This window comes from Perna viridis, chromosome 14 (assembly GCF_037379345.1).
Source record: "Perna viridis isolate PV_CMFRI_1.1 ecotype Kerala chromosome 14, ASM3737934v1, whole genome shotgun sequence".
NCBI lineage: Eukaryota > Metazoa > Mollusca > Bivalvia > Mytilida > Mytilidae > Perna > Perna viridis.
Genome location: NC_142458.1, coordinates 27013724 through 27157902, shown reverse-complemented (window position 1 = coordinate 27157902; position 144179 = coordinate 27013724). Strand labels below are relative to the sequence as shown.

At 33.9% G+C, this 144179-nt stretch overlaps 7 protein-coding genes across 9 annotated transcripts; 1 reads left to right on the top strand and 6 right to left on the bottom strand.

The window, feature by feature from the left end:
* Positions 1-23729: 23729 nt before the first annotated feature.
* LOC148598834 (uncharacterized) lies at positions 23730-28975 on the bottom strand. Its single transcript, XM_088561825.1, has 2 exons — positions 28716-28975; positions 23730-25626 (listed from the first exon to the last, which is right to left on the bottom strand). Exon 2 carries the CDS (start codon positions 25586-25588, stop codon positions 24248-24250), a length of 1341 nt encoding a protein of 446 aa, XP_088417951.1. The 5' UTR covers positions 25589-25626; positions 28716-28975; the 3' UTR covers positions 23730-24247.
* Positions 28976-42446: 13471 nt separating this feature from the next.
* LOC148598833 (uncharacterized) lies at positions 42447-43400 on the bottom strand. Its single transcript, XM_088560265.1, has one exon. It carries the CDS (start codon positions 43398-43400, stop codon positions 42447-42449), a length of 954 nt encoding a protein of 317 aa, XP_088416391.1.
* A 6190-nt stretch (positions 43401-49590) lies between these two features.
* On the bottom strand, positions 49591-60971 carry LOC148598832 (17-beta-hydroxysteroid dehydrogenase 13-like). Its single transcript, XM_088561138.1, has 6 exons — positions 60691-60971; positions 59653-59892; positions 58547-58653; positions 55658-55795; positions 54264-54380; positions 49591-51814 (listed from the first exon to the last, which is right to left on the bottom strand). Exons 1-6 carry the CDS (start codon positions 60913-60915, stop codon positions 51724-51726), a joined length of 918 nt encoding a protein of 305 aa, XP_088417264.1. The 5' UTR covers positions 60916-60971; the 3' UTR covers positions 49591-51723.
* A 2884-nt stretch (positions 60972-63855) lies between these two features.
* Positions 63856-86738, top strand: LOC148598831 (bystin-like). Of its 2 annotated transcripts, XM_088562375.1 has the most exons (11): positions 63856-64036; positions 71568-71668; positions 72998-73106; positions 74536-74668; positions 76270-76412; positions 78527-78624; positions 80082-80160; positions 82559-82624; positions 84114-84322; positions 85212-85452; positions 86614-86738. In XM_088562375.1, the coding sequence occupies exons 1-10, from the start codon at positions 63902-63904 to the stop codon at positions 85438-85440; spliced, it is 1302 nt and encodes a 433-aa protein (XP_088418501.1). In that variant the 5' UTR covers positions 63856-63901; the 3' UTR covers positions 85441-85452; positions 86614-86738. The 2 variants fall into 2 exon arrangements, with proteins under 2 accessions (XP_088418501.1, XP_088418500.1); XM_088562374.1 differs by lacking the exon at positions 86614-86738 and having other exon boundaries at positions 63857-64036; positions 85212-86533.
* Positions 86739-89045: 2307 nt separating this feature from the next.
* LOC148598830 (uncharacterized) lies at positions 89046-94448 on the bottom strand. The gene is made up of 2 exons (XM_088562376.1): positions 93934-94448; positions 89046-90944 (listed from the first exon to the last, which is right to left on the bottom strand). The coding sequence occupies exon 2, from the start codon at positions 90939-90941 to the stop codon at positions 89442-89444; it is 1500 nt and encodes a 499-aa protein (XP_088418502.1). The 5' UTR covers positions 90942-90944; positions 93934-94448; the 3' UTR covers positions 89046-89441.
* A 6107-nt stretch (positions 94449-100555) lies between these two features.
* LOC148598829 (uncharacterized) lies at positions 100556-105674 on the bottom strand. The gene is made up of 2 exons (XM_088562373.1): positions 105551-105674; positions 100556-102257 (listed from the first exon to the last, which is right to left on the bottom strand). Exon 2 carries the CDS (start codon positions 102219-102221, stop codon positions 100698-100700), a length of 1524 nt encoding a protein of 507 aa, XP_088418499.1. The 5' UTR covers positions 102222-102257; positions 105551-105674; the 3' UTR covers positions 100556-100697.
* Positions 105675-107778: 2104 nt separating this feature from the next.
* On the bottom strand, positions 107779-123236 carry LOC148598828 (uncharacterized). Of its 2 annotated transcripts, XM_088562371.1 has the most exons (12): positions 123139-123236; positions 119595-119803; positions 118729-118990; positions 116949-117143; positions 116162-116349; positions 115121-115280; positions 114113-114224; positions 110214-110364; positions 109782-109926; positions 109282-109453; positions 108790-108962; positions 107779-107866 (listed from the first exon to the last, which is right to left on the bottom strand). In XM_088562371.1, the coding sequence occupies exons 2-12, from the start codon at positions 119778-119780 to the stop codon at positions 107808-107810; spliced, it is 1803 nt and encodes a 600-aa protein (XP_088418497.1). In that variant the 5' UTR covers positions 119781-119803; positions 123139-123236; the 3' UTR covers positions 107779-107807. The 2 variants fall into 2 exon arrangements, 1 of the variants encoding a protein (XP_088418497.1); XR_015918742.1 differs by lacking the exon at positions 109282-109453.
* Between the last annotated feature and the right edge of the window lie 20943 nt (positions 123237-144179).

Below are 144179 nucleotides of genomic sequence, written 5' to 3'. Positions count from 1 at the left end.
GGATCAGATTAAGAGGTTTTTATATATCTATGATAAGATAATGTATTAAAGTAATAAAAGCCACAATCATTTATATATTATATATGTTTATGCTAAAGAAATAGAGATAAATATGTACTATAATGTGGAATAAAAATGACGGCCAAACTTTATTGTACATTACGACACAAAGAAGCAATGACCCAATAAAAGGACACACAGAAAAAAATCAGCAGCTTAATTTGAAGTAATATTAACTTTTTTGAAACCTTCCTCGTTAAATACTACAAAGTGTTTCATTGATGTTTCTTAGATGTATGTAATGTATAACAGCAATACAATTATTATAAATATCCTATCGCTGTTTTCCTCGGGTACTCCTCGATCATTGCATGGTTGTTTAGTTCTCTGAACAAATTCGAATCGTGATAAACAGTTATCGTTCTTGATCAAACCGAGGCGTTTGTACAATATACAGAATGTATCAATGTAATTATAGTACGGTTAAGAACAAACGCATTAAGAACGCAAAACAGTATAAATTCCATTGTATATGTTTAATTGGCTCACCAAACCATGAAATCAACTAAAGTATTGTTATTGCAATATTTATAATTTGTGTACATACTACCTTTTAGTGATAGACATTTCATATCATACAAAGGTAATCAAAACTACCAACTGTAAGGTTTTCATCATAGATAAAACATTATGTACAAAAGAATAAAGGAAACCATCGAGATCAACACAAATAGAGTATAGGTGGTCCGCCTAACACGTTTCTTTTTACAGGTGGATGTTTTCATGGAGTTGCTGATAAAGTTAACTTTTGTAATCTGTTATATTTGAGTACACAAAATGCACTGACTGAATATGTACAAGTATTTATCTAACGCTGACTGAATTTCAAATTTATTTTACTTTAACAGCTTTGCGTTTTTATAACATAGCACGGATGCAGCCAGTTATATATATCAAAACCGTTGATTATTTGGCTTAAAAACTTTATTCCCTGTTTGCTTAATTGTCCACTGACGTTACACAAACTTTGATGATGCTTTTTCGCGCCATCTGTACCTCTATTTTCGTCAGTACAATGTTGTTATCTATCACTAGGGAAATACTTTTATTCTTGGGTATCAACTTTCATGGTTATTGGAAATTATAAGATAATAGTTTTGATACTTGAACATTTAGTTGGAATTCTTTACCCCTTAGTAATATCTTCAAATTATATTTATATTCAAAAAATATGTTGTTATTATCTCTATAATATGTATCTCAGATAACCAAAAACATAAACAGTCACACAAATAAATACAAATCAAAACAAACAAAACAAAAATAAAGTAAATTTAAATCTATTGAAAAATGTCCGAAATAAAAATAAAGCTCATTTTCTATGACATAGTGCTAATTCAATTTTTGCAGTAGGTAACTGGGACGAATTTACAGATAAATCAATATAATTCATGTGTATCGTACATGTATGATGCTATTATTCATCAGAACACAATCAAATTCAACCCGGGTTCGTCTAAGATGATATTTATTGCCTATGTTTACATATGTAGTTTAATTGGACATATTTTTGATTGCGTTTAGTTCTTTATTATAACTCATTAGTTGTGTATATTTTCTGTTTTGTTGTTTCTACTGATTTAACTGATTTTGACCGGAGGCAATTTAAAACTGCCCATTTGTGTTGAAATATACCTGAAATAATTACTAGTAATCATAATGTAAGCGGGATAATTAGCGCGCTCTAAAACCTGGTTTAACCACCTTTCATTTTAGAATTCCTGTACTAAGTCAAGTTGTAACTTTTCGGTTTTAAAAAATTTGCCATTTGTAAAACGGGATTTTGACCATTCCTTTGACTACTGTTTAGATTTTATCAGTTTGGATAGTTTATCATTACCCTTTATAGATTTAATTATGATATGTAGAAAATAAAATGATACTAAGTTTTTTTGGCCTTTTAATTTATTTTGACGAAGAGTCATCGTTTTGTTACCATGGATTTCAATTCATTTGTTGTCGGACCTTTCATAGCTTAATTAAAGGTGTGTTTAAACTTTTTATGATCTCTGTAAGTATTTCCTTGTTTATATAAGTTAACGATGGTCCATTTGTTGCATTGCACCATATTTGTTCCTTTCAATATTGATATAAATTAGTTTAAAATACAAAAGTAACAATCAAATTTATTGCGAATCTCGAAATGTTGCACATTATTATAGGATGATCTATATCCAAATATTAATTATATAAGAAGTACTGAAAACCAAAAACTATATACACCTATAACTATAACTAAATAGAAATTCTAATACACCATTGAAAGGTTCTACTGTATGCAATACTGACGGGGCTAAGAATTCGCCAAAAATGTGAAGGCCCGTCGAGAATTTTTCCGGTTTGTGCAGAATCTGTATATATGTTTTGTTCAATTTAGAGCACTGTTAATGTCTTTATAATGAATAACAAAATAAAGTTTTATACCAGAAAAACAACGAACATGAAATTACCGTATCTTGCAATGCAATATTACAATACAATACAATGAATTGAAAAACCAGAGAAATATTTTGTCATTTTAAACAGACGAATAATCAAACAAATATTCAAAACAATGCAATATTATTAGTAACCACACGATTAGTACAGTATGACTATAATGTATAGTAACGCTTTCCCCGTTACTACTAAAGCAACTTATAAGAAAGATAAAAAGGACACCAACAGACTGATTGACGACAAACTCAAGTAATTCACGACTTATGTATGATAAGTAACGACTAAAGCCCAATAAAAAATTATTTATTATTTTACTGTTGATAACTGAACAAGTTCAAAATGAATTAACATAATTTACATCTGTATACAATATATGAAACTCAGGGAAGTGGATCTGGTCAAGCGCTTTAGTATATTTTACTTTTATATTAAACACGCAATATGAGATATTGTAAAATTGGCATATTAAAGAAAGTTTTATGCACTTCAAATAATTAAGCCATTATATAGCGCTGTAATGAACTTAACTTTGTAATAGCTACCTGTTTCTTAAATAGAGCTGTAAGAGTAACTCAAATATTTAAAGTTTTATTATAATAACCTTGTAGAGCACTTCTGCAACGTTGCAAAAATGAATGGTTCTTTGCAAAGAGTGTTCTTAGAACCTTCTTAAAATTGTGAATAGTACGTTATCTCAGTAGTCGAAACACGACTGAGGAGTATCAAACGCGCATCCCATTTATATGTCCTGCTTAACACACATGACGTCAACATATTACGACAATAAACCAATTTACTGCAAGGGACCTTTTATTGAAAACCATGGCCTTCGATGCTGTGATTTGTGCTTTTGGCTTTTCAGAAAATCTAAATTTACTTTAAAGATATGTGCTGTTATGATGACAACTTTAGATTCAAGGCAAAATCCACTAAAAACTGAATTAACTTTGTCTCAGGGGACGCCGTCAAGAACAATTCAAAATAGTAAGTTGAGTGCCAACTCACTCAGTGAAACAGACAGATAAAACTGACATTTCCATGTACAAATAGGTTACAAAGCATCCCTTTATCATTAAACTTATCAATACTACTATAAATAATCAGGATTAAGATCAAAACCTGTAGTATTTCTACTAAAATCTGTAATGTAGATCCCAATTTACTCAAACAGAAAAAAAAACGTCATTTTGAATTTAAAAAAAAATTCAATATTTGCAGGACTAATACATGACCAGACCATTCCTACTGTACAAAACTAAAGTAATCTATTAAACATTCAAGCATAAAACATATTGTACTAACCACCATCGATTTACTTAAACCCCACTTTAATCTGGTAATTCATAACACTGTTTCAGTGCCATATGTATAGAAGTTACTCCAGCATTTCACTTCCTATAAATTCAATTCTAAAAATTAAGTAAAATGTAAAAAGTGCAGATTGTCTAGTAAGTAAGAGTCAGTCCATTTCAAAAATCGTTACAGTATAAATATAAAACTAGTGAAAGGGGCAAAAAGTATTATCACAGGTGTTTTAAATGCAGAGTGTCCTTCTGCACTGATGCATTTTATCACAATAATTTGACAATTTCTTTTATTGTGATTAACTTTATATCACATTTCAGCGGTTAAAATGCTGCTTGTAAATACTGTCTGAAAATCAGTTAATCCATTGCGACTAATCTCATTATTATATTATCTTAACTTCCCCGGTGATTCCAGTGCTACTAATCTCAGTAATGTCTCATCTCAGTGATTTCAATATGTCACTAATGTCGGTAGTTGCATATCTAAGGAATTCAAGTGCGATTAATATCAGTGATTTCTCATTTCAGTGGTACAAGAGCTACTTGCTTACTCATATGGAGATCATTAGTTTTAATTATTTGAAATTAAAAATGAAAAAGACAATGATCATGAACAAAACGGATGTCAGTGTTTAAAACTTAATTGACTGTTGACACTAAAAACAAAGCGGTTTAGTTCCTTGGTATATGTATTAAATAAAACAATGAATGAAAAAAAAACAGAAAAATATTTTGGCATTTCAAAGAGACAAATAACAAATCAAATATATATTCTCTTAACCAAACTGGATTTAAATGAAAAAGGAACCCATATCGTGTTTACCCTTTTATTAAATCATTACAAACCTGAGTAAATTTCTTTTACTAACAGTTTATTTCGACATTTTTTTAAATATCCATTTAAGTACATATAAAGCCAAATTTTCAAATGATAAAGTATTTTCATATAACGGAAAGCATTTTCAGGTTAAATAATTAGCATGAACATAAGGAAAAAAGCACAATAAATAAATAGTAGATAAATAACGCAATATGCATATGAAATAAGCTACTTAGTTTGACCTATTGTCAATAATCTTAGAAAGAAATTATTCTCAGTGCTGATAACTTATCAAAGCCATACATTTCAGAATATTTAGCAATCATATATAATTTCATGCCGTATCATTTTATTAATGATTTAAGACAAAGTTTTGTAGAACGATTATGTAATATATTTGTGTTTCTGAATATATTGCTTGCTTGCTTGCTAATGGCATTTAGTTTTTACACTGCTGTTTACCTATTGCAATGTATATTTATTTTAAATTTTGATTTTTTAACAACTTTTTTTATCATTCAATAACTGTGTCTGGTATGTCTTTGATTAAATAACCCAGAACGTCTATTAAGTTTTCTTCTGATTAATGGTAAACTTTGAATGTATCGGTTTGAAAGCTCGAAAAGACTGAATCTGAAGTAAATGTACTATTGTTATAAGAAATACACGAGTACGAGTACATGAAAGTCTTTAAAAAATGTTCTGTTTTGAAATTTTGGTGGTTTGCGCATCTTTGAATTTTATGTTTTTGAGTTAAAGTATCTATACAAAACACGAGATTTTCGTTCAATTTGTATACCCGAAATGATAATTGGTTTTAAGAAATTAAGAAATGAAATTATTCGCCTCCAATTTTAACAAGGTACATTTGTTCATGAATGTTGGTACATATATATAAACAATTAACTGTGTTGACGGCAGTAATCTATGTTAAGACATATGCCGACACTTATATATAGTATGTCGAAAATTTATGCATACTTGGATACATTGGATATCAAATAAATTTTAGTATCTGATGCGAGTACATGTATTATAGAGATACAGAGGTTGTTAATTTATAATTTTTCGATTAAATCAGCAATATCAGAATTTTCTAAATGGTTGAAATGTTCTTTGAATCAGTCCTGTGTCGATTAAGGTTAAAAGTGTTCTACTGTTACTCTCCTCTTTCGTTTACCTTGGATTTTTCATAAGAAACTCGGGGGTATTTCTAGAAAAGCAGAGGGTGCTTACCCTACCGGTGCACCAAACCCATGCTCCAAGTTTTAGTTTGTGTCCTAGTTACGTTTTTTAGCCCCGTGCAGGTCCGGGTGTCGAAAGAATAGGCCTGCAGCAGCGCTAAGTGTGTCGTAAAAGGCGACTAAATAGTGCTCAGAAACCTAGCCGGGGGCTAGTCGCTCTGCCTACAGAAGAACTGGGATGTGCGCCTCAGGTGGTGGAATGGGGTACCCCTGGCGTGTTACATTCTGGGGTTGTCAGGCTATAATACGGAAAACCTGACCGCAAACCATAGTGGTGAACCGTGTTGGGAAAGATGTCACGTTCCTCGCACGTTAAAGACCTCTAGTGTGGTGTTCGATAGGAGTAGGAACCTTTGCGCTCCGCCACAGGAGGCTAAATTGCCCGACCTTACCCATCCCCCCTTTTTCTAGTGGCAATCAAAATCCTTTTTTTTCCTTCATTTCATCAACATTTCATGTTCATTTTATCATCCATTTCATGTTCATCGTCTGAATATAGCTGAAATATTGCTGCTCGGACGTTAAACCCCAACAAACAAACAAACAAACAAACTTTTTTTTTATTTTGGATATTTTATGTTCTTTGTTTTGTGTGTCTACTTTCCTTGTCTGGTAGTTTGCCTGAATTACCTTCGTTTGATTTCCGCTAGAATCTTGGTTCCCTTGATTATTCTTTCAAGGACTTAACTTTCATCAGCAGCATTAATATCAAATACATAGGGAGTTCTAAATCTAAAATGTAATTGTATTTGAAAAAGAACCCAAACTACATCTGCCATAAAATACAGCATAAGAAATCCTTGCTCATTAGAAGAAATGAGGCCTCAGTCAGGAGTTTTGTAAATTTGCAAAGGTGTATGTTGTACTAACATGAACATTTTCACAACATAGCAAAATATGCAATCATGAGAATGAAAATGTTTAAGGGCGATAGTTCATCGAAATGACATCATGATGGTGCCACAATTGTACTCCATTTTCACAGGCCCCGTGCAGGTCCGGGTGTCAAAAGAATAGGCCTGCAGCAGCGCTAATTTTGTCGTAAAGGGCGACTTAATAGTGCTCAGAAACCTAGCCGGGGCCTAGGCGCTCTGCCCACAAAGCAACTCTGATGTGTGCCCCAGGTGTTTGAATGGGGCACCCCTGGCGTTTTACATGCTGGGGTTGTCAGGCTATAATACGGAAAACCTGATCGCAAACCACAGTGTTGCACCGTGTTGGAAAGATGCCGAGTTCTTCGCACATTAAAAAATCCTGCTGTGGTGTTCGATAGGAGTAAGAACCTTTGCGCTCCGCCACAGGAGGCTAAATTGCCCGATCCTACCCATCCCTCCTTTTTTCTTGTGGCAATCAACGTTTGTCGACCCTGTTATCCATGTGTCCCATCCTTTTTTTCATTTTATCATCATCATTTCGCGTTCATTTTATCATCCGTTTCATGTTCATTGTCTGAATATAGCTGAAATATTGCTACACGGGCATTAAACCCCAACAATCAATTAATCAACTATTTTCACAGAAATTGCTGAGAATTGTAAATATTGTTGGTTTGCGTAAGAAAAAATATTTCCGCACACCAGAAACAACTTAATATTTTATTTGTGATCAAATAGGTAATTATGTATATCATCATTAAATATGAACTTGTTTCTTGGTCGTGGATACAAGAAATATGGTCTCAAAGTGACCAAAAAGTACAAAATTGACTAAAATCTACATATTTGTAAACTTCAAGCAACTATTTTGTCTTTTATATCGAAGAATTAATAAAAGTCCTTATGTTTTCTCATTTGTTATGTACTTAGAACTTAGAATTTAATTTTTAATCTTTCAACACATTGTGGGTAATTTTCAGTTTAGTTGTATTTTAGACTAATAGGAGCCTTTATCGCTCATTCTCCGTTCTAAAATTATCTGTGATTTAATACTAAATAGATAAGTCTGACTTTTTTGCTATCGAAAACACTTGTGGTGCTCTGGTCGACAAGCAATGATATTGACAATGTTGTTTCTAAATATAAAAATACCAATAAAATAAATATTATTATAAAAATGATGGACACAAGCATCAAATCTATGGACAAAAGAGTTAATGTGGATATTTTGATACTTTAATGCACAAAATGTCTCGGAAATAAATGAAGGTAAATCTCTAATGTACGGTAGTGTTAATGCAAAATTAAAAAACAAAGTTAGAGCGGAAATGTCTTTTTATACAAGTTTTACAAGGGCAGCAACTGGTTAAGTTATAAAGTGTAATTTTTGTTAGAATCGGGCAAATGGAAAATCAGAAACATGTATATCAAAAACCTACCGACTTAACAGTGTAATTTCACACAAGCATGTTGTCCCTATTCAAAAAGACCGCTGATTTATAACTCAACTTACCAAAACGATATGGTGCAAATAGTCAACTAATATTTTCAGAAAGAAATAATATCGTTTAGCTAGATCCTTTGATCTCAGTTTCCGGTATATAGATGGTGTATTATCTTACAACAATCCCAGTTTCGGGGATTTGATACACCGTATCTACCCGTACGAACTTGACAAAAGGATACTACAGACACCGTAAATTCAGCTTCATATCGTGACCTACACTTAGAGATCGATGGTAAAGGAAAACTATTGACCAAACTTTACGACAAACGTGATGACTTTTCATTCAGAATTGTCAATTTTTCTTACATCTGTGGCAACATCCCTTATACATCTGCGTATGGAGTGTTCATATTATAACTCATATTTTATGCAAGAGCTTGCCGTAACTACGCAGCCGTTTTTTATCGCGCAAGACTTCTTACAATTACGCCTCTGGAACAGGGTTATGTTGCTTTAAGATTGAAGTCATCAGTACAGAAGTGTTATGGTCGTGATCATGAACTCGTGGATTGTTGCAGTGTATTTATTTGAACCATGAAAATTGACTTGTTCAACGTGTCATAGTTGTTTTTCCTCTGTCGTCTAACCCATACCAGACTTTTCATGAGCAGCTCGGTGTGTTTTTCTAGAAAAGCAGAGGATGTTACCCTACTGGTGCACCTGGTCCATGCTCCCAGTTTTTAGTGGACTCCGAGGTGCTCACTTACTTTTGTTACTTTGCATGTGTTATTTTAGTTACTTTGTATTTTTGTTGTGTTTGTTTGTTTACCATATCTGGTCTTTGTTCCTGTATTACAATCTTTGATTTTCGCGAGAATCTTGGTTCGCTTGATTATTCATACCTTGTTTCAACTACTGCTGGATCCTTGAGACTGTAAATTTTGTTTGAAATTTCCCGGAAAGTAAATTTGTTAAAGAAGGGTAACAACAAAACACTAATCCGATAATCAAATCTAGTTCAAAATATATCTGGTAAAAAAAGAATATTACCCCACCGGAGGAGCTAGTACTGCAATGGTCCTGACTTGGTATAAACATTTCAAACAAAATGGTGGGTTAAATTTAGAAATATCAACGCGATATGCAGAAGATGAAAGTATATTGCTATGCATGTAAGGAAAATTGATGATATCAAAATAAGTCGTCATAAATCTTAGTGCTGAGATAACCACTGTTGTCAAATTCGAGATGTAGGCCCAACAAGGATGCAGATCAAACTGTTTCTGGTGGACATATTGACGAAGGGTTGTTGATGGACAATATATCATCAATATATCTGTTTGAAAAGTTAAAGGATTAAGCATCTTTTAAATTTTTATTCTTTACGAGATTCTGAAAAAAATTCAGTCCCGTATGAATATAAGAACAAATCGACTAGGAGAGGAGCACAGTTAGTGCCCATTGAAATGCCAATTTGCTGTTATGAAATAGCTCTCTAAATGTGACAAATATGTTATCAACGAGGAAATTAAGCATATTGCAAATCTGCGTTTCTTTGTACCACACTTTACCCTTCTGCGATGTTTTAGTTAAACATGCGGAGTTGTAACCAAGAACAACATATTTTTTTCGAAATATCAAAAGATTGTCAAATAAGTCCTTTCAAAAAGATATTTCAATTTATCAAGTGAAATGTAGTGTAAAGAGTTGAGACGTCAACACTTTGGAGAGAGCTAATTTCCGAAAAGCTGCGGGATTTTAGGTTTTGAAGTAAATCTTTAGAATTTTTCAGTATCCACATTCGATATCTTTGTAAGGTGAATTCACATCCCCCTTTCTTTGTGTGGATTCTTATGAAGTTTGGGAAAACAACACAAGTAAGGTAAGTCCTCACATTTTGTTTTGATGTTGCGAGAAGACATTAAGGACTTGTGGTTGTTTAGAAGTCCATCTTGTCATAAGTAGGACGTTTGTATGTGGCATTAAATCGGATGTTACTATCAATGCCTTATTTCTTAATCAAGCAATTGAGGTAATGGGCTTCATCAACAATACAATGTTGTTTTAAGCTTTGTCTGCAGGGACGATAAAATATTTCTCATGTAATGAGGAAAGGCATTCAAGTACCTCGCGATCGTTGAATACGATTTGGATCTTTTATTGACTCATGTTTTGAGATTGTTAATACGATTCCGTACCAATGATCGGATGGCACGTATCCAATTTGACAAGAACTCGATTTCTGGTTCTTGGTCATTTTCTCTCTTTATCCATCTGGCATAATCTTCTACAGCATCCATTAAGGTTTTGAAATTACGTTTTTTTTTTTGAGGCGCTGTTGTTCTCTGAATGTTGGACCATAAGAAACTACCTTACTTAGGAGTTCATTTTCAATCATATTGAAATGACTAGTGATGACATGACCAGAAGGACTGTAATTAAAGAGAAAAGAAACAAAATCACATGTTTGAGGGGACTTTAAGTATTCCTCGATGTTTAAATTCTGCAATGTCTTTTTTATAGTAGAAAATACTACTACTTATTGTCTTGTGTAGCTGTAAGACACAAGAGGAGCAGATTGATTTTTAAATATGGTGGTTTTTTTTAAACTACCTCTTTACGATGAAGAATATTGATTGTGTTAATAGCATCTATCCTCTTATTGGAAAATGGAATATGGATACATTTCCGATTTTCATCGTGAAAAGGCTCAGATTTAACAGGTTTAAAAACGTGGAATTTTGCCACGTCAGATATAATGCGCGATGATCTGTATTTTATCGAGAAAAAAGTTAACACCTCTTTCGTCGAAAACCTTTGAGAAAGATGACTGGTAGTGGAGAAAAAGATTTGTTCTGATGTGAGGTTGTAAACTAATGTGGAGTAGGCAATGTCTAAATCAGCGAGCACCGTGTGCTGTACAATACATGTACTGTCTGTGCGAGACTCGTAAAAATAATAAAGGACATTACAAAGAGGGAGAGGGGTGATCCGGATGAAACATTTTTGCTTCGCAAGCGCATTTTTATTCATATTTAAGCAGTAAGCGAAATCAATATTTCTATTTAAAAATATGTCTTGTTAATTAATGAGGGGAAATTTTTTTTAATATATGAATTTAATAAGTTTTTTCTCCCGAAAATATTCCAACCCCATACCCCTTTCCCCTCGCTCTCAAAATGCTCGATAACTTTATAGCACTTACATTTTTTTTTTATCACTTAAGGGCTTCTCTAGCAACATCCATTTCAGTTTTGGTCGGTCAGATCTATCTGTACAGATACCAGAAGTATTACAGTTCTCCACGGATGGTGGGAATATTTTACACATATCATGTGACGTAAACAAAATTCAGACGACAGCTGCAAAGTCAAAACAAGAAAATGATTGCCTTTTCTATCTTATAAAAGCTATGATTCGATTTTGATAATGTAATCGGAGTTATATTTCTTTCCAAGGCGGGTTAGGTTGTTGGCAACAGCGACAATGGAACAGCGGAGATACACGTACGTACATCCACGTGTTTCCCGAAGTTTTTAAAAACATCACATTCACTTCTTTACATCAGTGAAAAAATAGAGAACGACTTGAAAACTATCAGAAAAAGATGAATTTATTTTTACTCTAACGTAATCTTAACCTATATTTTTTTTATTTGTTTGATTGAAGGAAATGATAAATTTTCTCCGTTGGGACAGTCACTTATTGTTACTGCCGGGACATGACTTTTTTTCGTTAGCATATTGGGTAACCTTCAGGGAAATTTATAAAGTACATGTAATAACCGTAGAGACACGTTCTACTCAGTTTAGGGCTGTTAGTATGATAGTAAATGTTCTCGATGAAACGGACCTTCATGTTTAAATATTGGTCATGACCTAGCTGTTTGGAATAAGTGTAAAGAGCCCGATATCTAGGGTTCTTAACATCGTATCGATTTACACGATTTCACCAACATATATCAGACCACATAAAGTACACTCAATACCGTAATGACATTTTCGGTAGAACGGCCCAGAGCGTCATAAGAATTTTTTTTGTAAAATGGGTGTTGCCATTAGAATAATAGTAAATTGGGGTGAAATAATCAACATATCACATGTTTTGCAAGTATTTTATTTTGCTAGTTTGGGTCTGCTTTAAGTAATATGAGTGACAGAATCTTATGAATAATGAAACAATTAAAATATCGGTAAGGTTTATGCTTGATTGTTTTTAAATGTGGTTATAAGTAGGAGTTTTGAAACATATAATTACCGTCTGGCTGAACATAAGTCAATTTTGGCGTTTCCTGTAGGATATTCCTTGGAATAGAAAGTTCATTTACCACTTCTTCCTGAGTGTGGCAAACCAGGACCTTGTTAACCCGGGTGATGTCCTAGACGGTGCATTCTTATCAACTCTGTCATCCATGCTTTAAATAAAAATTATACCAAGTTGCATTACCATGCGGGGTAACCAAGTCTCCACCAGCAGTAGTAATGTCACGTTGTAGTAAATATGGGTAACAAAAAAAATCCGAAAATTAATCCGATTAATAATCAAGTCAAATCCAAAAAAAGTCTATAAACAGATACTGGTTTGGGATTGTTTACATTGATACATTGACATCTTTCAATGTCAACACTTTTAACGATAAAAATGGATTTGACATTGAAATAGTCAATGAATGACAATTGCAAACAAAATAATTTACCATATTAATGTCAACCATCCGAGAAAAAACACTTTATAAATAAAATAAAACAAAACAATTATAATATATGAAGGGTTGATACAAAAGGAGTCCGAAGAAATTGAAATTAACTGGATAAGAGATTTTTTGTTGGTTATTTCTATGATGACGTATCAAAATTATAAAGGTCACAATCATTAAGATATTATATATATATTATTTTATGTTACAAAAAATACAGATAATTATAGACCATTACGTGAAATAAAATTGCGACTGAGCTTCGTTGTTCATTACGAAGCGACGAAGCAATGACCCAATAAAAGGATTCACAGAAATCAGCAGATCTGCAGCTTAATTTGAATTGATTAATATCAGTCAATGAATATCAGTCTTGAAATGTATTTTTGTGAATCATTATAATTTGGAATGTGCGAATAACAAATATTTTAGTCAAACATCATAAAAAAACGAACAAAAGTTTATTCTTATTATGCATGTACACGACTCTGTCGGAATACAGATAACTTAGTGATTTTGGATTTTAGAAGATATGCATAGACAAAAGCTGTTTTTATATTTTCTCGTAACTACGAGTTCCTATCAGTTTCTTAGAGGAATTAAAAAAAAATTTTAAAAAAACTCCCATTGCTTCTAATACAAATCCATATTTTAAGTGATGTCCCCAGTGAAAATACCTTCAGAAATCAAACAGTTTTATATATATCACTTTTTAAGGTTCATAAGCCAAGTTATCTTTCGCAACTTTCAAAACATAGGGTCATGCATCATTTTTGGCCATTTTATGGTTTGTTTACATACAATGTGAAAATGTGCTGAATTTTGACCCCAGCCCCCACCACTGTTTAAAGTGCTTTGAAAAAAATTTGAACAGCAAAATAAAGAACTGGGGTATTCTGAAGTGCAAAAGTGAAATGTCTTTCAAATTATATTAAATTGAAAAAAAATATATATCATTAAATCCTTTGGCCACTGGCCATCTTTTCATGAAAATTGTTATCCCCAAAAGGGGCGGCCCTTGTGACATAATGAACATTTGCTATATTTATACTTCTATAACGTTATCAAGGTATTGGGTATTGTTAAGAACACATGCATTAAGGATGTAAAACAGTATCAATTTCATTTGATGTGTTTTTTCACTAGACCATGAAATTAAAAATATTTTGTTATTAAAACATTTTTTTTGTCCCCGTGCTATCTATTAATAATAGCAATTTCAAATTCTACGGTGGTATTTCTTCTAGGTAATCTAAACTTTCAATTGTCATAACCTACTCTGTCCAATTAAATAACGGCAAACAACAAAAACAGTGCTTAGGTGGTCTGCTATTTTCTACAACAGGTGGATGTAGGCTACTAATAAATCAAATTTGGTAATGTTTTATTCAAAATGATCTAATCGACTATTCACAAGTTTTTTGCTGACGCTGTCTAATTTTTGGCTACTCCAAAAGCTTTGTATCGTTATGGAATCGCCCGGATGATACCAGTTATGAATCAAATCGTTGATTTCTTACTTAAAGACATTGTATTCTCTGTTTATCATAACTGATCTGACTTGACAATAACTCTAAGAATTCAGATTTAGTCTCAGCGACGCTTTTGACTGTTTTGTAAGTGTTATCTGTACATTGATTCTATTACAGTGTACCTTTGTTGACTTTTACTGTGGGGGGGGGGGGGGGTACTTTTACTCGTGGGTAACAATTATCGTGGTTTGTCAAAAGTTTGATTTTATATGAATTTCTAACATCAAGGATTTCATTAGATCCCAATGGGCTTCAATTGTAATTTAACATCCCGTTGGAAATTTCTAGGGTTTTTTAAAAGATTGCTATTTCATAGATTCAAAATTTCGTGTACATCAAACGATCATCGTTTGCTATTGAAATTAAACATTTATTTAGGAATATCGTGGTTTTAATACGTTAATTGAACTACATAATTTATGTCGTACAAATAACCAGTCAATTCAACTTTTGACATGATCTTACTTTCAATATAATTAAACCGTTGAAGACTGTTATTGCAAGAAGGATTTTTAATAAGAAGCAATAGATTTTTAATTTCTTTAAAATAATGTGGATTCAATGTTATTCTAGTTATCAAAAACGACTCCAACATTACTTTTTTGCATGTAAGCATGTAAGCATGTACTGGAATTTCTCTCCTCGTACATTTGTATGAAAATTCTTCTCTTCTTTATCTACAAACTTCAGAAGAATGGGTTTGCTTTGATAGTATTGGAGGTTTCTCAACATTAGTCATGTAATCTTTCTATTTGAGGAACCAAAAGGCATTGACAAAATTTATTAATTGATATGGTCAGTGACAGTATTTAACACTTTGCACAAATCCGAAAAAAATGGCAAAACTTGGTGTTTCATCCCGATTCTAACCTTATCTGTAAATTACCAATGGTCCTGGCATTTGAAAATCAAAGTTGGGTTAAGCCAGATCTTAAAGCGCGCTTTCCGAATTTGACCATGATATTGTTATTTGTTATACGGACTTTCCTTTTAACTGTTTCTTTTGACTACAGTCCAGATTTTGTCAGTTTAGTAATTGTCTTATACGAGTATAAGCAACTATAAATATGGACAATTTTGTTACATCTCGGTTACAAAATACACAAAGTAACCACACCCAAAAATAAGCTGGTATAATTTGTTGGAACTTTTTGATCACGAAGCTAAGACATACTTTACCCAGTAAACAGTTCAAAATAATAACCGTAGTTGTGGCTACATAAACATTAAATTAATAATAATTTTATTTTACAGAATGTAATGTTAATGTTTATTTTAGGGTCGTCATCATGAACTCGTGGATCGTTACGGTGTATCCATCTGCGCCATGAAAACTGATTTGTTCAACGGGTCATAGTTTTCCTGTCCTCTTTTGTCTACCCCGAACTTGACTTTTTATGAGCAACTCGGCGGACGTTTCTAGAAAAGCAGAGGACGCTTACCTTACTGGTGTACCTGGTCCATGCTCCCAGTTTTAGTGAAGTCCCAGTTTCTCATTTGCTTTTGTAACTTTGTATATATGATTTTAGTTACTTTATGTTCTTTGTTGTGTATGTCTGTTTTCTATGTCTGGTCTTTTTCCCTGGATTACATTCTTTTGATTACCGCTATAATCTTGGTTCCCCTGATTAATCTTTATGTACAGAAAAGTTCACAATTATTTTTTTGATAAACCAAGCCAAGATACAAAACGTCATTTTTGAAAGTAAAGATAGAAAGAGGCTTCTGTTCATTAGTGCTCATTCTTTTAAAATAGTATTCGTTATATTGATGGCATTAGCTAAATGCTTTTCTATCGATGAATCTATGATGGATACAATACGAATTTTTAAACAATATATGTTGGGTGTTTAGAAAAAAGAAAACAACTTGTTAATGAATTTTGATGTTTTCTGCATGTTTTGGTGTTCTTGAGTAGATAAAAACCTAATGTAAATATGTATTAATCTTAAAAAAGTACACACATTTTGAACCAGAAAATTAATATGCCAAAGTTCCGAAATTACTATAATAACTAGTAATCAAATATAAACTTGCAAATAAACTTTTTTGAAATACAAATAAAAGTATAAATTTGGTTTATAAAGGTTTATATCAATATACAGTCGGGCTTGTTGTCATGTAATACGCCCTTGTTATTCGCATTGGCGTCGGATGAATGTAATGGTCATTGGCGTTACCGCGGTGCAACTACAGTAATCACATGCCATTGGTAACATTTCATGTTATATTGCCGATATGGAACAAAAACCTAAACATTGCAACTATGATTTTACATATGAAGTAACACCTTCATTTGAACTATCAATTAATTACAATAGAGAAACTCTCCATACTATAGCATTTATATTGAACTATCCATTTCTGGTTGGTGGACTTGTCCTTATTCCAACACGCTCTTATGAAATGTTATAGCATAATGATTGTTGCAAAGTTTTGTACTCATCTTTATATTTAGAATATGAATGGTTTTACATTGGCATGAATCACACACTATCACAAGAAGAATAAGTTAAATCTTTACATTCCAATTAGAAAAAAATTATGATCATGCTTGAACCAGCAATAAAATTTTTAAAATCAATCAAAGAAGAAAAGAACACGCCCGATATTTGGTATTTATAATTAAACATGGATTACATAAAGTGTTTCAAGCAATGATGTTTGTCGGGCTAAAATGTACATTGCACACATGGTGTTGGATTTTCCTTATCGACGATAGACTTCCATGCTAAAGTTAAGAAATTGTTTTCTTTTTTTTTTAATGTTTTTCAAACATAAGACAACTGTTCTAATTTTAGCATTTATTCAAAACAAGCGAGTCAATAAGAAATTTTTAAAGTAGTAGTCTTTTTAAAAATTATGATTTAATTCATCCATGTCAAAAATCCATCTAGAAAACATCTGGAAAACAATTGAAAAGCTATTTAAGTTTATCCTGAAGCATCTGTAACGTAGACTGCTTATATATGAAAATAGTGTGAGGAAATTTCCCGGTCATTGTTCCATTGTGTATTTCAACTAAATTTGACCCATCAGTGACTTAAAAAGGCAAACTTAGCAAACACTTTGATGGATATTTTCTTGTGGTTATGAGGTATAGATACTAGGATATTGCAACAACAAATCTCGGTGTCTTTTTCTTCATGTGTCACACCTTATACACAAATGGCCTGATTCTTAGACCGAGAAGTACTTAAGTATTTTACAGCAGTCTCTACTTACAGCACAGAGCTTCAATTCTTTAAATTGCGTAAACAATCTGTTACATTGTTATTTCAGGGCGAATATCTTAAACAAAAGTGTATATTATCATGTTTTATTATTCAAAACCTAAAATATTTGGTCGTATATTTAAAACAAAAGTGTACATAATTATGTTTTATTATTCAAAACCTTAAGCATTTGGTTTGTGCGATATTTGAAGCCTATTGCTAGGGCTACCGAAATGTTTTAAATTCACCTTGCCTGAAGGGCCATATGAGTTATTTCTATTGTCGTCATCGCCGTCGCCTGTCGTTGTCCGTCGTCAACCGTCATCGTAAATACTCTTCTCTACTTACAATTAGAACCAAATTTGGTATGAATTAGGGTGTTCCTCATAGTAATGATATGGGGATTTTTTATCCATCGAAATACATGACAGCCGTTACTTAAACATAAAATATAGGGTCAGAGTAAGTGTTTGCATCTCCATAATCTGACATCTTATTGCTATTTTAATGTTTTAAACATTTGCTCCTCAGAAACTACTTGTACAGAATTTAATGGTAATAGATATGATTGTTTTAAGGTATGAGCGTTAGGAATTTTTATCCAAGACAATAGCATGCCCGCTTTTCAAAAATATAATGTTGCTTATTGAGACAGGTGAGCGATTCAAGCTTTTTGGAGCCTGTAGTCGTTTTCAAATTTTAAAGTGTATTTGAGTCAACAGTAACTAAATAAAGTGAAAGTGAAGACATAAAAAGGGTAAATGTGACAGTGGTTTTTAAAATGAAGACTGAACCCACCCATGTATCAGAATGATAAAATGGAATTTGCTTAATTGTAACACAGCAAAAGGTGTTTGGTGTCAGAAAGTGACGGGACAATTGGTAACTGAACCGCATCATTTTTTTTTTTTTTATTTCACATTCATGTAAAAAACATTTTCAATCTTATATCAAAATTCAATTCTTGAATACAGATCCGGCTGTTTTTGGAAAATGTATTGATTAGCCCAAGATTTGCAGGGCTATCATGCTTGCTTACTTCAATACTATTGTATTCTTTTGTAATTCTTTTGTACAGTATAATTTTAGGCCAAGAAAAAGTATATTTCCTGAACAATTGTTTAAACCTATTTCTCTATAGAAAGCTTTCTGTTCTCGGCATTTGATTAGCTACGTTATCCATGATGATTTGAGGTGTTTTACTGCGTTAGTATGGGGTATACATATGATTTCTTTTTCTTAGTTTAAATAGGCTTTTCGAAATAAATTATGAAGAAATAATGAAGAATTAAAGCGTACAAAAAATACGAAAAGTCGTACGTTGACTAATGTTCGTTTTCAGTGTGTTATATGTAGTATGTGTGTGACATCAGCAGGTTTGTGAACAAATCTGAATCACAACGTTTAGCACATCATTCATTTTAGGAATTTTTCACATTTTAAAGGAAATTAACTTTTTTTTATTTGGGAAATTCAGAGAAACAGAGTTTTAAATTAAGCTCGTCAAACATTACATTTCTTTCGATGTGAAAAATTGCATAATACACACGCATTCATTTGTATTTACAATCAATAAAGGTATGGAAAATATTTTAAAAAAAGACAAACATTTCACTCATATCAACAGAGCTATACACGTGTGTCGAGGAGTAACTTCTTATCAGCAGCATAAGAATTAAATACATTGGTAGATCTTATCTTTCTCCATCTAAAAATGTCATTTTCATGCTAACTCTGACATCGGTAGTTGGTTAATTTGTATTGGGAATAAAACATTAAATTGAAAAAAAAAGACTTATTCCAATTCACATAGGAGAACACTATTTCATTTCATGTATGATAATGGGTAGGTAGGTACAATGTCTTTTTTATCAAATGGAAAGAGGTTTCTCCGAATTACTGTATAATCATATCTTTTCGTGTGGATAAAATTTCGTGATTTTGTCTTTGAATCTGATTTCATATAGACAATTTTTTGTGGATTTTCGATTAATTGTTTCTTAATGGGAATGCACTTCTGATTTAAGCTCTCTATTTTGCCGTATTTATTCGTATAATCTACCCAGTTCATTTTTTCATCCATTTCATGTTCATCGTCTGAATATAGCTGAAATATTGCTGCTCGGACGTTAAACCCCAACAACAAACAAACAAACCTAGTTCCCACTCCCTCTTTTCTGGGCAGATGTGAGATGTTTTTGGATACAGTGTATTGAAAGCCTGTATTAATTAAACTGTATGATGTAAATATTACGTAGATATTACGAAGATAACGTAAACTTATGGAAGGGTCTGAAAAATTCCCAACGATGTTAGAACTGTCAAATTTGCGAAACATCGTTGGGAATTTTTCAGACCCTTCTATACGTTTACATATCTTCCCTGTATCAATTTGATTCGATGGAGCAGTGTAGCGAATAGAGTCGTCACATTCTGAGACGTTGTATAATATTGATTTGTTGTGACATGCATCATTAATTTGATCCTCTATCCTACATAATAACACCTAAATGAACTGTCCCGTACTACCATACATCGTGTACAGCCCTAGTTTGATCCTACGAGGAGGAATGACCCGGCCAGCGAAAGCTATATTTTTATATAGCCTAGCTGGCCGAGTGGTCTAGGTTGCTGGACTTTGTGCAGGCGGTGTTGCCATATATGTCACAGCAGTACGAGTTCGAGTCCCGCGGAGGGAACGACCAAAAATTTGCATCGCAAATTTGACAGTTCTAACATCGTTGGGAATTTGGAGATTAATGTTCTTGGGAAATTATTTTCGTCTATTTGTTTCACCAACGAAATTAAATTCCCAACAAAAAATTCTGCTTTTTCGGTTTATTAATAACATATACAGACAAGGATTCATCAGAGAGCTGAAACCTTTGACCAATGTTACGTTTACAAAACATTTACCTGTAATTATTAGTTAGTGATCGGTATGAGATAACTAAAATTTTTTTTAAAAATCTTTGAAAGAATACAGCGCACGGTAACGGACAGCTGGCAGATTGTTTAAACCTGACTGAGATAAATGAAAATATAAATTCATTTCTATGGATAAACATGCAAGGAGGGAATCACCAAGGGTGTATGTGGTCTATAGAGTTTTAATCTTACTCATCTTAACTTTTCACTAAAATATGGTTTGGCAAGAAAACATTCATTCTATATTTGTTAAGTATTCATTATCAATTTAATGTTAACGTATGAACATATCATCTATGACCTCAGTATCTTTTATAATTATGCAGATGATGTAAATAGCCATCTAATGCCTTAACTCCACGATGAAGTTATGCACAAACCTAGGTTCGTGCCCTTCATTATATCGGTATTATTGGTATTACAATTTCAAACGTATTGTTTCTTACGTTTTATAATGTCATAGTAACTGCAATACATTGATAATGCAATTTCTGAAACATAAAATTACAATTACTCGTCCTTTACTTTAAACGTTATTTTTGTTTTAAATAATATAGTGTCTATGAAAAATTGCTTTTTAAATTTCCGAAAGATCGGGATTTTGTTTGTTTGTTTGTTTTATAAACCATTCTTCAAAGGTGAATCAATTCATGGAAACATAAGTACATTTAGGTTTACTTTAGAGTTCTTTTATTTTGAAAGCATTCATTATTCAGAGTTATTCGATTCTGCTTTCAAGCAACTAATGCTACAAGGATTTCATTTTTATTTCAAACAAAATGTTTGAGGTAGACTGACTTTTACAAGTACGCGAAAAATTTAGCAGTCATAGATTCTTTCATTTACAATTTTCTGGTACAAAACAGTGGGGTTTATTATAATGATAAATCAAATAAATTTGCCGCGTCATGCAATGAGACTTTGACAATGGATGATGAATTTTATGATATCGCAAGCTTTTAAGTTCATTTAATACATTTTGGACGTAACTGTCTGTCTCTTAAAGTTTACCTTATAACATGGGAAATCAAACATTACATGCACATGAATATTTGTATAGAATATAAAATATCAATTACATTGGGGCTGTTTTCTGCAATGGCAGGAAGGGTGCTGTACAAATATGTGTAATTCTACTAACCATGTTTTGACCAACCTCAGCCAGTTATCATAAAGGCACCGGTCGGGGTAGATTCAATTTAATTTTTGCGATTTGAAATCAACGTTTTACCATCTCGAGTGGAGAAATGATCTAAACCACTCATTATTAAAGGATAATCTATATACTGTATATCTTTTTTGTGATCGTTTAGGACAATATGTGTCAAACTGAATTATCTTCACCAGGGAAATGTATTGTCATCCGATATCTTAAATGGTTTTTTATATTAATTTAATAATGATTAATGACTAAGGATTTTATTGCAGACACTGCTAAATTATTTATTATCATCGATTCAAAAATACCACTCATATTAATGTTACTTAGTTCTATATGCTGTTCACACATTTCAAGGAGAAAAGCTCTCATCAACAGCATTTGAATCCAATATATACATTGGTATACATTGTTTGACTATGTCAACAGTTTTTTGTTTGTTGAGTTGGTTAAAAAATGTCTACATGTATGTCAATGCTTTTTTGGTTTATTTAGACATAAAATGTCTACGTCAACAGTTTTTGTCTTGAGGTAAACAAAATGTGTCAACCTCAACACAACAAAACGTTGTATAAGACATTTTGTGTCCAACTTAACACTACATTTTCTTTTATGTTTTAAGATTGTCTACTACAACGCATTTTTGTGTTGAGTTCAATAAATTGTGTTTTAAATGGACATTTATTGATATTGTCAAAATATGACTAAGTTGAACATAATGAGCGTTTAAGTAGACACAATTCATTTGCTTCAGTTATATTTTGACTGTGCATGGACATTTCAGTCATTATTTTAGCCAGCTGTGAGAAAGAGTAATCAAGGGAACCAAGGTTTTAGTAGTAATCAAATGAATTAAATCCAGGGGAAAAAGCCAGACATGGAAAAAAGACATACACAACAAAGTACATAAAGTAACTAAAATAATACAAACAAAGTATAAAAACGCAAATGAGCACCTCGGACTCCACTAGAAATTGGGAGCATAAACCAGCTGCCCCGGTAGGGTAAGCGTCCTCTGCTTTCTAGAAACATCCGCCGAGTTGCTCATAAAAAGTCAAGTCCAGGGTAGTCGAAAGAGGACAGGAAAATTATGACACGTTGAATAAATCAGTTTTCATGGCGCAGCTGGAGACACCGTAACAATCCACGAGTTCATAATGACGACCATAAGACTTCTGTAGTGATGACTTCAATCCTGTAGCAACATAACCCTGTTCCAGAAGCCTATTTGTTAGAAGTCTAGCGCGATACAAAAAGTCTGCATAGTTTCGGCAAGCTCTGGTATAACGTATAACTTGTGCGCAGGTGCTGAAGGGATGTTGCCACAGATGAAAGGAAAGTTGACAATTCTGAATGAAAAGTCATCACGCTTATCGTAAACTTTGGTCAACAGTTTTCCTTTACCATCGATTTGTCTGTTTTCTATATCTGGTCTTTGCCCCTTGATTACATTCTTTGGATTTCCGCTAGAATCTTGGTTCCCTTTTTCACTTTTGATGCAGAATCAATTTCCCTTTCAAACCCCAAAACGTTATTTTCAATTCAATTTGTGTTGTTAATTTTAATGGCTTTTTAATAAACAAAGTAATAAAGTTGCTCCATTTTGTATCTTTCTCATTCTTCGGTTATTTAGCTATACTGTTTTACTTTATAAACTTTACTTTGTACGAATTTAAAAACAGAAACATAATCGGTTGGGCTTTTGTTGACCAATGTCAGAGCAATATATTTTTCGATGTGTAGATTAGTGTGTAATGATATCGTGTATCTATTTTTCTTTATAATAAGTAACAGGCCACCTGTGATAAACCTGCCTCTAGACCTCTCTATTATTGCAATCGCTTAAAAATATCCTCACATTAATTATAGTGTATGTATGCATATGATTTCTTTTCGTTAGCATAAACATTTAAACTGCATTATGTAATGCGTCCATATAGTTTACTTTTGGGGAATGCAAGCTATATAAACAATTAGGTTTTTGTTTGTTCATCGTTTAATTTTCTTTTGATGTCTTTTATGGTTTTTTCTTTACCTTGTTTTAAAGAAGAGTATAAGTGTCACAGGATATAAGGAGTAGAAAAACAAACAATAAATCGAAGTAAGCCCTGATGACACATTAGTGCATATCAATATGATTATATCATAAAAGCAATGTTTTTACTTCGCTAACAAAACTTTTTACTAATCATTTATACATAACATAATGTGTTTAACGCACAAAATTAATGAAACAACTGCTTTCAAGAAATATTTCTAGATAAAAATGTTCACCATAAGCGTAGAAAACATATATATTTCAGACGCTCTTATATCAAGACAGCTGTTTAAAAAAATGCACTCAAATGATCATTTGTGAAGTCACTTCGATACCGTAATGCGATATTCTATCGTTTAAGTTCTTGGTTCACGAATCGTTAAAGAAAATGTAAGAGTTGAAGTCGGTAATTTCTATTTTCTCTCAGAATGACGTGTTAGATAATAATACATGTAGCATAACCAATTGTACGTCTCTTTAATATTCATCATTTATTTGCAGTACACCTCGAACACAAAAACATACCGGCAATAGCCTCTTTACACTTTCTCCTGAAACTTGCATTTATGAAGCTGTATATGACTGGGTTAATTGCTGAACTTAAACAATACGAACGTAGGAAAAATTGGTACATTGTCTTTTGGGTTGCATTTAGTTCAGAATAGAATGTACCTTTAGAGACGTGACGAACCACCACTAAAACACAATATGGTAAAAACGATATCACATAAGCCATGGTTACGATGAATAACATGAACGATGTTCTGTTTGCAGTTGTTCGACGGTTAAATATTTTACATTCAGATGGTGATGGCGATGCTCTTTGTGTTCGGAGAATGTCAAATGTTTTAGAGTGACCGATATTATTTTGTTTTGGCTCTTGCGGTGTATTGCCGGTACATTCATCCGCTGCAGTGATTGTAGTCAATTCAGAATCCGATGATACTTTGTTTATTATTGATAATTTTGTATTTTCACTCCTTCCTTTTGAAATAAAGTTCAGCCTGATTTCGGAATCGTTTGTTTTTACTTTTTGTTTTCCATAGTCTTCATCAATAGATGAATCACTGTGCTTCCTTTTCTGTTGTTGTATTAAAACATCGACATTATTGTCCTTTGAGCGATGCGAAACTAACCCACTGTCGTAGCATATCCGTTTTCCAATTATGGAATATATAATGAGAAATAAAAGATCAAAAAGGATGTGCAGAGACAATAGAGCTATTGTGAAAATTCGTATTTTAGTGCTTTTCACAAATTGCTTTTTGATACTGCATGTGTATCCAATTACTCCCTGTCCTAGAGGTATTTCGTAAGTTCCAAAAAAGACAAACATTGGCCAGCTAAGACAACCGGAAATTAACGCTGCTATTACAATTATACACTTTGCCATATAAGGCTCTAAGCGCCGGCGAATTGGACCAGAAAGAAAGGCTACAAGCCTGTCTAATGCTATTGCAAGTAAAATTACCGATGACGCATTGTTGCAAAAAAATGTAATAAACCGGGATCCAGCACAAAGAACTGGTTTATCAAATTTAACAAAATTCAGCAATAGGTCCAGTTCAATCGGTAGCGACGTTAGACAATTGATGAGGTCAAAGAACGACAACGCCAAAATGAAAATATTAGATGATAGCTGATTGTTTCGGATTTTAATTTTATAAACATAACAAACTAATGCATTCCCAGGTATTCCAATTAATGCTAAAAGTAAAATGTACACAAATGATGGTATGAGAGTTTGTGTAAAAACATATAAGTTCTTGTTGGACAAATTTACTCGTATTTCTAACGAAGCCTCTTGAGATATGTTGTATTTATTCATTAGACTGTTCTGGTTTGTTGTCAATCCTGTTTAAAACTCTGGAATAAATAATTTAAAACGAAATTAATTTTGATATGACACTAAAACATGTAGTTTTGATTGTTAAAAGTTAATAGATCAGAGCCTTTTGATCATTATTTTTAATGTGTAATATATTATGGGACTTTTTGTAAATATAAAATTCAATTTTAAGATCAATATAAAAATATTAGTTTATGTGCACCTTAAAACACTCAAAATCATATGATATTCATCTCATACAAAAATCTGCCTTTTTTCATTACAAAGAAAGTCTTATCAATAACATATAATTACAATATGCATTCATGTGATATTATTATATCTGAAAAACATACCGTAATGTTATAATTTGCATGTATGCAGCCTGCCCTGCGGTGTGAGTGTTTCCTCGTTGTTCATTAAAGACCCATGGGTGGCATTGATCTGACATTTATTATCCCGTTGGGGTTGTTGTCTCTTTGACATATTTACCATGTCGATTCTTGTTAAATTGGTGTAATTATAATCATCTTAGTTTTAATTGCTCAAAATGGAAATTCATATTGTATTAAGGAGGTAGACCTAGGGTAAGGGACGTAATTCATGAACTCAGTGATGTTTGTATCGCATTCAATTTCACCAAAGCCTCTCAAGCTTTCGTTTGAAGAAGAATAAAATGAATCCAAGTTAATTAGATGCTTACATAAGGCTGATGTAAAATGCTGAATACAAACGTTCCAATGATTTTTAAGAGTTATGTCCCTTACCCTAGGTCTACCTCCTCAAAAGCTCACTTTTCAAGTTTCCACTTGCTATAACTACCATTGCTTCTTTTATAAGAGAAAATATGTATATAAAGCTGTTGTAAAACAAAACATCTATAATAAACACTCATTCAACACTTGTTATGTAATATATTTGGCTGTGGGATTTTTTTTTTTCATTCATACGTCTCTTTTGCTAGAAAAAAATTTTGGTTTGAGTCATTCATGAAACAATATGTATTGGGGTGTTAAGTATATGCACTAATAATAACATTAACACTGTAATACTGTAAAATCTGTCAATACTAAACACCATTTAATACGAAAATGTCTCCAAACCAGACACTTTTTAAAGTCCCTTTATATCAAATTGTACTTTGATCCTTGGTACACCAAACACCTGTTTCACCTGAATAAAATTATTATCCAAAATGGGTTCGGTTTAGACAGGTTTTCACTGTACTTGATTTATGAATTTCGTGATAGACTAATTGCGTTATACAACTACCAATACCATTTCTAACAGATTTGTAATATGTATTCAGGTAGACTAATTAACCTTTAGCATTGTTAATTGAAGAGAAAAGCAGTTTGTTATGTTTAAAGATATTGTAGAGCAATCTAATTTAGTGCAACACAACTAAGGAAATTACGTTTATCAATCAACTCATCCCTTAGTTGTTCTAGTCGACTTGCTTTCTACAATGACCCGTATTATAGAAGATTTTCAAAACAATTAGCATAAGAGACAGACTGGGTGTTACCTACTAAATCTACTTACACGAATTAACAACAATTAGGGCAAGCTTTAGTTTTTGTATGTTGTCGTTGCAGGTACCTTTTCGATGCCATAAAGCTCAATTGTCGCATATGACGGTATTACATGGTAGGTTTTCTATTGAAAACAATTTAGTGTGAACATATTCTAAAAATATGGCTTTATTGCATGTAAATGTGACTTTGTTTACATCCAATGTCATGAATATTATACATTGTAAAATAAATTGGTTTCAAATGTAATTTCATAAATATCAATCTGGAAATTTCATTTGAAATGTCATAAATCGGGACGTGATGTGCCTTCAGGGCTGAGAAAATTACGATCTTAAAAGAAAGAAACATTGTATTTATTTTTTAGAAATGGAGGATCAGTGACGTCATATATACATGATTTAGAAGGTCTGAAACATTGATGGTTTTAACATCGCTTCGCCTGAAATGACATATGAATTCGGAAGACTGTTTGAACTTTTAATTCAGACCAGAACGGATGTTGAAGGGAGTCTAGCATATTCATGTTGGTCTAGACTTTCTCATAAAGGCATTGGCTGACGTGTCTGTCTCAATCACACACAACAACATTGCACAATGCGGCAAGGAGCAACACTGCTCTGTCTGACAAAGTATTTTTCTAGCAATAATCTTATTAGTTAAATCAATGACGGAAAGGAAGTACTTAAAGTTGTTAATTATGATAATGTTTTAGTGGTTTCCCTAGGCACAAATGTTGTCCGCATCATAGATTATACAACGTGTTCCTAATTGGGCAAACCCAGTGCTAAATTGTAAGAAAACAATTGTATGAATTGACTATGGTTTGCAGGTAAACATGTACTTCTGTTTGGTCGATTCATACTAGGGTGAGGATAACACTTAAATTGCTTATTCTGATACCGAACCGGAAATGGTTCAATTCATACAACAGTAATAGTTGTCAAGTAAATCCTATACTTTATTATGTCTGGAATTTTCCACATTTGTAGGAATACGATTTTATTGCTTAGAATTACGATTATAATATTATGTTCACAAATCATAAACTAAAAGCAAATTCGTTACTTATATTTTAACGCCATGTTGGAAACAAAAATAATGACATCTATAGATCGGTGCTTATTATGGCATGGTCCGTACAGCCATAGTAATAAATAAGAGACATCATACATATTTAAAAGTAAATTGGTAAAAACTTTCCATATTTTAATTTAAATGAGTTACATTTTGTAGCCTTTGTGGCTTAATTGGGGTTTGATATATTCAGGGTATACTGTATACTGCGGAGTAAATCAGACCTTCACAAACAGTTTAGTGAATTTCTTTTTTTTTAATTTTATTTATTATTCCTTTTAAAAGAAATATCGTGAAGTAAACTTGGTTTTCAATAATATATCAGTAAATATACAAATGTTTCAAATCTAACAGTCTTGTTATGACAATTTTCAAAATGAGTATTTTTGCAACTATCACTTGTATCATCATAATTATTATTATTGTTATTATTATTTACTTTCAAACATTAGCAAAATAAACATGAAAGGCACTTTATATTTAGATTAAAACTACTACATCAAAACGACACTTACCAGTTAATTTCAAACGCATAAGTAACTTGTTTTCCTTAATGAAATGAACACGTCGTCTCCAGTATATCTATATCTGTCAAGACCAATAAATGCTACTATAATCAATTAAAAGGGATCTGCCATAACTGCAAGCTTTGTATGAATATGGAATCGATCATTCATTACCAGAATGTATCGCTCTTTCTGTTAATCAAGTACCAATCCTTATAAAATTCAAACACTGTCAATGATAGAGGTGATTCATTGTGCAGACAGCCAACCGAATAAGCGATGATTTTGCAATCTACATACACCCTTTGTAACGTAACAATAGTCCTTTTTGTACACAGATTTGAATTGTGAAGAGAACCATATATGTACCGCTTTCTACGAATAAAGAACAATAACTCCTGTAAAGTACCAACTCTTTGCATAATTAATATGTAATCTAAAAAGTGTAACAACTAAATGACAAAAAAAAATATAATTGATTCCATTGATTTGGGTTGTAACTTTTTTCTAATTAGAAAACTGAAATATATGGGTTTTTTTTAACTTGTGTGTATAACATGTCTTAATATATAATAAAGACTGCAACATTACGTCAGAAAGAGGCTAATGTTAGTACTTATTCGTTTTGTTCAAGTTACAAACAATGTAATTTTAGAACGTCGACAAATATCGCTCTACCAACAGTATTAAAGGTGCCGTGTAAATGATCGTTTATATTTAACGATTTGTGTTACTGTATCTTTTTTTGCTAAATGACTCTGGTGTGGTAGAAATCAAGTAAATTCATTATTTCCAAGTTATTTTAGAGTTTTGTGTACGGATGATTGATTTTCTTAATTATTTAATAAATTCAACGTCGCAAGAAGGAAAGTGTTGAGATGTTTTTGCGGGAGAAAGTCCGAGAGGGAAATTGTATAATTTATTATAAATGTGTATTTTTTCCTCATTTTTATTTATTTCACTTGGAATTTCGATAATTCACTGCTATCTATGTAATAATATTTTTTATCTTTTTAATACACCTGCCTGATATTTATCATGAGTAATGTTTACATATCAGTGCAAGTAACTATTAGAGGACCTCAATGTCATGCAATGCTCGGAAAGACATTAGAAACATTCAAAAGGCGTCATTGATATGTAAACTTAAAACCACGCTTTGTAAACAAAACAGTGCATACATCAATAGCATTGTGATTGTTTTAAAGATGCGATTTGAGAGTACATATTACTAGTACAAATATTCTTTATGTTCACGTCACAATTGTTGTTATAGATATGATTTACATTTTTTTTAACTTTATTTATATAACGCGCATAGTATTTTGTATTATACTGTAAACAAAAATATTTTACGGCATTTTTTTTCGCTCTTTTTTTTTTGTTTGGTGGTAAGATGTAAAATGCAACAATTGAACTGTGAAAAATATTTTTTTTCCGCAGATGAGTTTTGACATAATTTGAAAAATGATTGCAAATTCTAAAACTATGCAAAAGCTTATTTCTTGTTGAAATCACGATACAATTGACGGATCGAATATTTCTCTATTAACAGTATTATATAACGTTTCCACTTTTGTGTTAGAATCTTTAATTTGTATTGATTAGTAGCGACTATTGGAGGAATCAGCAGATATATCTTCATCAGAATTTGAAGTGAAAATGTCAATCAACCATCAGAAGTAAAAATGCCAACTAACCAAGAATGGTGTAGTCAGAAGATTTACTAATATCACCAAGAAAAAAAACAAACAATCATAAACAAAACAAATAAACAAACAAACACAAACAAACAAACAAACAAACAAATAATGATTTAAAAAGTTTAATTTTAGGTATTTATTCTGGTCTAGACAGGTGCATACTTTTAAAATTAAAAACAAATCTACTCTGATATAGATTGTTCCATATTTAATCTGATCCTAAACACTGTGGTCGTTCGGTACATATATTAACGATTTCTTAAAAATATAACAAAAAACGAATGAATGACATGAATACATCATTCGGATGTTAATCATTTATCTTATAATACAGATAGCATCTTGACTTTATACTGGCGTTTCTTTCATACTGGTTATTTATCACACAGTTTACAATAAGATGCTTTTTACTAACATATGAAATCAGAAGATTCGGAAGGAGTTTTTTAAATACTCTACAGAACAAATGAATCACAAATGCAAATAAAAAGACAATCTTGATAATAAAAAGATAATATGAAGTATAATATATGTTAATAAATGTGTAATTTCATATTGATCCTGTTATAGGTTTGAAGTCTGTCATATTGGTCGAGGCGGTCGTATTGGTCCCGAGACATCGCCGTGGGCCGATACGACTGTCGAGGCCAATATGATTGACAATTTTATTAACCAACTCAACAAGATAATTTGTAGAATAGTTTTGTGTTTTACAAAAAAACATCTAGGTTTATTTGAATTAATCAGTATCCTTTTTGTATAAAATGGAAAATAAAATGGAATATTTTTTTTGTGTTTCTGCAACTCTGAGTCCTGATGATCAAAGTTCATAAAATCCAATTCTAACTCAAATTGGCGGTGTTGAACGACCGGAAGTTATGATGCCGTATTGGCCCTGGTTTGATCCATATTGGCCCTCTTTTTCATATTGGTTTCGTATAGATGTCCGGTTTGAATTCATATCAATTAGTTTTTGACATATTTTAACGTATTTTGGGAAGTTGGTTAAAAATTGTATGATATAATACAGAAAAAAAAACATAATTATGTGATTGTATAATATTATATAATGTTAAACAATAATTATGTAATTGAATGATATAATTTCTAATATGACGTCTTCATATTGTCAAACAATATATGTCGCTACAATCCCAACTTAAGCACCTGTGCACTGTCTCTTTTAATTCGCTGTCGCTTCGAGACCAAATACTCATTTAAAAACGTTTACGGGATGATTTAACCTGTGAGGTTATCTAATTGAAATCAATTATATAAATACACACATTTAACGCATACGATGACATAAATATGCAAATTTAATCCAACTTCCATACGGGGGAGGTTAAACAGAACAGCCGTTATTTTGGCTACACCTAGGGAAACTTTTGTCACAAAAATTATTATGTCATATTAGAAATGAAATAATTCCTTCAGGGGGTAGATTTACAGATTCAAAATTGGTCTCCAAGGAAAATCACCATGGTCGAATTATGTATGTATACCCTTTATAAAACTGAATCATTTGTCGCTCAAATAATTCAGCTGCAGACACGTGACCCACTGTTTAGGGACATCCATGTTTAAGTGATATGCATTCTTTTTCAATCATGATGGAATAACCCACTCAAAGACATAATTAACTTGCAGTATGCAACCTAAACTTGGAATTAAGATAGATTATACATGATGGTCCGTCCTGAAATACTCTTAAAAACGGTGCTTAACAATAAAAGCAGTAGGTGAAAAACAATTTGAAAGTAATATAACTTCTTTACATTGACATTAAACACTATATGTAAGAGCAGTTTTTGGCATGATATGGGTTGTGTCCTTATTGTATGACTTAAGATTTATCGTGGTTCTCAACCGCGCATGGGAATAATTGGGATTGATTTGACATACGATGGGGACGTAGGTTTACACTGGTTTGGAGTTGGCATGTCAGTTAACTGCTAGTAGTCCGTAGTTTGTACAATTGTGTCATTTATATTTTGTTTTATTTTCGTTATGACAAGGGGCCCAGAGCTTTTTGAACGGATTTTTAGGTGTGATTAATTGCGTAATATTTTTTTCTACAGTGCCCAAGTCAGGGTATTCTGGCCTCTGTTCGTCTTGTTTCGTTTTCACCTTTAGTTTATTTTCATATTACTTGAGTATGTAGGCGCAACTCTTTTGCTGTACTTATGTATAATGATGTTTTGGGACTAGCTGCAGCCTGTCATGTATTTCATGAGGTTTTTCTCGTCGTTTATAGGATACCAATGGATGGCCTTGGGCTGACATTTTCATCCAGGCGGGGTTGTTGTCTGACATATTCATCATACCTTTTTTCGTTATAATCCATACAATCTGTAGAAATGCATTGTATACATAGATTTTCGATCGTTGTTCGCATAATTAAACGTGTTCTTTTTGTATATTGTTTATATCTTTAAATTTTATAGCTAATTGAATTGCTACGTATACGTGACCTTTAAAATAAACATCTGCACCTGCAGGTGCATTCGTATTTGATAAGCTAATAATTATCCTAAAAGGCTCTCCTGTAATTCAGGCAAGAACAGTAACCTTGGGTATGTATATTCAATTAGACGACATCAAGAAATAAGGCAGAAAGGGAAAAAATAAACATAACCATATCTTAGAAGATAAAAAATAAAAAAGACACTATTTACCTTTTATCACAGGGAATCCATTGAAACAAATCATAGGGTCATAACATCAAATGTAGCTCTGCATAGATTAAGGTTCTTTTTTTCCTTAAATGCAATTATAACAGTTTGTGGAGTCTTTGTAATCTCGGTTCAAAGGTAAAATGTTGCAGACTTCGCTATCTTTTTAAGTTAGGAAGCAAAATATCAAATATTGTCATTGACAACGTAGATAGTAACTATAACAAATCATTTGTTTGAATTGATATGCTGTGTTACGTTTGTAGATAGTTTCATCTATTACAAGTTTCAATCTATGGTTTGTGCATTTTTTGAAATAAAGTGAAAAGAACAATCTTAAAACATTAGTTAAATTTTGTACTTATAGCAGGAGCACTCGATCAATTATTTTTGTACTTATAGCAGGAGCACTCGATCAATTATTTTTGTACTTATAGCAGGAGCACTCGATCAATTATTTTTTGTACTTATAGCAGGAGCACTCGATCAAATATTTTAAATTTTTTAGGCACAAGTATCATGTTTTATGTTTGTTACATATACGAATTTTAAAACGAGATTGACGCAAAAAATCGTCATAATGTAGCAATGAATCATACACGTAGCTGTCATACAAAACATTTAATTTATAAAGCAATTTTATCATACTAAATAACGTACTATTTATCCTTCTTTGAAAATCATTAATATATTGTAGTTTAAGTAGAAGTCTTTGTGAATACCAGACAGGGTTGAGCTCATGCTTGTCAAAATCCATACAAACTCACATTTAATTAATTTTGATTCAAAAACAGTTACAGAATACACCACAGTCTGCGGTTCTAATTCAAGCGGTTGTTACACTTCATAAAATTATGTAGATTGTGTATGTACTTGGCAACTGTTTTCCTCCATGATTTTGTTGATTTAAAAGGGATATAAATCCATGATGCAGTGTCTAAAATATATGCATTGATACCTAATTATTGAAAATGTTTAATGAGCTTATGTTAAACAGAGGTTTTGAATTTCTCTGTTCTGATTCAGTTGTATTGCATTCCTTTTATTGCTTTTTATAGGGGTGGACAGAGGGGTTAGTTATTCTCAGTTCCCAACCCCTTACTCCTGTTCCCTCCCGTCTAAGGAAACTCGCCCTAATTCCATTTAAATCTTTTTCGAGTCAATGAAAGGTTATTGACAGATACAGTTTTGATATCGAAACAGTGATAAATAGAATAAACAGAGAGTTCCAAACTTAGTATATTCGTAGTATCTTCTGTTCTCGAGGCGCGATGGACCATGGTGCTTTCGATTGGAGAATCATCGAATACAGTTATCGCCCAGGTTGGCACTACGTGGCGGATGGGGATCTGGAAGGTGAAATGCGGTTGATACTACCAAGAATTCTCTCGACGCTACAGGTCGTCTTGATAACGTTAAAGGCTAGGAATGACTGGAATAACAGCTCTGTTCCTTGATATCTTAGTATTATACCATGTATTTTGACATCTATAATAGAGTCATTATATATATAGAGGCACATTAAGTGCATATGCCCTTATGATTAAGCATATGAATAAAAGACGTGACTCGGTACTGGTTACGTATTCTCATTTGGGGGAATTTTGAGTTTGAAATATTGATTGATATTGTCATTTTTGTTTTTGTTCTTTGATTTTTTTTTCTTACTCATTGGTTTTTAATAAAAGACGTGACTAGATACTAGTCACGTGATCCTTTTTTTAAATTTTGAGTTTGCATTGTTGATCGTCAAACTGTTTTGCTGCCTTTTTTACTCTTTGTACCCTCTCTCAGAATTTGGCTAAACCTAACGTTTTATTTAGATATATATGCGAAAAAATACTGTTTGACCCTTATGTTCTATTTTATTAACGGCGGCCGAGTTTTTCAACGGATCAAAATCCCCGTCAGTTCTATACAGGATACCCCAAGAAACATTTATACTAAGTTTGGTTCCAATTGATCAAGTAGTGTCAGAAGAGAAGTGTTTTAAAAAAAAATTGTTAACAACGACGACGACAACGACGGATGCCAAGTGACGGCAATAGCTCACATGGCCTTGGACCAGGTGAGCTAAAAAATAACATTAATAATAGCAAAAAAACGTTGAAAGAGTAATCAAGGGAACCAAGGTTAGCGGTAATCAAAAGAATGCAATCCAGGGACAAATACCAGACATGGAAAACAGACATACACAACAAAGAACTAAAAGTAACTAAAATCATACATAGAAAAAAGGCAATAACACCAATATTGCTTAACGGGTTGAAATGAAAATTTGACCACAGATAGATCTTGTAATGCTGCACGCTTTTACCCTGTAAGAATTTGGCTAAACTAAACACAACGGTTTGTGGAGATATATGCGAAAAACTACTGTCTGACCCCTATGTTCTATTTTTGTAAAATCGGCCATGTTTTTTTACGGTAGTGTCCGAGGAGAAGAGTTTTGTTTAAGAAATGTTGTTAACGGCGACGACGGACGCCAAGTGATGGCAAGAGCTTCGGCCAGGTAAGCTAAAAATAATACCACTTTCTCACTCCCGATTTCCAACCTCTTCACTCCCGGTTCATGTCTCCCTAGGTTCCAAGCCCCCGATCATCAATATTTTTATTAGACAAAACTTACTTAGACAAAACATATGAAAAAGATCGAGAAATCATTTTCCTGTGAAAATGTCAAATGCTTATATCACAAAAAATGAAGACATCGATACATCTATTTTTTTGTTTCTTTTAAAAGATCTTAAAATATTTCACAACCTTTGAAATCTTTGTTATTTTAAAAGAGAACACCAAACATCCTCAAGGAGACTTCCGGTCTAAAATTACATCTGTACATAATATACTGTCAATGTTTTTCATTTTACATTTGAGCATTTCTAAAATAATTACATTTGACAAATCTAAGCAAAATCTTATATCAAAGATCCTTATTCAAATATCCCACTTATCAGGAAAACGAGCGAAAAAAAAGTATCAAAACCCGTATATTTGAATGTCTGCACTTCCTTTATAAATGCACGGTGAACTCTTATTTTTAAAGTTGTATTGATACGATCATGCTTTTTTCTGTTTGAAATTCGAATTCTCTAGTAAAGTTTTTTCATATATATTTTAGACCCATGAGACTCTAGCTTGAAGTTCTGATCCCCGTTTGAGTCAAGCAGTCCATCTATAGTAATATATCGACATATATTTGGGCCTCATGTATAAAAACATCTTTCAATATATTAACATTAGAAACATTCAGAAACATGCCTGGTGCACTTCGATGTGCAGATTGGAGATGTTGAAGATTGATATAAATCAATTCATCTTTTTTCAGACATGATATTACGATGCCAAAAGAATATATCAATGAAAAATTAGAAATAGATATCAAACTGTGGATTAGTACTCTCACCCATGTTGGAATTTCGGTAAAAGTTTGATCTTCGATTTTATTCGGGGAGAAATCGTTTCTGTGAAATGCATCCTGAGGAAATTCCCGCAATTCATATTTCCATAAAACCATTCAAAAATGACTTATCTTCACCATACTACATGTACCTCAAAACTACTGTTTGTTGTTGTTGATTTTAATGGTGTCTATGTGTGTTATATTCTAGTATTTTATTTTATTATAAGCAATAAAAAGTTTGGTACATTGTCTGGTTTATCAGAACCTGTCAAATATTAACATTGACGTGTACATGTCTTTCAAAATTTCGATTAAATGCGAAAGTGCCTAATTATATTAGTTTTATAAGTGATTTGTATCTTCGACAATTATTTTGTATATCATTTTAAATGATATTCCTCCATTTCAATACTATTAAAGGTTACAGACCACCAATGTCACTTGTTATAGTCTCCAATGCTAATTTCACTAAGTTGAATGTGTGTTATAGAGTTTCTACGATATCAATACACAAATTGTCAATAGACAATCCTATGTTTGAATATTAGTGTAAGCTCGTCAAATTTTTATTACATTTTTCAACGAGGTTCTGCAGTCCCACCTCAACACTTTGTTACTCCCGTAGTGGTATTAATTCAATGTGGATCCTGCAAAATTCGAAAGATCTTTTGGAGAAGATAAGTTCAAGACTATTATCTGAATATAATAGCATTAAAACATATGATTTTTCAACACTGTATACTTCTATTCCCCATACTCAGTTAAAATTCCGACTTAAAAACATTATACATCGTTGTTTTTTTTTTCAAAAAAGATGGTACGCCAGTTCTTGGTAGAGATTCCTCATACTTTGTAAGAAATAATTCCAAATCATCTTCCAAATATACAGAGGAATATGTTTACAAAATGCTGGAATTTTTAATCGACAACATATTTGTCCAGTGGGGTGGACATGTTTTTCAACAAACGGTTGGCATTCCAATGGAAACAAATTGTGCTATTGTACTTGCTGACCTATTCCTTCACACTTATGAGGTGACTTTATAGCTGATCTGTTCCGAAAGAAAGAATATCGTTTGGCTGGATCCTTTAATCTCAGTTTCCGCTATATAGACGACGTTTTTTAAACAATCCTAATTTCGAGGATTTGATACATCGCATCTACCCCAAAAGAACTTGAGATAAATGATACCAGAGACACTGTGAAGTCGGCCTCATATCTTGACCTACAACTTAGAAATCGATGGTAAAGGAAAACTATTGACCAAACTTTAAGACAAACGTGATGAATTTTCATTCATAATTGTCAACTTTCCTTCCATCTGTGGCGACATCCCTTCAGCACCTGCGTATGGAGTGTTCATATCACAACTCAAACGTTTTTCCACAGCTTGCCGACACTACGCAGACTTTTTGTATCGCGCTAGAAATCTAACAAATAGGCTTCTGGAACAGGGTTATGTTGCTACAAGATTGACGTCATCACTACAGAAGTTTTATGGTCGTCATCATGAACTCGTGGATCGTTACAGTGTATCCATCTGCACCCTGAAAACTGATTTATTCAACGGGTCATAATTTTCCTTTCCTTGTTTGTCTACCACGGACTTGACTTTTTATGAGCAACTTGGCGGGTGTTTCTAGAAGGCAGAGGACGCTTACCCTATCGGTGCACCTGGTCCATGCTCCCAGTTTTTAGTGGAGTCCGAGTTGCTCCTTTGCTTTTGATGCTTTGTATGATTTTAGTTACTTTATGTTCTTTGCTGTGAATGTCTGTTTTCCATGTCTGGTCTTTGTCCCTGGATTACATTCTTTTGAATATCGCTATAACCTTCGTTTCCTCGATTACTCTTTCAATAAACTAAGGGATGAATAAGTTCACTTACGAATACAATTTTTAGATATTTCACAATTAGAATATCTTGCATGAATAAATGTGTTAGATGAAAAACACTGAAAAACTTTTTTATAGTCGCAAAATAGAAATGAATAAAGTTTAATTAAAAATACACAAAAAAAAGAAATACAAAAATGAAAATAAATACACCAAATTGGAGTGCATACAAACAAAATCATTTTATTGTTGAGTAAAAGTATGAATTGAAATCAGGGATAAATGATGATTGGAGGTTTTTTCCGGTCTTGACTATCTTTGCGGATAACACACGATCGTCCCTTACCGGGATTCTGGCGGATAACACACGGCCGTCCCTTACCAGGATTCTGGCGGATAACACACCGTCCCTCACTGGGATTCTGGCGGATAGCACACGACTGTCCCTCACCGGGATTCTGGCGGATAACACACGACCGTCCCTCACCGGGATTCTAACGGATAATACACGGCCGTCCCTTACCGGGATTCTAGCGGATAACATACGTCCGTCCCTCACCGGGATTCTGGTGGATCACACACGACCGTCCCTCACCAAGATTCTGGCGGATAACACACGACCGTCCCTTACCTGGATTCTGGCGGATAACACACGACCGTCCCTTACCGGGATTCTGAACTCTATCGGAGTGTTTTCCTGCTGGCGGTCGGGCTACTGGTTTGACGATACTATTTTACTAGTATAGTGATGTTATAGTAGTGTGTTCTAATAATACAATGGTATGTGTAAAAGTATAACGGTATATTCTAATATGACGTGCTTCAATGCTCTTTAGACTACAGCTACGGTAAAAAAAGTGATAAAAAACATACCCAACATTTCGTGCAAGACAATGGCGGCGACTATTCAAAAATGTGAAGAAACCAGTCAAATTAGAATCGAAATAAATCACGGTACGTAACTCCAATTTATCATTGTTTTACCACGGGTTGACAATTTATGTCGCATTGTTTTACGATGTAAATGGCACCACGTTGTATAACAATGATAAAAGGGAGTTACGTACCGTGATTTATTTCTTAATTTTACTAGTATAATTAAATGTTCTACTAGTATGATGATACGTCTTACTAGCTAAATTAAATGTTCTAATACTGTAACGATATATTCTGCTAATATAATTATGTATTCTATTAATAAAATGATCTGTACTACTAGTTAAATGATATGCTCTACTAATACAATGGCAGGTCCTACAAGTAAAATGATATGTTCTTTCAATTTAATTGAATGACCTACTAGGATAATTAAATGCCCTACTCATTAATGATTTGTTCTGCTAGTATAATGTAATACTAGTAAAATGGTATTTTCTACTTCTACAATGACATGTCCTAATCTGTTAGTGATGTAATCTAGTACTAGTAAAGTATATTTTTCAACGAATATAATGAAAAGACTCATTGGAATAATGGCATGTTCTACTAGACCAAGTATAATATGTTCTACTTACATAATGGAATGCGCTACTCGGTTATCGATGTCTTCTATTATCATAATTAAACGTTCTCCTAGTATATTCATGTAAATCTACTAGTATTTTCATTTGTTATTCCAATATTATGGTATGTTCTACTAATATAATGGCATATCCTTATCGGTAAGTGATAAGTTCTATTTAGTAGTATTATGTTCTTTATAATATATATAGGGAATATAGTGCATGACCTATTGGTATAATGGCATGCTCTAATATTATAATATGTTCTACTTATATAATGGTATGTTCTACTGGATTAATGATATGTTCTACCAGTAAAATGACATATTCTTTTAGTATACTGTAATGGTCCACAACTACACTGATGTGTTAAATACATGTAAGTATAATGGTAATCGGATAGTGATGTGTTCTACCAGTATAGTATTATGTTCTATGAATATAGTGAATGACCCTCTGGAATAATGAAATGTTCTATTAGTATAGTATGTTCTACTTATACAATGGTATGTTCTATCAATATAGTGAAAGACCCACTGGAATAATGACATGTTCTATAATTATAGTGATATATTCTAATTATACAGTGGTATATTCTATGAATATAATGAATAACCTACTTGAATAATTGTATGTTTTATTAGTATAGTGATATGTTCTACTTATATAATTTTATGTTCTACTTGGTAAATGATATGTTCTGCTTCTATAATAGTATGTTCTACTTCTATAATAGTATGTTCTACTTCTATAATAGTATGTTCTAGTTAATAGTATGCTTTACAATTATTTCTCCCATTCATACGCTTTATTTACACCGCACGAGCGAGTGATTAAAAATTGTAATTTCCCGCCACGTGCCGGGAAATTAAAATGTCACGTGAAGACTCCCACGCTTAGCAAGTTTACCATGTTTACAGTTGCTATTCATATTGTTGATAAATTAAATACTTGTTGATTTACGAGTGTTATTCATATTCTAAAAGATTAGTATCAACTAATCATAATATTTGTGATGTCGATGACCCAATGATTTGATGACGTACATTGTAGTTGATGTTGGGAGAATTTATGGTGTTGTTGAATTTATTTTTCATGGCTTTATTCATGGGAGATACAGACTCTCCCTAATTTTTCTTGGGGATTAAAGGATTTCTCCACTCTAAGTAGTTAAATTTTAGATTTTAACTATCTCGAGTGGAGAAATCCTGTAATCCCCCCGAGACTGAAGAAGAATCTATATATACTGCATTGCAGTTTATTTAAAGAATCAATTTACCTTACTATGTCTGTATTATACATCATCATTCACCCTGTTAAACAACGTTCTGAATCAGTGTCTACTGTGTGATTTTATCAAAACACTTCTATCATGCAGATCATTTTAATTTCCTCATTTTTTTCAAATACTTCTATGCAAAGACAAAAAAAAACTACAAAAATGATTGATTTGTTTAATATCGTATGATATCCGTTGTACAACAATTTAATCATATAATATATATCTGCAGAAAAAAAACATAGGGTCGATTAACTTTATTGAAGGACACCTTTTTCTAAAAACCAGGCAGGTACCATAACGATTTTTTTTATTTATTTTTTTTTTCATTATGAACTGGTATATACATGTAGAACTGAACTTTATTGTATATAAATCCGGTTACTTTCTTGAACTTTGTTCCACTGGTGACACATGCTCTTGTATTTGTATGTCTGGTCAAAGTTCCAAGATATGTGACATTACTAATTTAAAAACTCATAACAAAACTTAAACAACAAATTAAATTGTGGAGGATGTTCTGAGTCACTTAAACAATACTTTAATTTGTATCGTACTGTATAACAACGGTCCACGATTTTATAAAAAAAAATATAGATGTTTTTTCAGTAAAGCTCTTTCCTTACTTGCAGTGTGACATGTACCGCTGTCTGAACAGTTTTTTCGTGTCTGGTCATTACTTAAATTTCTCTATATTGTTCGTCTATCTGATGCTTTTTGATACTTTCACCAATCATACATTGTATGGATGAAAGCTTCAGATTAAACTCTTGGCCAATCAAATTATAGAAAATAAAGAGCTGTTCACTACAATCTATTAACAGGAGACATTTTGAATTACCTTAACAAGTTTGGATGAATAGTTCTGTATAGAAACAGAAGATTATATGTCTTTAAGTATTTTAGATAGAAGAGTTTCTATCGATTTAAATGCAGTATTGAATTAGCATGGGGAAATGACATGGTAGAATTGTACATTAAAATCAATTTGATATCATATCTGTTAGAATCTGGCAGCTTGGTTAAGTATTATGCATTTTGAGGTCTTAGATCGCTGTATTGAAGTAGTATTTTCTGATCTCTTTATGACTCAATTGTTGCACAACAGTTCATATGAATGTTCTGTATATATATATATAATTAAGTCTAAACTACTCCCCAACTGTAGAATCGATGCGAGGTTACAAATTTGCGATACAAAAGTTTAACCATCTTCCTTGCTAGTACATGACTATGTCGTTGGTCTGTGCTTGTATTACGGAGAGGGCATCTGTTAGGAATACTACTTGCATATTTTCTGCACTTTCCTTGATGTAATTTGCCGCATGGATGAATGCTTCTTCTTCAGCCTTGTAGTTGGAACAATGTAATCCTGTTGGTATTGCCATTGACTGTTGTACTCCATTTTGGGTATTCTATGTAGATACCGGCCCCTCCTTTTGTTGTCACATTTGTGGCTGAACCGTCTGTGTAAACTCTTGCCCACAATTCTGATGGATACTCTTCTTCCAGCATGCTCATTGTTACGGTTTTTCCGACGACGTTTGATTGTTCATCTTTGGCACTGAGTAACGGAACTCTTGTCTGAATGGTTACATTGTCCTCCTTCTCTGCACATAGATTGTCATTCATTTTAAAATCTATTAGTTTGACATGCTTAGGTAGAAGTTCGTGGTGTTTTCTTTGCAATGCACTTGTTTCTAGAGTGAAGCTGGATCTTTTGAGTCTGCCGGAGGATAGTTGTTTCAGTCTCTCATTCATTGGGTGGTTTGATAAGCGTTGATATTTGGTGGCCTGTATCATAGCTTTACATTCTCTTCTCTTACTTAATGGTTGTATGTTTGTAATTTCCCCCATACTAGCAATAGGTGTTGATTTCATGGCTCCTGTGATGATGCGGAGTGCCTGATTCTGGACTTTATCTAGAGTCTGATAGTGAGACTTAGCTGCTGTCATCCAAGCACTAGAGCCATATTCTAGATGACTTTGTGGGCGTACATTGTCTTCATAGACAGATTTCAAAACTTTCTCATTAGCATTCCAGTTTGTACCAGGAAGTTTTCTCTTGATGTTTAGTTTTCGTATGGCTTTGGCTTCTGCTGTCATGATATGCTGTTTCCATGTAAGTCTTTTATCGAAGGTTACACCAAGGTATGTTTGCTGATCTTCTGTTGTGATATGGATGTCATCCATGGTCAGTTTGACAGATTGGGTTTTAGGTGAGAGTGTAAAGAGGGTTGCTGTTTTTTTCTCTCTATTGGTGGTAACACACCACTCATTGGCCCATTTGACTACCATATCTAATGCTGTTTGTATCCTGTACCTTGCAGTAGTTTCATACTCTTCAGAGCACCAGAGGACAAGATCATCTGCGTAGAGTACTGATTGTACACCATTACATTTGGTAGCTCTGGAACTAGGTCATTCATATAGAGTATGAAAAGAGTCGGAGGCAATACTCCTCTCTGTGGTACACCCTGTTTTAGAAGTATTTTTCGGTCATGCTTCCCATCTACGAGTACTCTGGCCCTTCTATTGTACTGATATGAGTTGGTCCATTTCTACATTCTTCCACTTACTCCAAATCTAAGAAGTTTCACAAAAGGCCATCTTTCCAAACTTTCTCAAATGCTCTCTGAAGATCTACAAAGACAGCTAGCGTTACTTTCTTTGATTGAAATGCATCCTCGACTACTTGAGGTAGATGTGTTGTCTGATCTTCTGTGCTCTTGTACTGTCTAAAACCAGCTTGTTCATAACCAAGAATGTTCTCCGATTCCAAGTATGTCTGTAGGCGCTTGTTGATTATATGCTCCATTAATTTGCAGCAACTGCTTGTTAGGCTAATTGGGCGGTAGCTTGAGGTTTTCGACTTGTTCTTTCCCCTCTTTAGTATTGGCATCACTATGGCTTCTTTTCAACATTGATGGACTTGACCTTGCCTCCAGCTCAGGTTGAGAATCTCTAGCAAAGTTGTTAATGCTAAGGTGTCAATTAGGTGTTGAAGCATTTCATTGGTGATGTTATTTAGACCTGGTGCCTTTTTCATTTTCATTTTTTCTGATGGCTGCCTTCATCTCAAACATGGTGATATCTCTCTGCATAAGTTCATGTGTTGGCACCTTTGATCTTTTTCTCAGTTCAGTTCTTACTTCTTTTTTCCGTGATAGTGGTATATCAGTGTTAGCAAATTCATTTTCTGCCGCTTTCCCTATGGTTGTTTCTCCTTCAACTTCTAGCGTGATATTTTCACCTTTGCTTCCCTCATCATTCAGTTCTTTTGTCAAGTTCCAAAGCTTTTTTGTATCTTTTTCCATATCCATAGATGATGTTTTCTCTCTCCACCCTTTCCTTTGACATTCAATCTTTGTTCTTAGATGTTTGGCCTTACACTTTTGGAGTTTGATGTTATTTCCCTGACTGGGATTTAGTTCTGCCTCATCCCTTGCCCTTGTGAGTGCCTCGTGTGTTGCCTTTATCTCATTTGACCAGTATGGCTTGTAGTCCTTTCTTACACCCCTTGGTATACTTTCCTTTGCTGCATTTAATACAACAGCGTTGAATGCTTTCACCACATTGTTAATATTCTTTCCCTCTATTTCTATGTCCCTTGTAAGTTCATCTGTTCTAGCTTGAAACATACTCCAATTTGCCTTCTTGTAATTCCATCTTGGTAGCTGAGCATACTCAGATGTTGTTGTTTCTGCAATGGATATCATAACAGGTCGATGATCACTCCCTCCTAGCTGGTCACATACCTTTCACCTTTCTACTGATTTTTTGGTGTATATAGTCAGTACAGAAAGCTAGACCTGGTGTGGTGGTTGTATGCCATCGACAAGAATAAAACGTAGGCGCGTCAGTGGCGTCGTTGCCAAGGATAAGGTGGTTTTTCATCCTGCCAGTCTTCTATGGTCTCCTCTCTTTTGTCCATGGTATTATATCCCCAACTTTGTGATTGGCTGTTGAAATCACCTACTATGAGGAATGAACTGTCTGGTATTTGTATGGTGTCTAGTGACAGTTTCTTATCATTTGGGACAGTAGAAGTTAACGATGTTATGCGAGCTTTTCCCAATAGTTGCTCTGATTTCAATGTATTCTGCTTCCTCCATAAACTTTTTTGTCTCAAAGGCATAAATGTTGTTTCTTACAAGAGTCATTAAACCACCTTTCTTTCTTTCTTTTCTATCACTCCTGAATACTTGGTATCCTCAGATCTTAAAATGTTTGTTCTCTTGCAGATATGTTTCTTCAATACAGCAGATGTTCACATTGTTTTCATGAAGACAGTGTTGAAGTTCTTCTCTCTTGTTTGATACCCCTTCTGCATTCCACTGCACGATGTTAATATGTGGTTGCTCTTTTCTTTTCGGTTTGATCTTTCTATGGTCAGTAGCTCTCCTTGTTTGTCCCCTGACTCAACAAGACGAAACTAAGGTATATCCAGTAGCATTGGTTGGGCTCCTTCGAGACAGAGAGTCCGGCACTGCACCTGCCTGGTGGGTCCTCACAGGGCGAGCACCAAATCGTTTGTTCATCGTTTCAAGTGTCATTTTGGCTGTATGTGCGTGGTGTTGTGGTCTGTTCCAGCGCGCTATATCGCCCAACACCTCTGTCTTCCCCACTCTAGGTTTTCTGTCGTCTGTCGGGGTTCTGGATTTTCCTCGAGGTTGTCTCCTGAAGCCTTTCCCTGTCGAAGGGTGTAGCCGCAAGGCAGCGGTGGTTTTAGATCAGAGTTTTCCTTCTTCTAGATGGGCTACCCTCCAAGGTTTACGAGCCCCATCTACCCGAGGCTATCTGGTTTTAAGGCGCCAGTCAGTCGAAACGGCCGGACCAGGTCCACCAGTTGGTAAACCCGTCGTGAAGGTTGGAGTTGTACTTAAGTTGTCAGAGGCTGTTTGAGACGCACGCCGAAAGGGGCATTTAAAATGATATGGAGAGCCCATTCCCAACACTACCCCTTGGCTCTGACAACCTTCCTCGACCCGGCGAGGATCGACATACTATGTTAATACAAGGATGCATACATATATATAATCAAGTCTAAAGTACACCCCAACTTTAGAATCGATGCGAGGTTGCAAATTTGCGATACAGGCGGTGTGGTACGAGTTCGAGTAGACCCTTCTATAGGTTTACATTATCTTCCCTGTATTAATTTGATCCGATGGAGCAGTGTAGCGAATAGAGTCGTCACATTCTGAGACGTTTGTTTTAAATACCGCAACTATGGCATGAAAACTTCAGTAACCTTATATTGCATTTAGACAGGAAAGAGTGAGAATACTCTTAACAGTGTTTTTTTTAATCGTTGTGTCCATAATGAATAAGATTAAGTGTGTCAAAAATTATCATTCTGCTGTCATATCATGCTGCGCTCCGTGAAAAGCTTTAAGGGACACAATTTTGAATGTTTGCTAGCTTGGCATGTAATATACTTTCAAAGTTTCTTAATTTACTATATACATTGTATATTTATATTTCAGTTATACTTTTTTACAGATTGGCGGACTGGCTTAAGGAATAAGCCTAGAACTACAGACCGCATAATTAGCTTAAAATGTCTTATATATAAATATGCAACAAAAAGGGTGATATGATTGCTTCATTGACCTTAAGCGAAAAACTCTGAAAATCCAAGAGCAATATGTCGATTAGAATCAATGCTCACAATTGAAGATTTGGTTCTGAGAGACTTATAAAAATATTATAAAATTGAAAAGAGGGAACTTGCAACCTGTGCAGTGAAAATGCTCCAAAAATAATTACTAACATTTCCTTCTTAACTGTCCTTTTAGCATAAAAAGATAAAATCAATTGGTAAAAGCAATTTACAAAAAAGTGCGGAAAACTTTAAATTCACTGAAATTTTCTAAGTCCAAGGGTCGTAACTTCTGTAAAAATCGTTCATCCATATAACTAAAGTCGAACTCAATCAGAAACTTTTCATAAAAGGGCTACATACCAAAAACAAACATTACCAAAAAAGTGCGAAAAACCCGGACCGACGGATGCCGGGCATTTCCGTGTCCCCTCGCGGGGGGACAATTATGGTGAAGTCATAAGTATTAAAAATAGACTCTGACTATGTCCTGAAATAAAGTTGGTTAATAAAAGTATCAATGTATGGCCTTTTCCATAATGGCCCTGCAACATGCTCTTAATATTAATAATAGCCGAACATTAATACTACAATATTACTCAGTATCCGATTCAGACGCAAGGCCTTGTTACAATTGACTATACAGATTATAAACATTATCAGGCCCTGATAATGCTTATGACATATACATGTATATAGTCATTACCAGTTGTTTAATATGGTTCTTTGATCATATCATAAGCGACCAAAAGACCGCTAAAAATTTGAGAGAAACTCGTCAACGAAAACATTACCCGAACTTCCTGGTATACATGCACTTGTTTTGATCGAGAAACATTCGCATCATATTATAAATATAATCATATATCAAGGGAACAAATAAAGATTCTAGCGGAAGTCACCCGATTTTAAAGCATATCGCATTCGTTGACAGTTCATGCTGGCACATGACCGATGATAATGAAAACCCGTACTACCTTTAAAAAAAGAAGATAGCTGACGCAGTAAAATTTTCTTCCTTTTACATCTAACTCTCTACATTTCTTTCAAGAAAATAACAAATGGCACGTCATGGCACGTCATTTCAAATTTTCTACAGTTTTTTCGAACGCCTCTACGCGTCCTTAAGGTCAAAGGGTAAAATGCGAAACTATACCGACTGCATAGGAAATAAAAAAAAATCGTGTTTTTTTGTCAGTTCCTGGACCGTGTGTAAAGAAACAAAATGCAAACGGCAGGATCGGATTCCCTGTATTCAAGAATTTTATGTGCAAAATTTCGAACATAATAAGCAGATGTTTTTTTATCGCTTATACATGTATATATGCTATACTGCTGTCGTCATCGACTGGATCCATCCCTGAGAAGTTCAGTTAAAACAAGGATTTATATATTCAACTCCTTGATCAAAATAAAAAAAAGCATACCTATATAAAGTTTTAGTAAAAATACAAAGTGGTTGTGATAGGTACATGACTGTAATTACACAGAAAACTGTAATGAAAATGGTGCGGATAAGCTGTTAAATTACAGTAAATGTTCACCCAACAAACATCTGCATGCGGTTACGTAAACACCTAAATCTAAACATAATTTGTGTCCACTAGTTCAGTGAACATGCATGTACAGATGAGATCAGTTATAACCTCTCACAAAACTATCCTAAAACTGTCAGAAGAGCAATTCACTGTATGCGATCAAAGATTACTAAAGCATACCCCTAGCTGCTCCAGTTACCACTGAATCAAAACTATAGGCTCTAGAGAGCCAGAATCGCTCTTCTGGAGATTTTGAAAAAAATGTGGTCATATCATTTCATCATGGTCTCCGGGAGCCATCTTGTTTAAACAAGCAAAACTAATATTTTATCAGATGTTAGTTTTCAGTCAAATTTGGTCACTAGTATTGGCTTAGTAAAGGCCAAGATAAAAGCTAAAATGTGTTTCCCCATAGGGTTTTAATGGCAAATTTGAGTGGCCGTATTAGCGAGCGACACAAAAGGTGGATCAAACGTAGAGAGCATTGAAGTTATTAACCCTCTCAAATTTCAAGACATTGGCGGTTTCAGAGGGGTTGATCTTTGAACATTGGCCAATCAAAGGGTTACATGTAAATGGCCCTTGGCCACCATCTTGTTTAATCAATCGGAACCAAAATTCAACCAGATGTTGAAGTTGTCCCTATTATTATTTCTGCCAATTTTGGTCACCATTGGCTCTGTAAAAGCAAAGATATAGGCCAAAATATGTTTCTCCCTGGGGTTTTAATAGCAATTTTAGAAGCCACAGCCACTTGCTGAGCCACACAAAAAGTGGATTGTTTGTAGAGAGCATTGAGGTCATTAACCAGTCTGTAGTTTCAGTGGAGTTTATCTTTGAAAATTAGCCAAGCTTATGCACTGAGGTCATTAACCAATCTGTAGTTTCAGAGGAGTTGATCTTTGAAAATTAGCCAATCATATAAGCTTATAGCCATCTTGTTTAATCAAGCAGAACTAAAAGTGGATCTTTTGAAAAGGTTCTTGCATACATTTTTTCTGCCAATTGCAAATTTGGTTAAAATTCATGTAGTTGAGCAAAATGTGAAAAGTGGATGGATGCAAAATTATGGCATAAGCTCACTGGGACCTTTAGCCCAGGTGAACTTATAAAAGCAAACTAATTTAACAGGAAATTGATGTTGCTTCAGTCTAAAATCAAATCCCATGATATGGTATACCTTCACAAATGCTTCAGTCAAAATATCAAGTGGCTGTGAGAAGTAGTTGCTCGTAAATCTTTAACAAAAAAGATGCAGAGGAATTCATAAAAGAACAGAGAGACAGACGACTTACACATCTCCCACAAATCAGAGGTTTCAAAATATTATTTATAAAAATCTAAGCAAGAGATATGTAAAATTTTATTAAGCAGTATCAAATTTATTAAGAACATTTTTATTAAAGAATTATAACACAATATTTTCATCATAAACACTGAATCAATTAATTACAATTACAGTAACTAGAGGGACCCATACTCGTAAAATTCTTTGTATGGGGGAGTAAAATCAGACATGATTTTATGGGAACCAACAAAAGAAGCTGAAATTAACAAAATTGGATGTAAAAATATGGTAAAAAAAGAACAGAATTTATCTAAGTTCTTGAGACAAAAAGAAATTTGAACTTGCTTTACAAAAAATTTGTCTGAAGTTGACAGTCATGCCTTAATTTAAAACATAAATGACATCACACATTGATATCTTGACAGTGTAAATCTTATAAAACATATATAATCATATAAATATTGTACATAATTGAGCATTATTGTACATAATTGTACATTATTGTACATAATTGTATATAATTTTATTCAAAAATGATAATAGTAAACATATATATGGAAAAATGGTTGTTTTATATGTAAAAAAGAATGCCCCAAGCATTGTGAATAATGCTTGTTAAACAAAAAAAAATTTGAAGATATGAAAACATATGGGGCAGTTTTTCCAGCGTAACTTGGTAGAAATGTGCCCATAGAAAATGGACACTTCCGCCACAGGCAGTGGACAGTGTAACATAAAAGAAGTTGCATGCATCATACAGCCAATAATGTATTCTCTTGAATTACTGGAAAGTTTAAGCTACTGAAAATGTATGCCACAGGTATTTGTATATACACTACTGTCAACCAAAATTTTAATTTCTCCACTCTTCACAGTGGAGTCACTCATGTCCTCCACTGACTCCACCAAAGTAAAAACTAGGATAAAATAACTCCATTTCTTAACTTTTCAAGATTTTTTTCTGTCCATAACTGAGAAATATTACTAAACTTCTAGAACCATTAACAATATCTTGGTACAAAGACAAGAGTAATAAACTACAGATAATTTTTGAAATGATGACTCCCCTGTGTAGATTGGAGACATTGTGACTCCACTGATAATATCTACTCTGTGGAGAATGAAGAAATTAAAATTAGTGTTGACAGTAGTATATTAAGACCACATAGACAATAATAGGATTTAATACCTACACAGGTAAATATTGTTCATGTGTGAAAGTTCTTAAAAAATCCTTGTAATTTCTTTAGTATTTTTAATAGATAAAACCTTCTAAGATAAAACCTATGGAAAATCTAGAGAAACTCTTCTCCCACCAAAATTTTAAATGCTCATATCTCAAAAATGAGCACACTGACCCATCTACTTTTTCTTCTTTTGTTTTAGCTTCTAAGATCATAACCCTTTGAAATCCTTATTATTTTTAAATAGGGCAGTAAACATCCTTAATATGAACTTCATGTGAAGGCTCAATGCACAAGAAATCAGGCCCCAGTGCCACAAAACTTAAAAAATACTTAAGACTGAGAATGTTCTTAATTTCTATGGCACAGTGTAACTCCAATTAAAGTATTCAAAACAGATGATATTACAAAAAGTTGAGAGTTTCTCAGACTTAAGTAATTTTTCAAGTTTTGTGGCTCAAGGTCTGTAAACAAATTTATGTGCTAAATTTAGGTGAAAATCATGTGAAATTATTTTGGTTTGGGAATATACTGTATTAGAACCTATTTCAGTATTTTTTTGTCAAATAAACATACTTACAGGTATAAATTTACTGTTTCTTTTTTTAACATGTATTTAATAGTACATGTATTAGCTAGAATGTATTATTCTCATTGTTATCGGTTCACAAAAAATTATGTTTACAGTATACAATTGAGTAAAAAATCTACAAGTATTTTGCATAACCAGGTCAAAATTTTAAAGAATTCTTAATTAATTTTGAAGAATTCTTAATTATCCAGAAAAGTAAAGTTCTTCAAGTAAATGTTTTTTTGTGAACAGCAAAACCATAAGAAGCTGAATTTAACATTATTTTACATCATTATTTGTTTTACTATTATTCAAAGATATACTGAATATAACATACCGTGTTAAAAATATTGTGTTTTGATCTTTAACCCATACAAATACATGTAATTACAAAGACAAAAAGTAGATGGCATACACTGATAGACAGTCTGCCTCCTAATCTGACTTGACATGGGGGTCATACTGAGGTACAATGCCTTGTTCTGCCACTGATTTCATGTATTTCTGGAACTTCCTTGGAAATAACCTACAAGCACAAAAAATAACCTACTTAGAAAAAAATCCTAGGTGACAAAATGTACTGTGATGAGAAATTGCAGAGAAAAGTTTAAACGCCAAGGCTATACTAAAGCCATGAAACCAAGCTGTCAAACAGCAAAATTGAATCTGAACCAAAATTAATCTTAGCAAGAAGAATTTCAGTCAAAATATCAAGTGGCTGTGATGGGTTGTAAGGGAAAATGTGAAGAAAAAGTTTGTAAAGATGGGCACATAGACAAACAGCAAACCCCTATCTTTGATAAATGTTGCATATTTTTTTAAGATTTTTTTTTCAAGCAAAACTTTTTAACAGGTATTAATTTTTGCCATTTTTGAAACAAGTAGATGATTTTTTAGACAAGACAAGAAGTTATTTTTGCTGGTTTTTTTTTAATATTAGTTTTTGACACAATTAAGTATAGAGACTAACAGCCCATTATGGACACAACAACTGGTTTGGACATAATATAATACAAATTAGAAATTCAATTAAAAAGTTTAAAAAAATTAAAAATGTTGATTTTTTAGGGTGTGGCAACACCCAAAAACTGTAAGAGATATCTGAAATTTGATTTAAAAACACAGACAGGAATTTTCATAAAAGTTTATTTTTGTAGGCGTGGTTCAGTTTTGTACCCAGTTGAAAATAAGCCTACCCTATAAAATATTTTTAAAACAGAATTTCAAAAGGAACAGATTGACATCTGAATAATAAATATCGGATCAACAATAAGCTTCTCCTATCAATTCTAATAATGATCAACCCCCATTTTCCTTCTTTTAGCACCTTATTTCTAAACGGGTGAGGCAAATGCCTCCAAAAACTACAGAAACCACCCTCATGTCCCTAAAATCAATGTATTAAGATTTCAAAGATCTTATAATTATAAGCAATGCTCAATTTTTCATAAATAAACTAAATTTAATGGACAACTACAATGCCAACGATGAAGACAGGGTGATACCATTATACAACAAAAATTTGTTTGCAGACGCATAAAAACTAGTAAAATAAAATTTACACCAAAGGCAGAGACATTTTACAGAACAAAAAAAATATTTTAAGGTTTCAATGAGTATAAAAACAAGTCTATTTCAATACTTTTCATTAATGACCCATTACGTAAACTGAAATAATCTATGCTATAGACTATAATATAAGGTTTAAGGAGGTAGACCTCTGGTCAGGGACACAATTCTTTAAAATCATTGGAACGTTTGTACTCAGCATTTTAAATCAATCTCATGTAAGCATCAAAATAACTTGGATTGATTTCATTCTGTTTCAAATTAAAGCTTAATAAGTTTTGGTGAATTGAATATGATACAAACGTATCACTGATTTCAAGAGTTATGTTCCTTACAATAGGTCTACCTCCTGAAGAAATGATTTTCTAGTGACTCAATTTTTCTCAGTTTTATTGTTAACAGTCAACAGAGTGGATACAAGAACACCACTTAAACTAAGTATTCACACAAAAATTGAACAAACAAGAAGTTGTAGTCAACAAGAATGCAAAAAATAATGGAATATTTAGTGATACCCCACCATGAAAAGTGACAAAAAGGGGAGGGCAAATTGTTCAAAATGGCCTAACTCAAAAACTACATTTTGAATTTTCCTGAAAGCTGAACAACATGTTTCTTATGATACACAATAAGTTATTCCAGCAATGCTAAATGTTAAGTCTGGCAAGCTAGTTTCTGACTTGGTGCCATCCTAACTATGGAAGAACAGAATTCCCACCTCTTATGGTGTAGGAGTACATAACAAATGTGGTAAGTTAGAAAAAAAAATCACTGATTCGTTCTCAAATTATCATCTGGAAACCACCAGGGGATGGAGACAAACAAAATGACACACAGATGGACATGCAACTCTATGAAAGATATGACATACCTTGCCATTTCTTGTGGCAGGGTATAAAAAGAGAGCAATAAGTAACAAAGTCAAAGAAACAAAAGATGACACAATAACAATGACCTTGAACACCTAGACTGGATCCTTAATTGGGTGAATCAGCAATGATAAGTGTCTGCTACATGTACATGTATGTGAATATGTAACTGAAACACTATTGTGATGTCACAATGTCATACCATGGATATCATCATTACTTTGAATGATTTTCATTAAAGTTTGTAAATCTAGCAGACTTACACATAGCTAGATGAAAACATACAACTCATTACATCTGAGCTCAGTATACAATATAATATCATTCTGTCCAGTAAAATAACAGGAAACTTTCAAAACACTCTACCATTAAAAGCTGTTTCAATAACAAACAGTTGCCAATGAAAAGTTCAACATCATGTAGACATTTTATGATATCTAAGAAAAGCAGGAAACATTCTGATGCATTTAATTCATCTTATTTAACTTTAAACAGTCATTCAAGATTTAAAAGTTAATCAAATGGCACAAGACTTACATAGCAACTCTAAGATGAACTGACAATGATCTTGGAATATAAACAAATTCATCTTCACAAAGAATTCCTTTAACTGTCTCAAAGGCAACATCTTTGGGACTCAATATTGGGAACATCCTAAAATACAAAGAAAAATAACATTCTAATTATTGATGTGTAAAGAAAATTTAAAACTTGTAGTACATGAGTATGATTGTAACTGAGTTCAAAGAAATGTACATGTACATGTAGTTAACTGGTACATGTACATTCCAGCTCTAATTGAAACATAAGAGAGATACAAAGGTAGAAGTCACATACTGCTAACTTTTTATTGAAAAAGACTAACTACTTATCAACCCTAGCATGACTATAAATGACAAAAAGCACTTTTAAAAGTGTAACATATTCTTTGCTGTGTAAAAATTTTTCTCTATGACTTTGACAATAGACCTATAAAAATTGAAAATCAACAGGATTTTAAATAACCCTTCCATATTTTGACAAAATTTAATCAGCACCAACTAAGTTGATACACATTTACAGACAGAATGATGGATGTACAAGGCGATTCCAATATACAAATCACCCACTCCTTAAGTGGGAGTACAAGAACAGCCTTAACATATACATGTATGTACTAATTTAGATTAAGAGAGCTGTATAAACAACTAGTATCTAAAATGCCACTTAATTATTGTTTTCGAAAGGAGTGAATCCAGTAACTCCTAATTTTGGGTGCATTATTTGCCAACTATTTAATTAAAAAGAACTCTATAGCCCCACTTTTGAACAATTTCTTCAGAAAATGTGTGTATAACATTTGTTTCTTCAATACTTTTATGTGACCTTTCCTAAATCACATTAATTTGTCAAACAAATTTACCATGACTGAAATATTTGACACATTTACTTAAATAATTCTGCTAAAGCTAGAAGTGATGTAAGAAAAAATATGGTAGAGTTACAACCTGCTGAAAGACAACCTATTAAGTTGTACTTGTAAATTATGTAAATAAATTCATTATATTATAATTTGATATTTAATCTTGGAAAAATATGTATAACCAATAATAATCATTTCTGAGCTACATTTTGAACAATAACAATATTTAGATACTCTTTTATTCTCATGTAGTTAAAAATTCATATTTTTGTCTCAGGATTTTTTTTTCAAGCTTCCTCTTGGGGCCACTTAAGAATTAATGTAGACCTGGCTTCAGGGGCATAACTCCAAGAAATCATGGATACACTTGTCTTTATTTTTTGACGTTTAATCTCATGTAGGCATTAAAGTAACTTGGATGTATTTCATTCTGTTTTAAATGAATGCTTGAAAGGGTTTGGTGAAATTGAATATGATATTTCAAGAGTTATGTCCCTCAGTCTTAGACTATCTACTTTATCAGTCTTACTTGTCTGTGGGTTCTTTTACAAGTCCTGTATTAACAAACATTGGATTAACTGTTGTGGTCTTCACACCTGTCTTTCCCAACTTCATGATTTCTTCATTTAATGCCTCTGTAAATCCATATGCTGCATATTTGGATGCACTGAAATATAAAGTTACAGCTTAAGAAGAGGGTATTAAACTCATCTCAACCACAGAATATTTTTAACACCACTTAAAGACAATAAAAGTAGATTAAATAAACAGATCTTCCTCCAAATGCTCCAAACAGTTTACTTTATTAAATTAACTACAAAACTGAGCAATTAACATTGTTAAAATGATAATAAAATATTTCTGGCAGTGGAAATCCATATAAAATCTTACTTCAAGATAAAATATCATTTTCAGATATGACCAAAAAATTCTTCCAAAATTAGTCATTGTTAAAGACTTTTTAAAATTATAAACGTACATTATAAAAAGATACTGAAGAAAGAAAGGTTGAGTTTACAAGTAAAAACAATAGTGCTGTGTGACTTTGCAAAGACAGACAGGTTGAACCAAAGATTTTATTGCCAAAGCTGTGTAAATCTAACATCCAAACAAGAAGTTGAAGAACAATAACTATCATGCTAAATGTTTTTTTTTAAGTAGAAAACTTGAACTCTGAATTTGGGGAAAAATAATGAGGCTTTGTCTAAAATTTTTCAGTTTTTGTATTGAAACCAAGTTGTTTTCATTCCAAGCTAGTAATTTAGTATTTTTTTATATTTAGAGCAATGAACCAGTTCAGAAATTCAACTTCTGTCCTCGTAAACTAAGTTGTGCCATTGCAGCGTACTCATAGAATTCTATACAATTTCTTAGTTGGTTCATTTAAGTAGTTTTGGGTCAATAATTTTAATTGTAAATTTTTTTTTTTCATATTTATTTTAATGGTAGAAAAGTAGATGTGGCAAAAATGGAATACACAGTCTGAGTCCATGAGTGTAAACTACCGGTATTTTACTGAAAAAAAATCTACATTTGTATAATAAATAGCATACTGGTCGCTTCATTTCAGTCAAATATTACAACATATTACATACATGTAAAGACTAAAGATTTATGAATTCTATCCAGCAAATCCTTGTAAATTTGTGACAACATGCCTGAGCTAAAAAAATTTAATGAACTTATATAGTAATTATTGGCACGCAAGCTGACCCGCATTTTAAACCAGCTATGGCTGTCAGGCTGATGGTTAATTTCAAAGACTGTAATCTTTTTAAATTATTACATTGTCAAAGTCACTTTTTTGCATGAAAAATGGCTGCAACTCAGAAATGACAATTAAGGAATATTTTTGAAAAATTGAACTTAACCTATATTTTGTCATATAAAACAACATATCCAAGAATCTGCCAAAAACTTTTATTGCTCACACAATTTTTGGTGGCTGGCATACATTCCCATTGTTTCTTTGTAATGGAAAAAAATAAAATACAATGAAAAATAGATGACAAGCACTCTACCAAATTACTCTTTAAAATTTCTGACAACATTTGACAGACCAAAAGCTAGAAGGGCAAACAGCAGTATACTGAACTACATCCACTAAAACACAGCTGTCATAAATACAAAGCTTCCAGAGCATAGCATGATACAACCTCAGTGGTTGAACCTTGAACAGTTGGGTTAAGTGTGAACACAATATTAGTTTTTGACACACTTAAGCATAGGGACATAGTTCATTATGGACACAACAGCTTTTTGACACAACATAGCACAAAATTTGAAAATTGATTAAAAGTTTTCAACATCAGGCGAAAAAAATAAAAATGTAGATTTTCTGGGGCGTGGCACCTTTGACCACTTTTTACTCTAAAACAGTAATTGATATTTAAAATCTTATTGAAAATGCAGGCAGGAATTTTTATAAAGAATCCAATCAAGAATTTTTTTATCGAAATCGGACCAAAAATATTTTAAAAAATTTTTTTGGTGTGTGCTTTTTTTTACCCCTTATAATCTGAAAATGGTAGGTGATACTTGAAATCTGATTGAAAAAAATGCAGAAAAGGACTTTTGTAAGAAATGCAATGAATATTTTTTTTTGAAAATCGAACAAAAATCAAAAATGCTGTCAACAGTTTATTCTTTTAGGTGTGGCCCAACTTTGTAAGTCAAAAACACTTACAGAGTAAGCCTACCTTGTAAAACATTTTCAATGCAGAAATCCAAAAGAAACAGATTGACATCTATATCATAAAAATCTGATCCATAATAAGCTTTTTCTATCAATTCTAATGATAACACATATTTTCCCCCTTTTAGCCCCTTATTTCCAAAAGGCATGGGGCAAAAACCTCCAAAAACAATACAGCCCTCCGCCAAGTTCTTAAAAAAATGTGTTAAAGTTTCAAAAAGACTGGATAAGTTTTAGTCATGTTTTCATAAATAAACTTACAGTTAATGGATGGAAGACATGAACAGGGTCATACCATTATATGATTGAAAAAAATGTTTTTAGGTCGTATAAAAAAAAAGTTTAGTATCTATAAGTTTTGGTACATGAGATATTATTACAGTATTCTAGGATTTTGCATTCCAATCACCCAGGTGTGAGTGCAATTTTGGTGAGGGAGAACTATAAAGTATGGTCCACTTTCCCTTTTACAAGTAGAAAGCTTAAACTTTTTTTTAAGGATTTGTGAAGTTTGGAAAGCAAACTTCCAGTATGGAAGACTTAATCCTCATTTAGAGTTTTTCAATGGAAATCTAAATTTTTTTCAAAAATCCTTGAACACTGCATTAATGCATTACAAGATTTTTTTACCTGTTTTGAATTATTTATACACATGCTACATTGTACATGCATATGTACACTTAACTAAACATGTAGCAGATTAATAATTGACTTGGATATTACCTGTAATCAGTTAGATATGCTGTGCCTGATTTGGCTGACATAGAAGCAATGGTTACAATATGTCCATTGTCTTTCTCTAACATGGCTGGCATGAACTCTTTCACTGTCTACAAATAGTTTTATAACTATTAATATTATTACATGAATAATTAAAAAAGCTATGGATACCCTACAAAAGGCTTCTAGATTTGTATCTGAGGACTAATTAATACTCATGAGTAGAGGCCAATAATACAAGTGTATGAAGAAAAACATAATAATAATAGACGTCAAACGTTTTATTTGACTGGCTTAAAACTGCATACAAAATCATGACACAGTCCTTGAACTGATCCGTGCAATGATTTGACGGATCAATGACCACTGACTGATTGATCACTGATGGATCGACAACCGATGACCCGGGTGACCAATCTGATCACAGTTTTGTTATGAAAAATGGCAGATGATCAGTTTAAAATAAAAGAAATGTGAAATAAAAGTATAAATTGATGTTTAAATCTATTGCATTATGTAAATATGTGTAAAATTGACAAAGAAAACAACGAAAAACGAAAAATACAGTGACCGCTCTCTGGTCACTTGATGCGATCACCAGTTTAATGGATCGGTTTGACAGATCGATGACTGATTGGAAACCGATTGGTGACCAATGACGAATTGCAATATTTGTTGCACAGATTGGTTCAGCTACTGTGAGACCCAAAAGTATCTTTGTTTGTCCAATTACTATAATTGACAAATGTTCTATTCAGCAATAACATATCTGTCACAAAATCTTGTGTTCATGTCATAGAACAGTGTACAGACTTAATATTTGTCCCTATCAGGATTTCTAGAGAGCACTGAGAAGCAATGTGAGCTCTATAGTTATTAATTGTACCTTAATTCCCCTTAATCTTAAGGTTCCCTTATACATCTATGCCAATGAAAAAAAAAGTCATGTCCTGGAAGTAACAAAAATTGACTGTCCTTACAGAGAACATTTTACTTTCTCTTTAGCCAAACTAATAAAAATGTTCGATTACAGATCACGTCTCCGAAAAAATTAGACAATATTTTCAGATAGACGAAGTCTTTCAAGACTGTATCCGTAACTACCATACCCAGAAATGAGCGAGAGTGTTAACTTCAAAAGTTCTCCTGATGTGTTGCTCCTTCAGTTTCAGTAATTCTCCACCATTAAGGATGCCAGCATTATTTACCAAAATGTCAACGTCTCCAACTTCTCTTCTCATCTGTTCAGCAGTTTTGTGTATGTCATCAGTTTTACTGACATCAACCAGATATGTAGTGGCTGACTCTCCCATGCTGCGTATTTCTGAAGCTGTTTCATCATTAGTGACCTAAAATTATGACAATTAAATCTTAATTATCAGATCTATGTGTATGGGTAAGTGCATGTATGATGGTTTCCAAATTTCATTTTAATAGTTCATATTCAGATCATATGGATCATGGCTAAATAAAAATTCTATCACTGCAAAAGACTTCAGGATACTTTTCAAAAGGGGGTACCAGTGTTTCCATTAAGAACAAGCTGGAGGCCAATTTACATGCTTCAAACACCTGCCTGGCCGCTCTAGGGGTAAAAAATTACATATCATTCAATTAAGAACCGATACATTTGACCTGTCCAAATTTTTATTCGACCTTTTAGGCAAAAAAAATTGTGAAAACACTAGCTACATGGTACTACTTGTAATATTATTGTTATTTCTGGATATTATAAATGTTTAAACTCAACTAAATATTTCATAAGACAAGGCTAAATGGTTCCCAAATCTATTTTATTTTCTTTAGGTGCATTAATGCAGTATAGCTGTCTCACAGACTGACAAACCTTTACAGACAGACAGCTAGAAATTTTATTTCAAGTCAGTGCATACATGTATATATAACTACAATCACAAGCTCTGTTTGGTAGAGCTTTTTAAACATTTGTGACTCACGATATAAAATTTCAGATAAACAAACTGATGTCAACAGGCCAAGTACTAAACAACCTGTTGAACAGGTTGAAGTCATAAAGTAGAACTATATTACAAAGTCAAAATAGGATGAAGTAAGTAATCTCACAGGTGTCATGTGCAGCCAGCTAGTTACAAATAAAACTATTATATGTCTTATACAAATTTAGTAACCTTGTTGACATCCCACAGTATTAACTTCGCTCCTTTCCTGGCAAGTTCCAGTGCTATCTCTTTGCCAATACCATGCCCCGCTCCTGTGACCAAGGCTATCTTTCCACGAATACTTTTTGGTTTAGAAGGGAAAAAGGTAGAAATTATAGCATCGAAGTAGTAGTAAAAAAGTCTTGGAAAAAAGATACACGTATAAAAGACCAGCTTCTCCAAAACTGTTGCCATTTCGTCTGCTTCGATCGTCCTACGCCGGCGGCAATGTAAAACCCGAGACGTTCCAAAATCGAAGGATATCTGTACAATAAAAAACGAAATCAAAACGAACCGAAACCAATAGAAACGAAACGGAACAAGTCAAAATGAACTGAAATCAAAACGATACGAATCGAAACAAACAAACAAACAAACAAACCAAAACAAAACAAAAAAAAGCGAAATAAATGGAAACAAAACGAAACATTCAATATCACATTTAATTCAATTATCATGCAATTGGCATTTTTATATAAGCAGTTTTGTAGTCAAGTCGAGCCAAGTAAATTATTTATTAGAGTCGGTGTGTTACATGTAAAACAATAAACATATGAAACTCTGAAAGTGGAGTCCTCCATGCTCATCTATTTTTTAGTTTTTGTATCCGTTGTGTTAATTGTACTGTTTTGTTCATGTTTCCTTGGTTTGGTCGATGATGGTTATCATTATCATGTTCATCGGTATCATTTATTCAAATCTGAAATGAAGCTAACGCTTGTGGCATGTTATTTTTAGGCGGAGTACGGAGGAAGAAGGATTAAGATCACAACATATAGCATTAAAAACAAAAAACAAAAAAAACAAAAAAAAGCAAAACAATAGCACAAAAACACAACAAATAATATGTATGTAAGGTTATGGCGGTAATCAAAAGAATGTAATCCAGGGACAAAGACCAGACATATCTGACAAGTTTTGTTTCCGCTATGTTAAATCGATTTCTCAATAGTTTCACTATCCGAATTTAAGGATTCTCTTCTAACCACAATTTTTGTGCTCTTCTAAATGATAGAAATTCCGGAACCGCGCCCCTGAAAGTACTCCATGTAGCAAACACCGTATCTAGGCAAACATTTTTTCTCAACTTTAGAGGACAAAATAATTTTATCTATAATTTCAGCATCAACATATCTATTTAGCAAAAAGACTTAAACTCGGCGTCACATAAATAACATACTGTTAAAATTTGAATAAAAATATTTTCGACGACTTTATTGACACCAACCGTCGTTTAAATTGTCTTAAATGACTTGCTCATTCGTTTAGCCCAACAGCTTCTCAAAAACAAGTCGCTTATTAGCTTAAATCATGCGTAACAAATCCTTACGGGAAAATCCCATACTAATATCCGCCATGTTGGTTTTTACGGGACGATTTGTTTACAAACGAAGTTCGTAAGTTCCCGTCGAACTCCGGTGACAATCGTCTGCTTGATCAACTTCTCGGTATTGTACGTTGTTCGCGTAAAATAAATCCGAGATATCCGAAATAACGCCGAAGTGCATTCTGGGTTCTTCGGTTTTTGGACAAACCATTTAAACGTAAACAACATCTCCTAGCAACCCGATCACTGTAAACATGGCCGACTTTTTACAATGTAAATATTGGCACCTAGAATTAAAATCTGACCGGAATTTAACCATTCAATGTTTAGGGAGAAGCCGTTTGGCTAAACGAATGAGCAAGTCATTTAAGACAATTTAAACGACGGTAGGTGTCAATAAAGTCGTAGAAAATATTTTTATTCAAATTTTAACAGTATGTTATTTATGTGACGCCGACTATAGGTCATCCTATCAATTTATAGGCACAAAACCTTTTTATCAGAATACTCTGCCAATAAAACAATAATTGGTAATTGTGCGTGTGCATGGCTTTTAAAAATCGAGCTCCATGAATCGAATTATCATGTTCCTTTGTTAGATACAGTCAAGCCCATTCCGAAAATTTCGTCCCATTTAGTTAAAAGTTAAACGAGTTTATAAAATTGCAGTGAGTTAACCTGCAGTATGCAATATGAAATATAATGAAATCATCCAAAGCGTTTGAAGAAATAGCCTGTTACTTGGCCCGTTTTTCATAATTTGTTTTAGTCTCATTCGTTTGTTTATTGTTTGAAAACACCAACTCTATATAAAATTTACTTGACCCAACTTGACTAAAACTGCTTACATGCCAGTTGAATAATCATTTGATATTTATTGCATTAAATTTTATTTAATTATGTTTTGATTTGGTCCGTTTCGTTTAGACTACATTTTGTTTCGTACCTGTACCTATTTCGTTTTGTTTTGATTTCGTTTAGTATTTTACAGGTACTTAAGTCTGAATGCTAAAAGGCAGAGTTTTAATAAACCGATTAACTGATAACCAAATAATAATAGTAAGGAAAATACGCACTGCGATCGGATCTGTACCGCTATGTTGTTTTTATCTAATTTTGTTAGAACACCGAGAACCTATTGCATATGTAACATATTTTTTAAAGGACACATGGTGAAGAGTACTGTAATCTAATTTACTTGTTTTATTTACAATCATGGATTTTCATAGTAGTATTCATACAAACTGAATCTCTAAAAATCATGTTGTAACGATTTGAACTGACCTTGAATGGACTATATAAAATATCAGTAGCTGTATTCAAAGAGCCAACAAATATAAAGAATTCTTTCATAAGTGCCAACAGAGATCTATAATTATATTAATATTACAAATTTATGGTGAAAATCATTCACACTCGATCTAGTACCGGATTTTGTAAATTTAATCAACGAAATATGTTTGAGCATGAATGTGCTTTTTAAATCCCTAATTTAGTTTTAAGACACAGTTGTTCCATATTCTTCTCTGGGTGTCTGGATTTTTTTTCTTTTTCACTGTGAGTAAGAAATTATTTCTTGTTTAGCAGTTGCAGATAGAGTTACAATCTACAAAAGTGAGTTTTTGGTTGAGTAAAAAAGAGATATTTTTAATGAAGGTCCAACCTCTCCGGCCAATAAAATGGTTACTGTTTTTTTTTAATTATTAGATAAGAGTACTTTCTTGTTTTTGTTTGCGACAAAAAAGCCGCTGGTTTTTGAAAAAAATGGATAGAGAAATCTATCCTTTATTTAGATTATTCGGAATATCTCGTACAATTTCCATCTTTTTACAGAAACACGTGAAATTTGTAAACATGGGAAAGTCAAAGAAAGTTCAAATTTCCAAAAACGGAGGATCATCGTCATTAGCCGATCAAATACTCACAGACAAGACAGTGAGAACAACCAATAGATCTAAGATTCGCAACAGAAACGAAGAAGATGACACAGTATGACTTGTATTTAAGTTGTAACACCATATATACTGCCGTATACTGGCCATGACCATGTCATCGAGTAATTCTCGCCAGTCAATTTTACGTCCTCTCCTGTGAAAAAAGTTCATGCTAAAAAAGATAACTCTTAACGCCTAATAGATTGCTAATATTTCACTTTTAAAAAAGAGCTACCCTGCAACAATTTTCATTAAGGAATAAAATTTTGCCTTGGTGAGCAGATTTGCGAGAATTGCTTCTCTCTTGAAAATGGTGAGTTGTAATCTCTTACCATTATATACATTGTAGAGTTAGTGTGCCGTTTATCGGACACACTTGGTCTGAAAGGTTACTGTCAATCCAACAGGGGTTTTATATTGCCGGGGAAAGAAACAGCATCTGAACGATCATCTAATATACGATTTTACCCAGTACCAATTGGTTGTTTGCACCTTTGTAACGTATATATTGTCTAACATGAGTTTACCTGAAAACTGGTTGAATCGGACAACTTTGGGAAATATCGGTCAGCAGTTCGGGGTTATATCGGACAAGGAATTCCTATTTGGGTATTATCGGACAGCAAACGAATTGTTAAAAATTTTTTTTACAATTCCCGAAACAGTGTTAAAACATTAAATCTACATGTAATTCTACATTGACATGATTAAAACATTTCAATTTATGTATTATTTCTTTTGTATTTATTATATATGTAGTTAATATTTTCTACATGTACATGTTTTGTTCAATAATTACAATGTCTTTTTACTTCTTCACTTTTTGTTTTTTGTTCACAGATTTTGTTACGGTAGATATCTTTCTCTTTTGATTTTCCTGTCGTTTTTGTTCTCGCTTAATTTTTCTTTCCTCTTTTCTTTTTCTGTTCTTTGCTTTTCCTCCTGGTCTTTTTTTCTTATTAAGATAAATCTCATCTGATGTTAGCAGTCTGTGTGTTTTAATTTGGTTTCGATTAGGCTGTCAGTGAATTAGGCATGCAATCAAGATCAAGTTCGACAGCTTGCTCAACAACGGCTGGTAGTGACAGGGCTTCTTCAATAGATGTCTCTGATAACATTTCAAGCTGTCCAGATGTTATGAGATCAAGAAGAGACTCGGCCATGTCAATGTCCAAAATCCTGGCTTCGCCATTTTCATTAGCCATAGCTATAGTTAATGTTTGATCATTTGTAGAGAGATTAGCAGGCATTTCTGCTGATTCAGACAAAACATTTTCTTTTGGTGCTGTATTAAGGGTGTCAAAAGGCACAGATGGTGCAAATGCAGATTCGGGAATCTTTGATGGGTCAAATAGATGTATTCCACAAACCTCAAATCCTTTGATAATGTTTGAGGACGTTACAGATTTTAGATAAGAGTCACGAAACAACCACGGCCATTCCCATTTAATGACCAAATTTGTTGGTGAATGGCTCATAAAGTCACTACACTGTCGATCATACTCTGTCTGGAAAGGACCGAACACGGTCTTATCCAATGGGTTTAAGTACTGTGTAGTGTGGGGTAGGAGGGCAAAGAGCTCAATGTGGTTTTCTAGAGCTGCATCAATTAACCCTAAGGTTTTGTGTGAGCTGTGGCAATCGAGGATTATAATTTGCAGTCTGTCGATTCCACAATGTTTAATGAAGTGATCTTTGAACCAAGCAACTCCTAAATGATCCTCCATCCAGGCTTTCTTTTGGTATGTGTATTTTGTCCTTGGTAGACCTTCACTAACATTGTAAGCTCGTAAGCCTTTTCAGTAAGACCCTTAATTATTGCCAGTGGTGGGATCTGGCCCCCAGCTGCGTTCACACACTCCAATACCGTGACACCATCTCGACAATTTCCAACTCTTCCCAGAACATTTCTTTGGTCCATCTCCACAAGAATCTTTGCTGGTTTGTGAGTTAAAGAAACATTTGTTTCATCTATGTTCCAGATAAGTTGGGGATTGTTGTGCAGATTTAATTTTGTTTAAGTTTCATTTAGAGCGGCAAAGTACCTGCCAGTGACATCTTGATTGAGCATACATGCTCATATGTTATTTAAGGGAGTTGGCGATCTGAAGACTATATGAGGATGTCTCTTTCTGAATCCATCAAACCAGTCCTGTATGCCATTCCTAAACGGGGTCTTAAGTGATAGAGCTTTTGACAATCGTGCCATTTTAAAGCAAAGTTGAGCTCTTGTTATTCCAAAACCCATTCGACCTGCCTCTATGATCTTGACAGCCACCTAATTTTCAACCTTGAGCGGAAACACAGGTTTTTTCCAGGAAGGGACCCTTCTTGTATTTGTCCCGAAACTTGATCAGCAATTGTTGATTTGGGTACTCCAAAATGCTTAGATGGTTTTCTAACAGACACAACTCCACTTTTTGCAGCAGTTCTGGCCTTGTCAAGTAGTTAAGGATTATACTGGCACCTAACACTGTTGCCTTTTCTTGGCGTAACCTGGAAATAATAGAAAATGATATTTTATTGTAGCTGCATGTTCAATTTTGCAATTAAGTTATTGCACACTTCTGTTTTTTCAAGGATTGACAAACTCTTATTAAATATATTTATTCTTATATAATTTTACATTATTAAATTAATTCAATATCAAATTATCCATTTAAAATAGAAAAATGTATGAATTTCATATTTTCATGTTTTAACAATCCTGTCCGATAATGCACTCAAGCTTGAAAATAGGTTTTTTACTGTAAGGGGTTTATTGGACAGTTTTAAACTGAAGAATACTAGTGGAAAAGAAAGGCAAAGCACTTAAATAAATCTGTTTTATTAAAAATAACTCATACACTTTGACAGACAAAATTATTTAGATGAATATTCATAAGTAAAAAGCCGATTTTAATAGATTTTACTTACCAGATATTTTTGGAAAATGCAGACGAACTTTTCAGGCAAACTGAAATCGATGGGTAGATGGGAATGTGTTTGAGTTGACCAATCAGATGACCCGTTTTACCAGCAGTCTTGGAATGGCGAGGTGCTTCATCGGACAGCATTAATATCAGCACAAATATCGTAAACAGGAGTGGGAGGATCAACCAAACAGAATAAAGCGTATAACTGTATTAAGTTTACTGTCCGATAAAAGCAGCATGTCCGATAAATAACACACTTACTCTAGTATAATTTTTTTTGGTTATTTCTTATTTAATAAGAGACAGGTGTGGCCTGTAAGAGGTGTCTTGTCATTAATTAGGCCAAAAAAAATATGTCTGTTTCGGGTTTCCTGACCGACTCTAATTTTTTCTCCCTACCCTAATACATTTTTTCTCCAAAATTGACAAAATCGGTAATTTCCGCCAATTTCCGGTATAATATTGATAATTTCTGGTAAAACCAAAAGTACGTTAAAAACCAGGTCAATAGCGTTTGAATAGGAGACTTATTTGTATCACGTAAATCCAAGCGTAAATACAGTGTACTTATATTATTAATAGGTGTGTATGTTAAAAATTAAACTTTCTACTTAAAACCAGACACTTTCATGACTTAAACATGATGCTATTTTACAAATATAGGCTCAATTTTAGTCGAGAAAAAATAAAATTAAAAAAAATGAAAATGCCGACTGACCTACCCTATTTTTGGGAGGAATGTAACCCTAAACAGACATTTTTTTTTGGCCTTATTGTGATTGGAAGGACTGCGTTCACAGTTGGCCTATCAGGCTGAAGCCTGGAAGTTCTACTCATATGGCATACGGTAGGGAGTGTATCAGAAACAAAAAAAGAATAATATTAGGAAGGCAATTTCCTCAAGTGTTAACGAAGACAGGAAGTTTGAAGCTTAATTAAGTATTAGGTTCCCTTTTCAACAAATTAGGTTTCCTGTCATTTATAATTTTGCCAGGTTTGTTTATGATTTTTTCAGTCCTGCAACTGACTAGTTTTCAGTATAATTCCAATTTCATAGCCACAATTTCTCATGACATCCCCACCCCTGCAGGATGACACAAAATAATTCCTTTTATATGAGGAAGGTGACTTAGATTGCAGGGTTTTATAGGAATCACTTCAATGGGAAATTGCTTTTTTGAATAATGTCAGACTAGTCTTGATCAAATAACATAGACATTTTTTGAAACATTTTGTTTAGGCATCATTTTGCCAATTTTAAAGCTTCATTAGATGTGTTTTACTTTGACAAAACTTCCTCAAGTGTCAGTATGAAGAATTTTTAGAGGAATTTTATACACATTCAAAGAGCAAAGTTCGCTTGCTTATTAAAATGATTGTATTTGTAAATTTATGGTCTTAATCAAGTAATTAATTACAATTTTAAGCCAAAAATTCTTAAAAGTTGGGAGAAATTTCTGAATGGTGCCAAATCTCCCTCTTTGACACAGGATTTCTGATATTTTATGAAATAACAGGATGCTCCTGGCTAAAGTTGGACACTTAATAGCTATTATAAAGCTATTTGTTAGAAAATGAGGACTTTATTAATGATGCATTTGTGAAGTCGCGATCTGCTGGAATATGTTGTGAAGTCAAAACCTACTGGAATATGTTGTGAAGTTGCAACCTACTGGAATATGTTGTGAAGTCACAACCTGTTTGACTATGGAAGACTTACGAGAACACCTGCATTGGAATATGTTGTGAAGTCACAACCTACTGGAATATGTTGTGAAGTCGCAACCTACTGGAATATGTTGTGAAGTCACGACCTATTTGAATATGGAAGACTTACGAGAACACCTGCATTTGCTGGGGCTAAAATTTCAAATGTCATTTCAGACAGAATGATTATAAGTTAGTCATGTTTCAGATCCCCTACATACATGTACCATATTTTCCAGACTATAAGTCGATACTTTATTTCAGCAAAGTGTCTGCCTTGATTTGTCGTCCACTTTGACCTATATAAGGATTTATCAAGAAAAAATGTTCATCTACATCGCATTTCATTAGATTTGTTAAGTTTACTTTTGATTGCTTTGATTCATTTCATTTCAATTTTGGGTATACTGCAATCAACAAAAGCTGTCACTCAAACAGCAAAAACCTGCAATCGAACTTGAAGATTATTGATCAGTGCCACTATCCTATATGATAGAATACAACGATGTTGATAAAAGCTTTGAAACCATTAAAATATATAAACAAACTAGAAGATGCGTTAACAGAACTCTTTTTACTGGAAAGACATAATTGAGTGTTGAGGAGTTATCTCTCCTTTAATATGCAAATTTATACCCATTTATACCCATTTTTTATTGTATTTCGAAACACTAGGTAATATTTTTTATTAATTACTGCTCGTAATTATGACCTATTCATCAAACTAATTTCCTGTTCATTTCACACATGGGTACCCAAGCTTGGCATGTTTACAATTTTGTACACCTGATGATCTAAGGCTTCAGAGCAGACAAAGTACACTTTAACAAAAATACAAGTATTGATTTCTATACAAATATATACTATACAGAAATACTATACAAAGTAAGATCACTGTATTAATATGCTGTTAAAAACAAACTGCTCTACTCAGATTTCTGCTGACACCTATGATATAAATGCACAGGTCTGACCCTCAACTTATCTATGTTTTTTTTTTGTCAATTTTGGTCAAAATTGGGTGATTTGGCTTACACTCCACATTGACTTATAGTCTGGAAAATATGGTATATAGGACATTGCTGACCATCCCTACTAAGTTCTGCGGTCAGCTGACTGATACAATAGGGTTAGGGGTAAAGATATGGTATATAGGACATTGCTGACCATCCCTACTAAGTTCTGCCGTCAGCTAACTGATACAATAGGGTTAGGGGTAAAGGTATGGTATATAGGACATTGCTGACCATCCCTACTAAGTTCTGCCGTCAGCTGACTGATACAATAGGGTTAGGGGTAAAGATATGGTATATAGGACATTGCTGACCATCCCTACTAAGTTCTGCGGTCAGCTGACTGATACAATAGGGTTAGGGGTAAAGATATGGTATATAGGACATTGCTGACCATCCCTACTAATTTCTGCGGTCAGCTGACTGATACAATAGGGTTAGGGGTAAAGATATGGTATATAGGACATTGCTGACCATCCCTACTAAGTTCTGCCGTCAGCTGACTGATACAATAGGGTTAGGGGTAAAGGTATGGTATATAGGACATTGCTGACCATCCCTACTAAGTTCTGCTGTCAGCTGACTGATACAATAGGGTTAGGGGTAAAGATATGGTATATAGGACATTGCTGACCATCCCTACTAAGTTCTGCGGTCAGCTGACTGATACAATAGGGTTAGGGGTAAAGGTATGGTATATAGGACATTGCTGACCATCCCTACTAAGCTCTGCGGCCAGCTGACTGATACAATAGGGTTAGGGGTAAAGATATGGTATATAGGACATTGCTGACCATCCCTACTAAGTTCTGCGGTCAGCTGACTGATACAATAGGGTTAGGGGTAAAGATATGGTATATAGGACATTGCTGACCATCCCTACTAAGTTCTGCGGTCAGCTGACTGATACAATAGGGTTAGGGGTAAAGATATGGTATATAGGACATTGCTGACCATCCCTACTAAGTTCTGCGGTCAGCTGACTGATACAATAGGGTTAGGGGTAAAGATATGGTATATAGGACATTGCTGACCATCCCTACTAAGTTCTGCGGTCAGCTGACTGATACAATAGGGTTAGGGGTAAAGATATGGTATATAGGACATTGCTGACCATCCCTACTAAGTTCTGCGGTCAGCTGACTGATACAATAGGGTTAGGGGTAAAGATATGGTATATAGGACATTGCTGACCATCCCTACTAAGTTCTGCCGTCAGCTGACTGATACAATAGGGTTAGGGGTAAAGATATGGTATATAGGACATTGCTGACCATCCGTACTAAGTTCTGCGGTCACCTGACTGATACAATAGGGTTAGGGGTAAAGATATGGTATATAGGACATTGCTGACCATCCCTACTAAGTTCTGCCGTCAGCTGACTGATACAATAGGGTTAGGGGTAAAGATATGGTATATAGGACATTGCTGACCATCCCTACTAAGTTCTGCGGTCAGCTGACTGATACAATAGGGTTAGGGGTAAAGATATGGTATATAGGACATTGCTGACCATCCCTACTAAGTTCTGCGGTCAGCTGACTGATACAATAGGGTTAGGGGTAAAGATATGGTATATAGGACATTGCTGACCATCCCTACTAAGTTCTGTTGTCAGCTGACTGATACAATAGGGTTAGGGGTAAAGATATGGTATATAGGACATTGCTGACCACCCCTACTAAGTTCTGCGGTCAGCTGACTGATACAATAGGGTTAGGGGTAAAGATATGGATGAAGACATTACATGTAGGTAAAAAAAACAGTGCTCAAACAACATACAATATTTATCATGTTACATGTATGGAGGATTTTTTTACCCGTCTTTACTTGAGACTGATTTAATGTGAAAATTATATAGTAAAATTTTACATGTGTCAAACTGCAATTTACTCAGAAGAAAACACAATTTGTGACAAGTTCTGTTATATGTGCTCCTTTAATTTTCAGTTTGTCAATGATAAATTATCAAAGAAGATTTTAGATCAGGCCAGACTGCAACAAGAGGAACTTGAAGAAGAACATGGCATCACTCGGAAAAGAAACAAAGGGTAAAAACATACAAGTGTACATGTATTTTTTATTTCCTGACTCTTCTTGTGAGTCATTCGTACATTGGTACATGTACATCAGTCATTCCAAAGGTTTTTGTGACATTACTGGACATTAACTTCACTATTGATAGTGGAATTACTAGACCAAATCAGTTATTTCCAGACCAAGAAAAAAAACTTTTTTTTTGTTGAACTTTTTTTTATAATTAAACATGTTTAGTCTCTGGCAGAGTTATTGACAAATCACTTTTATAGAGGTATTGAGGACTTGCCTTCATATTGAAGTAATACAACAGTATTTATTACAGTGCTCTTCAGAGGGACTTAATGGGGACTCAACATTGTTTGTTTTCTAAAGATTAAAATTCAATGTTGAAGTGTGTGATCAAAACTTAATGTGTTTTTGCTATGCTTCCAAACTCACAACTGATAATGATTTAAAAAAATACTTGTGGTTGGAAAAAGACCCCATTTTGAAAATCTGTTTACAGTTTGTCAACTCAAAAACTAAATATAGCGAAAGGGTTTTACATGAATTTGTCATGTATTTTTACAGACAATACGGCTAGTTGCTATTTATTTGCAATGATATGCTATTCTCAGCACATTTTTACTGGACTAGAGCCATTTTCATTTGACTTCTGCAAATGTCCAACAAACTTTCGGAATGACTGGGTACATGGTACATCTACCCAAGGATAGGACAGTGTTCTACCTAAGATTTATAGATAGCATCCTGGTACATGTAACCTCTGAATTTCAACATAGCACCACATATGTATTGGACCGTAAGTTCTTTTCAAAAAGCATTCTGGTAAAAAAATATACCATGAGGGAAATGTCATGTTTTATAATGGCCCTGGGGAGATCACTGCACAATACCTATCACCATACAGTATATTTTAATACAACACTTTATCCTGTCTTTGATTCAGTTTTTAAGATGAAGATAGCAATAGAAGCCCTCTTCCTTTGAACATTTTTATGTACCTTCTTTTAATTCAATAATTATAGTTCATTTCATATCTGTGATATAATGAATTTTTTTTTATGAAATCTGGATATCTTCAGATTGTATTAAATATTGCTAACACATTTCTAACATCATACAAACTCTGAAAAATCATCACATCATTAAAAATCGTCTCCTTTTACTCATGATGCAAAATTTCACCTAATAATAATGTGACCTTACTTGCAGAAGTGTTCAGGTGAAAGGAATATTCCAGTTTTCATTTTGACCCCTCAATTTTACAGGAATTTTGTGATTCTTTGTCGGTTCATTTTATAACAAAATGACAATTTTATCAAATGATGTTATTGTAGAGCTGAACCAATTAAGAAAAAAACAACACTAGATACAGGGCCCCCTGGTGGTCAATCTGACTCTGAAGAAGATCTACAGTCTGACAATGAGGAGTTCTATGAAGATATTGTAAGATCAATTTTATCAAAAATAGGAACTCAAAAAATCCACAACAAATTTGTACTATTTCTTAACATTTAAGCAATACGTGTATATTACATTGAAAATCTACAAATATTTTTCATGTTTTTGGTGGACAGAAAATTATATTTTGATGTTTTACATCAATTTCTTTCTGTCTTATTTGTTTTCACACCTGTGTGCATTAAGTGTCAGTCCCTGTAAGAATCAGGCAATGAATGAAGCATGGTATTTAAAAATCATCAGTTTGATAGTGTAATTTGACTTTTTGCAACATCGGAATCAAGGAAAAAAGACAACATTGTCAATATGTTGGTGCACTGAGTTATAATTTCATTGAAATGCACGGTAAATGTACATTTAAAGGGCAGGTAACTGTCAAAAATCTCATTTTTCTAATTTTCTGTTAAAAATTTTCTGAGTAAAGCCAGTGATACAGATAATGAAGAACGTTCTTTAGAAAAGGTATCCTTGAGTGATATTACATTGTCAAATCAGTGGGGTTTTGACATACATTGTACATGTTTCTGATCAGTGGGGTTTTGACATGCATGTTTCTGATCAGTGAGGTTTTGACATGCATGTTTCTGATCGGTGAGGTTTTGAAATGCATGTTTCTGATCGATGGGATTTTGACATACATTGTACATGTTTCTGATCATTGGGGTTTTGACATACATGTTTCTGATCAGTGGGGTTTTGACTTACATGTTTCTGATCAGTGGGGTTTTGACATTCATGTTTATGATCAGTGAGGTTTTGACATACATGTTTCTGATCAGTGAGGTTTTGACATACATGTTTCTGATCAGTGGGGTTTTGAAATACATGTTTCTGATCAGTGGGGTTTTGACATGCATGTTTCTGATCGATGAGGTTTTGAAATGCATGTTTCTGATCGATGGGGTTTTGACATACATGTTTCTAATCGATGGGGAATTTGACATACATGTTTCTGATCAGTGGGGTTTTGACTTACATGTTTCTGATAGGTGGGGCTTTGACATACATGTTTCTGATCAGTGAGGTTTTGACATACATGTTTCTGATCAGTGAGGTTTTGACATACATGTTTCTGATCAGTGGGGTTTTAACATGCATGTTTCTGATTTTTTCCATTTTGCCTGATTCTTACACAAACTTACACTTAATAAAGAATTATGATTTCTTCTGTAGAAGTAGAGCATAGTGCACCTGATAAAATCCATAACAGAACCAGCTGTGTATTTAACCTGGCACTTTAAACCAAGACCCTACCAACTTAGTTGAGCAATTACTGCTTTAGTGCAGTTAATGGAAATGGAGCACAGTTTTAAAATTTTCTACCTGTATGACGAAGCAAATGCTACATTTCCAATTTAATTTGTTCACCGGTATAATTGATTCTAAGCTATTTTTTCACATTTTAAATTTACAGGAGATTGATGAAGATGATGAACAAGCTTTGCAAATGTTTATGTCAACAGAACCAGCTAAACATAGAACTTTGGCTGACATTATCATGGAAAAAATTACAGAGAAAAAGACTGAAGTCCAGTCTCAAATGTCAGGTGAGTTGATTCCCTTGTGTCAAAGTCATCACATGAGGAATATTATTCATAATGAATTTCTTTGAATTTGTTCCTAATCGATCACAGTGGAGTCACTATTTACAAATAGACCAAAACTTATCTAAGTGGAATCCTAGTAACCTCTCTAAATTTTTCTTAAATTTTAATGCATTTTGGAACTCTATATTGAAAACCTGCTGAAACCATTAAATTATTCAGCTTGAAAGATGTTTTGTTTCACTTTCTATAGATTGTTTGTATTGCAAAAATACATAGAATAATCTGTGATAATACATAGTTAATTGCCAGATGTCTGATTTATGGACCAAAAAAACCAGGGGAAGATTCTATAGATTGTTTATATTTATTGCCAGGTGTCTGATTTAGGGGCAAAAAAAACAAGGGAAGACATTTTTTAGTAATGATTTAAAGGGGTTTATTTGTTTTAATACAATATGAATGAGTGGAAATCTTTTCTCCAAGTATTGTTTTATGCAGTTTTCAATATTTTTTGTTGTGGATTTTAAAGTGGTTTTTGGACATATTTTGTCAAAAATTTCCTTGATACAATAGGCTTTCTTGGTTGGAGTAAGTTGTAGACCCATCTGGCCATTGTCTCCTGCAAAAGAAAAGTAATCAAAGTGTTTAGAAAATTAATCAAAGTGTTTTTACCCTTTTTGGCAAAATTAACACATTTTGGCTCTATTTTGCACAAGGATTTCCAAATAATTCCTTGGGTTAAAAAAAGAGTTTTTTTGTGAGGTACCCTTACATTAAATTACATACATGTACAGTCAAACCTCGATGTGTCGAACTAGGGTTAGTCAAAATTTCAGATAACACAAAATAATTACGAAGTCCCAGCAAAATACCCCTTACTCCAATACAATTTTACATCAGATCTAGATGACTCAAACTCTGATAACTCAAGGTAATCAATCAGTCACCTGGATAGGGCTTCGAGGTTAATTAACCCTGATGTCTCGAAGTCAACTAATTAATCAGAAAATTGATTGCTTTATTACAAACCATGATTGAAGTGTGTTTTAGCAATGATTAGCCTGGCTTTTGAAATGAATTTGTTGTCACTCTTTATGGCTTGATTTGTGTATTTAGTTAATTCAAAATTATGCGTGTAGGGAAAACATGGTTTGATGATACTCCTGATTGTGAGTATTACAAAGCATCATTTTATGAACTTATGACATTTTTCAATGTACAAAAAATAAAACGGAAATTTCGTGAAAACGCTTGGTGCCATTCAGTATTTCAAACATGATATACAACATACACACAAATATCTTCCTATATGAAATGCAAGACATTAGGAAGTACTGTGTAAAGTGAAGTACATGTACATGTACAAGCACAACAAATGATATAAATGCAGAAACAATCATGGACCAAACTACTAGTATTTCTTGGTTATACTTGACCTTGGATTACTCGAACCGCAGATAACTCAAACATTTTTGCTTGGTCCCTTCGACTTTGAATTAACAAGGTTTGACTGTATCATGCAATATTCACGTTGATTTGACCAAGTTTATTTTCGGGACTGAATTTGATATAATCCCTTCATACCCGTTTTTTATTTTTAGATAATGCCAGTGTTAACATGCAGCAGCTTGACGAAAGAGTGGTGAAGATGTATAAAAGTATAAAACAGATTTTACAGAGATATCGCAGCGGCAAACTACCAAAAGCATTTAAAGTGATACCAAGTTTACAAAACTGGGAGCAGGTAAATGAGTAAAAATGCAATAAGCAAATTTTGAAAGAATTTTTATAGACAAGTGATAACTCCTAGATTTTGTTCTGATGCATATATGAACCTAAAATTGTTCTCCTGGATCTGTGCAAATTTCTATAGTAGACAATTAATTGAAAGAACTTCAAATTCTGACCAGGTAAAAGTTTTCATCATGATGAGATCTATATGTGATGTAATTTTTCGTGAAAATCAGTTTACCCATGTTGGAGTTATTGCCCTTTTTGGACATTTTTTGCTGTTTTTGATGTTATTACTTTCAAAATTCTTCTCCTCAGAAAGTACTGTACAGAATTTAATGAAAGTTTCTGTTTTTGGGATATCCTGCACAAAATGACAGTTTGGATTTTTGATTGATGAAAAAAACATTACAGCTGTTACTAAAAATAGAACATATATGTCACAATACAGTTTTTTTGCAAAAACTGTAAACTTAAGCAAAATTCTAATGGAGAGTAACTATTGTTCGCATCAGAAGACGGACCTTTGCTGAAATTTACAAAATTTGTTGCCTGTTGTAGGATTTATGGCCCCTAAAACAGATTTTTTTTTACAACTCTCTGAAACCAAATGTAACAAAATTTAAGAATTATAATTTTTTTTTGGGTTGTCCTCCACAAACTGATCATTTAAAATTCTTCATGAGTCAAAAATCATGGTCATCATTACTGAAAATAGAACAAATGGGTCAAAATGCTTTTTTTTTTTTGGCTTTTTTTCTTCAGCTATAGAAGAATCATGAAAATGAAAGCTACCCATTTTACAACCATTTTCACCAGTTGCTCAGATTCCTTCTTAAGGAAACTACAATGTAGGTGTTACAAGTTGAATGGTAATTAAGAAAGATCGATCTTGGTAGCCATTTTCTGGCAAATTTTTATACTTGCTTTGATTTCAACTATAATTGGTTTATATAATAAACATGGTCTCCTGATATGAATGGTGATGATGAAAATATTGGATAGCCATGGTTTTACTTCATTTTATGTTCTTTTTCAGCAAATGTATACTAGGCCAATCCCCCATCAGACCCGGTGGAATAACAGGACCCCTGCCCAATTTTTTTTTTCAAGAAGTTCATAAGACACATTTTGATGGCATTTCCAATCTTTTACAGTGCCTTAGGTACTCTTTTGAACTTACAGTGTTCATCAATATATGCTCTTTCTCAGCAATTTTTTTTTCATAAGCGGTAACAAAGCATGATTCCTTTACATCCTTAGTAAATAAGGTATGGTTTGCCTGGTGAGCAATTCAGGCTCTTCAAGAGCCTCTTATTTTTTCCTTCATGTGCCACACTTTATACATACCTTTTGCTTGATTCCTAGACAGGGAAGTACTTAAGTACTTATTAGCTGAAAGTACATTCATGATTGACATAGAAATAAAATCTCGACTAGATGACATATGTTGAGCTTTACTTTAGAATACCTACAGAGATGTATTCTTCATAAAATTAAAAATACTACCAGGTATATGCAGTTGAAGTTGAGACAGAAAATATTACATTTTATTATATAGATGTCAGTGTTTTATTGAATGTTTCCAGTGTAATAATTTTCAATAATTCACACTGTGAAGTAAATTTGGTAATTTCACTCTCGGACTTCTGCCAAAACGTTACAACTTATATATGTATCAATCCGCCAATCACAGAATTTAAAATTCATGTTGAAAATATCAATGAATTATGAAGAAAATCTATGTAATAAATAGGATAATCCATTGGTTATCGTGAATTACCAAAATATTATCACTTGTGCTGAGAACACTCGAGGATTTAACTCATATGCGGAACAAGTTCCGTACACTCATTATATCTAGGCGTTCTTTGGCATCCCTGATGATAATTTGGTTATTCACTCTTTCCAGTTAATTATCCTATTAGAGTCTGATAAGTCCAGATGTGATATTCTTTTGAGATGTTCAAAACTGGGTTGTTGACAATGTTATTTTATTGTAACTGTCATTGGAAATTGCTGATTATTTTTCATATCAAGGCAGTAGCCTGAGATAGGAAATATCTGGCAGTTAGAACAAATGGAAAAAATAATTTGTTGATTAATATATCTTTATATTGTGTATAGATTCTGTACTTGACGGAACCAGAGACATGGTCTGCAGCTGCTATGTACCAAGCTACAAGAATATTTGCTTCTAATTTAAATGCTAAAATGGCTCAAAGGTATGTGTTACTTCAAAAGGCCTAGCAAAAAAGTACTTGTGTTTCCTGGAAACATGTCAGAAAATGTTAAAGAGTTGGTAGATAGGCATAGTATTTCTTTTATGCATGTATATGTTACCCAAGTCAAAAAAAAGAATACTATGTCTGTCCCCTGCCTCCCTACCTACGTTGAACATTTTATGGCCATTTTGATTCAAGCACGGTTAAAATCTAGATTGTTTCTCCATTAATGCAATGTAAAATGTGTTTGAAAAATGAAATATTTTGTTTGTTTGTTGGGGTTTAACGCCCGAGCAGCAATATTTCAGCTATATTCAGGTGATGAACATGAAGTGGATGATAAAATGAACATGAAATGATGATGAAATAAAAAATGGGATGGGACACAACGATAATGGGGTTGACATATTTTGATTGCCACTGGAAATAGGGGGAGGTGGGTAGGGTCGGGCAATTTAGCCTCCTGTGGCGGCGACCTATGGTTCCTACTCCAGGAGAATACCACAGTAGGATTCTTTAACGTGCGAGGAATGTGGCATCTTTCCCAACATGGTGCACCACTATGGTTTGTGGTCAGGTTTTCCGTATTATAGCCTGACAACCCCAGCATGTAACACACCAGCGGTACCCCATTCCACCACCTGGGGCACACAACTGAAATAATTTCCCTACCTACCTACTCTAATTTATTTCTGCTAGTAGCAGGAAACAATACTATTTTTTTGCCTAAGTTGTATTTCTTGTTGCTTCGGGTCTTCTTTTAAATTTGAATTTGATTTGAATCTAACATGTTTAAGTTGATGTGTCAGAACAGACCTAGTATTTACACGGAACGTTAATTGCCTAGTATTTACACCGAACGTTAACTGCCTAGTATTTACACCGAACATTAATTGCCTAGTATTTACACCGAACGTTAATTGCCTAGTATTTACACCAAACGTTAACTGCCTAGTATTTACACCAAACGTTAACTGCCTAGTATTTACACCAAACGTTAATGTTTTTAGAGGGCTTAGTTATGACACTTTAAGTTACATGAGTAAATAAAGAGCTTAGGCCTTTTCTTGGAAAGAATACCCAGAAGGTCAGAGGGAACACCACAGCTTAAAAGGGGTACCACCAATGGAATTTAATTACATTATCTTATTGTGACTGTAATTTTATCAAAGAATGAACAACCGTAATAAGCTAATTTCAATACAAGTAAGTTCTGATCTCCTTCAGTATTCTTTCCTGAAAAAAATGCCCTAAACATGAATGTGTTGCAAAAATTCTTTCATACTCAATTAAAGCTAGTAAAATGGAAATGGAAAATTGTCCATGTGATAATGACCATAAAAGAAAAATGCTTGCATAATAAATGAATCATGTAGTCATCAACACCAACAATGTTCTTGTTTACAAATTTCAAAGGAAGCTTGATTGTGTTTATCATCATGTTTTGTCTTTTTCAGATTTTTTAATTTAGTTTTATTTCCAAGATTAAGAGATGATATTTCTGAATACAAAAGATTGAATTTTCATTTATACATGGTAGGTGCATCATTGTGTATTATATGGAAAAGGTTTATTTACCTTACATATATATACATGTATAACTATTTAGGATTTTTTTAAAAACTTTTATACCCGTCTTCCAACTCATTAGTATCCATGTTGTCTGTTCATTACAAATTTCTATTTGGGCTATCCCAGAATTAATTGTGCAGGGAGGGGGAGGTTCAGGAGTCATCTCTATCCCAGAATTAATTGCACAGGGAGGGGGAGGGTCAGGAGTCATCTCTATCCCAGAATTAATTGTGCAGGGAGGGGGAGGTTCAGGAGTCATCTCTATCCCAGAATTAATTGTGCAGGGAGGGGGAGGGTCAGGAGTCATCTCTATCCCAGAATTAATTGTGCAGGGAGGGGGAGGTTCAGGAGTCATCTCTATCCCAGAATTAATTGTGCAGGGAGGGGGAGGGTCAGGAGTCATCTCTATCCCAAAATTAATTGTGCAGGGAGGGGGAGGGTCAGGAGTCATCTCTATCCCAGAATTAAATATTGATGGATGGTTGTTATTTAAGAAAGTTAGCTTTATCAGTGAAAGAAAATAAACTAAAATGGAATGCATGGTAGGGTTAAATAAAGAGTGCCTCACCACTATACATTTATTTGTGGAACAATCCTTACAGATTTCTCAGCTTGAGAAGGAATGCTTAGATATTTGATATATACAACTTTTGTGTGATGACATTTGTTTCCAGGTTCTTTGCTTACCTACAACTTCCTATTGACCACACATTTTAGTAATTTTTATATGACCACACAAACTTTTTCTGTTGTAGTATGATTTTAGGCTATGGCTATGATTGATGGAGCTCCATGACATATTTTAGACAAAATAACACCTCTGCACTTGAGCAATCATCTACTTCTGTGTCAACAAATTTCTTCATTTCCGTCAGAATATTTTTTAGCCATCCATAGTTATAGTCTTAAAATCTACATATATAGGATGTCACTGGCACTTCGTCCATATAATAGTACCACCCTGTCTTAATTGTTGTTGTCCCTTTATGTTCGTTTATTTACAATAACTTTAGTAACACTTAAAAAAGTGAGCACATTGTACCTATGGGTATTTTGGAGGACCCTAAAGTTTTTTGGAGGATTTTTACCCCACTCCTTTTGAAAATAATGGCTAAAAGAGGATACTGGGTATTATTATTTGAACTGATCAAAAAAGTTTATTTTTTTATTCATTTTTTTATTATTTTGATGTCAGTGTTGATTTCAAAATAAATTTTGTATTGGATTATTAAAGTCCCTGCATGTTTATTTGAGTCAGATTTCAGATATCTCTTGCTCATTTTGAGTTATAAGAGGTCTAATGGGCCATACCCTTAAAATCTACTTTTTTATTTGTAGCCCAATTTGAATTTTTGTAAAAAGATTCCTCATGAAAATTCCTGCCTGCTTTTAGCAATCAGTTTATTGATATCTCTTACAGTTTTCCATTCTCAATTGGTCAAATGAGCCAAACCCGTAAAGTATAAGTTTTTGTCACTTTTAATTAACTTTCAAATTTTGTGTGATATTGTATCCACACTTGCACAAAGTTCAACTTGCTGCAGCTAAATCATGCTGCACTTCTTGAAGCTCTTTATTAAGGTGATACATAATTATAGTTTTCAACTTCTATCAGAGAAAATAATTTGATATTTGGTATATTGCTTTTGTAAGATGACATGTACCATGTCTTCCTTTTCAAGGTTCCTTGCTATCTACATGTTAACCTGACGACATTATTTGACAAAAGTCATTGAGTGGTGTATTTTTAGCATGCTACATCATGCTGACCTTGTTAGCAATTTTTATATGAAAACTTGGTGGTAGAATATTCGCCATGAACCATGAAGTTGTTTTATATTTACATAAACAAACATGGTAAATACATCCTAATTTAGTTTTGTAAGGGTAACTTGGTCAAAAAGTAATATCACTTGTAATTATTAATTTTGTTTGATCAACTTTAATCAATGTTAAGTAATGATTCTTGATCAAAATGTACGGTTTAAGATTATTTGAATTGTGATATGCAGACCAATCAACACAGTACAAAATTAGGACATACAGAAAAACAACCAATCAGAAGCCACAAAATAACCTTGGCCATCCAGTTAAAACCAACCAATCAAAAGGCACAAAATTAGTTATTTAAATATTCAGAAATCAAAATCATTTACTTAAAATGCTGAACTAATTACAGTTGTATAAACCAACTAAATGCAAAAAGAAGATGATAAACTAATTTGTTGGGAGTTGTGATTATCATTTCATTTGTGATAGTATTGAGTTATTCACTCTTTCTATTTCTTTACCCATATACAACAGTTCCTATGAAGTAACATCTACAGTAGATTAAGTATATGTGTAACTGTTTTTTTTTCAGGCTGTGAAGAAGTCATTATTTAAACCTGCTGCTTTCTTTAAAGGAATCTTACTGCCTTTATGTGAGGTAAATACACTATTGATCAGCTGTTACCGGATGTAAATTACTTTTAAGCAGATCTGAAGTATGTTTTTTGTAAACCAGTCACTCTCTGCACTGGTTTGAAATGGTAGCTAATACATTTATTGTTTCATATGCAGTGTTTACAGGGTAACAGTTGATGAAGATAGGCTTGATCAAATTCCTTGTGCCCTGCAGGCCAAGAATAAAGTCTTCTATATAAGTGAACTATGTCCTAAGTCCCTCGTATGACATTGGTTGCAGAAGAAATATTGTTTTTATTAAGTCACTAATATTGTTAGTGACTTCTTGCACATGATTTGCATAATTATATATTACTACACCGCCTTATGCTGCTGATCTATGCCGTAAAACTGCCAATTCTAGCTTCATACGAGATCAAAATGTACCCCTTAAGTCTTAAATATAATACGCATGTGTTCTACGTAAGTCTTAAATATTATATGTGTGTTCTGTGTCTGTTTTTTGCTTGTATGAGAACAGGAAGTTTACATTACAAGATGAAATGGTGGGTTAGAATTGAATTTCATGTGATAATACTTGGTCTTTGATTTAGACACAGGGTTTGTTACTATTGACTATAGAGGTCATAAACATTATCAGGGCTCTGACAAATATATAAATATATTCAGGCGCATAGCTGCCGTTAAGCAAAAAAGCTTTTGCCTGCACTTAATTTTGCCAATTTTTTATTTTTTTTTAGATAAAATACATCCAGGAGAGGCATAAATGATGCTCTAAAATGCAATCTCCACGGAGCTTTGCCCCCCTGGACCCCCAGACCCCTTGCCGTAATTTTGCCTACACTTCAATTTGGCCTCAGCTACGCACCTGATATTTATCAGGGCCCTGACAATGTTTATGACCTATATAGTCATTGCCAGTTGTTTAATCTGGTTCAATGGTTAATATCTTATATGACCAAAAGATCGCTTAAAATTTGAGAGAAACTTGAGGCACAAGAACATTACCTGCACTTCCTTTTTACCAGTTGTTTTGATTGAGAAACATTTGGGGGATCACAGTTATGAAAGAGTAATCAAGCCAAGATTCTAGCAGAAGGCACCAGATTTTAAAGCATATTGCATTTGTGCCATTTCAGATGTTGAAAGCAAGACATAATCAGTGGAATAGAATATTTGACTATTAGCGACTTTGAAGACTTCAATCTATGATTTAATTTCTTTTCCAGTTTTACAAACGATTGTCTTATGAAAATACATGTATATTATAGAAACTTTTCTACATATTTTATAAAAACAGATTTTAGTGTTAACTGACAGTGCAATTTAATGGACTTCTTTATAAGTACAGGCTGTGATTAGATGGCTTTCACATGTTAAAAGTGCCTGTACCTATTTCTCTTTGTTATAAAACTTCAGTAGAGTAGAAAAGAGAGGTGTCAACAGCACCAGTACTTAATAGTAGTTCGTACATTAATGGTTATGGTTTTTTTTTTCTTTGTACTTTATAGGCAGGAAATTGTACATTGAGAGAAGCAGTAATCATAGCAAGTATCCTGGCCAAGAATTCTATTCCGATGTTGCATTCTGCTGCTGCTATTCTAAAGATAGCTGAGATGGACTACAATGGAGCTAACAGTATATTTCTGAGAACTTTGTTGGACAAGAAATATGCCCTGCCATTCAGAGTCATTGATGCAGTTGTCTTTCATTTTTTACGGTATGCAGTTGTGCAGTGGTTGTCAGAGGATGAGTATTTTGGAAGGGGCAATTTTCAGCATTTCTTACAAACATAATTTTAAGTAGCCATTTAAATGATTTTGTACTTCAATGGCCCATGACCCCTGCCTTTCCCAACCACTGGTTATGGTTGTAAATCTGTGTTTTTATATACAGCTATTGCCATTATTAAAAAAATATTCCTTGATTCTCACCCCCACCCACCCAATTTTTTAAGCCTACTTAATCTTTTTTTCATCAAAATTAATCACTGACTAAAATTTCTGCAAAATATTCTGTCTTGTCTGGACCAGATTAATAATAATCTATATTTAGTTACTCCCTGTTTATATGTCGTAGTTTTTCTCCACTGTTACTTTGACAAATGGTTTCAAATTGATGAAAACTGGTACAGGTGTAGCAGTAGACACACATATACGTTAATAGAGCTGTTTCAATATGATTGTGTAGGTAAAATCAATCACCAAGCACATATAGATATTGGTCATTTTTAGCGCAAGTCACAGTTACTGTGAGAAACCAAGTCTTTTTCATGCTATAAAATGGTTATATGTAAATGTTTCTATTGATTTTAACAAATTGTTATTGCCATGTCTGTCAGCACGAAATGAAGCTTCCTTTTGTTATTATTTTCCAAGTTGTTCATTTTTTATTTATGAGACTTTAAAGCACCACAAAAATGGGGAAGGCATGTCACATGCTTTATCTTGGTTATCAATGGTTACATAGAATTCACGTCATTGCTCTTCTCTTTAAACATTTTACAAACATTTATTTGTGCCCATCAAAAAGTTTAGTTGAATTATCCTTTCTTACCTGCCTGTAAATTTATCATTAATAGAATTTCATCGTTTCCTTTCTAATTATAGATTCATCCCAGACAAAAGAGAATTACCAGTTTTGTGGCACCAGAGTTTATTGACATTTATACAGCGCTACAAGGAAGATATCTCTTCAGAACAATGTGAATCTTTAATGGAATTGTTACGTGCTCATACACACGAGCAGATTACACCAGAAATCAGACGAGAACTTATCCATTCGAAAAGAAGAGATGTTGAAATGGGGGAGCCATCTGCAGAGATGGCAATGCAATAAAACTGTTTTATGGTTATTAGGAAATATTTATATTTTTATATTTAGGTATTTAGGTTTCACCTTGTCTGTCAGTTTGTCCAAACTATTTTCTAAGGAGCTTGCAGCATTAAATTGAAACTTTGTTGGATATAATATACATGATAAAACCAGGTGGAGATGTGCATACTGTCAGGAATTAATGTTTGGACAGAAAATGACAGCTGTTAGACCTAAGACATTTTTCAGCAAACTTGGTCTATTGTGTTGTTCACAACTCTTTCTCAACAACTTGCAGGATTGTAATGAAACTCCATACATTGTTAGATTATCATATGTAGATGTGCATTTTATCAGGAATTTATGTTAGGACAAAAATTGTAGAAATGATGGCTTTAGTACTTGAGCAATTCTCAGCATAACTTAGTCTGATGCATTGTCCTCGACTATTGTTTTGAAAATTAATTGGATGTTAGATTACCTTATGGAGATGTGCATATTGTCAGGAATTTATGTTTGGACAAAAATTGTAGTAAATGATAGCTGTTGTAATTTATGCATTTTTCAGCAAACCTTAGTCTGATGTGCTGGCCACAAGTCCTTAATGACTTGCATGGAGTGATGGATTATCACATGGAGATGTACATATTGTCAGGAATTACGTGTAGTCAAATTCTGTTATTTTGTTGTTGTCAACAAGAAATAGTACCGATTGCTGTTTGGAGTTGGGTGTTTTAGAAATTGCAGAAAGTTGTGTCAAAAATTTGTAATCTGTCCACCATAAAAAAAATTGTGTCCAGTATGAAACATGTGCCCACATTGGTCCCCAAAGATTCAATAGGCAGCAGGGGGTATTAAAGACCCTGTTTGTGGCAATGTCAAACTATGTCAGCTATACCGAAAATATAAGAGACTGTCCATGTAGAAACCAAGCAGATCCTTTGACATATGTGTTACAAAGTTTAAACTTTATGCCACCAATTTTTCATTCCAATGTATTGTTATACTCATTATGATGACAGGAAGATTTTTCTTTATCCAATGTGAATGAATGGGATATGATTATGTACACAGTTCTCTGGCAAATCAACCAAATTATTAAAAGATCAAAGAGTTATTTCCTTTTAATTTTAAGGTTGAAGAGCTCTCTATACTGTTTTTTTTTTCATTTAATTAACTAACATTCTTTTTTTTAAGGAAACATGAGTTAGGGTCTGCTATGGAAACCCTCCTAAGCTCAAAATAATCACATGTAATATTGTGGTTAGCTATTAGTTTCAAAATAATACTGTGGCATGTAAATATCAGCAAAATATTGGGAAACATCAAACAGGACAATTTAGAGACTTCAAAGTCTAAGGACCTAAACAGGGATCAGAGACGATCTTCATGTACATAAATGTACAATGATAGGGATGGAGCTTCAGAGATGTCCTGCATACATAGACCTCTCAAAATATGAATGGCTCAAAATCTTTTTGTCAGAAATGACATTATATTTCAGAAGTTACAAATGCTGATTGTTTGAACTCAGATGCACATCATGTGTTACAGGAAGTCGTGCAAATTCCCATGGATAAAGACATCAGGCATTTAATAGTATAACGATGAACTATCAATAAATTTAAATGTAATTTTAGTACAAATAGGTCCGTCCCCCATGGTTAAAGTCTAAAATTATGTTACACAATTATATTAAAAAGTAGCGATTATAGGAAAACACAAAGAATTAGCTATGTGAACTCTGGACCCACAAAAAAAACGGAATGTCCCGCACCCATCATTGCAAGTCAGTAAATCCAGAAAATGTCCAGCTCTATTGGCTGCAGTCCAGTAGGATAATGGAAAAGGTTAATATATCAGAGGCAATAACTCCACCGTGATGGAAAATGTCAGTACAAGGCCACCCATGGGTCTTCAATGAACGACAAGGAAACACAGCAACATAGAAGTAAACTGAAAGTGAAAATCAAGTAATACATGTACATACACAAACCAAAAAAATGCTGTCTTGAACGATTTGACAACATCATTATGAAAAGCGGGTAGTTAACAAAAGGGGTGAATAATCATCCCTGTTATCGTAAATTGTACTACAAAGTTTACCATATTAATATGAATAAATTATACTTAGATCAATGAACGAACAGTCTTTATTGTCAATATTTTATATATTTCAAATAAAGATCTGTAGAATATATATATCTTTAGTATGGATATTAAAGTCGTCGTTGAGAGCCCAACTATCGTCCAAATATCTTAAGGTGTTATTAATTTCATCTTCCAAATGTTTGGTAGATTCCCTATTTATCCTAGTCATAAAGTGATATTCGTAACAATACGGAAAGAGCACAATAAGTAATGCACAACTGGTCCCCATGAAAATTCCAATAACTTAACGACAATCGTTATCACCAATGCGAACGTATATGTTGTCTAACAGGAATTCGAGTGCTATAACAATTCGACATAATATATTCATATCTCGATTTCTCAAAGGACAATTTGATTAGATATGCGAATTTTTGTGTTATGAAAGTGTAGTAAAATAGAAAGTCTGTTTGCAATTGTTGAGCAATGACTAGAAGAGGAAAATAAATTCATATTTATAAAGTAAATTGGGAAGTTTGGGAAGCCAGTACATAGTGAGATTGATGTTATTTCTTCATAGACCGAAAACAAATATATGTCATTCCTTAATAAGACATGTTTTAAAGGAATGATACAATACAGTATTAACGAGTTGAGTTTTGAATTGTAACTTTAGAACAAACTTTACATATATTCAATGATATATTTGTATTAAACTTGTTTTCAAAGTTTCGGTCCTGAAAATTAATGAACAACTTGGTATACTAAAGAATGCAAGATGAAAAAAATTGTCCTATTGTATTTCGGATTGTGTTTACGGGGCTCCGAATGGGACTTTATCTTTTTGTAATCAAAATCAATTTTGTGTGCACAAAATTAAATTCCGTCATGACGGTATCATTTTTGTCGTACTAAACTATGTTACAGACTTGTTTTATGATCACTTCATTTTGTAATGACGAAAGTCATTTTTTTATACAGAATTCAATTCTATTGTCACAAAAGTCAATTCTGTGTCAAAAGATTCAATTTTGTGAGAAAAGTCTATTTAGTGTCCAAAAAGTCAATTTTGTTTCTTTTGGATATGTTGTTGAAGAGAACTCCCCACTTGACATCCCATATGCCCCTCCAGCTCCACCTCCACTCATACCAGATCCTCCGCCTGCGATAGCAAATGAATTCTCTCTCATTTGGATGTAGTAACCGCGGGTCTCGCAGGTATCCGATTACTTCGAGCAAGGAATATCATATGGTTGCTGCGCTATTCCGCAAACTAATACTTTATTATACATTACTTACTTTTGCAGAATAGCTCTTGGATTTTGTGGCACTGAATCGGCATTTGTGACACAAAATTGAAATTTGTAGTATGTTATAAATTTTGTTAATCTGAACTCATTTTTGTTGAATGAAATTCACTTTTGTCTGTACAAAATTGAATTATGAATGCAAAACCAAAAGTCCCATTCGCCGCCCCGTAGTGTTCCCCAATAAATATTGATTCCCCAACAACACTACGATAGGAGTTTAGATTGTACTTTCTAGCTTTTCAGTTGTTTACTGCAAAATAAATTATACAACAATTTATATACACCAATTGGTACGGTGATGTACAAAATACTTATAAAACCGCTAAGATAGTCAATTTTGAAACATTTCAATATAAACTTTGTTGATTTATCAATAAAAACAGTTTAGAAATAAACATTATTAGATTCATACTACTATTTCAAGTTAGGTAATTTTTATATTTGTCCTTTTACCCAGTTCAGTGTGAGAAAACTGCTTATTTAATTGTCATTTTTTTCACAATTATTTTGTTTTATTGAACATCATTTTACTAATATGATTGTGATACATACAAGTCCATACACTTTTGTTCCAAGAAGAATTGGACTTTTCCTTTATTCCTATGAATGTCTTGTACTGTAAAGCTAAATAGAGTGTGACGACGAAATATCAGGTGACGACGACGGTCCGTCAAAACAAAAACAACAGATGCGTCGGAAAATAAAGTTACGGAAGTCTGTGTTCATGAATCCATAGATCATGGGGTTAACAGCCGAACTGATAAGAAACGACCGTATGAAGATCTGAAAAGCTACAAGTTCAGCGTCAGATAAAATGTCGACTTCATAGGTTGTTGCTATGGTTCTCCAAGTGACAAGAGCCAAATATGGTAAGAATGAAATAATAAACGCTATCGTGATCGCAATCATCATAACAGTGTACTGTTGAGTATTTAAACGCTTTGAAATAGACTTTCTAGGTTGTCTTTTACTCCACACAGCAACGCTTAAGCTGTTTTCAGACACATTTCTACTTATTTTCTCTTTACATTTTAAACTTTTCTTCTGGTTAGAGCTTTCTTTAGATAACTTAGCGACTGTCCGACCACTGGAAACATCTTGAAGAATTATTTCTGTCGAACGTCTGTTAAACTCGTTGTCATATTCGTCAGAACTCTTTGGATCGTTTTCAATGTAGCAAGTTTCATCAAAATCCACTGATTCTTTAGTGCTTTGCGACATATCACTTAGTTCTATATTGTTTTCCTCAAAATGATTTGATAAACGATTTTTCTTGTTATTATTGACAGTTTGCAACTCAGTAATGGTTGCTAATGGTTTATTATCGAACTCATCCTTAATTTGTACCTCAATGCCATAGCTTACTGACTTCCGTTTCGACTCGTCACGATCGATTTCTGTCGCTACACTGTCTGCCACACTGTAGCGTCTACTCGGAGGGTCTCTGCTGTTGTCATATTGTCTCGAAAAGCAACAACTAATATGAAAAAGGGTCCGACCGACCAATGAATAAAGAACAATAAGGGATGTCACTGCAACAATAAAACACAGAAAAAGCACTACGTTGTATATTGTTATTAACATTCGGTAATTATTATCACGGATCATTGTACAATCACATCCGGTTAGACCAGGAACTTTCGTTATGTTAACGCTTACAATGTTGTAAAACACAAGACTTGGCCAAGAAATACAGAAAGAAAATACACAGACGATGGCAATTATCGTCCTGGTTATCTGAAGTGTAAACTGTTTCCGCAGAGGTTTGCAGATTTTCCTGTACCGGTCTACCGCAAGTGCTATTAGAATTCCACCTGAACCAATCGTAGCGAAGTAATTTACAAACCGCAGTATCTTGCAAGCTGCCGCACTTTCGAATTTATAGAAATGGATCATATCGACAATTTCAAGTGGCATTGAAACGCAACAAATAATTAAGTCAAAGACGGCTAAAGCTAGGATAAAGTGGAACGACGACGTCGAACGAGCGCGGAAGCCATAGTAATAGATGACAAGTGGATTGCCGATGAGTCCGACGATCATGTAAATACAAACGATAACAATTGCAGGCATTATAGTTGTTGTCATAGAGTCGTTGATTCTGTCAATTTCGCTCTCGTTCATTTTCTAAAAGAGATAAAAGTGTGTAGTTTAGTTGATGAATTCGTCTTCAAATACTGACGACCCTATTCTACATTAATTGTCATATTAAGTTATTCAATTTCTTACACAAGCTTAACAAGTATGTTAAAACAAAAGTAAGAATTATAGAGTATGTTCTGTCATGATGTTTAATATCAGATAAATACATTGAGTCCAATACAAATGTCTTAAACATTGACGTACATTTTCTTCCTGGATTTTCTAACCACAGCATGCATACAAAATGTACATGTATATGAGTGATACTTCTTGTCATTACATCCTACTTATAGACCTGAAGAATTTCATACAGATATGAAGGAGGATAACGAGACTCCTATGAGGAAGATCGTTGTATACGGAAGAAACTGCTAATGACCGAATAACTATCTAGTTATATATTGTATTCCGGCTTTTCACCGAAATAGTTGAAGTGGGTGTGTTGGTGAACGAAAGTGGACGTGGTAATCACATGGTCTAGCTGACGCCATTGCTGGTTCATGCGAAGTAAGTGCAAGTTTCCCAAAGCCCTACAGCTCAGGTCATACTTTACTTGCATTAACATAGGAAGTCGATATTGGACTTCAATGACCAACATAACCCGCCGACAACAATTATAAATTCATAAATAATTGCGCGGATTAATCATAGCGATTTCGACATTTCAGTTGAACACATATAGATTTTATTTTAATTTGCGAATTTGAAAATAAATACCTGCATCAGCAAATAAATGGAAATATTACTTTCTACAATTCGAGTTTGAATAGGCGGCCGTATACTCGCAAAAACACAAACATTGCGTTGTAAAAATATTTTCGTTTTATTTTTGTTCCAGAATATAAAAATGTTCGATAATATTAACATTCAGTACACCCGAAAAGTAAAAAAATCCAAAATTGCCTATATGTTGCATATTTACCTCTCGGAAGTACTCGGCCCTGACTTGTATTTCTCAGGCACCATTAAACAATTTAGAGTTCGAGGCGCAAATCTGGGATTTTCAAGCTTATTAGAATAATTATAATTATGTTTTTTTTTCTGGAATTTGAAAATGGAGACAAATTACACATCTAAAAAAACACATTTTTGCATAATCTACACTTAAGATAAATTATTGTGACATGAATTAGTTTTTTATATATGAATTTCTCCTCGATAAAAATAGTTGGATTTAACATGTAACCGAGATAAGTATTCAAACTAACAAACTGACAAAAACAACATGGGATCAAATGTGTAATAAAAAGACAGGCCAAGATTTGTTGTGAAAAATTAAGCCGACAAAGTCAAAAGTCAGGACTGGAATTACGACGAAAATATATACGTGATCAGCCTTCAAACTTAAATCGAGAGATTGTGATATTTTGGTCAGGAGTTTAGACCTCAGAATAGAAGGGTTTTCTATCGATACCCTTTTCAGTATTATTCAGGGATTTAATGAGGATGAAAAAGTGGCCAACCGAAATAAAAATATTACTTCCAGGAGTCTAAACCGTCATAATTTCCCGGCATAGTTGATATATATTTCTACATGTACAAACGGGTCTCGATATACACAGGTCACGAAGCTGTAGCTCCGACAAAACTGAATGTCAGCATGAAATATCAAAGTGAATGGGGATTGGAAATGTATCCATTGTCCTAGAGGCGTTACCTCTTACCAAAACACAATGGACTTACCCTTAAAACCGAGTCGTCTTTATGATCTCCATACTATAATGATATACTTGAGTTATTCTTCATCTCAATATTAAACATTGTTAGTTACAAATTAGGTTAGATTTAAGTCTTCACGTTTGTCATTTATACCTGTACAGTAGATGTATATCATTGGAAGGTGTTACCAAACAGTCTGAGGTAGCTCTAGTCAGATTAGAAATCGTAGTACGTTTCATTCTTTTAACAAGAATAAGGCCGTGGGGAAAATAAGGTCAGAAGTAACCCTGGTCCATCAATTCAATAATTTAATTTAACTGTCTCTATCATTTTATGTTAGGGAAATAAAATATGTTTGCGAGTTGATGTATTGTATTTTCAATGAACCTAGGGTAAGGAACACAACTTTTGCAAATCATTGGAACGTTTGTATTCAGGATTTTACAACAATATCATGTGAGCATCAAAGTAACTTGGATTAATTTCATTCCGTTTCAAATGAAAGCTTGAAAGGTTCTGGTGAAATTAAATATGATACAAACATATCATTGATTTCAAGGGTTATATCCCTTACCCTAGGTCTGCCTAATTAACTGTTATGAAATAAATCCGTGATTTGAGTAATGTGCATATTTAACATTTAAAGAAAATCTCAAAATTTCAGCCTTGTATTAATCAGGATCCGTTGTCATTTAACCATTTCTAAAGTGTTCTAATTATGACTTGAAGGTCATACAAGTTGTACATGTACATCTATATGTGAACTGGTATGAGCCGTATAATTTCGACATCCCGAGCTTAATTAATATTCACACGAGTTTTAAAAGCTTGCTAAATAAGCATACAAAAAACATCTAATGAAGTCAACAATACATACGGAAAACAGAATCCTTAAGAACAATATAATTTATATCAGTAGTTTTTCTACCACCCCCCTTTTCAGTTCATCTCACCTGTTTTACCAAATGATCTTACCTTGAAGTTTATGAGCATATTTACAGGTAATTATCTGGATTGTTTTACCTGTAACAGCCTGAACTATTAGAAAACCATAAAATATGTCAACGCTTACTGTCTAGAAATCTATCAAATTGTTGTGTATTGCCTTTGTGATAGAATACACAATTGTTGCATTGTTTTATTGTTGTTTATTATGGGACATCATTCCTTCTCCTCTCTTATATCTTGAAATTAGTTAGTACTAGTTAGCAATTGTGTTTAGTGTATACTTCACAGGTTCAAAAGAAAGCATAAAACATACAAGCAGTGTCTTGCACATTGTGGTTAGTTTTTAAAATATTCCTATATTACGTACCTCTGCCTCTGGAATAGATGATCAAACATGAAACAAAATAAAATCCTCTCAGATAAAACCCACAAGAAGTATTTTAAGTTTCTCTCCTTTTCTCGAATTTTCGCTGATTGCAACTCTCAAATACACATTTGTTCTCGAATAGATGGCACTAGGTTACGTGTATAATTGAAAAATTCTTAATATGTGCATGTATTAATTTTTTGTTTACGATGAAATGTAAATGTTCACATGATCTATTACAGCAACCGTTAGTATAATGTTTCAAAATTTACTGCGGACAAATTCCGAAATTCCATACAGACACTATAAAGTGCAGAACAGAAGCAGTTCCTATCTAGGGAGAATTTCACTTCTATATTCACTGAACCATATAAACACCATTACAGAGTGACATGAATATTCAAGAAACAATTAATCACAGGAAAAACTTGTACCGCAAAAATTCTAAATCTATTATACTGTGACGAATAGTGGTTTAGTTATCTGCCCTTGATATTGAAGAATTCAATAACTGTACCAAGAGTTGATAATACGCTCTTAAAATGTCCTTCCCACTTTCGTTCTAAAAAAAAAACTATAATTATATAGTTAAAATAAGTATGCGCTTCGTAAGTGTCCTTCGTGAGTGGTTTATCAAATAAGAATACCATTTATAAGTTATTACTTTTCAACAAAGAACAGATTTTTTCAAAAGTTTAAGAATTGATGATTTTCTTTACAAATATATTTACCGGCTTGACCTCGGTTCGGATTGTATATTTAAATAGTAAGTGTTTAACTTTTTCCTTATACATATACTGACGTTTATCACTGCATACATGTGATTATTGTATAAACCCCTTATTGAATAAACTGCTTACTATTCAAGTAAAATGGTACCACGTTTATAAGTTATCTTTTAAATTTCGAATGAATCCTTTTACAAGCTAATTATTGGTCACTTTATTTTTCCTTCACAATAGAAAAATCTTCATTAGAAATCACTGATAATTGTAGTTCCAAACTGATGTTCTTTTCAACGATAAAAATTCAGCTATATAAGCGAATTTCGAAAATCTCTAGATTCGAAAGTTACAAATTAGAAATGATAATTATTTTACACGGAACTCGTTGTTAATGGAAACTGAGAATAAGGAAATATAGTTTTCCATTGGTTTTACAATAGAACACCCAGACTTTTACCACTTGAAAACTCCCGATCAATAATATGTATTTTGGAGCACAGGGCGAAGATCTATACAGCGGAAATGTAGAAATACATCAATATATACGTCGCACAGTCGCTTATAACAAGTTAATAGTTGTCTGTCTATTCTTTCTCCATCAGTTTTTTCCTGCCTGTTTGATCTTACAACTTGAAGAAGTAGGCATTAGAACGCACCGTGATCCCCTCCTGCTTTGAGAAGAACATCTCAGTTTATCTGATTTGTCACTAATCAAATTGATTCACCTTTATGAATCATATTACTGTCATTTATGAGTTGATTAAAATCTTCACTTTATCCGATCCTACATTTTAAATGAGAGAACGTTTAAACTTACTAATGTGAATACATTACAGGGTTAAGATTTGCCAGAGGTGCGAAAAACAAAGAGATCATTCGAACGATTAACATCCTCTGCTTTTTTTACGATTAGTAGATCGGGAACGATAAAGGCCGTTAGTATGTTTTCCGAATGACTTGGACCGTAAAAGTTGACATGAAATGCTGTATAATTTCAAGTTACGTGAGAATTTTATCCATTTAGAGAACATTACTGTGGTTAACAGTTGTTATTTCGGTCATAAAATTGTCATAGTCAACGATATAGACCGATATAGACGTACTTGTGTATGTGGCATAATGGGGGACCAACGTACTTGTTGAGGAGGGGACGTATATAGCATGTTATATGGAGGTGGACAGACAAAAAGCAGTTATGAACATTTATTAAACCTAAATTTGAACAAAATGATCAATCTAACTGCAATGAAAATATGAGAAAAATCGTGAAGTTGTTCTGGTTTAAAATGCCCTTACATTTTGTCATATTGAACATTTGCAGCTGGTATTTGTAACACATTTGAACTTGGTTAAAATTGGATTTTAACCATAAAAAAAGCTCATAAAATCCCAAATTTAACAATATTTTTTTTATTTCTTATAACAGATAACAGTATTACAATTGTTAAAGCGCGGGATACAATCATGATCAACAGAGCAAATATAGAGTGATGAAAATTCTATAATAAATTAATGTAAGAAGTAAATAAAACATTTTGCCCATCATCTCATAGACCAAATCTTTTTGTAACATCTCGTAGACCAACTCTTTGTAACGTGTCTGTGACGTCATCAACCTTTTTATCTGATTTACTCGTTGAATTTTGATACTATAATTAAATTTGGTCTACTTGAAATAACCTCAATGCCCGCGATGCATATTTGAAAATAACATGACTTAGTGTGCACCACGCAATTGAGGTTATTTCTTCATAGACCGAAAAAATATAGAAGTCATTCCTGAAATATTTTCCCAAAATCGCTTACGACGGACGCCCATTGCATTGGGGGGCCTAGATAATTGTGACGAAATTCGGACGGACACCGAAACAAGGTGATTCCAGTATATCATACACTCGTTGAGTCGGGGTACAAAAACGAAAGAATCAGAAAACCGTATATAAAATATACTAGAAGTGGGAAGTATATCAAATCAACAGAAAAGGAATTAATCATGAGCAACTCAATTTGTACCCAAATCTATTTAACACACAAGTCTTTAGGGTGCACTATACAGTTACATTAAGGCGCACTGTTTCGTTACCTCGGTCAAATGTTGTAAAACTTAAAATTAAAAGTTGAAATTTGGTGGATATATTGTTTTAATCTAGATAAGCATTTATACATAGACAGATGTAATATATGTTATGGTAAACAAGTGTAATTTAAATGAAAAATGGTATCCGGAACTTTTCAGTCCCCTGGCGTATTAGGTTCTCTCCTCAGCATCAGATGGCTGATTTTCAAAATACCTTAGTTCGCACGAGCTTTTGGGACTAAAATTGTGAGAGAATGAATCGAAAAGGGTCTTATTATTTTTACCTTTTTTCCACCTACTCCATACATGCTTTCAACCTGTGGTAGTGTCTAAGTGCCTGATTTTTTTTTTTTAACTAAAACTCAGTAATATTTTTTTCAGTATGTTACCATGGCTACTGGATTTTATAAGAATAATCACTAAATTACTTATAAATGACTTGAACCTCCATACACCAAGGATTTAAACAATATGTACTTTTTTATGACAAAACACTAGAAATTTCTGTGTGAACTGCCTCAAAACGGCTTTATTTCAACAAAATGAGACCAAATTTTCAGAAATGACCTAACTGTATTGTACTACTTTATTCAGGGCCGCAGCCAGGTTTTCCTGAATAGGGGCTGCGAACTGATCAATGATAAGCAATTTTACTTGGTTATCTGGTATGATTTACCTTAAAGTACAAGCTAATATTTAAGTTTTTTTTTTCGACGGGGGGAGGGAGGGTGCGATCGCACCTGTCGCACCCCCTGACTACGGCATTGTTATTCAACGAATGAATTGAAACATGATCTATCGATACGAATTCAGAGGAGAGAGAACATGCTTCCGCATTGACAACGACGGACACACAAAAGAAGTACGAAGGATGTCAATTTACTACTTAATACAATGTTGAGGCCCGTATATACATTTTACCCAGTCGTACTATTTTATACAGAATTGTAGTTGAAAATTTATCAATCGTACTTCTAATCTATGTATTAAATCTTATAAACAGGCGTTATTGTCCTTTTATTATTATATGACAGCCATTTTATGTTATAATATACCATGTTTGCAAACAAGTCGACAATCATGTACTATTAAAATCAATCTCTTTCCTTAACACATTATTGACTTGTATGGAACGCCCCCAATCAGTACATTTGATTCCTACAACCACTGCCCACAGGAAGTGTGTAAAAACAAAAGGAATGCTTAACTTGAATTTACAGTATGTACATTTAATCATGTGATCAGTCAAGCCTACTAACAGTACAAAAGTAAGTACACAGTAACTTTAGATATAACGTCAATTGTAATTATTTAAATTGCAGTGAAAATGTTCCATGTACATTTTTCATGTATTATTTTGCTTGCTGGAGAGACAGTCTGTAGTGATCAATTACCCTTGTCCAAAGCAGATTTTCTTTGCACCGTATACTTCAAACCAGTATCATTACTGAGACGTCGTTTATTTTGTAATGACGTTGCGTACGTTGTTGGTGTCACATTCGACTGAACAGGAGCTGGTTATGAAAATTGAAATATTGCTATGAGAAAGTGGGGTTATCAAAGGGAGTATAGATATTAAAATTAAAAGGATTACAATCATAAATCTTTGGAAGATGTCATTAATTGTGGAGGGAAAACACTACTCGATCACAAGAACGGCTATTTTCATATGTGGATGGTTAACATTCAGAAATGCTTGCTTCCCATTTTACCAATATATCTAAGTTGTTTCTTGCCGTATTTTGATAGAAGAAACTTTTTTGGAAAGAGCAGATTGTGCTGCAGACGACGTCATATTTTTCATGACGTAATGATAAGGTAAAAGCGTATTACAATATCACGAATGTCTCCCCTTTGATGTGGGCATTGCAAAAATGGAAAGAAACAGATTTGAAGACAAATTGTTAGACATTATTTTTTTAAGTTAATATGCGAACAGCATTTATTTATCGACACTTTTATTAACTATATTGACAATTTATTACATAACCCTAATGAAATTTTATATAAAATGTTCAGTCAGTCTTTTTGTTAAAAGCTTATTAGTTCGCAATTCAATTATGTCACAAATATTAATTTTTTCGATGTTGGCCATTGGCTACTTTCTTGCTTACGGTTGTAGAATTAAATATAACAACGAATATATAATAGTATTTTACCGAAGTATATTTACGCTTAAAGGACTGTATAAATATTCAGTATACATGTTTATTCTAAAAGTTTTATTGTCTAATAGTAGATAAATACACACTTATGTTGTGACGTCACGTTGTCTTTTTCTCGAAGTTTTCTACACGTTGCGTGCTACCCGGTCTTTGTCAAAAGCTTTTTTTGTTAGCTTTGAGTGAACCAATAACTATAAAAATTTGAATTTTATATACATATATGCTGCAGATAGTATATTCTAGAAATAATGGTACTTGTTGAACATGTATTCATGAGCAGCATTTTGGATGTGTCTAACCAAAATGTCACAACATCTGAATTTTGTATATTTTATTTATTCACGCGTACACCATTCGAACGAATGGTTCAAAAAGGCAAATAGTGTTGAGTCGATTTCTTCATATACCATGTATTCATCTATCATTTCATTTTTTCTTTGGCTTAACAAATGAGGTATGTATGTAAAACTGTTTCTTACAAAAAAAATGTTACGGTTACGATAATAGATTAAATAATACCACTGTGGATGTGATAAATAATAAAAATAATGTATTTAGATAATTGAATAATAAAACATGTCGTGTGTGTTATTTCATGTAAAAAAAATAAATTACACACTTTTTTATATATGTAACAATTATAGAACGATGTACGTCGCAATACAAAAAAGACCTCAAAATTTTGCTGACTTCGACGTTACCAAAAATGACACCAACACCGTAACAACCGTATTTTTTCTAAATAGAGAGTTGAAAAATCATTCGTAATTAATTTCATAACCGACATGCAACTGACTCTTATTTTCCTAATTTTCCAGCTTTTTGGGACAGTCCTTATTTTAATGTGAAAATCCTAAAATTGCCCTTATTTATTTGAATTCCTACTTTGTTAACATGCCTTATTTTTGTTCAGTTGCAGTAAACATTTTAAATCAGATATCTGTAATATTAATGCGTTTTTAGCACCAGCACTTCTAGATACTGATAAAGATCTATCTACTCTTGGTTATACAGTCACGTGTATATACATTTAGCACATGAATTGTACCTAAATCCATGAAATATCTGAATTGTGCACAGAATGACTACTGAAAGTGCGTCAGGTGCGGATTCAAGGACAGGTGTGCAGGACACGCACATCCACTAAAATTGTGAAAATTTGTATTGCATGAAAATTTGATTTTTCACAATTTCTACCTCCAGAGCTATTTTTGACACGCTCCGCTCGGCATTTAATATTTATAAGGGGCTCATGAGCCGAAATCCTGGATCAACCCGTTTGTTGATGATTGTGTGATATTGATTATTTGTCAGTATTTGATGTTTTCAGGTGAGCTTTGTTTCAATTTATCTGTAGTGATGAAAAAAAATAATCCTTTTAAAAGTCCTAGTTTAACCTAAAAATACCCTTATATGTTACAAATTTGTTCCTAAAAATGCAACTGTTGAAAGCCTGAACCAGGTACTCGTTGCAACTTTTAATCAATTTTTCGAAAGATATACACTATTGTCAATTATATTAACGCAGGTATATAGTGAAATTATATAAATTTCATAACTAAATCTGCATGTTGGGACGCGGTATTTATACTTCAAATCACATTTCTGATAGAACTGCATTAGTATTTCTATCTATATGGAATAAATTCTTCCAAATCGTGCTTTCTTTACTAAGCTTATGCAACCCAACTGTACATCAACAGGACAACTACATATAATAATAAGCTATTTGAGTTACAAGCAACTCAAAAAGAAAAATGTAGGAATAAGTTTCAAAGTTCGATTCAAATATTGTTTTCATGAAGATAAAGACATTTCACGAGGACCGTTGTTTTTCTTTGTCTTTTTATAACAGCAGCAGCAGCAACATTTTTGGCAAATTGTTTTGACAAAATTTCTAAATTCTGTGTTTAAAAACCCGTAAATTAAGGGATTTACTGCACTACTGATCAGGAAAGATCTGATAAAGATTTGATAGGCACAATATGCCGCGTCTGATAGCAGATGCAATTCGTGTTTCTTCGCCAAAGTTCGCCAAGTAACAAGACCTAGATAAGGGAGAAAACTCACTACAAATGCTACTGATATCGACAGTGTTATGATCGTGTACTTCTTGGTATCGACATTCTGAGCATGAAGTTTTTTACTCGTTGTTTTATCAATATCAGCCGATCCTTTGGATTCTCTTGTTTCCGAGGTAGGAACAAAATCACTGTCGCTGTATTCTGAAAGACCGGAAACATGTGATCGTGTAGAAGCTGCTGATCCATTTCGGGTTGATCTTGAGTATCTGGATCCAGCAGATCCACTTCTACTGTCATTTTCAAATTGAAGAGAGATACTAGAAACACCTTTAGCAGGCGACAAAGTTTTAACTTTTTCTGTAAACTTAATTTCCGTCAAAGTTGAATCTTTCTGAAGTTCCTCTGGATGAACTCGATTTTCACTTTTTGCAGACGCCGCTCTACTTGAAGCAGCCGATACAGGTCGACTATTTGGGTCTAGTTCTTTTATTGTAGCAAGCGGTTTATCGTCTATTTCGTCTGGAATTTCTATGACTTTAGATGAAGTTCTGCTAATAATGGCAGTGGATGTTTTGAAATCGCTTGAGATTTGCGACGTTGCTTCGGCGTTATTTGCCCTTGGTTTTGCCGCATAGAAATGGAAAGTCTTCAAACTGAAAAGCTTTCTTCCCACCAAACAATACAAAATAACAATACTTGTTATTGCAGCAATAAAAAAAACGAATAAAACAACATTATAAATAGTAATATATAGTTTAAAAGATTCTTGTCGTGAGGTTGTACAGTCGTATCCGACTAACCCAGTTGATGACGTTACATTTACTTCGTGCGATCCGAAAAACACTGCACTCGGCCATGATACACTGGCTGAGAACACACAGGCGATGACTATTATTATCTTTGTCATTCTCAATGTTATTTGATTATCGAAAGGATGACATATTTTTCTGTACCTGTCCACTGCTATGGCTATCAAGATACATCCAGATGAAATACTAGCGAAGTAATTTACAAAGCGTAATATTTTACAAGCTACGGAGTTTTCAAACATAAGGGAATTTCTCATGTCTACAATCTCTAGCGGCATTGAAATACAACACGTAATGAGGTCGAACACCGAAAGAGCAACAATGAAGTGGTACGATGACGTGGCTTTGGCCCGGCAACCATAATAGTAAGCAACCAGAGGGTTTCCGAACATACCAAGTAACATGTAGATTACAACCAGAATTATGGCGGGAAGTAGTGTTATTGCCATTTCATCATTAATCCGACCGAGCTCTTCTGTGTCTGACATAGTTGTAGTACTTGTATAGAGAATCAAATCGTTCTTCTGAAAAAAAAAAAAAATCACATATAGTATTATATTAATTAGTAATCCTTTTAAATATACAATGATATTATCTAAAACATGATCCTTCTGAATCTCCGTCAACACGATGCTTTTGCGTGTTTAATGGTTTCAATAAGTTTTAAACGACACGTATTGGACGAGTAAGGGAATAATTTCACCAATTTATCCAACATAATGTATTCAGTTTGGGGTATGCTGTGATGGATTTTCTGTCGATCTCAGTGATACTACATTGAGGGTTTTCTGACGACATGATACCATTCTAACGATTGAACATGCAAGCAAAGTGTAACACAACCAATCACCTTCCTTGCAGGAGTCATGCTAATTTATTCGAATGTCATGACAAAAAAAAAATGCCTAGTGTCACAAGAGCAAGAGGATGATCCACAATTTATATCGAAAACTTTCTTAATACAAATGTATTCCTGACCTTATCCTAAGATAATTCATTTCAAATATCACAGTTATGGATTAGCTTTATTATTAATAAAATAATGCATCTGAACGGAGAAAAAAGACAAAACAAAGAAAGAAACAACGAAAAATTAGGAAGTGTGTCCCTTGAGAGTCACACTGTGTACAACATACATGACTGTGTATCAGTTGTATAAAATCTTACCATTAGACATATTCAAACTGATTGAAAAAAAAGGGTATCATTACAGACCCGTTTTTAATTTCATAGTCGTTAGACCTTCATTGTGTTCGATTAAAGAAATTAAATCGTTTTTATACGATGTATTTTAAACCCATACAAATCTGGAAAGAAGTTTTACTTATCGAAAAAGTAATCTTTAAAAATAAACCAAGTCACTTTAAATATTTGTACATTACAAGTACTCGAAAAAATTCAATGACATTCAATCATAGTTTTTAAACGGATACTTTTTCTTAAATACAAATGTACCGTTAAAATTTTACAGGTTATGTTCTACATGCATATTTTTTGATAAAAAAAAAAACACAGTGCGACAAGTTTGCATATCCCGAACAGATAATTTCTGGTACATGTATGGAGGAATCCCATGCTCGTTCGTTTGTTTGCCCGCCCGTCCATTACAGGGCCGGATCCACACACATTGAAAAGGCAAAGGGGGTGCCAGCCGAGGTTTCCCAGAAAAAGAGAGATGTTAGGATATTATTTGCCATTTTTGTCAATTTTTCACATAAAAATGCCGAATTTTCCAGTAAAAAGGGAGTCATCTCATTCTGGATCCGCCCCTGAATTATCTCTTTAGCATAATTAACCCCTTCATATTGTTCAATGGATTTTGACGAAACTTTATTTAAATATACAAATAATGTGTATCATCTACAGAGGTGCATAAAAGAGTAGATACATACATATATCCACTTGCACTTACATGCAAATAAAGAATTATACAACGAGCAAGGATTGATAAATATATCAAAGAGATAACAATCTCAACGGGATGAGAAATGTAGGCTACCCATGGGTTTTTAATTAATGACAAGGAAACCCTCACACCAAAGGGCAGATTGTAACTGGCCCAAAAACAATGTTATACACAGGTACAGTGAAAATGTTGCGCCATATACTCCAGCAACATCGAAGAAAATCGACAAAATACATGCAGAGGCCAAAAATTCTTGCCAAAAAATGCGGTGGGGATAAAGTACTTTGGTGTGATCACAAGCCTCCCCCTTTTAGCATGTTAAGAATTAAAGCCGACACGAGGGATTCCATCCTTTTGTGAGTCTGTCCAGATATAGTTATTTCTTGACACAGTTAGTTAAGGATTGCTGTGTTCGATATTGGTTACATTTAACTGTATTGTTACCTACATGCCCGTTTTAACCTCATGCACTTTCATCGGCAAATAACATCAGTGACCCAATTGTGCCTTTACTGTACTTACATGTATTCATTCATAATCACGTTTTTTGGAAATTTTTATATGTTAACTATTCATGTTCCAGTTGTAGGATCGTCTAGTATTTCTGTGCATGCATGTAAATTGATATCTGTTAAAAAAGTTAAAATTATGATGATGATGACAATTTTGTATTGAGGAGCAAGAGCAATGGAAATTTTCATTCGCGATTTTTGATCAACTGAACCAATTTACATGCATTAATTATGATTTGTGATTGTTTTGACAATTAACCAACTGTGTCATTGCTAGGTTTGGCGAAGTTGACTAAAACAAAAACAGTGTGAGCCATTTTAGTTTGGAAATAATGTGTCAAAACATAATAATTGTGTAGTCTGAAATACTGACTGCAATATATATATATATATATGACGTTCATTTGGAATCAAATAATTTAGGAAGGAGCCGCGTGGAAATTGTAAAATTTTGAAACGAGAAGGGGGTATGTCTGCGTGATGGTGATCATGTTCGGTGATCATTTGACGGGGTAAGATAAGATGATCACAGGACATGTAACTATTTACCAAAATTGTGCCGGCTTATATTTAATATGTGTTTAAGCTTCTGTGATACCACAGTTTTGTCATGGTATTCTCTGCTCACCAGACAGACCGTTGACTGAATTGGTAGGATATCGGATCCTTAGTATTTGAATTTCTTATTATTTAAACCAAATAGTTCCTTTGAATATCTACCAGCGTACTAGGTTTTCATGTATCTGTTTTTCTCTTGGTTTGTGATATCAAGATTTATTATCATTTTGAAACCATGAGGATATTTGATACATTACAACATGGACATGCCAGATATACTCAATCTACAGTACCCAAAATCATCTTGCCGTGCATATCCCGTCCATGCAAACATTTTTTTTCGGCGCTGTGGCCATTTACACCATTTTCTAATAATGTTCTCATTTTTGGATTGAATGTTTTATTAAGCAAGTGGTTATAATCTTGGATCTGGTTATGAATGATGAAAATGATAGGAGGGGTTACCGTACTTTTGCATTTCAGCGAGAAAAAATGCAGCATTTTTATAAATCTAATGAATCGTCACATTTCATATGATTTTTAATATTTTGATTCATGAGGAAAAAACTATAAAAACTCTCCGAACATCCTTCACTTACAATATATATTTTTTCACATGCCAATATTTCTTTATACCAAGTTAAACGCGCGGTAGATTTTGATAAGACGATACCTAAATTGAGTCTATTTGTTGCTTAAAAAACTTTCGAATGTTTTGTCAAAACAATTATACAGAAATTGTACATTACAAAATTATATAGCAAATTATGATCCATGGAACAGAATTGTTAATATTATACTGCAGTCTACAGTATACCGTTCCTCTAAGTATACAACTTACCGGAAATAAACAGATGATATTCCCATCACTGACTGTCTGTTTTATGTAGATACTTATATTTCCATTGAAACATATTCCATTTTTATTTAATCAAATAAAGATTTGGAGACCATCTCAGTTTGTTACATTCCAATAGTAATTAAAAACCATATAATAAAGCCTACCATGGTACAATTATTGTACACTAGGTATTACATGTATACGTGGTATAATAGAGAAATTCTTAATCCCTGTTAAAACTCAGGTTAGGTACATGATACTCAGTGCCGCCTTTTAATTACGACATACCTCACTGATTTTCGACCCTTGTACTTGTACATTGTATTTCTATTTGAACTCAAGGCCATAATATTGTGGAAATGTAAACTTTTATTTTCTTCTTCAGCAAATAGATATTATTCCCTGTTCCCTCTTTCTTAAACATCCCGACATGAGTAATTAAATGGTGTACATGTAGGTGCTACAGTGTACTAAAACCTTTCTGGAGGAATTTGTTTGTGCTCAATTATATCAAAAGAGCTGTAACCACCACTTGCCGTCCGACTGTCATTGCAACTAGTCCACTGAATTCACGGTATTCCGAAAGTGACTGCAGTGATTTCTGACCATTATTTTGATATTCAGATTTTCATTGTTTACGTCTGTTTTATTGGGTCAAATTTAATTTTTATTATAGGAAGTAGCTGAAGTAACACATGTATATAATTCGAAAAATAAGGGTAGTCCGTATTTCTGAACAAAAAATAATGAATAGCCATTTGCTCAACTACATCAGAGTTGGAGTGAACAATAAAAAAGGAACCCAGTCTTTTAATTGCGACATACCTCACCGATTTTCTTCACTATTTGTTCTTACTATTTGAAATCAAGGCCACGATATTGTGGAAATGTTAAACTTTTATTTGTTTCCTTCTTCAGCAAAAGATATTATTACTTGTTCCCTCTTCCCTAAACATCTCGACATGAGTAATTAAATGTTGTAGGTGCTACAATGTACTAAAAACCTTTCAGGATGTATTTGTTTGTCAATGGGTTCAATAATATCAAGACTGTTAACATCACTTAGCGTCCGACCATAATTACAACTTCTCCACTGAAACTTCGGTATTCCGAAAGTGACTGCAGCTAAGTATTTTTTCCAGACCATTATTTAGATATTCAGACATATTTGGGGCAAACAAGTAATGAAGAACCATTTGCTCGACAACAGACTTGGAGTGAAAAGTAAACAAGTACAATCTTTTAAAAAAGGTAGCCTACGCAGTAAAATTTTTTCTTTTTTACTTCTAAGTTTCTACATTTCTTTCAAGAAAATAACACATGGTACCCATTATTCAAATGCTCAATACAGATTTTTTTTATCAGTATTTGGCCAATCGGGAAGCAGAATTGCGATCAGGTGACTTGCGTTTCCATAGAAGAGCGTCCTTAAGGTGAAAGGTAAAAAGCAACACTACACCGACTGGGTCGGAAAAAGGTATCGAAATTATCCAAATGAAACGAAAAACAATAGACAAAACTTTTTATAATTCTTTAACACCCTCTTCCAATGTAGCTACATGTATTGCCTTTTATACGGGGTATAGACTATATCAATTGTACATACCTAAGTGTGTAAAGTTTCGAGAAAGCGCGAATTTAAATTGTGCGTTGAATATAAGTTTTAACAAACTCACATTTATTTCATTGAAGTATGTCGTACAAATGTATCTTCATAGAACTCTAGACGTCGGTCCTTTTTTTTTTTTTTTTTTTTTTTTGTATTTACGTTGTATAATTACGAGTCGTAATATAAATTGCGTATTTCTTTCCAATATTAGACTAAATGTGTGGTTTCTACTTATCTTCAGTACCACATGCATATACATGTATTACAAGTAGACGTACATCAAGTTAACGAAGTTACTATTAAGGAACTTTAATACAAAGGCCGGTAGATCATTCAGAATTCGACACATTTCCGTTTTCACTTCACTTTTGTTCCGGTATCAGCTGATTTATTTCTTTGATGTTTACAAACTTCTCAGTTGACATTTCTCATCTAGACACTTCATAGACTTCCACCGATAATTCCCTGTGCTCAGTTTCTTCCGGGTTAAAATTTTACCATTACCCAATACTGATATTTCTTAGTCAATTTTTACTTGTCATTTGAAGAATCTAAGAAAAAAGATGGGCGATAGTAGTTCAACACACAAGATATTAGTTATAAATGGACAAAAAAAACATGGATTTTAGTTTTAATGGCATAAATTTGCTAACACTTCGGTCCTGGAGCTGGAGGTAGCTGGTTATTGATTGCAAAGTGATAAAGACCTGCAAAAAAAAACGTATTGTCTGGAAATCAAAATAGGTTAAATTGCATTTCCTTTAAATTCGCAGAACACCACACAAGCACTGTAATTTTTTAGTTAATATGGCAATAATACAACTAGTCAGATAATAAGCAGAAAAATGCATAGGATACCTGCTTAGTTCAGACATAACAGCTATACAAAGCAGCAATTTGTTGACACAAATAGAACAAACAAAAAACGGATATGGTGAAACGTAACAAATGCACCAGCGAACAACCTACATAAAAATAGTAAATATTTTAGAAATCACCAAAAGGGCTTCAACTAGTGTAAGCACACCTTAACGTATGAATCCACGGTAACAGAACGATAGCAATTTATCAAAATAGATATCTCAACATACACCATGGATAGATTTCTGGAATCTTACATGAGATTCTTCAGACAGGAAATTCTTTTTTAAACTTTTCTAGAATATACATTTGTCTTTTGTGTATTACCGAAGAATCCATTCCAATTTAAATGTTTCAATGGTTTTATAAATACCACAGCTAAGTACAGTAACAAGTGAAAATTTCGCTTTAATTTTGACAAAGTTTGATTCAAGACGTTAAAGGTACACCAGTCAAATAACTCCAATACAATATGAAGTTCAGTGATCTGACGGATAACTAGCTTGAAAAAAAATTAATTAAGCATTAAAGCTTCATAGGTAAAAGAAGCATCCAAACGGGTGCTGAAATGCACACAAGCATCGAAAAAAGGTTTACAAATGGTCAGTTCAGCTGTTACGAGACTGAATAGAAATGCTAATTAACTATATATAAAGTAAAGAGGAGGCGAACCCCATTGACAGAAACTGCGATTGAGCTCTAAGGTCTCTAAATATGCAAACCTTCAAATTGCCTCGCCTACTTCTGATATTTAAATGCAAGTTTTTACCTGCCACAGCTGTTTGAAACACGCCATTACTAATGACAGAAACTTCGTTTTTGATGTAGTCGTCTCTTCTGTCTTGGTAATCGTCATTACGACCCGGACCTCCCACTAAGGCACCGTCTAGCTGGTTAGGACTATCCTGTCCGGCACTGGCACACCAACCAGGTCTGCACGCCCTGGAAAAGAAATTGTGATATCATTCAGTATAAGGTTACAAAGTGCCTTATACCAGTGAATTCCAGGATGTGCTTGTGTCGAGTTGTCACGTTTTCGTCAATATCCTACCGTATTTGCTAGCTTTGATGGCATACAACATCGCGATGCTTTTCACTGCAAATGGATTATTAACACATTTACAGTTACAAACATGCTTTTCACGTCATGTGCATTCAGGTGTAGTCAGTGTAAAACATTCATTTTAAGTTTTAGGGACCCCCTTGACCTAAAACATAGCAGAGGACCTGTTACTTCTCAGTACAATAAGTGTAAACGTACGCTCCTCTATGATGTGGCCTCTTTGGGAAACTATTTCCAAACCCAATGACATAACTGAAGTGCTGACGGTTCTCCCCGAGCATGTAATCAATGTTTCGCAGGGCAACTTTCTTGAATTTGTCTCCACCGATTCCATCAGCTGCTGCTAAGACTGCTATTGTTGAAGCACCAGCTAAATAATAGAAGCGCCGAAGAAGTGGGTAAATATGAACAATAATTAAATAAACCAGCTTTATTCACAACTTCAAGCCTTTAAATGAACATGTATTTTTACATGTCATGAACTCTCTTACTTATTACAAGAAACACAGTAAGCTTACTTACAAAGCTTACAATTCTTTATCCAGAAGAGACAAAATTACCAAACTTAGTATGCAAACGTGTACCGGAAGTCACCATTTACACCCTCTTATACAGCCTTATTGGTTAAACATTAAACGAAGTGTTAGGTTTGAAATTGTCACGTCAAGCAGACATGATAGTTAAACTTGGGAACGTACCCGCGTATCCATTGGAGCCCCATTTATCCCTCCATGACAAACCACATGGCGTGATTGGTACACTGCCGCCATAGTCGTAGTCATTTACAAATGATTCCACATCGGACTTGTATTTCTGGTCGTGAGTCGCCTCCCACAGAAGTAACTTAAAAAAACAAATATATTTTAATATATTTAACTTTTATTTTGACGGTCATAAAGAAATCACAATAAACTAGACTACACGCATATATAATGTAAAAACGACAAGAAATACTTAATATTATGTAAAATCTAATTATAGAATTCATCAAACCAGAACTAATTACATTTTAAAGGAACATGAGTTTGTTCACTTTGGTTCTACTTAGTGTATCTCGTGCGGCTGTTTATGGTATTCTGAATAGAGAATGTCCCTCCGGAAGGCATTGACAGTCGCCATTAACAACTCACGTGACATCCGGCCTGTTTCGCATCCCATGAGTAAGCCCATCCCGGATTGCCTTTGTAGTAGCCTTTGGCATCAGTTAGATATTGTTGGTCTTTGGTCACTTTATACATCGCTCCTGCTGCTTCACACATCTCATCCTCCCAGCCAGAAGATCTGTAAAATATTATAATTTATGTCGCCGCAACCACTTTCCGAATTTAATTAAAGAAACTAGGCTAGATATACTAGTAGTAAAAGAGTGAAGATATAGGTAGATCCCACTTAATTGGAAAAACAGTTAATGGAAAATCTCAGATAATTGTCAGATTCCTATCCTACAAAAAGAGGCAGTTGGTATACTCTAACGAGAGGGGCCTAAAAGATGACCAAAATGGTACTTTCATCACAGGAAACTTGACAGAATCTAGATCATCCTTGACAAAAAGGCTTGCTTCCTTAAAACGTGACAACATAATTGAGGCTTACTGGACACAAGATGGCAGAATTTTTGTTAAAATGTCTAAAACTTCTCACAAACAAATTATCAAAGGGAACCATGACATTGAAAGGCTAGAGCGGGTGATTAATGCTGTTGGACAAACTAATCCTAGATTACAACAGTCAGTGCTATAGGTTAATGATACTGCACAGACAAACGCCTAGGTTCTATCAACTGCTTCTCCAAGACTGTTAAAGTCACAATACTGCTGTATATGTGTTGATAGTTGAAATTGTTTTTAATTCTGTACTATTACATGTTTTCTACATTAATTACCACTCTTATATTTATTACAAAATATCATATAAAGTAAGAATGATATATTACTTGAACCTGGCTCATTTCTGAAAATTGCTAAAATTGCTTTCAGAGCCACAATGAATTGTCTCCCCTTAAACATATTACAACTCTGTTCTTGATGGATTAGAAGAAAAGCAAACAAGCTGCTTTGTTTTTTTGTGACTTATCGAAAAAAGTAATCAAGGGAGCCAAGGTTCTAGCGAAAATCAAAAGAATGTAATCCAGGGACCAGACATGTAAAACAGAAAAACACAACAAAGAACATTAAGTAACTAAAATAATACATACAAAGTAACAAAAGCAAATTAGCAACTCGGACTCCACTAAATACTAGGAGCATGGACCAAGTGCACCGGTAGGGTAAGCGTCCTCTGCTTTTCTAGAAACTTTCGCCCGAGTTGCTAATAAAAAGTCAAGTCCGGGGTAGACGAAAGAGAAAAATGAAAACTATGAAACAATGAACAAATCAGTTTTCATTGTGCAAATGGATACACCGTAACGATCCATGAGTTCATGATGGCGACCATAAAACTTCTGTAGTGATGACTTCAAGGCGTTTGATAGAGTGTGACATAAAGGTTTACTGCATAAATTGTAATCATGCGGTATAACAGTACTGATGATCTTTTAAAATGGTTTAAAAGTTATCTTGAAAACAGAGAACAAAAGAGTTGTAATGAAAAATACAATGTCCCCCGTTTGCGGTGTCTCAGCTGGAGTTCCACAAGGGTCTGTGCAAGGTCCTCTTTTATTCATCATTTTTATAAACGATGAATATGTAAACCTAATTTCATTGACAAGACTATTTACAGATGAGACATCATTTAGAGCTTCTGGTACCGATCTTGTACATATTAAAGCTACTATAGATCATGATCTTGCTGAACTACATGTAGGTGACTGGTCTAAAAAGTGGTTGATGACCTTTAATCCGGATAAGACGGAAGTCTTAATGATCTCTAATAGATTATACCTCATATTAACATTAACTTCAGTAATCAAGCAATTCCAATTGTTGACTCTCATAGACACTTAGGTGTAACATTTAGTCAAAATGGCAAATGGAATACTCACATTGTCAACATCATAAAAAGTAATATGAAACATATCAACGTGATGTGAAAGCTTATATACAAAATGTGCAGGAATAATTTACGTACGGCCAATTTTAGAATATGCATGTGAAGTGTGGGACAACTGTGGTGTAGTTTATTCGAATAAGTCAGAAAATGTGCAACTTGAAGCTGCTAGAATTGTATCTAGATTACCTATTTTTACCAAGATAGATATAATCTACTGCGAAACTGGATGGGAAATATTAAAATCTAGACGCGAGAGAAGAAACTCCAAATGATGTATACACTTAACTAAATTGCACCTCAATTTCTGTGTAATTTACTTCGATCCTCAGACAATTCAAAGTACTACTAACTATTCCCTAAGAAATGGTTCAGATTTAATATTACCCTTCTTCAGACTTTCTACAGTTACAGCAGAATAATTTACTCCCTCTACGATAAAACACTGCAATAAACTAGATCAATTAACAAGAGATTTGGATTCCTTATCAAATTTCAAAAGCGAACTAAAACTTAAAGTAGAACCAATATCACCAAACACTATGTTTTTGGAGCCAGACGACCTAATACAAATGAGACGCGGAGCATCATTTCTTAATTATGACCTTCATAAAGTTAACATTGTTGGTAATCCAACTTGCAGATGTGGATTCAAAGTAGAAACTCAATACCACTATTTTTTTCGAATGTCTCTAGATCTTAAGGCAGGAATTAATGAATGATCTTCGTGCGTGGTTACCGGGAAATTAATGAATGATCTTCGTGCGTGGCTACCGGGAAATTAATGAATGATCTTCGTGCGTAGTTACCGGGAAATTAATGAATGATCTTCGTGCATGGCTACCGGGAAATTAATGAATGATCTTCGTGCGTGGTTACCGGGAAATTCGCTAATTAATCTAGAACTATTTTTATATGGACATGGGGATCTATACAACGAACAAAACGTATTATTATTGAAATCCGTTTTTGAATATATAAAAAAACTCAAGGAGATTCCTTGTTGCTTAAGTTTCTATTACTTCCGTTTAACCATGACACAAAAGTACACGTCCCATTTTGTTTATCTTTTCTCTTCCATATTTAACCTTTTAAAGCTTTTTCTCCATTTCTTCATCTGTTTTATATGATTAATTTTCATAAAATATATATTTCTGTATGCGCATGCTCATAAGATTATTGTATATTTCTTTAACGGAAAAAGACTTCATAAGTAAGATGTACTTGTGTCTAATCCCTTTCATACGTTATTCGACAAATAAAATATATTTAAACTAAAGCTAGCAGTTAGTTTTGAGCAAAATAATATGTCAATTTAGATTCTGAATAAAGACTTATATTGTTTTTTAATGTGTGGTTATTCTCAAGATGAAATCTAGGCATTCTTTTGTGACAAAAATGCAGATGATTCATAAAAAAAATTACTGTGCAATATGGATATGTTTCAATGTATTACAAAACAATTTAAACAAAGTATTTAAATTGTGTTTTGCTGTTAAGTATTTCTATTGGGGACAGTACATAATCACTTGTAAACATCAGCGAGGTAAAACTATAGATTAAAAAAAAAAACACTTGAAAAGTTGAGTCTGTAGTTTGAAGTAAGCAAATGAGAGAAGGATAGGTGAAAGCTAGCTGGTTGTTTACACGCTGGTATATCTTAAGGGAACAAACTTACTCTCTCGGACAGCTGGTAACTTATAATTAACTCGAATGAAAACTGAGTGGTCTGATACTAAGTTTCAGGACTGTGAGTCTCGGGAGAAAGTTGATCGGAGACTAAGTGCCTAAAGAACAAGTTGAACGGGGACTAGACATCTCGAGTGTTATACGTGATTCTGGAACCTGAGATTCACGGTTGTAAGGGTTTTATATACATATTGTAGTTTGTTGTCAAAGTTTCAAGTAATAGATAAATCGGAGCAGTAAATTTTGATAATATCATTTTTTGTTTCAAACATGCACTTTAAGGAAAAGCAGGCATACATGTAAAGCTGTAATTTAAAATCTCCTGACTGAATGCATAAGTAAGATATAAACATACCCATAGAAATTCTTTGCTTCAGGAACGCTGTTTGAGTAAATCCCAGGATGGGCTTTAGCAAAGGCGTAGAGAGATTTAGCAGCAGCAAGTAACTTGGCACTGTATGCCTGATCTAGGATTCGAATAAATTTAGTTAAACCTATCATTATAACAACTAATGATGAAAAGGTAACGGTTTCATTCAGAAACATCAAAGATGACTAATTCATTTGCTATATTCTAGAACATATGCGATTCATTTTGTTTATGTAATGAAGTTGGGTAAAAAGGCGCACTGGCCCCGTGCAGGTCCGGGTGTCAAAAGATTAGGCCTGCAGCAGCGCTAAGCTTGTCGTAAAAGGCGACTGTATAGTGCTCAGAACCCTAGCCGGGGGCTAGGGCGCTTTGCCTACAGGGCAACTGGGTTGTGTGCCCCAGGTGGTGGAATGGGGTACCCCTGGCGTGTCACATGCTGCATTCGTCAGGCTATAATATGAAAAAAACCTGATCCCAAACCATAGTGGTGCACCGTGTCGGGAAAGATGCCATGTTCCTCGCACGTTAAAAAACCGTACTGTGGTATTCTCCGGGAGTAGGAACCATAGGGCTCCACCACAGGAGGCTAGATTGCCCGACCTTACCCAACCTTTCCTTTTTCTAGTGGTAATTCAAATTTGTCGACCCTATTATTCTTGTGTCCCCATCCAAATTTTTCATTTCATCATCATTTCATGTTCATTTTAACATCAACTTCATGTTCATCGCCTGAATATAGCTGAAATATTGCTGCTCGGGCGTTACACAACAAACAAAACAAACTAACAAAAAGCCGCGCTGAATGTTACTAAGCATGTTTTACTTGAGTTAGTCAGGAAAAGTGAAAAAAAAAAAACCAAACAAAACAAAACAACACGAAACAACACAAAGTTAACTAAAACATTCGAAGATAAAATATGGGCAAAGCGCACATAGATGAAAATTAATTTGCTTGTTGGATAACATGATCTCGGGTTTTAATAAGAAACGTACCTTTATCCCTAAACACAAGAGAACCAACAGCTAAGGCAGCAGCGGTGTTTCCCGCCACGTCACTTCCGGGCCGACCTGCTGTTATTTTATATGCAGGGCGTGACATGTGCATGTCTTCCGGTCTTCCCCAATAACCATGATCTATTTCTCCATTTCCAACCTGCAACAGAAAATGTGTTTAATAAAAATGGTAATCTCTATTCTGATGAAATCATTCCAAATGAGGTGTGAAACGTAAAATATTACTTTTCATTTATTCAATTATGGTCCTATTTGACCCATATTGACCGCCAAAATATATCTTACCGCAAAGAAAATTATATTTCGTTCAGATGTTTACCTTAGAGTTTTGTCATCTTTGTTCATAAGGAATTAAAATAAGCCAAAATAAGCTTAAATAACGATGGACACTCTTAAAAATCGTCATTATATTTGTTGTCAATTAGTAGGTCAGCCAATTTAATTGTCATACAAATATCTTGACCATAATATTCATACGCGCATAATTTGTAAATCGGCTCTAACAAACATATTGAGAAGCCTTGTTCTAAAATTATTGCATTAGAATTGTATGTTTATATAAGAAACATTTCATACATGTATAATAGCAAATTAATAATAGGACAGTTGTAATTATTTTTCCAGATTACTTTCGTCTCTGTTTAAAATGACCACTATTTGATCTTTGAATCTCTGGAGATTTTTTGATAATTTTCGTTAGACTGGTGGAAAGGAAGCGAGGTTTGTGACAAGAGTTTTTTGTCCCCGAAATATTAACTCACATATTTACAACTGATATAGAACTTCTTTCCCTTGATTTGATCGTTCAAAAAGTCAATCACACTGACTAAGTGGACAGATAATTATTAAATTTCAAACCATGTTTTATCGACTGCCTGATTCTTACGTATAATGAGACTAATATATAATACATGTAGATGAATTAACATAAATGTTATATTTCAAGCTGTCTTTCCTTTTAATATAATTATATTATGTATTAGGGGAAAACCTTTCCAAATTAACGCTATGTACACCGACCTGAACCCAGTAGATTTGTCTATCAGGCTGCCAGCACTTCAGGAAGTAATCGAGAGGCCATCTTAACATGTCATACATCATATCGAGTTGACCTGCTGCTTGATAGGCGTCTTTAAATTTCTCTAAACCCCAGGCTAAGACATGGGTAGCCGTGGCTTGTGGGAGGTTGAACTTGACGTGATCTCCAGCTATAAAATCAGTTGGACTGAAACTTCAAGCTAACTTCCGGATTCCGAATTCCGGGACATTTGCAAAAAGGTTCCAATATTACCTTTTATGATGCCCAAAGACATAGGCATACCGATCATAGTTTAGTATTTGCCACGTAAAAAGATTTCTTTTAACACAATAACGAATAAATTTATACTAAAACTTATTCCAGGAAATATTTTGTAGAATTGTTGGTCTTCTTCAATATTATCATTGAAAGTGTTTTGTGAAGATACATGTAAAACTGCTATTTCAAAGCTTTAACAATTACACATGTACTCTTGAAAAGTAAGCCGATATTTATGTAAAGTAAGCCGATACTTTTGAAAAGTAAGCCGATAGATATATCCCTATTGTGACACGAATGGCCACTTACACCTCTTAACATTTAGGCTGAAACACCAACTCTTGAAACAAGTACAGTTCATCCATAGAAATTTTAGTTGGTTGTAGAAAGAGAATGCGCATGTCTATTGAATATATATTTGTATTGCTACACTCAATGAAGCATGCTATAGGTAATAAACTTCACGAAAGGACATGGAGGATGTAAAGAAGATTTTTAAAGTATATTCACCGTCATACCATCCCCCAGAGAGGTCATGTCCATCACCATTATCATTGACTGCTGAATCATGGCGCCATGATATTGGATTGTTACTAGGTAGTCGACCAGACCTTTGAGCGTCGAAGAACAATATTGACAACTTTAGAGCATTAGCATAGTCAAACTTGGTATTTGGGTGAATGTTTGATGAGCCGGCTCCTGGAACTGTGGTTTGAAGGGAAAAAAAATGTTTACATTCCTATACACATTGAAGCAGTAATATATTGAAACATTGACATATTTTATACTACACTCATTGGAGAAGCATTGTAAACTTTAATGTACCTGCTTTGTATTTCTTGTTCCGTTTTCACCTTTACTTTATTTTTTTTGTTATTTTAGTATACAGTGGCAACTCTTTCGCTTTACTTCTGTATTACTTTTTATGTATGATGTTTTTTTGGGGCCAGCTGCAGCCTGTCCTGTGGTATGAAGATTTCCTCGTCATTCATGAAGACCAATTGGTTGCTTTAGGCTGACATTTTTATTCCGGTGGGATTATTATCTCTTTGACATATACACCATACCTTCCTTCGTTATAATTAAAAAGAGTTCAGTGTTATGTTTTGTTTAAATTATACATTGTATATATCGCTGTGTATGCCGATTAAATGCTCACATTTTCTTGTAAAATGTACTTACCTAGCCGACTTTTAACAAAACCTATCGATGTGTTCATTATCTATCGGATTTGGGGGCAATGGCGTATGGGACAAGGGGCATTAGGCAAAGACAAATTTAACATGTGTAGTTCTAAAAGAAAATTTGCATAAACGTAAAACATAGTGTTTCAATAAATACATTTATAGATAACACAGTATAATCCCCTGCATCCCATCATTGGATCTGCCACTGAGGCATGGGTAGTTGTCAGTAATCCCCTGCATCTCATCCCTGGATCTGCCATGTAATCTCTCTGCATCCCATCTCTGGATCTGCCACTGAGGCATTCAGTAATCCCGTGCATCCCATCCCTAGATTTGCCACTGAGGCATTCAGTAATCCCCTGCATCCCATACCTGGATATGCCACTGAGGTGTGGGTAATTGTCAGTAAACCCCTGCATCCCATCCCTGGATCTGCCACTGAGGTGTGGGTAATTGTCAGTAAACCCCTGCATCCCATCCCTGGATCTGCCACTGAGGTACGGGTAATTGTCAGTAAACCCCTGCATCCCATCCCTGGATCTGCCACTGAGGCATGGTTAGTTGATATAATGGGGATCGGAATTGAGTAAAATTGCGAAGTTTATCCAAGTAAAGAACTGTTGGAAAATTAGCTAACCAATGACATGAATTCTAGTTTTTTTTTACCTCGTTTATATTGACTTGTGATTGACAATAACTTCTCGTTTGAAGGAGAGTTGATTTGTTTATAAATTGGCGATATTGATGCATGTCAATCTTGTACAGTTTATACAAGTGTATCTACAAAATTCTGAATTTTGCACGACAAAATCTATATCACCTGCCGTATTGAAAGTCGAAACTCATATAACACACAAAAAGTTACCGAGTGTTGGTATTATATGTAGAGATTTGTCACGTGTTACTAACAGTTTTTGTCTTGTTCATTTAATATATCATTTACTTTAGTTATACACGAACATCAAGTGTGTAAAGAGTACTGATGCGATATAGGGTATACAATATACATAAATGTAGGTTTGAAGGTGTGATATAGGGTATGATTAGGGGTGTTATATAGGGTACATGTACCTGCACTGGTAAAGACACTATTTTCTAATTACCACTTTGAGGTGCCGATGTCGCCGGTGCCGATGTTGCCGGTGCTTGGGTATTACTTCCTCCTCCTCCTGCCTGAGTCCCTCCTCCAGATGAACTACCACCACCGTCTGTTAGTGTAGCCGTTGGAGCAGTGTTCCCAGACATGTGTCCATTAAAGTCTATCTTGAATTCACTACCTGCACTTATATCTTTGTCATAGTCTTTGTTTGTAAGGGTATACTCTGTTTTATCTGAACTTACAGAGGATACCACTGCAGTCCAAACCTCAGAAATATTTATAAAAAATCAGTGCACAATATCGACTATATGATAGCATTATATATTCTAAAAAATATTTTTTGACAGTTCATAGCATGTATTTATATTTATGCGTAACTTTTGATAAAGTTGTACAAAATAACCAACAATGGAGTTAGAGTGCACGAACATTAACGCATAATAATTTAACTCGCAACCCTTCTACAGTCCTACGCAAAAAGGAGCGGGGCCTAACGATTTTGCTAAAATACTGGTCGAATACACAAGAAAAAATGTACCATATGTTTTTCATGGAAACATGTTTAGGACTAGTATGTTAAAATGTTTTGTTTGTTTGTTTGTTTTTTTTTTTTGCTTATTAAAAACACATGAAATCATGTTTTCGAAAATCGTATGAAAACCATAATCTTTTCGTATATGTGGAATTCTATTGAAAACATATCGATGGCATATGCCTTTCATCATATTGTTTTTCAGAAACATATTTTTTATATGTTTTTCGTGGTGGTCCTAAAAATATGAAAAATATGTTAAACATATGTTGTTCAGGTGTCTTCAAAACATATGAAAAACATAATTCTGCTGCAATTTTTCTTGTGCAGTGTTTTACCTCGATCTTGTCAACGGGTTTGCTGAATTTTACATGTATTTGCCACCCATGCAAATCCTGTGTTGGAGACAGAGTAATATGCCCATGGAATCCTCCTGACCAAACATTGTTGATGTAAACTCCTGGCGATTCTGCGATTATCAGTACCGGAAGTGTAAGAAGTATGGCAAGTACGACAACCCCCATATCGTCCGATACGACTTTGTCTGCTATAAGATGAATGTAATTATTAACATTTTGTTAATGTATTTATTTAACAGTAATAATGTTATGCTTGCCTATAAGAGATAGATCTATTTGTTCTCAAATAACGGCTTTAAGAAAATGCATCGGATTATGCAAAACTCCCTAAAACACCTTGCACCTGTTTAAAAATCACTTCCGAATTACTTTCAATGAATACGTAACTTTCGAACGAACAAATGACATGACATAACCGTATGTAGGATGTCATTGACACCGCCTCCGTTTACAAATAATTTGATTACCCTCAAGAAAGTGTGAAGTTTCCACACGATAAGTTTCTCGTTCCCTCAAGAAAATATTTCGTTCCAACTAGATACATATATCGTTCCCGCAAGATAACATGTCGTTCCCACAAGGTACTATGTCTTTCCCACAAGATAGATATCTTGTTCCCACAAGATAATATGTCGGTCCCACAAGATTATATGTCGTTCTCACAAGATAAATATTTCGTTCCCACAAGATACTATGTCGTCCTAACAACATTATTAATATTATGTTGTTCCCTCAAGGAAGTGTAGTTCCCACAAGATAAGTGTTTCGTTCCGTGAAGAAAATATGTGGTTTCCCCAAGATACTATGTTGTTCCCACAAGATACACATATTGTTCCCTCGTGATATTATGTCGTTCCCACAAGATAGTATGTCATTCCCACAAGAAAGTATGTTGTTCCCACAAGATACATATATCGTTTCCGCAAGATATGTCCTTTCCACAATATAATACATCATATCTTGTGAGAACGACATATTATCTTATGGGAACAAGATATTTATCTTGTGGGAAGGACATAGTTCCTTGTGGAAACGACATATTATCTTGTGGGAACGATATATTAACTTGTGAGAACGACATATTATCTTTTGGGAGTTACATATTATCTTGTGGAACGATATATTATCCTGTGGGAACGACATCATATTTTTTGGGAACGAGATATTTACCTTGTTGAAACGAAATAGTTATCTTGTGGGAACGACATATAATATTGTTGAAACGACATCTTGTGGGAAAGACATTTTATCTTGAGGGAACGAGATATGTGTCTTGTGGAAGGGACATATTTTCTTGAGGGAACAAGAAACTTATCATGTTGGAACTCCATACTTTCTTGAGGGAACAACATACTATTTTTTGTTCATGGCAGCATTCTGCCACCGTAGTCAGAAATGATACATAAGAAGAATGATTGTTATGAAAGAGTAATCAAGGGAACCAAGGTTATAGCGGTAATCAAAAGAATCTAATCGAAGGACAAAGACCAGACTTGGAAAACAGACATACACAACAAAAACATAGAGTAACTAAAATCATACATACAAAGTAAAAAAAGCAAATGAGCAACTCGGACTCCACTAACAATTGGGAACATGGACCAGGTGCACCGGTAGGGTAAGCGTCCTCTGCTTTTCTAGAAACACCCGCCGAGTTGCTCATATAAAGTAAAGTCCGGGGTAGACAAACGAGGAAAGGAAATCTATGACCATTTGAATAAATCAGTTTTCATAAAATCAGATTCCACAATTGGGTCAATACAAATTTAAATTATTTTTATTAGTTTGATTCAGTTTTTCTAGTAACAACAATAATGTGACAGCAATTTTCATACGTAATTTGGGATTCAAGTTGTATTTTTGAAAGGTCCTAACCAAGCTTCAACATAATGTACTTAAGTTATACATCAAAATTTTAAAAGAAGGTCTTAGCCATGTTATCAGTAATACTGACAATTAGAAAAATGTTCGTTCTGATATTAATAATAGAATTGATCAGAATCGAATTGTCACACATCATCGTAATGGATCCTATGCCTTTGGACCAAAAAAAAAGGACGCCATTGCAACTCAGATGTTTAACCATTGGTCGGATGCTCAAGATGTGATTGGAAACAGTTATGAACTTGAATAAATTGTTTTTAATGAAATGATAACACTTTTTGCAAAGATGACTTTTTTCTTCTTTTATATCAGATAACATTGAAGACAAGCACTGATAACAGAAATGCACATTCGATGTAAGCCATTTCTTTTCACAAATCAATTCATAATACTAAATGCTCCTTGACCATAACATTTTTAGGAAAGTGCAGAAATCAAAAAGATATATTCCAAAGATTAAGAGCCCCGTGCAGGTCCGGGTATCAAAAGAATAGGCCTGCAGCAGCGCTAAGCTTGTCGTAAAAGGCGACTAAATAGTGCTGCTCAGAACCCTAGCCGGGGCTAGGGCGCTCTGCGCACAAAGCAACTGGGTTGTGTGCCCCGGGTGGTGGAATGGGGTACCCCTGATGTGTTACATACTGGGGTTATCAGCTATAATACGGAAAACCTGACCGCAAACCATAGTGGTGCACCGTGTCGGGAAAGATGCCACGTTCCTCGCACGTTATAAAACCCTACTGTGGTATTCTCCCGGAGTAGGAACCATAGGGCTCCGCCACATGATGCTTAATTGCCCGACCCTACCCACCTCCCACTATTTCAAGTGGCAATCAAAATTTTGCGACCCCATTGTCCTTGTGTTCCATCCCATTTTTCATTTCATCATCATTTCATGTTCATTTTATCATCCACGTCATGTTCATCGCCTGAATATAGCTGAAATATTGCTGCTCGGGCGTTAAACCCCAACAATCAAACAAAAACAAAGATTTAGACTATATAAACACACAACAAAGAACATTAAAAACACGCATAAAGAAACGAAGGTTAATAAGCAACCCTGGTTCCGCTAAAACCTGGGAGAATAGACTTGGTGCACCGGTCGGGTAAGCGAGTAGATGTTCTTTGCTTTTTCTAGAAACACCCTCCGAGTTGCCAATAAATATATCACTACTGTGGTAGACATAAGAGGAAAACTATGACACTTTGAACAAAGTCGGTTATTGTGGTTCGGATGGATACACAAGTTCATGATGACGACCATAAAAAGATAACATAAACAGTACGTAGCAACGTAATCTGTTCCAGAAGTCTACCAAGGTACAGTCGACGTAATTTATATTGGCTCTGACACAATACAATGTCTGAGAACACCATACGCAGGTGTTGAAGGGAAGATGTAACAAGGAAAGATGTGTTAACGATACGAAATGGGGTACATTGTCATTCACTGAGAAGCATGATTCACCTAACAGAAATATACATCGAACCCTTAATCACTCGAAGACAGCCGGGAACCAAGTTGGTTTCAGAATAAATTATTTAGCCAATTAACTCGTCAATTAAATTCTTCATTGTTAATACGGGTAGACTGTCCTGTCACAAGGTGATGGGTTGATGAAGAATGTTATTTACTTACTTTGATCTTAATTTCCCGTTAAATTTGTAGAAATCTGTTTGTCAGGGAGATCGCTGATATTTACAGGATACCTTATCAAAAGATCCCATTTAATGAACTGACAAAATCAAGGATTTATATTGAGTTTATGTACATGTTAGAATGCCTCTATTTCTTTTATCACTCTCTTGTTAAAGATTTGCTATTATATGTGATTGATTAATACTATTTGTAGATTAATGACATTTTGTCTTTCATTAGCGTTCAGTTTGTTTTGAAAGGTTTAATTTATTTTGTAATGTGATCCCAAATTCGTTTTTGCTTATCATTCCGATCAGAATATTGCTGACAATTGTTTTTCTATCGATCTTTGTCCCTGGATTACGACCTTTTGATTTCCGCTAGAATGTTGGTTCCCTTGAATATACTTACCATAGAGAGCCTTCTGCAGTGAAATGATGATCTGCTATAATCCTCTACAAAAGGGTATTTGCCCACTTTGTTACGATACAAAGCGTTATATAAGTGACTGTTACTATAGTACGAGCGTTCAACTCATCCTCTCACATTGCTGTTAGATATGGCTGATATATATGTTAGTAGAAAACAACAGGATATGAACATTATATTGCCATATTCTGTAGTTCTATCGTGAGCGATTTCATACTCATTTGCCCAAATGGACAAGCAGTAAAGTACCGGGCTACCTCAACTGATCATTACATGAATGCTTTCTTTATACTTCCTTAAATGTTTTGAATGTGCAGTCATGCTTGGATGAAGTATTTAAAAAGGAACAAGTGGACCACAAATCAAAATTGTTATATAGTGGACACATTTCCAAGAACAATTACAAAATTCATTTATTATTGTCATATATTGTCATTTATTGACAAATCAACAAGATTTATTGTGAATATGATTTTGTAATTCTATTATATGTATATTATTAAGCATGGACTCTTTTACTTTTGCGGAAATAATCAATACAAATCATGCTTCCTGTTTGCATGTTTGTATTTTTGGACAAGGCGAAACACACTCAAACGACTTTTGAAAATAGAGAATTTCAAATTTCCTATTGAAGGTTCACATCTTCCCATATTATCCTCATTATAGCTTTCCGTATAATATTATCATATTATACTTAACTAAAATCATAACTTTTTCAAAATCTTCATTATTAAAACTAGCTTTTTAATCTAATTAAATATATACTTTTACCCGACAGATGCAGATATATAGTCCGAGTTGCTCATTTACTTTTGTTACTTTGTATGTATGATTTTAGTTACTTTATGTTCTTTGTTGTGTATGTCTGTTTTCCATATCTGGTCTTTGCCCCTGGAATACATTCTTTTGATTACCGCTATAACCTTGGTTCCCTTGATTACTCTTTCATACCAGATATAGAACAAAGTTTATTTTCTTCCGTTGAAGCTAAGATCTGAAAGAATCATAAACACAATTAAGCTATGTATCAATGAGGAAAGGAAATGCAACGTAAATTCTTTATCAACTTTCTGAATAAATGGTTAGTTACAGTAGTGTATTTCAGTTTACACACTATCAGGACCTTGTCTACAATTACCTATAATAATCATACGTCAGTTTTAATTAAATACAAATATTTACCACGTCATAAAAATAAAAAAGCAAATGCATTTTATTGTGCGATAAAGTGTAAGTATTTCTGTTAGCATTTTACCAATTAGGTCTTTTGATTTCCTTATATCGACAACCAGAACCTGAAAGTACAAAGTATGTGGCTACAGATGAATATTGGACTGTTTAACCTTTTACAAAAGTCAATACCGGGTGCTGTCATTCAGGTACGCGTTTATGCGGTAAACATTATGTTCAACTCAATAATAAAATAAAATGATTTCAAATAGTCCAGGCCCCGTGCGGGTCCGGGAGTCAAACGAATAGGCCGGCAGTAGCGCTAAGCTTGCCGTAAAAGGCGACAAAATAGTGCTCAGATCCCTGGTCGGAGGCTAGGGTGCTCTGCCCACAGAGCAACTGGGCTCTGTGCCCCAGGTGGTCGAATGGGGTAACCCTGGCATGTTACATGCTGGGGTCGTCAGGCCATAATACGGAAAATGTGACCGCAAACCATAGTGGTGCATCGTGTTGGGAAATATGCCACGTTCCTCCCACGTTAAAGAACCCTGCTGTGGTATTCGATAGGAGTAGGAACCTTTGTGCTCCGCCACAGGAGGCTAGATTGCCCGACCTTACCAAACCTTCCCTTTTTCTAGTGGCAATTCAAATTTGTCGACCCTATTATTCTTGTGTCCCCATCCAAATTTTTCATTTCATCATCATTTCATGTTCATTTTATCATTCATTTCATATTCATCGTCTGAATATAGCTGAAATATTGCTGCTCGGACGTTCAACCACAACAATCAATCAAATAGTCCGGGGAACTATTTAAAATGTACATTTATCTTCAACTTACGTCTTCTATGAATCCATTTGTTAGACCTGCACCATACTTCCAGTTTTTAGTGGAGTCCCAGTTGCTCATTTACTTTTGTTGCTTTGTACGTACTATTTTTTTTATTTTATGTTCTCTTTGTATGTTTCTGTTTTCCATGTCATGTCTTTTCCCCTGGATTAAATTATTTTGATTTCCACTAGAAACTTGGTTCCCTTGATTACTCTTAGTTATAGTAAGGCATGTGCAGTAATGAGACTTTATTTGTTTTATTTCAGGATATGTTAACTTGTAAAAAGCGTGGTATATATAAAACATAGCTTTTCGGTAATATTCGGTAATTTCAAAAGGTTTTAGTGGAAATATATTAAAAATAAAATTACGTCATTAAATAAGTTATGTTACGAAGAGTCTTTTATATTTCAAAATAAATAAACTCCCGCAAGTTTCTTGCTACTATCTAAGCTCACCCATGAAGAGTAATAACACAATTACAGAATTGATAAAATCTTGGCAACAGTCAAAAAGAATAGTCCAAAAAGAAAGTTCGTATAACAAATGGCAATATCAGGGCGAAAACCAGAAAGATGAAAGTCACCCAAACACAGGACTTGATACAGGCATTTCAATATGAAAAGGGGGTTAAATAAGGTTTTATAGTTAAATTCAAGATGGAATAAAAAAAAATATAATTTATATACATTATAAAAATTACCATCTAATTTGTTTATCAGAAACAGATTATTTTTCAATAAAATATGCGTATCGGAAATATTTTTTTTAGGTATTATAAATTAACCCGGGTCAAAAAGCCTGTTTCTTAAGCAAGTATAGTCGCTTCTAGCTCTGACATACCTTAACAAATGAGAAATATAAATACCATACAGGGCTAGCTGATATACTACTACACGAGAAAGGAAAATTTGTAATAATGTAAGATAAGTGATGTAAGCTTCCAAATATAACAAATGTATAGCGGATAAAGTGAAAGGGAGAAAATGAAATAGAATCGTATGATTTGATAAATAATAATGATTTTCTTTATTCAAAAGCAATACAACTTATAGAAATACATATCAAACAATATATGTAAATATATGTAAATATATATATTTACATACTCCAGTGATCAAACGTCTTTAGCATAACACATTATTAAACATATAACATAATAATAAGCGAAGAATGATAATATTCTAAGAATTAAGAATTTTATCAGCAAGTTAAAAATATTTTCCTATCTTATTAAGTTCCTTGACATCATGTGTAGACAAAATTTGCACAGCTTTAAAACATGATTTTATTCCAATAATAAACTTTATTATATTTTTTCCTACTATCCTTATATTTTTCACACTCTAATATAAAGTGGTATTCATCCTCAATAGTTTCTCACAAATATTACAATATCTATATTTTCGATCTCCATTATAAAACCTACCAGTTTCTGTATTCAAGTTATGCGGATATTTTATATTTGCATATAATTATATGGTTTATAAATATAGTTATTCAATATTGCAACATTCTACATGTACGATATCTATCAATGTATAGTGGATGTCTACCTAAATCACTATATATCATATAGTTGACAGAAGTTTTTTCTAGCGTTCTAAATACGTTTCAAATAATATAAATGAACCATTTTAATGTCATCAGCTTTATGGTGGCCCCAGACTTCACAGCATAGTTTAATATACTGCATACATATTTGTAAAACAATGATAATAAAGTTTCGCAATTAAAAGTATCATCATATACTTTACCAAGCAAACTAAATAAAGCTTTCCTTCCTTGGTTTGCCAACATGTTTTGCGTGTTTGTAAATCTACAATTATAAAAAAAAAAAACAGAACACCAAGATATTCATTACACACTTCTATTTCTTCACTATTTTAAAACTATTTTTCATTTTCTCTCAATATGCCTCTGTTTCTAAAAACAACAATCTCTGTTTTTATAACATTTATATATAATACGTACTCTTTGGAAAGAGTAAACAAGGGAAGCGGTAAGCAAAAGAATGTAATCCAGAGACCGAGACCAGACATGGAAAACGGACATACACAACAGAGAACATAAAGTAACTAAAATCATACAAAGTAATAAAAGCAAATGAGCAACTCGGACTCCACTAAAAACTTGGAGCATGGACCAGGTGCACTGGTAGGGTAAGCGTCTCCTGCTTTTCTAGAAACACCCGCCGAGTTGCTCATAAAAAGTCAAGTCAGGGGTAGACAAACGAGGAAAGGAAAACTATGACCCGTTGAATAAATAACTTTTCATGGTGCAGATGGATACACCATAACGATCCACGACTTCATGATGACGACCATAAAACTTCTGTGGTGATGACCTCAATCTTGTAGCAACATAACCCTGTTCCAGAAGCCTATTTGTTAGAGTTCTAGCGCGATACAAAAAGTCTGCGTAGTTTCGGCAAGCTCTGGCATAAAGTATGAGTTGTGATATGAACACTCCATACGCAGGTGCCGAAGGGATGTTGCCACAGAGGAAAGGAAAGTTGACAATTCTGAATGAAAAGTCATCACATTTGTCGTAAAGTTTGGTCAATAGTTTTCCTTTACCATCGATTTCTAAATATATAGGTCAAGATATGAGGCTGACTTCAGTGTCTGTAGTATCCTTTATCTCAAGTTCTTTTTGGTAGATGCGTTGTATCAAATCCCCGAAATTAGGATTGTTTAAAGATAATACGTCATCTATATAGCGGAAACTGAGATTGAAGGATCTAGCGAAACAATATTCTTTCTTTCTGATCAGATCAGCTATAAAGTCAGCCTGATAAGAGTGAAGGAATAGGTCAGCAAGTAAAGGAGCACAATTTGTTCCCATTGGAATGCCGACCGTTTGTTGAAAAACACGTCCACCACACTGGACAAATATGTTGTCGATTAAAAATTCCAGCATTTTGTAAACATCTTCCTCTGTATATTTGGAAGATGATTTGGAATTATTTCTTACAAAGTATGATGAATCTCTACCAAGAACTATATATTTGTATCTAGGTCTTTTTTTTTTGAAAAAACAACGATGTATAATGTTTTTAAGTCGGGATTTTAATTGAGTATGGGGAATAGAAGTATACAGTGTTGAAAAATCATAGGTTTTAATGCTATTATACTCAGATAATAGTCTTGAACTGATTGTCTCCAAAAGTTCTTTCGAATTTTGCAGGATCCACATTGAATTAATACCACTACGGGAGTAACAAGTGTTGTGGTAGGACTGCAGACCATCTTTGACAGTTGTGAGTATCAACAAGTATCAAAAGGTATCAACACAATAATGTTTGTTTGTTTGTTGGGGTTTAACGTCCGAGCAGCAATATTTCAGCTATATTCAGACAATGAACATGAAACGGATGATAAAATGAACATGAAATGAAAAAAAAAAAAGGATGGGTCACAAGGATAATGGGGTCGACAAATTTTGATTGCCACTGGAACAAGGGGAAGTGGGAAAGGTCGGGCAATTTAGCCTCCTGTGGCGGAGCGCTAAGGTTCCTACTCCTATCGAATACCACAGCAGGGTTCTTTAACGTGCGAGGAACGTGGCATCTTTCCCAACACGGTGCACCACTATGGTTTGCGGTCAGGTTTTCCGTATTATAGCCTGACAACCCCAGCATGTAACACGCCAGGGGTACCCCATTCTACCACCTGGGGCACACATCCCAGTTGCTCTATGGGCAGAGCGCCTAGCCCCCGGCTAGGTTTCTGAGCACTATTTAGTCGCCTTATACGACAAGCTTAGCGCTCCTGCAGGCCTATTCTTTTAACACCCGGACCTGCACGGGGCATCAACACAATAAATCATCTTTTGTAAGTCACCAGTATTTTCGCTACAAAGAACTGTATCGTCCGCATACATTAATAAATGCAAGGTAAACATTTTTACATGAATTACATTTTTTACATGAATTACATTACTGATTGACGAGTTAGATTTCCAAGTCATTTACATATAAATATAAAGAATAAAGGAGGGGAGACAATGATTCACCTTGCAACAAACCAACAATTGACTAAACAAATCGGAAAACTCACCATTCAGTTTAATACAACATTTAAACTTATAATATTTTTACATTGGTTTTATAATATCTAAAAGTTTACTAGTTATACCATTTTGAAATGAGAAACACTGTCAAATACTCTGCTATAATCTATAAAGCAGCAACATAGTTTTTATCCCTTTTTAAGGACCTTGAAATAAAAGAATGAAGGACGAAGATGGCATCAGTAGTACCATATCCCGCTCTGAATCCAAATTGTGCATCAGTCAGTATATTATGGTCATATCTCCACTTTGTTAGTCTTTTATCCAAATTTGCGGGGAAAAGTTTACCAACATGTGACACCAACGAAAGGCCACTGTAGTTATTTGGATCGTTCATATTTCCTGTCTTAAATACAAGAATTATTATAATCTGCACCAAAATTTCTGGAAAGTCACCAGAGTTTAAGATTAAATAAAACAATTTGCAAAACACCGGGTTTATCAAATAGTTTAATGAATAATGTAAGATAAGTATTACTATATCTTAAATTAGTAGATTTGTTTTGTTTATCGTCTGAACATAGCTGAAATATTGCTGCTCGGACGTTAAACCCCAACAAACAAAAACAAACATACATATTAGTAGATAAAATGCTGCTTTGCATTCCTGAAAATATAACTCACTATCAGATCAAAGGGGCCTGGAGTATTTGTGTTAAAGAAGTTGTGTTTAAGATAATACATTTTCTTCCTTAACTAAATACAATTTAATTAAGTGAGTTCCAAATCCGATTTTTCATGCACAAAAGAAGATCATCAGTTGAGTGAAAATTCGACTTTATTGGGAATGTGACTCTACATGAGGGCATAAGCGATGTCGAATAATATTGGAAGCTGTTCAATAAGTGATCTAGAACAAAATCAACATGAAGCACCAAGAAAAGTTTCAGGGTGCAAAATATTCATATTAAAGTTTAATTGGGTCTATTTAGAAAAATAGTCCTAGATTTCGAACCTTAAATTGTATTAGAGACATTAAATATATATTATATAATATTACAAAATCAGAACAACCGTCACTATTTTAAGAAGCTAGTGCCAATAACTGAAATATATTGGATGCTATACTTTTTTTTATTTCTGCCAACAAAAATTGTCTTTTACTCCTGAAGACGATGAGTGTATTTAACAATGGAATAGATTTGTTGATCCATGATCGTATAGTTCATTATTGTATACATCACAACCACACCGATTTGACAATTTGTTTTCCTTCTTGCATGACCTGTTTGTATCGAATTGAATCTTACTTATCACAGATCAGTTCTATTTCTGAACCCTTATCTGGAAAACTTCAGCGTAACCTTACACAACTTAACGGAGAAAGACGTCTTAAAAAGTTTATAATGTGCAACTTCATTGCCATACCACTTTATGGTGTCTTAGTGGTATTGTTTAAAAATGAAATTTAATTTCACATCAAAGTCATATTTCACACATGAACTAGTTCAATCCGTGTAATCATTATTTTTAACACATTGATAGATATCATAATAACTTGATTTGATTAAAGTTTGTTCTGTTAATAACGTTTAATGTCTTATTCGTTGATACAGGTAGTACAGGCATCAAATTATGCTTGATATCTGTAGTGGCTACAGTGATATTTTGGTAAGTTTAATGTTTCGTTTTTACAAATAAATCGAATTGTGATGAACAAAATATTATTTCTTAAAAAGTCACATTTAATATTACACTTGAAGAATTATTTAAGGCCATGTTAAACGAGAACGACATTAATATACGGGTCTACGTATGCATATATTTGTCAGCACATATTTATAACTAAAACATAGCAAGTTAAAATATCGTTTCTGTTTCCCTAAAGCATGTACTTATGATATCATAAACTGCTGAAAAAAACTTAGCTCACCAAAAGAAATTTATACCAAATACTTTAATTTGCACTCCAAATTGCTAATATTGTTATTGTTGGCTGAAACAGTTCTTCATAAAATTCACTCTCATGGTGCGGCTCCGTTGACATACGAAGATTTGAGGCAATCTCTAAACCATTTTACGACCGTGACCACAAGTTATGGATCATTTTCATTCAATTAGATTAATAACCTGAGTATTGTTCTAATCCCAACGACCCTCTTACTCAGTGAAAATCTTAACTTAACCACTTAATGACTAACTATACATTTTGGTTAATCATGCTTAGTTTATTTGTAGGAATAGAAAAACCGCAAAAAGGGAGTAGGTATCAAAAGAAATACACATGTGACTAAATACGTCAGTTTTCAAATGTAATTGATTAAATGATTTTAATGACCGAATTAAGTGCAAACCAAACATGCCCATATATTTACTGCAACACCTTTTATTTAATTTATGAATCGGCACCAATGACTATTTTTACGGTATCAAGCATCGAGTTTTAATATCACAACGACTTACATAATAATATGTACAAATACTTTATCTGAAGATATGTGTAAATTTATTATCTAATGTCAATGCGTTTACATGTGACATCTCGGCTTTTTAGATATCCTAGTTAATACAGATGTTGTTTACCGGAACGTTTCTAATAACACGTTTTCCATAGGTTATTAGTTCTTTAATGGCAAAAATAATGCATATAAAGGACGCAATAAAGAAACAATAACGTTGAAATGGGCACTGTAAAAAGAACAAAACACATAACCGGAGGCTTATTATATCATAGGTTATTTGTCCCTTTTTGCTGAACTTGACATGAGTCTATGTATTAAATGAGTACAAGCAAATACAGAAAAAAACTAAAGAATACGTCATCATTTGTGATGTGCGTATAAGCTTGTGCCATACATTTGTAACACGTTAGAAGCTGTACTTAACATCTATAGTTCATAGATTACATTTTGTAAAATATCAGCTAAGATGAAAATATGATAATCCTGACGATACAAAATATGCTTGATCAAAGTCAGAACCATTGAGACCTTTATTGCTACTTTCACTTTTCATATGGATTGGTTTTGCATTTCTTTACACTGTTTTTTTTTCTGTATGATGATGTGTTCTGTTTTTTGTCCGACGATTCTTGATGTTTTCGTCGATGATCAATTTACAAAGGTAATTTGAAGACGAATGTACTTTATCATGAATTAACTACAATAGGTATGAAAACATGAAATTGTAGGTTTTAAACATTCATTATCAGCATGCTCAGATTTTGATTCGTCATATTAATGATGATATTATCAAAATACAACAAAGTCGCAAAGTCATGTACTGACAAGTCATACCTTATCGTTTGATTGTGATATAATGATTGAAGATCACCTTTGTCATTATAAAAACGACGTGCTATCTCAATTTACTACAATTTCTTTTATAATTGTGTATTTTATGATGATCTATGAACTGCTAGTTATCCTTTCTTTGTACCTTTGTGTAACGCATAATCAGTTTCTTTATTTCGGACCTTTTTATGTATGTTTAATTATGTAACATATTTTCCACAGTGGCCAGATTTTAAAGGGGGAGGGTTGTGATCACGTCAAAGTCCTTTAACCCCGCCACATTGTTTGAGCCTGTCCAGAGTCAGAAACTTCTGGCCTCTGTATGTCTTGTTTTGTTTGTACTTTCAGTGAACTTTTATATTTTTGGAGTCTATATATCAGATATACTTCTAATACAACTAATAATAAGAACGACTAATGCAACATGACGTTTATATACAACTGTACAACTTTCATAGAAATACAACTTATGTATGGAGTTTGCGTAAATTGGCAGCATAGAAATTTTGTATGAGCACAACGGGAGACTGCTGGTTATCTTTTACTAACTCGCCGTAAGTGACCTATGTGTCAAATCCCTGGAGGTTCCACAACCATCGTGAATTAATTGAGGGTCCATCCGTGTCGATGACCATTCTAGGAACCCGGTGCCCCTCCTGTTAACAAGAGTGGACCTCACCTCTATGTAACGAGGTGGAGGAGGTTTCAGCGTTACCCATCTCCACGTTTAACCTTGAACCCAATACCTGTAAGTTATAAAACTTGTCAGGCCCGGAGAAATGGTCGATAAACTGCTCCCAAATCACTTACCAGTCTCTACCGACGCCACAGAACAGTAACCAGTGTCAAATTTTAGTGACACCAGGAATTGTTCTCTCCAACAAAAAATTACCTCTCTACTTCCTGGAGTGGAAATAGGTTTTTACCTTGCAATACAATTGATTCTACACCACCTTGAATAATGTTTAGGGACATATGGTTACCATCAGTTCGATCTATTTGTACATCATGAGCCGAAATATAATGGTCATGTAAAATAACTCCTTCATTTAAGTCATTTAATACAAGGTTTTGACGCTCCTGTCCACATATTTTCTTTTCTTCTCAAGTCTTGGTCTATCACCCAGGGGGCGCAATGCCAGTATCTCCTTTGTAACGTTGAGGACCAGACCAGTTTTGTATTTTTGAACAAAGCATTGTAGCGTAAGTACGAGCAGCGAGTTGGAGGCCTGTTATTTGGTCAGTTATCGCAATTGCACTACAATGTAATATAATAAAATCAGGGTGAGATGAAGATCGCCGCTTAAAGTCCATAAATTCATCAAGGTCCTTAAATGACAGCCCCCTTTCCCCCCATCCAATAGACATAAACAGCCTTGTCCTTCAGCCATAGTGATCGTTTTTCTATGATGATTCTTGCCTCCAGTTCTGCCCAGTACACCAAAGAAGAACCAATTTTACCCATATCGTATTCTGTCTTGAAATTAATTGTGGCTTGTTTGTCGAATGAAGTTAATGTATAACGTAACGTTCAAAAGCATACGATTCCCACCTCCCATTTGCATTTCTTGTTTTTCAGGGTGTCAGGTGTGTGGCCCCTCATATGCGAAAACTGTGTGAACGAATACGATGGCCTTGTTGAAGGCCTAAAAATAACAAACCTTTTTCAAGGACATGAATGAACTGATACCTATTCAAAGATGATTGATTTAAATGTACAAATAAATTGTTGTTGTCCATTTAGGCAGTATGTCGAGATGTTTGCCCATTTGGGCTACTGATCAGCAAAGCCTTCCATTTGACGGTATAGTCATGTTCACCGGGTTGCCTTTTTGATGTGTTTTAGACCAGTGTAACATTAATATTGTGGATTTTGATATCCTTAATTTGAATTTGTTTATTCGGATCAGATTCCGACTTTTCATTAATGCTTATTCTGGGCATTCCAAAGAATGCAAATTAAAAGGCAACTGAGAACATTGTAGCTTCAAAAATTAAGGAACAATAAATCTTTGAGTTTTTAACTAGCTTGTTTAACATAAAAAATGTTATTGGTGTCCTAACATGTTTTTGTTGATCTTTTTGTCCTTTCAAACCTTCAACTGCTTTACTGACAATGAATATTTACTAGTGTGTTTAAGACCATGAATTTTATGACAATAAGCTATCCTCGATAGATATGATGCAATTGTTTTTTGTAGCAAGGAAGGCAATAAAATGTAATAAGTCGTTAACCGGAATTGGCCATTATTGTTTTCATCCGTAAGAATACCTGAAATAAGACAATTTCTGTAGTGCCAACTTGTTAGATTTCCTGGTATTGGTGGCAAGACCACACTGTACGATTGATTGATTGATTGATTGTTGGGGTTTAACGCCCAAGCAGCAACATTTTATCCATATTCAGGCGATAAACATGAAATGGGTGATAAAATGAAAATCAAATTGTGATGAAATGAAATGGGGGTCGACAAACTCAGATTGCCACCGGAAATAGGGAGAGATGGATAGGGTCGGGCAAGTTAGCCCCTTGTGGCGGAGGCCTATGGTTCCTACTCCTATCGAATACCACTGAAGGGTTCTTTAACTTGCGAGGAACGTGAATCTTTCCCAACACGATGCACCACTATGGTTTGCGGTCACGTTTTCCGTATTATGGCCTGACGACCCCAGCATGTAACATATCAGGATTACACCATTCCACCACCTTGTTCACACAAACCAGTTGCTCTGTGGGCAAAGCGCCCTAACCCCCGGCCAGGGTTCTGAGCAATATTTAGTCGCCTTATACGACAAGCTTAGCGTTGCTACGGGCCTATTCGTTTTGACACCAGGTCCCGCACGGGCCCACACTGTACGAGATGATCTGCTATGTCCATCAAATATCCCAAATTTCGGGATGGAATTTTGTTGACCACCAGTTCTAAACTTTCCACACTGTGAACGAGACAGAGAGTCCGCTATTTTGTTTGCTTTGGAGGGTATGTAAACTGCCTTAATCTGTGTGTTATTTTGAAGGTTTGTAAGCACAATTGTCCTAACTAGTTTCATCACTCTGTCAGACCTTGAGGTATTGGACTTGATGATTTCAATGACGGATTGGTTATCGATATGAAATAGTATTTTTTTTTTTTTTTTTTTGGGGGGGGGGGGGTTGGAAGTGCAATTCCCATGTCAACAGAGCTGCTACAAAGTGGAAAGAGTTCAAGGAAGGTAAGGTCCCTACTAAGCCCAGCTTGAATCCAAGAGTGCAGCCAGGTCCAAAATTTATACCATAACCACCACTTCCACCTGAATTGTCGGTGTACAGTTCAAGATGATTAAAACTGTTGATCCATGAATCCCCTTGGATAGCTGTAATGCCATTGTAAGAATATAGGAATGGCAACCAAGTCTACCGACCAGACTTCATAGACCTGCTTACCTAGAAGACTTTGCATTAAAACAAGAGTAACTTTTATTACTTGCGATTATGTTTTCTATTTTAATTTTAAGGTCTGATAACTTCGGTAATCTCATGATCATTTTAATGGTGTCAAATTCAATGCCGAGGTATGTCGAGGTGGTGGTGGGTACGGCCGTTTTATTCTCTGATAGGGGAATACCCATTTCTCGGTATATTTTTGGAATGAACTTAGTGTATGACCTAAATTTAGAGCCGACGCCTGTTCTCAGAAAATAAAACCATCCAATAAGAAGGAAAATGTGTTCGTTTTTACTTTCCTGTTATGCGACCCAGTGTATGAAAGTTACAATTTTTATCGAATATTTCACAACTGATAGAAGCTGCAAAAGGGAGCATTTGTCAAAATAATACTTATCTTGGAAGGTCATTCCTAAAAGATCGAAGTCGCAAGGTGCAATAGATAAAAGCCGAAAGGCATATTTAAGATCGCTAGAACTGAGCTTAGTCCCTGGGCCTAGTTTCTGAATAAGCCTAGCACATTCATCAATTTTTCTATACTGAACTGTGCATGCTGTTTTGTCAATATAAAGATTGATTGATGCGTTTTCTGGGTATGATAACTGGTGGATAAGTCTGAAATCATTATTCTTTTATTAGTAGCCCAGGGGCGAGATCTGTAAAGTAGGAAAAGATAGCTCCTCCTACGGGCCCAATACTCGATTTGGCAAGAATTTCCGTTGAAAGTTTTTGGCCAAGCACTGCGGGGTTGACATTAGCACTGTGAAGATTGTTTGCAAACCCAGCTAGGCGGGACCCAGAGTATTGTAAAGAAAAACCATACGAAAAACTTTCAAATACGAATGACCTGATAGAGGTTATGGGGTATATGGCTACATTTGATTGCAAAACCGAGACATTTATAGGTGAATATCTTAGAGAATAACGACTAGCGACTTTGTTGGTTGGACCTACACTGTGTTCGACGGTGTTTTCTCCCACATGCATCACATTGGTGTAAGTACCTACAACGAGAGTAGAAGTTACAGTCAGTACCTTGGTTGTAAAGACGGCAATACCAGTGACATAATGTCTAATTTTTGAAGCTTGTCTGAGGTCAGAATTATCTCGTTTAATTGTATTTTTCTGTGATTGTGATGCATGTGTTTGACTCATGTTGTGTGAGTTACCTAAGTATTGGTTGGGAGAATATCTTGGTTTATGATATGTATTCTGGCCATAATACTCATTTCGCCAATGGCTGTTGACATAGAGGAGCCAATATTTCTGATTTATAATGCCCAATGATGAATTTGGGTCCCTTTCTTTGCTAAGACGATACTGTTCATCATATGACCCCCGTCCATAACGATTTGATCTTTTAGCAGCAAGTATTATGTCCTTCATGTATTTATTGAGCTCTTGAGCCCTTGTCCTAAGAAGTTTTTCCAGCATCACACTCAAGAATATCATGAATGCAGAGGTCCAATCATCGAATTTTAAAAAAAAATTCTCTGCTTTTTTTACTCGAGGACTAGTTCAAAAAGTTTTATTTTCATATCTCCAGATTTCATTTGGGCCTCTCTTTGTGGCTTAAGAAAAATGGACAAGACGATAGATTTATTTGATTAGATTATGGAACGAACTAACCGAATTACCTGGGGCTTGGGGCTCCTGTCCCTCCGTCACCCTCTTCTTGTTCAGTTTGGACGACTCTGGTCCACCACTCCTATTTTTTCCTTTCCCTCTTGCTGTTCACGTTGATCTTCGCTTAGGCATGTTGACGATATTGTTAAAAGATTGTACACGTGATGATGTTTATGGATGTGTGGCGCATGCGGTTGGAAAGGCTTCGGTCGTGCATTTACAAAATATTCATGCTCTCGCAAGGCACGCACGAACAAGAAGGATACCTCCAAATGCCTTGTCATTGTATATTGGATTGTGTGAAAGAATGAATGACCCTTGACGACCAAATTAAGTTAGATTATTTTAATATGAAATTGAAATCATCTTTCTGAGTGTCGTTTTAAGTAGTTAGTATCTTCAGATTGTGAACCTTAGTATGAAAAAGTTTAGGATGGATGATCATAAGGACCAAAGAGTCATACGCTATGAGTTATATGGTCCTTAAACGATAGTTGGTAACGCCGATTTGAATACGTTCATAAATTTGCCCAAGAATGTTCTTGAATGATAATGTCATCTCTCAAATGTGTTTTCGATAAGAGTCATCTAAACGATTTGAAATTAAACCTTCGGAAGTTAAATATTTGCACAAATTTCTGTTATTGTAAGAGGTAAAAAATACTTGAGTTCGCAAATTTAAAAAAGACATATTCATGTAAATTGCTTGAATAATTTAAACCAACGACATTCTGACAGGTCCGGGTGTCAAAAGAATAGGCCTGCAGCAGCGCTAAGCTTGTCATAAAAGGCGACTAAATAGTGCTCAAAACCCTAGCAGGGGGCTAGGGCGCTCTGCCCACAGAGCAACTGGGTTGTGTGCCCCAGGTGGTGGAATGGGGTACCCCTGGTGTGTTACATGCTGGGGTTGTCAGACTATAATACGGAAAACCTGACCGCAAACCATAGTGATGCACCGTGTTGGGAAAGATGCCACATTCCTCGCACGCTAAAGAACCATACTGTGGTATTCTCCCGGAGTAGGAACCATAGGGCTCCGGCACAGGAGGCTAAATTGCCCGACCCTACCCACCTCTCCCTATTTCCAGTGGCAATCAAAATTTGTCGACCCCATTGTCCTTGTGTCCTTGTGTCCCATCCCTTTTTCATTTCATCATCATTTCATGTTCATTTTATCATCAATTTCATGTTCATCGTCTGAATATAGCTGAAATATTGCTGCTCGGACGTTGAACCCCAACAACAAACAAACAAACAAACATTCTGACAGTATTAATTTTTAGTGTATTGTTATACCTATAACCCTTCTGATTAAAACAAAAAAAAGCAACAAAACATTTCTCTCACGCTGGAGTAATCATAATCGAATTATAAAACAAAATTAAACTATTTGAAAAGCATGATAGGTTTGACATAAAATCATAAATCATAAAAAATTTGAATCATGGGGCAAGAACAGAAATCATCGTATAAAAATGGCTTAGTGAAGAACAACCATGGCCACTGTGGTCCTCATGTGCAGTTATAAGTTTTTTTACAATGTGAAATCATGTTGAATAATTTTAATGTAACAGAATATCGGTAATTGACTACCGTTCAACCGTATCGTCCAAGTAATTGCATTTTTAGACGATGGGCGCAAAACAGAGCATAAGTACACAACGCTGTGGATTAGACTGTATCACGATGACATACCTACATCAGAGGCATTTTTCAGGAATATGGACATGAACAAAGATGGTTGCCTGGACGACATTGAAATAATTATAGAAAGTTTGAAGGCAACACACCATATTGGTATGCAATTTAGTCATGCAGTTCAAACGTTTGGATATAACATATTTTTTTTCTGTGGATTTTTTAATTTTGTCATCATTAATTCCATTACATTTTGATCAATTTGGCTTGAATACCAGATTCACCACTTCACCGTTGTTTACGAACTGAAATACATACTAATCAAATTTAAAAATACAATTCTTTACAAAATTTTATTCGAAAAGAACTGAAAAGAGATGTAATAGAAATGTTCAAATGGTTATAATAAAAGATAATAATAAAAATCTACAAGATAGGATTTGTGTTGGCATTGAAATGTTTGTCATTTTTGTTTATTTTAGGATATCCTCTGACCAAAGATGACATCATGCAAGTAATGTACGCGGTAAGTACCAATTTCAAACTTTCGTTTCCTTTTTATTATTTTTGTTTTTGTTTTTGTTTTTGTTTTGTTTTGCTAAATCCGTAATGAAGCAATGTCCTTTCAAAAGAGGGAACTCAAATGGATGACAATAACTTTACAATCCATTACAATCACTAAAGTTATGAATATAAGCAAAAAAAAGTATGACAACTACTCTTACATTTTGTTTGAATTATCATTCATATCAGTGTGTTTGTTATTTCCAGCTGCAACCTGACAACCCAATATGTAAATGGGACAAAGGGAGATGACAATTGGATGATTAGTTGAATTCATATCTGTACGAAATAAAATTAATAGTCATGATAAAAACAAATTATCTTTATTAGCCTAGAAGAGTGAATGTTACCAAAAATTAAGTGGATCATTGTTATCAAAGTTAAGCTGTTCGAATACATTAGGTAAGAAAGGCAATATTTACACAGTGATCCATCATATAAGATCAAAAGTTTAGCACCAACAAATTTTTACAGCACAATTTAAAACCGTATTAATATAAGAAATGTCATTAATCTGTTCTTCAGGTGCCCACAGACAATAATAATGTCGATTCATACATTACTATCTGGTCCATGCTCCCAGTGTTTAGTGGAGTCCGAGTTGCTCATTTACTTTTGTTACTTTGTATGTATGATTTTAGTAACTTAATGTTCTTTGTTGTGTATGTCTGTTTTCCATGTCTGGTCTTTGTCCCTGGATTACATTCTTTTGATTACCGCTATAACCTTGGTTCCCTTGATTACTCTTACTATCCGGTGAATATATGATTTCTTTAAACGCAGTTCATCTTAGGAAATTCTCAATTCATGAAAGGTGTTAGGATGTGTTCTGATATCATTTAAATATGTAAATTTGTTCTGATGTGATATAATAGCTATACAAATTTCTAAATCTTTTTTGTTCATGTGTATACTTTTACTGCATTACAGTTCATTTGAAGTAACGTTATTGTAAAAACGAATTAAAACAAAAATGATAAATTGTATTTTCTATACTATTTTGTTGCCAAAATAACATGCATTGTAAATTGATCACATTACATCTTAGTTGTGTTAGTATGTACTGCAAACTTTTGGTCCTTGTTGGGGCATATGAATTATACACAGAAAGGAAGTACAACATAAAAAAAGATGTTTTTCGTTCTTTACAAAGCTGTTAAATGTATTCCCATCGTTAAGAGGAGATGATTCCTTTAAGATCAAATTTAAAACTAAACACGACATATCTACTATATAATTGTGTTTTTATCAGAACACATGTTCAAAAAGTATTTGAAAAGTTCTTTTTTCTATTAAATTTAGCTAATTGTCTAAATGTACCTACCTACCTTTGATAGTCATGGTGGAAAATATAACTTTCATTCATCGCCTTTGCTTTGTTATTGCAGTGTTTTTTTTAATTTTTTTTTATTTTATTTTTATTTTTATTGTTTTTTTTTCGCTGTTTTCATATTGATGTATATATTGCAGAGAACGAGTATTGACACTGTTCTATATGCCTAATGCCTAACACTGATTAAGACAAAACAATATTTGAAAAAAATAAAATAATTCCAAAAAGGTTTTAATTCAATTTGCAATAGAAGTAACACAATTCAAATAAAAAACATTAAACAAAATAAGAGAGTTGCAACTTTGACATGTTATTTCCAAAAATTAACTTACCGTGAGAAAGTAAGCTGTCTGGAATGAACCAAATGTAGGTGTTGCATGTAGTGTTCTTTTTAAAGAAAGGGTGAGTTCATATACATTTTATGTGAAAACTTTGTATACAACGATGCTTACCTGTATCTGTTAATTTGCTGTCAAATGTCACATTTTTTCTTTTATTTCATGACGTGGTTAAGATTTTGTCAGTAAAGCAATGATGCTCTAAGACTGATTAAAATGTATATGATTGATGATAGGTAAAAACTCTAACAAATAGGCTACTGGAACAGTGTTATGTTGCTACAAGATTGAAGTCATCACTACAAAAGTTTTATGGTCGACATCATGAACTCGTTATGTTGTATTCATCTGCACCATGAAAACTGATTTATTCAACGAGTCATAGTTTTCCTTTCCTCGTTTGTCTACCCCGGACTTGACTTTTTATGAGCAACTCGGCAGGTGTTTCTAGAAAAGCGGAGGACGCTTACTCTACCGGTGCACCTGGTCCATGCTCCCAGTTTTAGTGGAGTCCGAGTTGCTATTTGCTTTTATTATTTTGTATGTATGATTTTAGTTACTTTACGTTCTTTGTTGTGTATGTCTGTTTTCCATGTCTGGTCTTTATCTCTGGATTACATTCTTTTGATTACCGCTATAACCTTGGTTCCCTTGATTACTCTTTAACATAATTCAAAGTGTCAAAAATTAGGAAATTGGTTCCTATACTAAACAGTTTTAAACCTATCAGATTGTTTTGTATTTTATTGTAGTTTAACAAAAGACATACTTACTTTTGGGTAGAAACATCATGATTTAGTTCTTCTGGTATCATACCTCAATAAATATAAAAGGAAGGATCATATAACCAAAGTTATATACTGATGCATTAATGATAATAAATCAGCATTCAGGTAAAAAGGATTGATTGGTTGATTGATTGACTGTTGGGATTTAACGCCCGTGCAGCAAACTTTCAGCTATATTTAGACAATGAACATGAAATGATGATGATGATTAAATGAAAAAAAGGATTGGACACAAGGATAATAGGATCGACAAATTTTGATTGCCACTAGAAAAAGAGAGGGATGGGTAAGGTCGGGCAATTTAGCTTCCTGTGGCGGAGCGCAAAGGTTCCTACTCCTATCGAATACCACAGCAGGGTTCTTTAACGTGTGAGGAACGTGACATCTTTCCCAAAGTGGTGCACCACTATGGTTTGCTGTCAGGTTTTCATATTATAGCCTGACAATCCCAGACAACACGCCAGGGGTACCCCATTTCACCACCTAGGGCACACAACCCAGTTGCTCTGTGGGCAGAGCGCCCTAGTCCCTGGCTAGTTTCTGAGCTCTATTTAGTCGCCTTTTACGACAAGCTTAGCGCTGCTGCAGGCTTATTTTTTTTACACCCGGGCCTGCACATGTCAGGCAAAAAGGAAGTATCTGCAACCTGTTTTTACATTTCATTGACTGTATTAAAGTTTACTTCTGATCTCATGTATGGGCAATAATAAGTAGAAGGATCATGTAACCTTGTATACTATCTGGTATAAAAGTAGTTCGCATTTCCTGTATTGCAATTGATGTGCCACTACGAAATGAAATGTATAATTGTAGATTTTCGATGTTCAGTTTATTCATAGCAATTGATAGATGTATGGGACCAGGTTAATAAATAAACTCTTGTTATTTTTATCCATTTTAATATTTCTATGATATATTTCTAAATACTGATTTTCAAATTGTTTTTATTTATCATATCTGAGAATAGAGAATAGAGAGCTTTTGGTATATTTTGAAACGCCAGTGCTGTCAAGTTTGGATTGAAAAGCTTAGTTACTTGGTTGATAAGGATCTTTTTGACGGAGGTCTCCTTGACAAAAAGTTTAATTCAGTATTGCTGTGTGCCTGTGCTGCAGGTACGTTCAACTGTAATATTTGATCCATATTGTCGTTGCGGATACAAATAACGTAGGGCTACGTTAAAACGAACAAAACGTTGCTATGAAGACTGTGTTTTGTTTTGAACACCCACTCCCCCCAAAAAAACAAACAAAAACAAAAGAAAAACAAACAAAAAACAAAACAAAACAAAAACAAAAAACACAAAAAAAAAACCAAAAAACATATGCAACATATTTTATTACACATAATGGTAGTTTGTATAGTCAATTAAAAAAACTGGAACCCTCTTTCTGGATCCATCCCTAACAAATACGATTTTTAGAAATAATTTCCAGACGTCTCCGTCTACTATTAAAATGAAAGTACCTTATCATTAAACAGTTTGGGGATATTCGTTTATTTGGACTAGTAAAGGTCATTTCGCATATAATCAGTCGTTTGATCTATCAAAATACCCGTCAAACGACAGATACTACATTTTATATCAT

What these genes read in the sequence shown, in the direction of transcription:
- LOC148598831 (XM_088562375.1), top strand. Translation starts at nt 63,902, where the DNA reads ATGGGAAAGTCAAAGAAAGTTCAAATTTCCAAAAACGGAGGATCATCG. An exon ending in AGGAGTTCTATGAAGATATT is followed by an intron (nt 73,107 to 74,535) that starts GTAAGATCAATT and finishes TTAAATTTACAG; the next exon opens with GAGATTGATGAAGATGATGA. An exon ending in GTTTACAAAACTGGGAGCAG is followed by an intron (nt 76,413 to 78,526) that starts GTAAATGAGTAA and finishes TATTGTGTATAG; the next exon opens with ATTCTGTACTTGACGGAACC.
- LOC148598830 (XM_088562376.1), bottom strand. Translation starts at nt 90,941, where the DNA reads ATGAACGAGAGCGAAATTGACAGAATCAACGACTCTATGACAACAACT.
- LOC148598833 (XM_088560265.1), bottom strand. Translation starts at nt 43,400, where the DNA reads ATGGTAGTCAAATGGGCCAATGAGTGGTGTGTTACCACCAATAGAGAG.
- LOC148598828 (XM_088562371.1), bottom strand. Translation starts at nt 119,780, where the DNA reads ATGGGGGTTGTCGTACTTGCCATACTTCTTACACTTCCGGTACTGATA. An exon ending in GGGCTCCAATGGATACGCGG is followed by an intron (nt 109,454 to 109,781) that starts GTACGTTCCCAA and finishes TCTATTATTTAG; the next exon opens with CTGGTGCTTCAACAATAGCA. An exon ending in AGGCCACATCATAGAGGAGC is followed by an intron (nt 108,963 to 109,281) that starts GTACGTTTACAC and finishes TTTCTTTTCCAG; the next exon opens with GGCGTGCAGACCTGGTTGGT.
- LOC148598832 (XM_088561138.1), bottom strand. Translation starts at nt 60,915, where the DNA reads ATGGCAACAGTTTTGGAGAAGCTGGTCTTTTATACGTGTATCTTTTTT. An exon ending in TACTGTGGGATGTCAACAAG is followed by an intron (nt 59,893 to 60,690) that starts GTTACTAAATTT and finishes TCATAATTTTAG; the next exon opens with GTCACTAATGATGAAACAGC. An exon ending in GTAAAAGAACCCACAGACAA is followed by an intron (nt 54,381 to 55,657) that starts GTAAGACTGATA and finishes TTTGTATTTTAG; the next exon opens with GATGTTCCCAATATTGAGTC.
- LOC148598834 (XM_088561825.1), bottom strand. Translation starts at nt 25,588, where the DNA reads ATGAATAAATACAACATATCTCAAGAGGCTTCGTTAGAAATACGAGTA.
- LOC148598829 (XM_088562373.1), bottom strand. Translation starts at nt 102,221, where the DNA reads ATGTCAGACACAGAAGAGCTCGGTCGGATTAATGATGAAATGGCAATA.